The sequence below is a fragment of the Cupressus sempervirens genome, chromosome 4, assembly GCF_028749045.1.
Source record: "Cupressus sempervirens isolate cs-2001-9-10 chromosome 4, ASM2874904v1, whole genome shotgun sequence".
NCBI lineage: Eukaryota > Viridiplantae > Streptophyta > Pinopsida > Cupressales > Cupressaceae > Cupressus > Cupressus sempervirens.
The window spans coordinates 557,240,640-557,384,818 of NC_143121.1; the positions used below are offsets into that span (position 1 = coordinate 557,240,640).

General features: G+C 34.5%; 3 protein-coding genes and 1 pseudogene across 3 annotated transcripts; all 4 read right to left on the minus strand.

Annotated features, from left to right (window-relative positions):
• Positions 1-27,134: 27,134 nt before the first annotated feature.
• Positions 27,135-99,328, minus strand: LOC149562411 (Acyl-CoA N-acyltransferases (NAT) superfamily protein). The gene is made up of 6 exons (XM_089825917.1): positions 99,045-99,328; positions 98,812-98,902; positions 38,138-38,270; positions 28,593-28,662; positions 27,942-28,002; positions 27,135-27,710 (listed from the first exon to the last, which is right to left on the minus strand). Exons 1-6 carry the CDS (start codon positions 99,120-99,122, stop codon positions 27,619-27,621), a joined length of 525 nt encoding a protein of 174 aa, XP_089682043.1. The 5' UTR covers positions 99,123-99,328; the 3' UTR covers positions 27,135-27,618.
• On the minus strand, positions 63,886-73,062 carry LOC149562412 (uncharacterized). The gene is made up of 3 exons (XM_089825916.1): positions 72,711-73,062; positions 72,011-72,579; positions 63,886-63,915 (listed from the first exon to the last, which is right to left on the minus strand). Exons 1-3 carry the CDS (start codon positions 73,060-73,062, stop codon positions 63,901-63,903), a joined length of 936 nt encoding a protein of 311 aa, XP_089682042.1. The 3' UTR covers positions 63,886-63,900.
• Positions 72,985-75,531, minus strand: LOC149562413 (uncharacterized). The gene is made up of 6 exons (XM_089825915.1): positions 75,181-75,531; positions 74,323-74,961; positions 73,968-74,200; positions 73,707-73,859; positions 73,221-73,621; positions 72,985-73,116 (listed from the first exon to the last, which is right to left on the minus strand). Exons 2-5 carry the CDS (start codon positions 74,928-74,930, stop codon positions 73,326-73,328), a joined length of 1,290 nt encoding a protein of 429 aa, XP_089682041.1. The 5' UTR covers positions 74,931-74,961; positions 75,181-75,531; the 3' UTR covers positions 72,985-73,116; positions 73,221-73,325.
• Positions 99,329-112,786: 13,458 nt separating the features above from the next.
• LOC149562414 (uncharacterized) lies at positions 112,787-115,092 on the minus strand (annotated as a pseudogene).
• Positions 115,093-144,179: the final 29,087 nt, after the last annotated feature.

Genomic DNA, 144,179 nt, shown 5'->3' on the forward strand with positions numbered 1-144,179 from the left:
TTATTAACCTTACAATTGATCAAAAGTTTAATATTATTGCAAAGATATAGGTTGGGATCAAGAAGTTTAACATGTCTCCCTTACAATCCAGTGTCCACTCAAAGAATTTAATAGCATATCCTTTAAAATTGTAGTCAGAGACAAAAAGAAACTCTTTTTTGGCATATTTGTCAATACAATGAATGTAGACTAATCTATTAGAATGGTGCGAGATACTTACCTGATTATTATAGAATTCTTGTAGCCAATTGATGAGATTAATCATTTCTGATTTTGGTCCATTCCAGAATGTAAATAAACCAACATTTTGGCACACCTACCAATGGTCTTCACTATCTTGATTACTAATAATAAGGAATTTTTCCTCAGATTTGATTGAATTGGGTTTAGGAGTCGAGAGAGGTTGAATGTCAGGATGAATAGGGAATTTAGGTATAGAGTTTCTATGATGAGAAGGAATATATGTATTAGGTTTAGCAAAGGAAGAATTGAGACTTGTGATCTCAGTCTTCCTAGGGTCACTCTTATAAAGATTTGAGGGATCTATGAAGGAATCAGATAGAAAACCTATATGTTGAGAAAACAAAGCATTTTTATTTTGTTCTACATATTTAGTGAGATTAAAAAATGGGATTTGATTATCAAGGCTTGCAATAGAGAAAATGATAGGGTGAATACTATGCAAGCCCAGGGAGTTGAAATGTTTGGGAGAGGGTTTTACCAGAGGTTTACTAATTTTCTCCTAGTAGGAATGGAATGAAGATACCAAATTCTAGTCCAAAGTGGCTCGGTTGCTGACATTCCCAACTAGTTGTTTCAAAGTCTTAAATCCTATCCTCTTTGCATCATTTGTCAGGATTTCTATTGAAGTGGCCCCTAAATTTTTGAGGTTTACCTACTTCACCTCTAGATGTTCCAAATCATTTTGCTCACCTAGGACCGAAAATGAGTTTGTTGTTTCTACAGCATAATTGATCTTTGCAGAAAGATTTCTATTGAAGGGGGGTACATCAGTGTGGATTCTTCCCAACTTTTTCCTCTCCTTGCTAGGGTTTTAGAATTTCAGCAATAGATGCGGCACCGAATGAACATTATCTTTTGATTTCTTCTCAAAAATCCCTATCTTCCTAGCTTTCCAACCTTGATTGCATGGTCATTTATCTTCTATCGCATAATTCACATTTTTTGCATTAATGATGTCTACTCTGCTTGCCATTTTTCTTACGCGATATCCCAATTGAAAATTGTTACTCTAACGTGTTTCTCTATATAGAGTTGATTATTAAAATGAAACTCCTAAATTAATTATTATTAAATTAAATAAATACAATTACGCCAAATTTAGAACTTTCATTAAATCTTTTATATTTAATTCTTCTATTTAATTAATTTCTCAATTAATTAAAATTTGATTTTTATTTAAGAAATTTTTGTTAAATTAAATCATTTAATATTCTCTTTATTTGATTTAATAATAACTAAAAATCACAACAAACCAACAAATCTAAATAAGAAAACCTATCTATAAAACAAATGATGAATTCAGACTTAAGGGTAAAAAAAGACTTGAATTCACGTCACTTGACGAATTCAGAAGAGTGAATAACTCAAATACTTGTCCTATTTTTTAGGACAATTGGCTTAGGGTTAGCATTCGAACTCGAGAACTATCTCCCCTCTTTACCATTAAGATATTGCGATAGGGCACACTCATCCTGGCAATTTAGGGAAGTCAATGCCCAGTATCTACAATCTGCATAAAAGTCGAACATGTACATATATATCTATAAATCTAAACTAAATAGGCAATGGTGAGGAGTGGTGCATCATGTAGATCTTGACTAGCAGGTGACTATGACTCCCTCCCTCAACCACATCAGAAATGCCAAACATAAAGTAAAACATACATGTACACCATACACATGCAAGTATGGGGTAAGTAACCATAAAAAACCGTATATAAATCATTCATCTAACTATCATCATGAAACAATTGAAATTATTATATGAATATACAAAGCATCATCATTGAAAGAATAAACATGAACACATTAAATAATTGAATATGAAGTAGCTCATCAAATATATAAATTGAGTATGAAATAACATCTAATCAATTCAGGTAACCAAATACCACTAAATCATAAAACATAACCATAAAGCTGGCCTAAAAGGATAGATATGTGTATATATACATATATACATATACATATACATGTGTGTGTGTGTGTGTGTATAAATATATACATATGTATGTATATGTACATATATATGTATATGTATGTATGTGTATAAATATATGCATATGTATGTATATGTACATATATGTATATGTATGTATATACATAAATATACCTCTATATGTATGTATATGTATACTATGTATATATATGTATATGTATACATATGTATGTATATGTATACATGTGTGTGTGTGTGTGTGTGTGTGTGTGTGTGTGTGTGTGTGTGTGTGTGTGTGTCATCAATTATTATTTTATTCTTCAAAATTGATGAAGGGTGCTCCCCTTAATACCATAAACACATAATAGAAACAAAGAAACAACAGTAATTGTGAGAACAAAATATGGGCTTCTTATTATCGTTGCAAATATAGAATTATAGAATTCAGAATTATAATATGCTAACCCACATTGGCACATTCATTACAAGACAAAGTTGTGAACTATCACCCCGAGCTATCCTAGACAATGTTCGGGTCTTTCTTAAATAGGCAATTTTATGCCACCTGAGAGAGTTCTAGACACTCAAACTTAACATCTCTGGCTGACAAACCCTAACAATACATATGGAGTTGGCCAAATACACTTATGACATTTATTTTAGAAATTTTGGGTAGCTTAACTTTGGAAGACCATAACCCTCAAATAGTTGCCCTGATTAGCCATTATAACCACTTTTCAGAAACCTTAGCTCCTAATCTACAGGCTCAAATATGTGCAAGCACCCATCTATCTAGTTTTTGGGCCTCATCTAAGGCCTCTAAGGACTTCAAAACTGAGTTCGAAGTTTTTATACCAAAATTACACACCAAAAATATGTAATAACTTAACAAATACATATAATCTGGCCATGAAACTCCACTAACAAATTGATATAACTAAAATAAACCTTCACCTCTGAATTAGAACATTCTGAGCTCGTTTGACTAACTTACTAAGTAGCAAGCCTCCACAGACAACAAATATGCATTAAGACAACCCTTATTGAAACAACTGAAAGGAAATATTTTTGCGTGATGCAAGATTCCTCTTACACCCAAGATGCTCCTGCATCAAAAATACCAAGCATCCATATTATATCGGTTTCTTTCAATCATGATCAAGTAGTGTATCAGTTCATAGAAAAACACTGATCATATTGCTTTTAGTTACGTTGATTATAATCTGACCAACCCAACAAACATTAGCTATGTATTTGTTAATAATCTAAACAATGTAACATGTATTATTTACATATCTACTTACATTGTTATCAGCATTTTTGTTAAAGGCATGACCACATAGGGTCATGTGCCCTTTCACTTCTCTACTTATATATGATTCAAAGCCTTGAGATATCATCAATATCAAGGCGATGAATATTCTCAGTCTTCAAAATTAAATCTATAATACATCTCCCTCGCAGTCCACAAATTATAGACTTATATATCTACTATCATTATAACAACAGTACCTACAAAAGAAGAACACAAAATCATATCAGATTTATACTATAATAACTAAATTATTCTACAAGTATATTCAGTTCAATCTCCACCAAATCGATATGATAAACTTTATATGGTATCAGAACCAAATTAGTAGAGAGATTGCTAAACAAATTTTAAATAAATAAAAACATCGTGGCAGAGAATGTTAGGATCAACGATAGGCTTGAAGAAGCAACAAATTTCTTCTCATGGAAAATTTGAATTATAACAATTCTCAAAGAATTGGAATTAGAATTATTCATTGAAACAAACATTTAAATAACTAAAGACGAGGCAGAAAACGCCACTTGAAAAAGGCAAAATAATAAAGCCAGAAAAATCATTATTGACTCAGTAAAAGATCATATTTGTCCTTCCATAGCAAATCTCAAGAAAGCATTTGATGTATTTAAAACAATTAAAGACAAATTTGGGGTCAACAACTCAAGTAGATTGCTTACATTAAAAAATCAACATATGAATATAAAAATGAACAAAGGAGAGTCTATCTCATCATATTTTGGAAGAATTTTCGAAATAAAAAATCAACTATCTTCTATTGGAAACAAAGTAGAAGATCAAGAATTATCCATAACATAACTTAGATGATTACTTATATCTTGGGAAGCATTCATCCAAGTCATCAACAGGCCATCAATACTAGCTCTTGATCAACTAAAAATCAAGAGGAAAAAAATCAAGCTTTCTTCTCAATCTTTAATAATAGAGGGAAGAAGAGAAAATTCAAAGGAAAGAAAAATGATAAACGAAAAGGAAACAATAATTACAAAAGAAATGACTTCTCTAAAGTTCAATGTTACAAGTGTGAGAAATTCGGACATACCTTCAAACTTTTTCTAGAAAGCAAAAAAATTCTAGCCTCCTTAGCAAAAAGAAAAAAAAAAACACTATTATTCTACTTAGTTCTATCGAGTGATATGAAATCCAACAAAAATGCATGGATAATTGACAGTGGTGCATCGCATCACCTAATGGGATTCAAAGATAAGTTTGAAAATTTTGGAAATTATGTCACTAAAGGAGTCACCATTGGAGATAACTCCACCTATCGAGTAAAAGGAATCGGGACCTATTCTATACAGCTAAGAACTAGGGTTACTCTAAAATTGAAAGATGTCCTTTTCATTCTTGGCATAAAAAGGAATCTAGTATCCATCTCTAGAATTGTTGATGAAGGTTATCAGTTCACCTTCAATGAAGAAAAAGTTTTGTACTGGCATAAAAATACTAATTTCAAGAATGCTATCACCATAGGGACTAGAGATGGAACCCTATATAAACTGTGTAACATTAAAAAGAAAGCCCTGAGTCTCAAAGTGACAAATCCTAACGAAATATGGCATAGAAGGCTTGGACATATTGGATTCAGAATGCTACCAAATATAGAAAAAATCACTTCTAGAACACCTAACTTGAATTCAAAACATATATGTATTTGTAAAAGATGTGCTCTAAGAAAGAATGTGAAAAGACCTTTTCTCCTAGCGAACACAAGTCTAAAGCAATTCAGGAACTAGTCCACACTGATTTATGTGGACCTATGCCAACCCTTTCTCTAGGAGGATTCTCATACTACATAATCTTTATTGATGATTTTTCTAGAAAAACCTTGATCTACTTTCTCAAGGTCAAAGAATCAAATGAGTCCTATTGAAATTTAAAGAGTTCAAAGCAATTGTGGAAAATCAAACGTCAAAAAGAATAAAAACTCTAAGATCAAACAATGGGGGTGAATATGTTGAAAATGGATTGATACAAATATGAATATGTGTCTCAATAATTATTTTTTCACTAATGTCAAACATGTTACTTGTTGGTAAGACAATTTCTTAGATTATTTGAGTACTATAATTTGTTTGATTGATGAAGAGGATTTGATCAAATGAGGTAACAATAGCACCTAGAGGAAAGGTTGCATTATGATATGGGAAAGGAGTACAAAGATTAGTTAAGACAGTGATATTATAGTGCATTGATAATCTACTTAAGGTTGCATTTCAGAAGAACAAGTTAAACAAATTATGTCTACCAAGCTTAATAATTTGTACAGTAGGTGTCGAGCAAAGTTAGTGTAAGTTGAGCAGAAAACCAGTTGGAGTTGAGCATAAAACCAGTTGGAGCCAAGCAAAGTCAATTTCAGTGTAAGTTGAGTGATGTAGTGTAAGTCGAGTAAAGTTTAGTTGATGTCGAGCACTAGTAAACTTTAGTTCATGCCAAGTGTTTTGATAGTGGATGTCGAGCAATACAGTATGTGTCGAGCATCAGAAGCAAGTTAATGTTGAGTGTCAGCATTATGAGAAAGATTGTGAATTTGATGAATCTAAGCCAATAAGTTTGATTTCTTGGATTGTGTGAATCGTGTGGAAGATAAGCTTCATGAGCTAGTGGCACAGAATTCATGGTGAATCATTTTGAGGTGACTTCAAAGAAGATTCAAGGAGAAGTTTCTACAAAGGGAATGAAACGAAATCATGGGTAGATTCATTGAATCCTACCTAATCCAACTTAACCCTAAAATAGACAATGGAGGATGAATGGCAAAATATCTTAATTTTCTATTTATAGAGATGGCTGGTTAGAAGCAAAGGTTGTCATGTGCGAGAACCTAAGGAAGACAAGGAGTCTAGGGTATTGCTTCATTCAGTGACCTAAGAGAAAAGACTGCATTGGAAAGCAAAGCAAGAAGGCTTAAGGGTATGGATGCTTGAAGGGTGAACAAGTTGTCAAAGCTGAAGTGTGTGAAAGTCAAGTAGAATGGAGTACTAAAACAGAGATCTGTAATCTGCAAGTGTGTTGTAAGTTGTTATCAGATCAAGCCTTACTGTTACTTTCTAATCATTGTATCAGTCTAGGATAAATCCTTTGGATTAAGGTTAACCTAACAGTCATTTTTAAATCCTTTAATTGGGTGACTTTCCAAGTGAATGATCTAAAGTCCTCTAGCAAGGCTCACTCCTAACAAGGTGATTGAAATCCTTTAACCAAGCCACATTTAGCAGTGTGCATTATAATCTTTAATAGGGCATCACTTCAGAAGAGTGAGAATGACTAGCATGTTACTGGTGGTTTTTTCCAAATTGGGTTTCCATGTTAAATCATAGTGTCAAATGTGTTATTGAATCTGTTATGTTTCATGTTTACATTTCTGCAAAGTTGATTTGATAGTAACCTACAAGTTTAAGTGATTGTATGGTCTAATAGATGCATTCATGATGAAAATAATTTATGGATATGGGTTCACTAAGTTGTGAAAAAATTTAATTGTACATCTGGACGTTGGATAATTGATTCACCCCCCCCCCCCCCCCCCCCCTTTTAGTTATTCTAAAGAATTCCAATAGAATATACCTCTAAAATTTTCAAAGACTTACGCACCTCTGTTGGGATTAAGAGGGAGTGTATTGTACCTTATAATCCTCAATAGATCGAGGTGGCAGAAAGAAAAAATAGAACCATTGTTGAAGCAGCAAAAGTCATGCTTCATGATAAAAATTTACACTTCTCATTCTGGGTGGAGGCTACTAATATTGTTGTATATATTCAGAATAGATGCCCACACTCAATCCTAGAAAACATAACTCCTGAAGAAGTATTTATAGGAATTAAACTTGACCTAAGTCATCTCAAAATATTTGGTTGCCCCATTTACATTCATGTACCTAAAGAAAAGATAACCAAGTTAGAACCATTTAAGAAGAAAGGAATTTTTTTAGGTACAATGAAAACTCCAAAGGGTATAGAGTCTATGTACCTATACAAAGATCGGTTGAAATCGGCAAAGATGTCATATTTGAAGAAAACAATGCTTTAAAACTATCGACAAGTACAAAAAGTGAGCCCATCACATAATTAGATGAAAATAAGAAAACTAAAAATCAGAGGGAGAACATATCAAAAGAAAATGAAGTATTGTCGAACATAGAAAACAGAGACATCTCTAATATCAAGAAAAGGCTATTATGGGCAAGAAAAATGATTGAGTAAAATAATGTTGAACTAGATGAAATCTCCAAGGAGATCAAGAAAACCAGAAATAAATCTTGTTATATTGCACTAGTCACTGAGCTTACAAAATCTAAACCATTAGTTGTTGAAGAAACCCTATCTTGTCAAGAATGGAAAGATGTTATGGTCAAAGAATATCAATCAATATTACAAAATGATGTTTGGGATATTGTACCTAGGCCAAAAGAAAAATCAATTGTTCCATCAAAGTGGATATAGAAAATCAAGTATGCTTCAGTTGGTAGTATTGAAAAACATAAAGCAAAATTTGTTGTTCAAGGTTTCTTTCAAAAGGCAGGCATTGATTATGAGGAAACATTTGCTCCATTTGCTCAATACACCTCAGTAAGGACAATTATTGCAATTGCATCATCTAAAGGATGGAAGATACATCAAATGGATGTCAAGACCGCATTTCTAAATGGTGTCATTAATAAAGAAGTATATATCGAACAACCTAAATGTTTTGTTGTAAAATATAAGAACCTATATGTGTGTAAACTAAAGAAATCTCTTTATGGTCTCAAACAAGCACCACAAGCTTAGTATGAAAGGATAGATAGATACCTCTCCAAACTAGGATACTCCAAAAATGAAGTTGATCCTAACATATACTTTAAAATATCTAATGGTGACATGTTAATACTTGTTTTATATGCTAATGACCTATTGATAATAGGTGAAGATCACTTAATTGAAAGATGCAAACAAGATCTTATAGTTCAATTTGAAATGAAGGATCTAGGCCTGCAACACTATTTTTGGAGTCTAGAAGTATGTCAAAAGAAAGATCATATTTTTCTAAATCAAGAGAAGTGCACCCATGACATCTTCACTAGACTTTGGATTATGGACAACAAACCTATGGCAACTCCGATGAAAACAAATCTACACAAGCTAAAAGAAGTTGTGAATTCAAAGTCTATTGACCCCACTCTCTACAGAAAAATCATTAGATCTCTTACATGTATCTAGTAAATAGTAGGCCTGATATCTACTATGCCACCAATGTTTTAAGTCACTTCATGTGTGAACCAAAGAAAATTCATTTGATGGCTACTAAAAATGTCTTGAGATATCTACGTGGCACTATTGGTCTTGGTTTGAAGTAAAAAAATGTTGAGATTAAACTTGAAGGATACACTAATTCTGATTGAGTTGGTTGTTCCATAAACTGCAAGAGTACTATAGGGTGTTTCTTTAATCTTGGATCAATAATGGTATCTTGGTTCAATAGAAAACAACCAATATTTTCTTTGAGTTCCATCAAAGTTGAATAAATGGCAGCCTCCATGGGAGCTCACAAAGTAGTATGGCTAAGAAAGTTATTATTTGGACTCTTTGGAAAGAAACTAAGTCCCACAATGATTCACTATGATAATCAAAGCTACATCAAACTTTCTACTAATCTTATCTTCCACAATCAATCAAAGCCCATTGAACCTCCTTACCATTACATAAGAGACATGGTTGACAGAAATGTTATCAAGCTTATTTATATCAGCACTTGTGAGGAAAATGCTGACATTTTCACCAAGCCTCTTGCAAGGTTGAAAATAGAGTACTCCAAAGGTAAACTTGGTATGAAAATATTGTAATACATTTTTAAGTTAATATATTAATGAATAATTGAAAAATAGATTGTTTGCAAACTTGTGTTATGAAAGGTGACGATCTTTCATATGTGTAAGGTCACTATTGTAAGATTATGACCTTATCAATAGTTGATCTATCTACTAACACCTAAATGTGTTGGAGCAAAGTGTTATCATGGTTCTTTAGGCTGGATTTTGCTAGACACCTTGATAACCATCATGGTTCTTCGGGCCAAAATTTGTCGAACACCGTGAAAATCAATTTGTTATAGTTCTTTGGGTCAAATATTGTCTAACATCATAACTAAATAGACCACACTTAGAGTGGTGTTTAATCTTGTATTACATCTACTTCAATTCCCTCCTTGCTAAAGGGGGAGTGTTGAGAATGTTAGCATTATAGTAAATTATAATATATTGTAAAGTTCTGATTGAAGATAGATATATATATATATATATATATATATATATATATATATATATATATATATATATATATATATATATATATATATATATATATCATCAATTATATTTTTATTCTCCAAAATATTGATCATCCATCTTATATCGATTGCTTTCAATTATGATCAAGTAGTGTATCGGTTCATAGAAAAACACTGATCACATTGGTATTAGTTACGTTGATTATAATCTGACCAATGTAAGAAACATTAGTTACATATTTGCTAATAATCTGACCAATGTAACATGTATTAGTTACATATCTTCTTACAGGTTGTTATTGGTAGTTTTGTTAAAAGTGTGACCATGTAGGATCATGACTCTACGTGGCATGAGCCATGTAGGGTCATGCCCTTTCACTTCTCTACTTATATACCATTCAAAGGCTTGGGATATCATAATATCAAGGCAATGAATATTCTCAATCTTCATAATTAAATATATAATACATCTCCCTCACCATCCACAAAGTATAGACTTATATATCTATTGTCATTTTAACATCAGTATTTGCAAAAGAAGAACACAAAATCATATCAAATTTATACTATAATAACTAAATTATTCTACAAGTATATTCAATTCAATCTCCACCAAATCGATCTAATAAAATTTACAGGGTTGATCATATTACACTTACAAGGAATTGTTCTAGCATAGGTGATTCTATTATTTAATTCAGTTTTGGATATAGGGTTTTAGCCCTTATATTCTAATCAATTGGGTTATACTCCACTCATTTTTTATTTGTGCTTTGTGCTCTAATATTTAAGCAAAATTCTTATGTGTTCACACCTTTTGTAACTAAACCTTTAACATGATAATTACTTCTATAGAGTAATATATGTGTGGGTTCCATCCCCACTGTGGCTTTTCGCTTACTAGATTTCAATGATAAAATCATGTTATCATGAGTTCATGGATGCTTACTTGTTGGTTTATCAGTTTACTTTTCATTTATTTTTTTTTACAAATACGTAACTAGTTTAAGATTTTAGAAAATATTGGAACACTGATTAGACCCCCTAGTGTTCCTTTTTTCTAGCAATCGGTATTAGAGCTTTGTGCCTCAAAAGAAAGTCTAGTCCCTTGATGAAAGCCCTAATGGGAGAATTAGGCAACTATACTTATAAGAAATAAGTTTTGATTACACTTGAGGATTTTGACAAGTCAAATGCAAAGAACATGGAATTGAAAGATAAGATTATGGAAGTTGGTGGCTCTATTAAAACTCTCAAAGATTAGTTGAATAAATCCAAATACAAAATTTGATGATCCTAGCTTTAACTATAAAATTTATCTTGTTAAAATTAAGTTGTTTGATTAAATTATTGCAGGGATTTAAGTGATAATCATCTTATTGGACTAATTCCTCCCATCCTAGGAAATCTAAACTATGCATGAATGTTGTAAGTTGTTGTAAGTTTGCATTGTACTAAAAATGCATTGTTGGAGACTTCCATTTCGTTGTTATCAATTCAAGTTGTATGAATGTGTAGGCAACTAAATGATAATCATCTATGAGGCCAGATTCCTCTTGAGCTAGGGAAATTGGAAGAGTTGTTTGAATTGTAAGTTATATGTATGTTTTAAAATTTGCCTCAAGAAATTGACTAATGGACATTTTTGAACTGGACATTTTATTGCTTAAGGATTTTTTTTATTAATGTCTTATCTTTACGCTTCCAAGAATTCAGCTAAGAATCAACTTGAAGGTTCTATTATAAAGAACATCAATTCATGTGTCTCTCTTTATTATTTGTAGGTTCCACATCATTAAAGTATGTCTTTTTATGAAAATGTTGTTCCTTAAGTTTTCTAAGTTTGTATACCAATTTCATGTGCTTTATAACAATGTCCATGGCAACCGCATAACTGGAAAGATACCTTTAAATTTTGAGAAGCTTGGAAGCTTTACCTATTTGTGAATCCTAACCTATATTAAAAATTGAAGAGTCTTGCTATGAACAATAGTTGTTTGTCTATAACTTAAACATGGTCTAGTCATATTAGCATGACAATAAAAATTCATGTGGTTTTAACGGGAATCTATCCTCAAACAACATAAAGGGGGTAAATCCAATAGAGCCTAGACATATCATAAATCTAGATATGTTGTGAGTTGCAAAACATTATCCAGCAATCCAAGGTATGAAATCATTTGTTTGGATTCCTAAAACCCTAGTTTAATAATGTTTAGTTGTAGGAATGGAGGTTCCAGGGTTCAAGGGACCAAAATAATTGCTTGGAGTCTTTTGTTAATCATGTAACCACAAAAACCAATAACACTTGCGCAACTCATCAATGGTGAAAATGAATTTATAAAATACAGTGTTCACTTAAACATTTGAAAAGAGGGAGATCTAGTGTCAGGAATCTTGAGATTCTAAGAAAAGAAATGAGTGGGATCTGACAAGTACCATATCGTGTGCGAAAATGAATTGAATCTTTATGTTTTGAAGATTCAATTCATTTTCATAAATAATATGGTACTTGTTAGATCCCACTCATTCTGCTTCATAGAATCTCAGGGTTCCAGAGATTGAATCTCCCTCTTTGCTCAAATGCACAAGTGAATATTGTATTAAATACCTTGATTTTCACTTTTGACAAGATGTGAAAATGTCATTGGTTTTTGTGAGATTCCAAGCAATTGTTTTGGTTCCTTGGGCCGTAAAACCTCCAATGGGCATTTCATCAAAATTTTGATGAAACTAGATGAAACTTTTGATACCAGAATCTAAATTTTGATAAAAGGAGTCATTGGTAGCATATGTCTTTCATCAAAAATAGTTTTAGACATGGTTGGTATTGTGAGAAAACATCTCAAATTATATGTCGAAGAGAATGTTGTCTATCCAAAGCAAAATTTGTTGTAGTCACTAAGCAAGCATATTTCTCACAAATTGGTACATATCCTAATAGCCAATGCACATATATCAGGAAGCTGATTAAAGTTTCTTTCCAAGTAACTTCACATGAACAAGCCTGATTAGATTACTTACCTTTCCATATTAGTATAGAAAAAGACTGATACAGATTCTTTGCAGAAATAATTAGGGGAGTCACCATATTGACTATAAAATGCATATGTTGGGATTTCCAATGTCATAATCATTGTTCGAAGATAAATTTTTAAGAGAATTGCAATCAAGAGATTTGGCATCCATTAATAACATGCACATTATCAAAGTCTTAAGCCTTAAATAGTAAGCATGATTCCTCAGTACCAAACTGAGAATGAGATTAAGAGCGATTAGAAATAATGCAAACTAGAAGATCATCCTCCTCTAAAACATATCTTATATAGTATAAATTGGATTTTTGTGTTCCCTTTTAAACACACGATATAGTCTACTAATCAAACAGGTAGTCCATTTTGCAATTATTTTCTAGGTTCTTAATCATCTCACATCTCATGTCTAATATTATGAAGAAAAAAAATAGGAATTAAGCATACACTCATATTTAGGAAAAAACATTATTTATCCTTTGTCAATTTCCATGTTTGCAAGAAGATCAGTAACAGTATTCCGCTCACAATATATATGTGGATCATATAAGATGAAACTTTGCACAACAATGACCAAACTTATTGTATTAAATAATTAATTTTCCAATTCTAACATGACCAACATATTTATAATTATCTTTGAATATCCCTCAATGTAAAAATTAGTAATATCAAATGATAGGGCTAACATCCAACCATAATAAAGTGCCAACACTTTTGCTTGGTTATTAGATCCAATTGGAATAGAAATGGCTTTAGCAGTAATTAATCCCCCTTGAAATTTTCTAATACAAATGTCTGTCCAAGATATTCTCAAGTTACCTTAAGAATCACCATCAAAATTTAACTTGTATAATGGAGGAGCATGTTTATGCCATTTGACCTCTTTTATATTGATTCTCACCATAATTTGCAATTGTTGATATGTTGGTACACTTAAATTAGGCCACTATTTAAGAATCTCACTATCCCATGAAGAAAATTGGGCATTGAGTGTCATATTTTTAGCAATCTATACATTCAATTGTTCACAAGTTGAAGAGACAATAACATTCTAGACCACTTCTAATTATGTTTTTAACCTTGAAAAGAATGTGTTCCCACCATATCGACCAAACAACTATGGCAAGGATGATTACCTACAATCTCCCAAGCACGGAGTTTGAATACAATATTGGCCAAGATTACAATAGCTCCCATAAAGTATTTGGAAGAGGGAAATAGTAATTAAGTTTTCCCAATATAAAATAGTAATAGGAAAGAGAAAATAGACAATGTAAGAAGAGATTATCAACAGTCTCCTAGTCCTCTTTACATAATACACATTTGAAGGGACGATTTATATTTAGCTTGACTAATCTATCACTTGTCAAATTCTTTTCATTAGTGCCAAACAAGTAAAACTTTTAGCCCTTGGAGGAATAAATTTATTCCAATAGAAGTTATATTCTAGTTGAGATGTACATTGAGATTTAGAAGATTGAATTGTCTTATAACCAATTTTTATTGAATATATCCTTGAGGAAGAAGGTAGTTGAATTATGTTTTTTTATTTATTTGAAAGAAAAGTAATTCTATCATCTAACATCTATTTGAGATAGCCCTTAAGATCTGCAGTAATTAGAATGGGTTTGGGATCTTTCCAAATTATTTTACCAAAATAAATATCTACCATGTCCACATAATGATCCTATTTAGAGCCACACAAATTTGTGATTTCCACATAATTTTTTGAAAATGCATCAATGGTAACCAATGGTGGATTCCCATTCCAAGAATCAAACCAAAACAAAATATTTTCCCCAATGTGTACTTTCCAAAATATGTATTTAGTTATAAGGTTAAGAGAGGAAATTAGAAACTTCTACATTTTGGAACCCTTTGGAGAGTTGGAAATTGTAAAGATTCTAATTGGATTCATATTGTCTAAATACTTTTCTTGCATTATCTTACACCATGGGAGATTTGTCTTATCAAAAAATTGTCATACTAGTGAGGTTGAGAGGAGACTCACTCCTCGCTTCCACCTAGAACTGAATCTGGCAATTTTGGCCACAATGAAAGGGGTATTCAAGCCTCAACTACCCAAACTGAGAAACAGAAGAAACAAGAGATAGTGACTTGTCCACAGATATTAAAAAGATCAAACCACCTAGGTTATCGGGCTCTGAATCTAGAGAGGATGCAAAGGCTTGGTTAATTGAGGTGGAACAATATTTTGAAATGCGAAGTTTCTTTGAGAATTCTAAGCCAGTATAGGGAAAATACTATCTCTACGGTGAAGCAGCTACTTGGTGGAGAAACACTAAGATAGAACTCAACATTAAGACTACTGAAATCACATGGGACAAGTTTGTCTCCATCTTTAAAAACCAATGGTTGTCCCAGATCTTTTATGACCAAAAACTGTTAGACTTCCAAAACCTTAAGCAAGGCGATTCGACTACACACAAATACTGAAAAAGGTTCACTTGATTGCTGAAGTACATCATCAGCAAGACAAGAACATGAAGGTTAGAAAAAAATTTATGAGCTTGAATAATAGAATTGGGGAAGCGATGGATGTCCTCGGACCATGAACTATGGAGGAATCTCTGGAGAGAGCCACTAGACAGGAACATAAAATTAAAAGGAATGATTCTATCCAAAATAATAAGAGGAAAACTAGCTACAACATAGATAGCTCAGATACAGGACCACGCAAAAAGCATTTTAAGAACTTCAAAACAAATAAACTGGAATCCAACCACCTCGACCCTCATTACCATTGCAATGAGTTGTCTAACAGTAGAGGATACATACAACACTGGATAACAGACAAGTCAAACAACTAGGTCCAATAGAGACGGTGAGATCTACGAAAACCATATTTCTATATTAATTGATATAGGAGCAACTAAATGCCTTATCTCCCCGAAATTGTTAAGTAGATCCCCAGTGAGATAATGGGTATAAACTAGCTCAGTGAGCATAAAGCAAAAGTATATTGTCTTGCTAAGATAGTGGAGTGTCTAGATGATCAATGAAACACCGTAAACATTCAAGGAGTTGTGCATGACATAAAACCTCATCGAATCTCAATCATGTAGCTTAAAAGATGTTGAAGGGGTGTGAAATCTTCATGATAAATATAGAAGACTTGAGGGAACCTATAGAAATTACTTATCAAGATGACTACATCTTCGAACATGGGAAAATTAGAGAAAAATTGAAGGAGTCCTTCAAGGAAAAGTATCCATATCCTAAGAAGTTTCAAGATGTGTTTCCAGAAGAATTCCCTTTGCCTTTGTCTAGAGTATTTGATTTCACTACAGACTTGGTACTTGGAGCAGATCTCATATCAAGATCACCTTACCAATGACCATTACTAGATTAATGGAGCTACAAGTGCAGTTGCAAGGCTTATTAGGTAACTTATTCAATTTAGTGTCTCACCTTGGGGAGCTCCAATGTTGTTTGCCGTGAAGAAGGATGGGACTATGAGGTTGTGCATAGATTATAGGATGCTTAACAAGGTCACCATTAGAACAAGTATCTACTCCCCATAATTGATGATCTATTTGATCAGATGAGAGGACCATATTTTCCAAGATTTTTAAGGTATGGATATCGTCGGCTTCAAATCAAAGAAGAGGATATTCATAAAACTGCTTGCAGAACCCAATATGGCCACTATGAATTCACAATACTACCATTCAGATTAACCAATGCCTCGATGGCCTTCATGAACCTTATGAACAGCAACTTCCAAAACTATTAGGATAAATTTGTGTAAGTATTTATTGAACATATTCTCATCTACTCAGAAAGTGAGGAAGAACACCAAAAGCATTTAGAAATACTCTTACAGAGGCTATGGGAGCATAAACTATATGGGAACCTATCCAAGTGTTCTTTTTACCAAAAGGAAATTCAATACTTAGGGCACATTATATCAGTTGAGTCATAATCGTAGACCCCACCAAGATCAAGGCGATCAGAGATTGGGCGGTGCCTAAGAATGTGTCAAAGGTCAGGAACTTCATGGGTTTAGCTAGATTTTACAAAAAAATTGTTAGCGATTTCTCCAGAATAGAACATCCCATCACCTCACTCCAAAGGAAGGAAACGAAGTTTATTTGGATTCAAAAATGTTAAGCAGCCTCTGTATATCTGAAGGAAAAATTAATTATCACCCCAATACTCAGAGTACCTGATCCCCAAGGCCAATTCGTAGTTATAGAAAATGTATATGAGGAGGGTTAGGAGGCATACTAATTCAAGAAGATCAAGTTATTTCCTATGAATCCAAAAAATTGAAGAATTGTGAACAAAATTATGCTCAACATGACCTAGAGCTGGCAGCCATTGTTCATACTCTTCAAATGTGGAGGCACTATCCAATAGGGAAAACATTTGAACTACTATCACACCATCATGGACTAAAATATGTGTTCGTCACAATTCTAATGCTAGAAGGTTGGACGTGAAATCTAAAAGTTAGTCAAAGAAACAAACATTTTTTGACAAAGTTTCATTGGACATGTGATGACTAGTTTTCGTCATTGTTCTTGATTAAGAATTTTCTGATGAAAGAAAGTCCTTTGGATTTGTCATTTTTTTGTGGATTGGAATCATAAAAGAATTAAACGTTCATCGAAAAAATGGCTCAAATATACTAGTGTTAAGAATGTAGAAGTCATTAAAATTGCACAAATCATAAGTTTTTGTATCTTTGAAAACAAGAATGGATACAAATTGTTTTAAGAAGAATTCATGACAAGTTCTTTTGGTTTGGAGACAAACATTGTAAAATCACAAAAGAAGTCTTGGAAGTTTTTGCATGATTCTATGCTAAGGTTCAAGTGCATGTTCCTAGAACTACAAAGAAGGCTTTAGTAATATATCTTACTAAATCTCAATGGGATTAGAAAGAAATGAGATTTGATAACATGAAGTAATATTTGTCTCAATGATTTTGGGTTACAAGGTCTGTAGTAGCAGAATGATGAACTTAACTTTAGGCACTACCATTTATTTTGCATAAAGAATGAACTAGGAGAATACAAAAAATTCATGTATGTGAGATTATGAGAGAGAAACTCATGGAAGTTTTGCAAAAGATAAAGAAGGATATTTCTCGAGTATTAAAGAATAGTTCATTAATTATACATATATTTTTTAACTTTATGAACTTCTTTCTAGGGTATGGAAATATTATATGGAAAAAGGATACATTGATTTCCTTGCAAATCACTAGATACTATTAAATGTAGAAGAAGCAAGAAGCAACAAAAGAGCTCTGAGGGTTATTTATGGTCTATTTGAAGAAAATGCAAAGAAGACATTGGATTCCAAGGGAAACTATGGAGAAGTATGTTGATACAATTTATTTCATAGTTCAAATCAATGAATGTTGTGATGAGGCAGTTAAGCCAAGTATTTGTTAAATCATGCCTATGGACTATAAGGAAGAACCTTTTCTACTTGAGGGAAATGTTGAATATATGTTTAACAAACCTATTGATCTAGAGAAAGATTTAGTACTTTTGAGGAGAAAATATTAATATTTCACATGAAAATTAGAGAATCTAATATCAAGAGGAAAGTAAGAAATGAAGTTCATTCCATTGGAGATAAAATAGGCATATTAAAGGAGAATATTGATAATGCTAGGAAAAGTGTGAAGAAGAGAAGAAGAAACAAGAAGACAAATGTATTAACATATATAATAATAACCACCTCCACCTTACATTCCATTTAGTTCAAGGAATACTTGGAATTCAAAAAATTCAATAGACATATAATCTAAGAAGGAAAAATGATGAGGAGCCAAGGATTTTGGAAGTCTTTCACCTTACAATAGGTTATTAGACCTATGTACTATTCAAGGGTTTCTACCAAGCACCTAGAGATCCTCTCACCTTCATGTAAATGTGTTCAACATGATAACAATAAGGTCATCATCAATCTCTTGATACCTTGGATCCAACATATCCAAGTCTCCTCCCAACATTTCTTTGTGTTCCATAGCGCAAAATTACAAGCATGATAAGGGTTTTCTTGCCAAGACTTCACACCAACACTCAAAACCATTGACTCACTTTCCTTAGGTCAAAAGAACACAAAATATGGTGGTTTCAAAGATCAAATGTGCCCTAAACACCCGATTCCGTCCAAATAGCCTATTAGGTCTAAGAGCCCCAATTAGGTCACCCTAATTGGTATTTTGGCTGGTACTTTTTGACCAATTGATGATCTCCTAAAACAAATCATAGATTCAAACACCCTTTTGGCCCTTCTAACAAACCCCAAAGCTTTAGGACTGGATCATCCCATTTGATCAAGGCTCCTTCATTAACTCACCTATTAGGCTTAAGGCCTCACATCCCACACAATGAAGAAAAAGTATTTAAACCCCCTCTTATCTTCAACTTGATCTCCTAATTAATATTGATCATGCATTTATAGCCTAACAAGTAGAGATGCCAAGCCTTAGGGCTCCCTGCTAAAAAATGACCATTTGAGTTGGGAAAAAAAAAGGACTCCAGAATACTAATGTATATCATTGGACCTTGCAATCCCTAGTTTTCAAAAATTTTGACTCGTGGTTGCTAGTCCAAATCCCATGGTTTGACACCAAACTCTAGGTTTGAGAGGGTTTCAAATAAGTGATAGGAAAATGGCCACTAGATCTTTCAATCAATACTTTAGACTCTCAAATTGAATGCATAAGGAAGTCTATTCAATCCACTGATAGGATCTACAAGTAGATTTCCTGACCAATCCATATGTACACAATTGTATGACATGATACACAGAAAATGCTAGAAAATCTTCTTTGTTATTGCCTCTGAAATCATGCAGTATCCTCAACAAGACGTGCTCAATGCATTACAAGGACATTTTCATGGTTTCTCACTGGTTCCAACCCAGATTTTAAAATTTGGTGGCCATTGGCAACCAAATGTAACTTTGATGTAACATTTTGACAACTTTTACATTTTTCACTCTAAAACTTGAACTATGACCACTAACACATTAGATATACCTCATACATCATGAGATGACTCTACCTTCCTATCCAAGGAGTATTTGAATTGGTTTGATGTCAGTGGTCCTTACAATTACAATTTTCCCTAATTTGTCATATGTTACAATTTTGAGCCAAATTTGGCTTACATTATCTCATAACCAATAGATGATTGGTTCACACAACCTAGGTGGCCTTATTACATATTCCCTACTCTACTTAGATCGCAATAGGTTTGGGTCCTTATTACAATGCCTAGGTGTTCCTACACCATACTCCCTAGGTGGATTTTGTCTCAAGTCCCCTTAGAGACTAACTCTTGCAAATCCACTCCTTTCTTCTTTCTCTTCTTCTAGCATCTAGGTTTCTTCTAACTTAGGGAGTCCTCTCCATTTGATTAGATGCTTGCAATACGTCACATTCCTTCTCTTCTTGGATTCCCTAGTGTCCAAAATATATTCTACATATTGTGCATTGTTGTGTAGCATGTCCTTGATCCAATATTCTTCTCGTATAGATAGTTCAGTCTACTAAGCTTCTTTATAAACTGGGATCTTGAATAATGTTAACGCTGAGACACTAAATATAGGGGATAGGCCTATATCTGATGGTAGTTCAACCTAGTATGCATTTGCTCCATATTTCTCTAGTATTCTTCAAGGACCTATCTTTGTCATCATTAACTTACTATAGCTACCTTTAGGCAAAATTTCCTTGTTCAAATGGACCATGACAAGGTATCGCACTACAAATTAAACATCTCTCCTCTTTTCATCTTCTTTGTCCTCACCTTTTGTTAATGATTTGACCCTTATATAGATAAACAACAATAAAATATTATAAACAATACACAAAAGACATAAAAAAAATTATCTTGGGAAAACCCAACCACACCACCAAAATATCTCCTTCATTGATCAAGAAGAATTCATAGTACAAGGCTTTCACTTGATTCATTACAATACACTATGAAATCACATAAATAGATTGCATTTGACTCTTCATCTTACACACAAAGGTCTCTTTAAATTCCCAATTATACATCACTTAATATTCTCATACGCAAGCCCCTTCACATGAAGTATGATGCATGTCTTTTTATATAACATGGACTTAAATATTCTCACAAATATCTCTTTCAACTAAAGGTGATCATAAATGTCCTAACAAACATGTTTCTATTTTATAAGAACGGAGATAAAGATTTATATCGCAGCTACAAACTTCAACACTCCCTCTTAGCAAGACAAAGATCTTTAATAAGGTCATCACTCATAGCCGCAACCAAAGGTGATAAATTCGCATCACACAACACATATTATCTCAACATAACATAATTCACAATAGATAAATTCATAAGCACATAAAATGGAGTTACACACTTAACTTTCACCGTGCCTACTTGAAAAGGGTAGAATGAAGACTTTTATCACAAAACTTCTCCCAAAGAAGGATACATTTCCACCATGCCTATTCACAAACGGTGGTCTACCATGCCTGCTTGTAGAGGGTGGTCCACCATACCTACTTGTAGAGTGTGGAATGAGGGCTTTCACCTCAAACTTCTCCCACAGAAGATGCATTAATAACTAAGATTTTCTCTTAACAGAGACTCCCTCTCAACAGGGACAATTTTAAACATCATAATAAGAAATTGATTCCAAGAGCTTACTGTCACATAAGCTTCGCAAAGGTTTGGGCATCTCCCTCTATCACATAACCTCCCTCTGAAGTTGAACATGATCTTCCTCTTTTAATGAAGATGGTGTGTCACCAATTTAGTGTCAAGACTACAAACAACATTGTAGAATCTCTCACTATCTCATTACACCCTTAATTATGAAGCCTCCCTCTAAAGCTAAAGCATCTCACTCTCAATCATTTCTTGTTGCATTAGGCAACAAAGAGAGATTAGTAAACCAATCTATCATATAAGGAGATGAATATTGAAAGGAAAGCACTATTACCAACTCTATATAATATAGAATACTTATCTCTATTCTAATACTAGTCTATTCTCCTACAACTTCATAAAAATTGTGTTCCTTTTAACACACATAATCATCCTAAATATGACTAGACTCTATCGCAATAAAAATGGTTAGATTTGCCTCCAAAATTCCCAATTTCATTCAGACAATTGCTTCAACCATCAATTTGACCATCTTAATGTATTTTAGTTTCCATGTATTCGAGACACGAATCCTTGACCTTATTTCTTTGGTACCCAACACCTGTTGAGCTTTCATGCATAGCGCTTGACTGTAAACCGGCCACTAGCAAGAAGCAGAGGCAAATAAAAACTTTAAGCAATGGCAGACCCTAATATAGTTACCAAACCCATGAGAATTCAATTTTGGCAAATCACCTTTCGAATTCCTTATTCAATATGCTCATACTTTAAACATATATGTGAAGATAGATTGCAAAAGTTAAGAATGGTTCAAACAATCATAATATGCTCCAAAGGTGTTGTTTGAGTTCCTTATTGACATACAAGGTGTGCACTTCTAAAGCAACTCCACTAAATTCTATCTCTTGTGATTGTAATAACTCTAATTCCAATTTAGATGAGAGCATACACTCATCTCAACAGATTATGCAAAAAATAGGAAACATGAAATTTTCGAAGCCATTTTCCATCTTTGCGAAAATCGCCTATCAAGAGATAGGGCAGATTGAATCCTTGACTCTAAAAGCTAACACTCATCAGCTTTAACAGGACAACACAAACAAAGAAGGGCAGATTGAATCTCCAAATAACAAGAACCCATCGTGAGAATACAGTTTAACTATCACACAATAAAATATATGCCCTACGAACAGGCTAAACTAATCTTACTAGAAGCTATACAAATACAACATTTCTATATTGTTGTTAGCAACCTCACTCTGATACCATGTTAATTATTTGACCCAAAAATATAGATAAACAGTATAAACAATACACAAAAGATAAAATATTTATCCTAGGAAAACCCTTCCACTTCAAGGGAAAAACCCAACCATGCCAACAAAGTATCTCTTTTATTGATCAAGAAAAAATCATAGTACAAGGCTTTCACTGAGCAATCACATAAATAGATTGCATTTGACTGTCTTACACATGAAGGTCTCTTCAAATTTCCAAATATACATCGCTTAATATTTTCATACGCATGCCTCTTCACATTACATATGACATTATTTTTATATAATATTGACTTAAATATTCTCACAAATATCTCTTTCAGCTGAAGGTGACCATAACGATCATAACAAACATGTTTTCATTTTATAAGAACAGATAAAGATCTTTATCACAACTACCAACTTCAATACCTTTTTGTGTGCTCTACTTCAAGTGATCCCTTACCTATTCATGAATATATTTCATTCCCTCTGTCATGTCTTCTACATGTGCACTCCTCTTATCTATTAATTGCATACTTCTCAATTCATAATCCCCTCATGGATGTTGACCATATTGACCATTTAAGAATGAAAAGGAAGTGAAGATATCTACAAAGATCTCAAACAATGAGAAGAGTTCAAAGAAGAAACAAGAAGAGGACTACGGTGAGGAAAAGAGTAGTGAGGAGACAATTATCAATGAATCTTAATTTAATTTTGTACTTTTTGAATATTTGATTACAATTTGAGCCAGTTGTAACAATGAAGGTATTGTCAGTACACTTCACACAAGGTTGGGTAGACCTTAATTGGTTAATGTTTTTGCATAACCTACACTTGGGTTATGTCCTTCGCCATTCTGCTCATGAGGAGATCAACAAATCCCATACACAACATTGAGGCCATAGAGGATGCAATGTTAAAAGTCCTTCATGAAGGACTTCTGGAGGCGCACATAGATGAAACTTTAACTATAAAGGATTTATAGGTGTTCCTTGGAAGTTTTAGGCAACATGCTTTCAAAATTGGAGGTAATAAGTTCAAAGGAAGCTAAGAAGGTAGAAGAGAGAAGAGTAGAAGAGTTTGTGAATATGCATGCATTTGCACATATCCAAATACAAGAAGATATAAGGAATTTTGAGAAAAGTGTAAAGGAGAAGTAAATGTGTATCAACTTTTCAATAGATGCCCTATTTCCACCAAAGGAATAAAACATCAAGTACATTTTTCAAATTTTGTAGACTTAAAGGATCTGGATGATAGCAGCAAGATACAAATAGAAAAATTGTATTTGTAGTTAAACTTATTGAACAATTAGAGGGGGCAAATGGAGCTTTGTTGACTCTGAGTGATTATGGACATGAAGTTTATTAGTTTGGTGAAGCTTTTTATGGATTCTATGAGGTTGGAGATGTGAAACTAGGCTCCAAACTATAGCAATGATGCAAAACTCATCTAAAATTACAAAATGTAGTTTTTTCACCTTTGTAGAAAATGATTAGAAGTCTACTTGGGCTCAACTCAAACTTGTTCACAAGAGCATAATGCCTCTATCTAGGTGAGCTACCTAAGTTCGTGTTAAAAAGACAGATTTGATAAAGTTATATACATGTGAACAAGTAAGAATCTATTGGAGTGCAATTGTGGGTTTCAATTTCGAAAAAGAAAAAGTATGGGAGAATGTTGTAGATGTAATTTTGATCTCATGGGGAGTAATGTACTAAAGAAGTGATAATAAGGAGTTTGTCCCACTTTCTGAGGACATCATTTCTCCTTGATGTTAAATGGGAAGAAATATATTAACAGTGTGAAAAATTCACATGCGTTTCCATTAATGACAAAGGAGGGGATTGTTTGAAATATAAATGTGTTGACATTTATGTCAACACTTGTTGTCATTGATGTTGACTATGGTCCAAGAGTTGAGCTCAATGGCAATCATGTTTGTTTTAGAATGATGCAGCATTAGTTGTGTACATATATGTTCACATTGGTGTATAGAGACTCCTAGCAATGGTTGCATATGGTCTATCGATATGTCTCAAGTCTAAAGTGCTAGGGAATTCCTTAGGTGTTTGTAGCAAAAATTGGTTGTGTGCTTGTTTCAATGAACAAATTATTAGACAAAGTTCAACATTTTGGCACTAATCATTATGAAATGATCGATAGCAAGTCAAGTATAAAGTTGGTAAATGTAATACAATGTAAAATCTTTAGTTTCATGTTCTCATTCAATTTGTAGCTATGTTAGTAATGTTTAGTGTTTTAGCCTTGCAAACACAATGTACCAATTTATAGGAATGGTTTGCATTCCTCCCCATTCAAATGTTCTAGTGTTGTGTTTCTTTGTTATTGGTATGTTGGTGTCAAGTGATGCTATGTTGAATATCCACAATTTAGGAAGTCTACACTGCATTTTGGGCTTGTTTGGTTGATGTATATTAAAAATTCTACATTTTGGGGTTAAATTATCTTAGCTTATGCAATACGGTGTAGGGATCAAGCCAATAATTTAGGATCAAATGGAAATTGTGTCAACATGGTGTGATGTCTCACATTATGTTTTCCTTCCATGTGTAGTGGTGAATGAATTCAGGGCCAACAATTAATGTTGTGCATGTTACATCTAGTTAGACCAACCTAATTGATGTTATCTTGTGTTCCAATAATAGATGAGAGGAGATGTCTTTTGGAAATCCCAAAGTAGTAATGTGTTAGTGTTTGGTGTGTTGTTTTTGTGGAAGGTGCAAACGTGCAAACAAAAAGTCTGTGAAGTTGTTTTTTTGATGAATAGAACTATGACCAATAATCAACATTCCTAATAATGTGCTTCTCTTAAATTCAGCAATATTAATTAATTGTAATTGTTCCTATTGTATGTTAGCATGCAGAAGTGATCTTCAATGTTTTTTAAGTGATTGCATATTGCCCTAAAGTTATTTGGTGTAGCCTATAAATCCAAATCATTAGTGAGCTTCCTTAGCATTTGCCCTAAACATTGTAATCAATTTGAATATAATGAGTGATCCTCGCCATGGTTTTTCTTACATTGGGTTTCCCTTATAATAATTGGTGTCCTTATTTACTTCTAGACATGTTAATGGGAATGAATGGTTGATAATAATTAAGTTTTAGCAACATGCTAATTCACTTTGTCCTCCTCTGCATCTGAAGTATTCAATACTCAAGACCAAGGTTGTTTTCTCAATGAAATTATGTCATTGAATAAATAATATCATGAGCGAGATTGGTGGAAGTTCTAATAGTTGCTAGAACTCCCACTCTTATTTGCTTAGCTGGTTTAAGGCAATTCCCATGTTTTTTTAACCATGAGAGAGAACACTTCACCTAAAAGGTAGATAGGCTTGCATACCATAGAGTGGACTTGCTAAGCCTTGCAACTAGTCCCTCATCTCATCTTTGGCCCTTGGAGAAATCTCAAACAGTTATTGAGGAACAAAATAGGAAGACATGGCATTCCATAAAATGTCCCCTTTTTAGGGTTTGCCACTTACTACTGTGTTGGTTAAGTTGTTATTGTCCCCACCCAAGTTCAAACCTATGTTGAGCCATTGTGATCACGAGCTTCTTCCTTCACTAATCCAATAAGCTCGCAGATTTGAGCCTTAGCTTTGTAATAAGAGGATGAGGTCTCTCATTTGTGGCCTCCCTTATTCATAGCTCCAAGTTAAAAACATTCCCATGGAGCTGGAGTCCATGTAATGCCATGCCAATTTACATATCTTATTTAACATTCTCGTGATAGTTATGTTCATATGAAAAGGTGGTCAAATGCATCAGCTCCACTAGCCAATGCTGGCAAGCAAGAGGTTCACAAAATGAGCTCACAATCATAACTCAAATCACTCCATCCTTTCCTTGTGCCATTGTGTTTCTCCAACTTCACTTCTTTTTGTAGGAAAAATGCTTTGAGAATGAAGCTCTTCATTTACATGTCATCTTCATAATTCAGATCATGTAAAGAATTTTATCAATGGCATTCAGATTGAAGATGCAAAAGCTGTGAAACATGTAAAATTCATCATGGTATAACATGGTCTTAAAAGTGTTCAAGCTGAGAAAATTTTGCATCAACTATCTTGTACGAACACATTAGCAACAAATATCATCAATTCACATTATCTTCGTTGGAACAAAAAGAAATCGGAACTACTACGCAAATGATAAGAAGAGATGATTATCAGATACTTGACTCCTGAGATTCGCATTATGAACTCTTACATATGAAGACAAGACAGACGGAAGTGACCACTTTAACTTCAAAGTTAGCTTCAAGTGTGTCTCTTCAATTATCTATTTGTATCAGCTATCAAGATATAAGCCTTCAAAAAATGAGAGATCATGTGAAAAATACAACCAAATAAAACGAATTAGACCCAGAGATCAACATGCCAAGTCATCTAAGATAAAAACATAGATTAATTGAGCTCCATCAACATAAAGATGTTAGGTTATAAACAAACTCTCAACCATTCAGTCGAGGTATCTGACAGGATCAAGCAGTAACCTGTTTCTATTTATCAGTCACAGTTGTTTAGTAGACAGAGAAAGATATACTTCATGAGCTCTATCATTGATTGTAGCTTGTAAGTTGTTGTGCGTCTCTATCCCATTGATCTCGTATTTGTCACCAAACAAAAAATTACTTTAAATTCATTGTCATAATTTGTAATGGCCAAATCTATAAAAATCACCTTAACTAGCATCCCTAAAAATACACCAGTGAATTGTTAACATAACGATAACCTCGTAGGTGATACAAATGATGTCACACTTGTATTGTCCCACCATATTTTTCTTTACATCACCATAAACCTGCATATTAATTTCTCCTTGGAGCTTAATGTAATCAAGTTCATCCTAACAATAGCATTTAGATTTCTAGCTAATCATACTCAAGTTCATCTGGAGTCACTGGTCTTTTGAGAGGAATAATGGACTTCTTTTCAGTATCTCTCGGCAATGCCTTTCTCATATCTGCCAGATGAAAAAAATATGAAAAAACTGTCTCTAGAACAAAAAAAAATTGGTTTTCTTCTAACATGGGGGGTGTTTAGTATTCATTCTGTACTCCCAAAATCTATTCATTTAGAGTTTTTTCCTGTTGAGGGTAATATCCTCCAAACCAGCTATTTAAGTAATATAATCAATGCAAGGACATTCTTTATGTTCTAAATGCATGTAAGTGTAAAATTATTGTTGACTCACCTAAGCCATCTTCCTCGCCCGAGTAATAGTGCAATACACGTCTGTAGATCACATATCCCAACTATCACAAGAGTTCCAACATGTGAGCCATTGCATGGGAGGAATGGTCAATCATTAAAGATCAAACTAATTTCTGGAGTACTATTAACAGCATTTTTTTAGAGATGTCAGAATGAGTGGCAGTAAAGGAAAGGATAACACAAATAAAATATTAAGTTATCAAAAAAAATTCATCACCAATTACCATCCATATAAAAATCAAACTAATTTCTAATTACTTCGGGACAGCTAATACAAAAGCAACTACTATGACAGTATAGGAATCCTTTGTGGTTAAAGATAGCATACAGAAAGCTCTATTTCAAGTTATCAACGGCTTTTATTTTAGTTTTGTTTTCATTTGTTTTCTTTTTCAATTTTTAAATTATCAGCTCTGAACGTTGGAAGTCCCCTACCAAAACAGTACAGCTGAAAATAATCTATGAATATTAAAATTCGGTTGCCTTTATCATGATTATGACTTATCCAGTTTATCAAAATACATTTAGCTCTCTAATAGAACGTCCAAAGATCTTTAGTTGATCAAGCTACAGGCATCTGCTTTTGTCATGGTAAAAATGGCTGAATCTAAACCATGTTATTTCAACATACCTTTTCATACATCTTTATTGCTGGTGAATTAGAAGCCCTTACAAACAGATCAACGAAATATGCATTATACCTGTAAATTATCGAACATGGTATTAGAGTCACGAAATCATTTAAGGAACACCAACACACAAACAATATAACCAACAACATATTTTGCCTAAAAGTGTCAGGATAGTTTGAATAAGACTTTAAATTATTATAAATTTAATAGATACTTTAAACAAGCTAAGGAAATTCTGATGTGCGAACTTGCTCTTTAATGGAATTCCAGAAAGCTTACTAAAATTTAAGATAAACATAAAAAGCTTTCAATATTCACTTTCTTAGTTTCGAATAAACTTGTCTCCTAAAATGCAGTTTCTCCATTGCCTTCCATATTGAAACAAGCTTCACTTCCCCAGGCAATCAGCTCCTCCAGATTGAAATGGCTAGCAGGTGATGTCATTCTGTATTGGGTGAATTCAAAATGAACGTCTTAGTTGGAAGTGAAGACACACGATTATACTGAAAGGGGGGGTGAATCAGTATAATAATAACTTTGCTAATTTAAAACCTTTTATCCAAATAATGGATTTAATAACTTTAAATGCTGAAATCAACAATTATGCACATGAACACCAGGCCACAAAGATTTTACACGGAAACCCAATGCAGAAGAAAACCAAGGCAAATAATTGCTTTATATATAAACTGGTTCTTTTAAACTGTTTTATAGGCTCCAACCCCTATGTTTGTGAGCATCGAATCATTGGAAGCTCTAACTCCCACACTTCGCAGGCTTCGACCTACTCGAAGCAACAACACCCACTGTTGTCTTTGTGAGCACCAACCCACTGCACACAAACTTCTTTTCCACCTTCATAATGTTGCTAACTCAACTGATGATGGACAATTAATTCATCTTCTTCGATCTGATATTTATATCTGTATATCTTCTCACTAGTCGCTACTCAAATTCTTCTTTTATATTTTCAATAAAACTGTAACTTTCCCTCCTTGATTCAAATAGTCATTTTCTTGTTCCATTCACACTCTTTTCTTCCACACTCTTCTCTGATATGTTTGATCTGCTTTCTTCACATCACTACTTTTATATTCTGATTAATATATATACAAGATTGAAATTTTGATTTTATATATATATATATTCCTTTTCTTGCACTCTTACTTCTCAATCTCCTGACTTACTTTTTGCTCAAAATAGTAGACTAAATATATTTTCTCATTTAAAGAAACGGTATGTCTCTCGGTACAAAGAGAATTTTCAAAGGTTGCATCTTTTTATTATTATAACGTTTTACTCTTAATTTTTTAAATAGCGCCATATACAAAGATTATTAATCCCTTTAATCTCCAATGTGATTCACATCATCCATGCCATTCGAAGATTGTAGACTCTCAAACACATAAGGTTGATTTCAACGCAAATGAAAAACATTATGTAGGATACTTGAAAATTTGTATTGACCCAACAAATCTGACTTCCAGTTTGATGCACACAAACATCCAAAACAGGGCATATTCCAAATCATTCTAACATAAGGACCAGCAAACTCTTCTTGCCGGCCCTTGAACATCTTAATGGTGTTATTAGACTACCATTTTATTTCTTAATTCATGCTTTTGGATAAACTTCCGCACAATTGCTTTGTATGTATATGACTTTTGATCTCTGAACATCACTGCTCAACCCAACTCCTTCACATATTTTTTTGACCACATCTCTCGGAATAGTCATATTCATGAGTCACCGTTACCTCAAATTTCTTGGATTATGATTGCTATTACATTAGTTGCTGTAATAGTAGTTGTTTTGCATCTTCATGTTGCCCTGTAATTTCCATCACACTTTTTGTAAGTTGTTTATATTATATGAATTGGCTTTATGCTTGATATCTCTAATCATACGGCATATCCTTATTCAACGCTGCCTATATTGTTTCTAAAAACTTGATCACCATAGTAATTACTTCTCTTCAGGATACACTTCTTCCTTATTCGACATATCTCACATGTGCCGTGCCAATACTGCAGCTGTTTGGATGTAAACATTTTGGTCTTTAATTCCACCATCGATATGATTTGCTGCTGCTGCCTTCTAATAAATGTCTGCACTCACTTGTTTTATAATGCATATCTGCTACGTTCATTCTCTACTGTCGATTCTGTTTTGTGCCTGTGAATTCTTGATATTATTTTTGTGGGTCTACTTGTGTATTCAAGAAAGTCTTCAAATACACAGTGCTGCAGCCTTTGGCTTCAATATAATATTCATGCATGTTGTCATATGATATCTAATCGTATCGATACCTGGATATAAACACTTCTGCATATGTGATTTTATTTGCTTCAGTTCTGTAGAAGTTATCAGAGTACTTCATCAATGTTTGCTCCATATAGACTTCACAATATTTAACTCAATGGTTCATATCATGTTGTTTATTGTATTCACTGTATATTGTGTATACATCTCCTTACTCATCTTTAACTATGACATCAATGACAACATCTCATCAGAAAGTTCAACTTGCTTTTGATACGTTGAAGAATAGGCTTCTAATTTTAGAACATACAATATACATCATCATGCTTAATGCTGACTACCAAATCTTGTGTTTTGTATGCCATATATGCAGTGCCCAAACTCATCAGTTTTTTTGTTTCTGGCACATGCATAGTGTGTGGGGCGAATGTATAAGCAAAATAGGGTATGAGAAGGATCCTATTTGAACAAAGGATTTCAATTTCAGATTGTTGCGAATTTCAGACCCCCTAAGAATGTCAGGAATACTCTCTCAATGGCCAACCAATGGTATCGGGAACCTAGTTGACTGATATCAATACTATTCTTAGATATGCAATTAAGGGTCCAGCAGATATAGAAACTTACCTGATCACAACTTCAGATGCATACTGCAAGCTGTTTACAAAGCCACAACACAACTAGCCAAACAAATATGCCACATAATATGTGTAGACATGAAATGTGGAAAGATTTTTGCTGAAAATACAACACAGAGAGTGTTGGCATGAATGCTGATGATACTACTTTGGGGGAGTACCCTGAGCAATTGAGAGTATTGACATGTTGCATTCATGACTGTGTTTGTCATTGCTGTCAACATAGCATGGTTTCTATAAAGATTGGATGAGTAGCAGACAGAGATCTTAATAGTATGAACAATGGTTTGATTGTTTGGTGATGCGCAATCATGGACATGTTCTACATTGTGTCCTGATGACATGGTCAAGTGTGCAAAGTCTAAGTCGAAGACGTATGGAAGTTGTACTTGATTCACAGAGAGCAGTTCAGAGAAAGAGTATTGGGAAAGCAATTACTGATGTTTGTTCACTATCTTACATCTAAGATGCACAGTTAGGCAGTGACAGAGGACAATCAACTGGTGACGTCAGTGAGTGCGCAAGCCTTAGTATGGCACGTGTGAAGTTTGGTATAGATTGTGAGCTGACAATGCTATTGTAATTGTAATTAATTATCTTATCATACTTAACTGGGAAAGCCTCAAGGCCGACACAAAGAATTATAAGTAGGAGATGATTTCCACTCCGTAGTTAAGCGCGCTCAGGCTGGAGTAGTACTGGGATGGGTGACCTCCCGGGAAGTCCCGGTGCTTCACCCCTGTGAGCATCACCTAGATCCAATGAGTGCTAAGTGTTCCATTTATTATCATGAGAGATGGATTCATGTTGAATCACTACTCATGAAACATGGGTCATCGAGTTTGACTCAAAAATCACACAGTTAAATCCTGATATTCACATCACACAAAGAATTATTCTGAAGATATGGTATAAAGGAAAGATGTTTTCCTTGTTTGTAAGGTATCCAAGTAGTGTGAAGTGCGAAAAGGAGCAGAGTGTTTGAGGAATGCGTGTAAGTGATCCAATGGATTATTGGATGCAAGTTTTGTGATCTGATTACAAGATCAGAAGAAGCAAAAGAAGTCTGGTTGACAAGACAAAAAAAGAGGAAGGAGCAGTATAGTACAATTCTATTATTCTAAAAGGAATAATACAGAGATCATTTGGACAGTGGGTTCATTGGTCTTGCCCTTGAAGTTGTTTGGGCAATGGGTCCAACTGTCTTCCACAACTAACTCCTAACAGGGTTGGAATCTCCTAACAAGGACTCATATATACTGAATGTATTCATAGACTCCTAATAGGGTCCATCCTCTAACAAGGAATATTTATATTAATACATCATCTTGTGGGTATCATCCCTATCAGGGTTTTCCCAGGGTTTCCCTAGTTAACATATCTGGTATTATTGTGTATGAGTATCTTGTTCTGGATTCTGATTATATTGCTCATATGGTTAAAGTTTAATAAGGTTGGTAATTGTGATATTAGTTGGATAACTGATTCACAACCCCTCGCCCCCACCCCCCCGCCCCCATTTATATTGGTGGACTATATAATCTAACAATTGGTATCAGAGCATTAGGTCCTTGAAGGATAAGCTTAACATCTTTGGGAGAACATGGCGAGAAGAGATAGTCCAAAGTCAAATAGAGGAAATTTCGTCCCACAAAAGATAGAACTTCTTGGTGAGTTGTCATGTATGTGTAAAGATCTGAGTATTGAGCTCCCAGATCCAGAAACCTTTTGTTGCATACAAAAGAATAAAAGCACAAGTAAAGACAGATCCAAATCCAAAGATGACAAAAAGATCAAAGAAGGTATTGATCTGCTTATGAATAAAAGATGGAAGGGATGAGAATTTTCATCTTTTGGACATGCAAAGAGTTTGGTCATTTTTCGTCCAATTGTCCTAAGAGAGTAAGAAAAACTAAGAAGAATTCACTCTCTGATGATGAAGAAGAATTTAAAGCAAGCATGGAAAGATTCTTGAATGATTGTGATAATAAAGATAATGAACCTGAATTGGTTAAAGAAAAGGAAGTAGTAGAAGAGATAGCTTTGATAACTATTGTTGATCCAAAGGCTAACCATGAAAAAGCAAAAGTTTTTTTTAACAATGATTTGTAGAATGATGTGTTAACTGTTAAGCAAAGAGGAGAGTAGAAATCTGAACCTAGAGATGAGATAAGAGTTGAGACATCAACTCCTACCCCTAATAGAAATCTAACAAAGAATCACCCTCTTGAGTAGATAATTGGAGCGAAGGCAAAAGTATGCTAACAAGAAACAGAGTAAATGAGGAGATATGTTTGATATCTCAAGTTGAGCCTAAGAGCGCAAATGAAACATGTAAAGATGACCATTGGATTCAAGCAATATAGGAAGAATTAGATCAGATTGTGAAGAATGATACATGGGAATTAGTTCCTAGACCGAAAGACAAGAATGTGATAGGAACCAAATGGGTATTCAAAAACAAGATGAATGAGCAAGGCAAAATTGTAAGAAATAAGGCTAGACTTGTATGCAAGGGATATTCACAGCAAGAAGGCATAGACTATGAGGAGACATATGCACCTGTAGCCAAAATGGAAGCAATAATGATGTTTTTTGGCTTATGCAACAAATAAAAAGTTCAAGGTTTATCAGATGGATGTCAAATCAGCCTTCCTGAATGGAGAACTTGAAGAAGAGGTATATATTAAGTGGCCTAAAGGTTTTCCTTTATCAGAAAACAAAGACAGGGTATGCAAATTAAAGAAAGTTTTATATGCTCTGAAGCAAGCACCTAAAACCTGGTATGCAAGGTTGGACAGCTATTTGGCAAAGCTTGGATTTGCTAATGGTACGGCAGATAGTAACTTGTATTTGAAAGAAGTTGAGAATGGTTTGTTGGTAATAGTAATATTTGTTTATGACATCATTTTTGGAGGTAATAATGAAGCAAGTGGTAAGTTTGCTAAAGAAATGAAGAATGAGTTTGAGATGAGCATGATAGCAGAAATGAAGTTTTTCCTAAGATTGCAGATTGTGCAAAACAGTGATGGTATTTTCATTTTACAAGCTAAGTACCTAAAAGACTTATTGAAAAGGTTTGGTTTAGAAAGTTGTAAACCTATTGGTACACCTATGATAACTAGTCACAAGTTATCTAGCAAAGATGAGACACCTGTAGTAGAATAGAAAAAGTACAGATCCATAATTGGACGTTAGCAATATCTGACTCACACCAGACCAGATATAGCAAATGCAGTTGGGATTGTAGCTAGATTTCAAGTTGATCCTAAGGAATATCATTTTGCAGCAGTAAAGAGAATATTCAAATATTTGAAAGGAACATCTGCCTATGGAATTTGGTATGAAAGATCAAGTGATTCCACTCTATGTGCATATACTAATGCAGATTGGGCAGGTAGTATGGATGACAGAAAGAGCACCTGTGGTGGAGCAATCTTTCTTGGAGGAAGATCTGTTTCTTGGCTAAGCAAGAAGCAAGATTGCATTTCTCAGAGTACAGCTGAGGCAGAGTATGTTGCAGCAGCAAATAACTGTAATCAAGTTATGTGGATGAAGCAAATGCTAAAGGATATTAGAATTGATTTTGAAGAACCTGTTATCATTTACTGTGATAACACAAGTTCAGTGAGTATGTCTTGGAAACTTGTTTTGCATTATAAGACTAAAAGCATATATCTATTAAGTATCATGTGCTGTGAGAGAAAGCGGCAGAAAAGGAGATCAAATTGGAGTATGTGAGTACTAAAGATCAGATTGCAAATATCTTTACAAAGCCTTTGCCTAAGGATACATTTGAGTACTTGAGAGGTATGCTTGGGGTTATGCCCTTGCCTACTTCTAAGTAGACGATGCAGAGAGTGCATCAGTCCAGTGGTACAGAGCACTACTGGTAGCCTGGACTAAATGCTGATGCTTCCTATATGGGGGAGTATCTGTGATGAGCTGAGTTATTAAGGACTCTTGGTATTTGGTTTTGAATAATGTCTTTGGACACTCGAGCTGGTTGAAGACTTGGAGCAGCATATTAGCAATTGGTATGTAACAAATGGTATGTTGTAACATTGAGGCCTTTGACATTGATATCAATGGGGGAGAGAATATGCATGAAAAAACATATCTTACGCAATGGGGGAGAAGAACTGTATGAATGAGGAAAAGATATCTCTTTAGGGAGATTTAGAAAGATTCATGAAAGGAAGCGGGAAGATGTACCTAATTTATTGTGAATTGTTTAGTGTGAAGTAAACAATTGTTGTTGAAGAAGCAGAAGTATGCACCTGTTGTGTTGAGACTTTTTAGCGTGTGGACAACTAATGTTGATCAGCAACAACAGCAGAACACTATTTGATATTCTTGGAACTTAGATGGTTTTTCCTCTAGATTGTTAGCATGAATGCTGATGATACTACTTTGGGGGAGTATCCTGAGCATTTGAGAGTATTGACATGTTGCATTTATGACTGTGTTTGTCATTGATGTCAACATAGCATGGTTTCTGTAAATACTAAAGACTAGTTGAGTAGCAGACAAAGATCTTAATGGTACGGACAATGGTTTGATTGTCTAGTGATGTGTAGTCATGGACATGTTCTACACTATGTCCTAATGACGTGGTCAAGTGCATAGAGTCTAAGTCGAAGACGTACGAAAGTTGTACCTAATTTACAGAGAGCAGTTCAGAGACGACGTATTGGGAAAGCAATTCCTAATGATTGTTTACTATCTTACATCTAAGATGCGGTAAGAAGATGTGCATTCAAGTAGTGACAAAGGACAGTCAACTGGTGACGTCAGTGAGTGCACAAGCCCTAGTATCGCACTTGTGAAGTTTGGTATAGACTGTAGCCAACAATGCTATTGTAATTGTAATTAATTAATTATCTTATTATAATTAACTGGGAAAGCTTATTATAATTAACTAGGGAAGCCTCAAGGCCGACTGAAGGAATTATTTTGAAGATACGATATAAAGGAAAGATGCATTCCTTGTTTGTAAGGTATCCAAGTAGTGAGAAGTGCGAAAAGGAGCAGAGTGTTTGAGGAATGCGTATTAGCAATTCAAGGGATTATTGGATGAGAGTTTTGTGATCTAGTCACAAGATCAGACGAAGCAGAAGTCTGGCTGATAGGATAGAGAGAGGAAGGAGCAGTACAGTACAATTCTATTATTCTGCAGGAATAGTACAAAGATCATTTGGACAGTGGGTTCATTGGTCTTGCGCTTGAAGTTGTTTGGGCAGTGGATTCAGCTATCTTCCACAACTCCTAACAAGGTTGGCATAGCTCCTAACAAGTGGAATCTCCTAATAGGGATTCAAAGTCTTCTAACAGGGACTCATATGTACTGAATGTATTCATAGACTCCTAACAAGGTCTATCCTCTAACAAGGAATACTTATATTAGTGCATCATCTTGTGGGTATCATCCCCACCGGGGTTTTCCCTCTAATCAAGGGTTTCCCTAGTTAACATGTCTAGTGTTATTGTGTATGAGTATCTTGTTGTGGATTCTGATGATATTGCTCATATGGTTAAAGTTTAATAAGGTTGATAATTGTTATATTAGTTGGATAACTGATTCACCCACACACACACCCCCCCAGTTATATTGGTGGACTATATTCTAACAAAGAGATCATAATGACAGCAGGCCACAAGACTGACTAATGTACAGAGATGTGAGATACATGGCATAAAGCCATAACACCACAAGAAGAGGATAGTAGGGAGGAAAGAATGTAATTGCAGATAACATATAGTTCAGTTTCATAAGGGAATCAGCGCATATGGAATTGAAAAAAATATAACTATGGGAGCAATGAAATGGATATTAAATTTACAACTCCAGTTGTATTATCTTACTAAGCAGTTGAACTCATCTTTAGAAGACAGACCTGATACAGAATAGAACTAAAACAATGTTGAAGAAGATTCAATAAGTTGCGAAGCAACCTATGATGGAAGCAACAATTGGAAAGGTACATGTTATAACATGAAAAATCAAAGGTGCAGTAGGAAACCAAGTATTATAAAGCCCTTGAAACACCAGATACAAGTAACCGAGAAAATGTCAACAGAACTTTATCAAGTAAAAGATTTACAGTATATGAAACTGCAAGTAGTTTTAGGTGAAAATTAATTTCAAATATAGTTTGCTCTTCCGATGTACAGGGCCAACCAAGTAGCCTAGAAAGGCGGGCTTGATCAATTATAAAGGTAGATGAATAGTCACAGCTGAATTGGACAGCAAGATTCAAGGCAAAAGAACCAAATGAGGATAGAAAACAGTTTTTAAGAGTTTTCTTCGCACTCCTATCACCTGTCACTCCAAGTCTGTCAGACCCTGTAGTGGGTTCACTCGGCAGCATACTGTCACACACATTAGAGAATGTTTTTGGGCTTGTGATGCTTGCACTTTGATGAATTCATTTATGGACAACATGTTATAGGTTTTGGGTCCCCTTTATCTGTTGAGGTGGACAGCATTAATTATCTTTGCTCATGGTTATTTTTGTGCTTGTTGCTTCCAGCTTCTTCCATTTCTCTTGTTATCCACACCACAGTTACGTCTTTTGGATTTTTTTAATTTTCAATCAGAATTTGAAGAACAAATCTTGAATGTTTTTTTCCATCATTCTTACGTTTTATCACTGATTTCCTCCAACAAGTGCATGAGTTTTTTTGCTAGCTGCTGCCGCCGAAACTCAGGAGCAACAGTCACTGCTGTCACATGCCCATGCCAAGACTCTCCTTGTCCTTCAACTTTACCCATGACTGCAAACAAAAGAAAAGAATTAGATGGCAACACAAATGAGAATGTATACGTTTTAACAACATACAAAAAGGCAGCAAAACTAGACTGCAACATGCTGTCAACTACGTATATTATTGAATGAAAGCATTACAATATGTTATGCAAGGAGATGATGTTGATAGCTGTTTGTTTCAGTAGTCTAAAGAATATAGTCCAAGCTACACAAATTCTGTGTCTATTGAGAACAGCCTTAGTCACTCTGATAACTTATCATTTGTTTTTCAGATCATAACAAGATTTCCTTTAAGCACAATATTATTATAGAAATGTCTGATTTGTATATGTAATGCTTCTTCAGTCCTACTTTTCTGGCATTTGAAGCAACTGCCCTTGCCAAATACTTTCATTATTTCACATTCTTTTTCATTTTGTCAGAGGCTGTTTTCTGCCTATTTGGGAATCTATTTCCTCCTGTGCTCCACGGGGATGCATTTCCTAGGGTTTTACCCTCGTACCCGTACCGGGGACGAAACGGGGACGCGGGTACGGATTTTGGCCGTCCCCTGAGTTGTCCCCTTTTTGAAAAATTCAGAAATGTCCCCAAAATGGCCAATTTTTTTTGGCAGGAAACTTGGGGACAGCCAGCAGTGTACCGGGGACGGTTTTGCCGTCCCCTATCTGTCCCCGAAACTGCTGGCCGTCCCCTTTTTTCCAGTCAATCTGGTAAAGGCAAAACACCCCAAAAAAAAAAAAAATTCTAATTTTTGTTGTCCGTGTGGCCCCTACTCGTCTTAAAGACATAATAACAATATGCAACCCATATTTGGTCCATTAAAACACTAACTCTTCTACTCATTTCTAGATTTAACATACTTGCTAAGAGGAAGAAAAAAAACATAAGAGCAGTAGCAGCAGTGAGCAAAGATTGTGTTTAGTGAGGAAAGATTACGTTTAGTATTTACTATTTACTAACTATTTTAGATGGACTTCTCTTTATTTCATTCTGATTTCAGCATGATACTTAGAGCCTTTAGGCGTTTTGATTATTGCTATATATGTATGTGATATTGCTATAATGGAAATACTTAGTATTTGCCATTTGATAATATTCCATGTATTTATTTTCTAAAATGTTTATGGTGAATGGTTTATCAATGTTATGATATGCATATTTGAATTTTGTCTCTATATATAAAAAAATCCCCTATGTTTTTAATCGCCGTCCCCTGATGTCCCGTCCCCTACATTTTGGCTTCGACCCATACCCGTACCGGAAACACGTCCCCGTCCCCTAAAACGTCCCCATCCCAGAAACTCCGTGGAGCATAGATTTCCTCCTTTCTGAAAGATTTCAAACACTTGCAATCCTTTTTCAAGAAGAAAAAGAAGTCGTCACTCCATCCAATCAAAAACTCACTCACTAAAATGTTCCATAAACGAAACACTGCCTTTGAGACCAGGCATTGATTTGTAAATTTATGTTTGAGGCCTTGCCAAAAAATCATCAAAAGTAAGTTGCACATTGCTAAGAACATCAAGGGCCAGTTCTCCTGATCCTGATACCAAGAATAAGATGGAAACATGAAGGGTTAGATTTTTCAGAGAACACAAGACTAAGGTAATGTTTTTTAAACAATTCTTGTTTCATGGGGATGGAACTCTATTGGAAATCAGACTCTTGATCATAGATCCCCAGAAGTCACTCCAACTGCCCTTTGTCAAGGTAAGGCTTCCATTATTGTCACTTGAACTCTGGAATAGAACTTTTCTGTGAGTAGACTATGGCACAGCTGTAAAGGTGGATCTCCAAATGCACAAACAAAAGGAAAACACGTAGTATACGAGAATAAAATAGCAGAGCAGGCAACAGAATTTCCAACTCAAGCAGCCCTAGATTCAGATTACTCAAGGACTCTGTAATGTGCCTATGGCTATGAAAACAGTTTAGCGAGAAATGGACCAAACAGTAAGATTCAGCTAGCTATAAAAGCTAAAAAGGTGCACAAACCAAGCAAGTTAATAAAGACCACAAAATTGTGGACAGTGGGTAGAAGTCATCAACGGTTAAGTCATAAAGATATTCAAAGAAGAAATTACAGCTAGAAGCAAATCAACATTTGAAAGCTTCGAAAGAAAAATATCAATAGGGGGGTAGCCCTTCCATCTCTTGGAAAAAGTTACCTAAGAAACCCTAGAGAAGAAAACGTGTGAAGTAGATAGATTTGAAGAAAGGGACTCGGAAGTAAATAAGGGAGTACATGAATCACATGCCTGTTAAGTTCTGAACCACACTAGCAAATAACAAAGAACAGATAATCATTAAACACAAAACACCAAAGATACCCTGGGAAAACCCTCCTACTCAAGGGAAAAACCCAGTGACACCAAAAGATGCTCCTTTATTGAGTTCTCATATCAATACAATAATCTCTTGCTTGTGATTGAATACTTTGACCGGTCAATCAATAAGCCTTAATCACCTTGTACCCAAATTGATCACTTCAGAATAAACAAAAGAAGCATGAGTATCTCACAGATTAAACAAACTATTTGAAAGACTTACTATATATATATAGACACACGCACACGCACACACACAGATTGAGAATACATAAACAAAATATCTGTTATCCTGTAATGCAACCTTCTGTAACTTATCTCTACAACATACAAAAAATCTGAGAATGATACATATAGAAGTATATGTCAATATGCAGCACCCAGGAATGCTGTCTAAAGGTCCTTTTACTTTCCGCAGGCACATGACAAGTAGACTTCCTCAGAAGTGAAAGGTTTCAAACACAGAAGACAAAGAGGGAGTCATTCCAATCATAACGGATACCATTCAAAGCATTTACAGTAATCAATACCATGAACTGTCGACAACCATACACAGTCTGTTCACTTATCTCTCCAACGTTCAAAAAACCAGAGAATCATATAGACATATATGTCAATATGCAGCACCCAGAAATGCCATCTAAAGGCCCTTTTACTTGTCACAGGCACATGACAAGTAGACTTCATCAGAAGTGAAGGTTTCCACTGCAGAACACAAAGAAAGAGTCATTACAATCATAATGGATACCATTCAAAGCATTTCAGATAATCAATACCATGAATTATTGACAACTATACAGCGTCCATGATGTCGATATCCAGTTCCACACACGATACCAAGTTATCCTATCTTTTCTGAAAAATAAGAACAAGTCGATATTGGTAACTGTTGTGACGTTTTCACACCATCACCCCATTTCAAATGGAGAACCCGTTTTCTTTTCCCCCTAGTTGTTAGGTTGGTTAGGTCTTTTGTGGTAAATTTGGCAGTTCACTGCTTTAAAAGACTAGTGGTGGTAAAGAAATAAAGTGGTCGCATTGGGATCTTGAGTGGGAATGTTAAAGTTGAAGTCCTTTGGAGTCAAATTATAGTGGGTTGAACATAAAATACTACGTGTATTAAAATTTTGGCTAAGTCAATTAGTCCAAAATTCCATATAAAGGCATATTTTATGCATAAGGGCCTCAAAATCCTTCTAAATTTGATTTTCCACACTTATAATAGCTCCTAAGGAAAATCATTTTTTCTTTATACAAAGCCACAAAATCCAGACTCACTATGAATTCCCCTTTATATTTTGAACAAAATCCAGACTTAGCATGATTTTCCCACTTTAATTGGCTTTCTCCTATAAAAAAATTCTAAGTGTTCAGAATGATATCCGAGCATACTATAATTTTACACCATTTGGGATGATATTTGCTTGAATTCTAAGTGTTCTAAAAATCCTTATAGGGGAAGATTTTCCCTCCAAGGTCAGCATGAAATTTTTCTAAGTCTGTGAGTTGTCCAAACTAGGGTCGTTTTTTACTTGGAATGAGTTAGGAAACTGGAAATTTTTCCTAAGTGTCAAATTTGTCTGAGCATGGGTCATTTTGACCCTTTAAGGCAATAGTGAATGATGAAAAATTTTGGAAGTATTTGAAGTGTCTAGACATGACTTGTTTTTCCCTCTAGTATGGAGAGTGAAATTTTTTGAAATACAAGAATTATCCGAACTAAGGTCGAATTTCCCTTTGAGAGTTAATTTACAAAAAAAGCAAAGTGTCATAGGCATCCATACTAGGGTCGATTTTCCAATGTGGAGACAATGTGAGATCAAGTTTTTTTTAAGGGTGAAATGAGTTCTATCCATACCTTGGTCAAGTCTCCCTACGTTGCATGGATGGAATTGAAGTGTGAATGGTTGTATGGATCAATGAATGGAGATTGTGGACTCAGCAATTTTTGAAAAATCCATACATGGATCGATTTTCCCTATTATGGCATTATTTAAATAATTAATTAAAATATGGGGAAAATTAATAAAGTTTGAAAGCTTCTAGAAGGCCATCAATCTTTTATCCCACATTGCTTGTGTGTGGTAAATCAACAACCCGAACTCCTTTAAAAGGCCATAAACTAAACAAGAGAAACCAAGAGAATTTATAAAGGCACTTGTCAAGTGGCTGAAAATTTGAAGCAAGAAGGCTAAGTGGAAGACAACCCAACCTTGGCGGGATGATAATGGCAAGGTCAAGTAATGCAAGTAATTGAAGGCTGAATAGTGATAATTTCTGAGATTGTGGAAGTCGTTAGAGGGCTGAAAGCAAGGTATTTTCAGACTACAATTCTGAAGATGCTCTTATGGTACAATTATTTTGGAAAATTAGTTGCAAGGAATTTTATCCATGCATTGTTACAGGTTCTTTGGAGACCAATTTTTAAGGTTTTGAAGGAAAGAAAGGGCTGAAAATCCACATCTGTGGACCCAAATCTGAGAATTTCCATACATGGGGCGATTTTTTTGAGAAATTTATAGAAAATTCATAACCCCCTAAACTATTCAAGAATGGATTGCTAATCAATTGCAAAGTAAAAAGGATTATTTTGGGACTGATTTGAGACATTAAATGAGATGAATGAATGAATTTTCAGACTAAAATCTGAAAACTCCTCCATATGGTGTGATTTTTTTAAGAGAACTCGTGTTTTTTTAAAGCATTCATAACATTCCTAACTTCATTGCCGGCATTTTGTGAATGATTTGAGGCCTGTTCCAAGGCCATTAGAGGTCTGAACATATTTGTCTTCCGACATAAATCTGAAGCATACATACTTGGGATTATTTTTGCAAGAATTTTCGTTTTTTGCTCCTTCATCCAGTCATCAAGGGGGTTGTTGCTGAGACTTGTGGCTGATCCTGTGCATTAACCACTAGATTTGAAGGCCAAATTCACCCCGAATAAGGTAAGTTGCAGACATGTATTCAGAAAATCTGAATTTTGAAAGAGGGTATTATCCAGGCTAAATTCGTTCATGCCTTCATTAAACTCATGAGCGCTGATTGAGTCTTGTTTGGATTAGTTTCTCAATGAGTAGGCAGGTTGATGTTCTTCCAATTTGATTTGATTTGAACAAGCGATTACATCTATATGAATTGTCTCAACTTGCAGCACCACGACAATGTAGAATACATAGCACCAACGAACGTGAGAAGATGCATTGTTTGATATTTCTTTTAAGGGTGGAGTGGGCTTTACAACGAAGGATTTCCTTTTTTATGAATGCACAAACTAGTGGTACTTGTCAAATCAGAATCAGAGTTACATGAATATAAAGAGAAGATTCAGAAGGAATTAAGAAATATATATGGAGGAAACACATGGCACCATTGTTGTAGTGTACACAACTTGTCACATTCAAAATCCATTGGCAGTGAGACAACGTCCCTCGTGTGATTCGTGACATGGTTTAACAGCCTCATGTGGATTCTATAAGTCTAGTGGTTATATCAGGCATTGATATGTTGATCTTTTGGTGCAACAGCAACTCTAGCATCTAACAAGCAGTATTAGATCTTGGTCACAAGTTCGACTCTCTAGGTCATGACGAGTAATGCTAGGAGAAGGATTGCTGGCAGTGGGTCAATGTCCCTCATGTTATCCGTGACATGGTTTAACAAACTCCTGTGGATTCTATAAGTCTAGTGGTTGTATCGAGCATTGATAGGTCAATCTTTTGGTGCAACGACAACCTTAGCATCTAACAAAATCTACTTGTCCATCATGTCAACATACCATCAACCTAGTCAAATTTCAAATGGGTTCGTATGAGGAGTCACATGAGGAAGGTAACAAGGATTTCATTCAATACCCATGTTGGACATTAAAAGATGAGCATATTGCATGCTAATCTAATGAGAAGTAAATAACTTGCAAGAATATGGCATGGACGACCTCAATGACCAAGACAGACAAGAGGAAGATAAACTCTCATGCATTACATTAGAAGAGAAGGGTGTTGCAAAGTAAATAGAGGAAGCAATAGAGGATACATTCAAGGAAGTTTGGAAACTCTCAAAGGTAAGAAATTATAGGAAGATCATTATAAGTTTGAAGAAGAGGAAACCCTTGGTGAAATTTCACTCATGATTCAAGAGGAGGTTTTCCAAAATGAATTTTCGAAGGTTTCAAGTGTCCTTGGAAAAGGAGGTAGTCAAGTCAACATACTCAATGAGGAATTACAAGATAGCACAGATGAATCCAAAAATGAAGAACAATTTGACAAGACTAGTACAAGACGTTTTCACTAACATAATCTTTTTTGGGGGTTTGTGTGTGTGTGTGTGTGTGTGTGTGTGTTGGGCGAGGGCAGGGGGGTCGAAAGATCTCATACAAAAAGATATACAAATGAAAATGGGATCATTGCCAAAGGCATCTCAGCACAAACAAGCTATTGCAAGTGGCATGATTCACCATCAACTCAAACTAAGGCATTGCCATTTAAGATACTATTTGATGATCCTCCTATCAATTTTGAAGAAACCATTCAGATTCTACGTGAATAATTGCAAGATGTTCCTAAAGAAAATTCAAACAATAATCTCATAGAAGATGAACAATTTGGATTCGTGCTAAAATTTGATATTGCATTCGAACAATTCCAGGAGATATTTGAGGGAGAAATCATCAAGGAATCCTTTATTTTGAACATGCACTCAAGGGAACTTGCAAGGATGCATAGTTCGTGTTACACAAGGACCAGACTCCGAAGGCGATATTCCATGGGCTTGATCTCAAGACTGGCCCTTGCCTTGATTACTCACAAATTTGATATTGTTTCTAGTGGGATGACCCATCACCAACATCAACCTACTGAAGTTATGGATGATCAATAAGGATTTGAACAAGATTTGTCATTCAAAGCATGCCAAGTTGTATCTTTCCTTTTTTTTGTTCTTGAAAGCTACGAAGATTATTATTTTGATTATGGTAATTTAAGAAAGAACAACTTGCATTTGGATTGATCATTGACCTCATGAATTGCCCTAGTAGTTGATTTTACATAATAAATTTCTTGAGATTGAAAATGGGGTAGTAAATTTATTTCGGAGACCAAGGATAAGTTTTCCATATTGAGAACTATCACCCAAGCCTTCTTGATCTTGAACATTTTGAGAGTCTGTGTTAGGTCAAGCATGTATGTAACTCTTTCATGTGTCATCCTTTAGAGTCTTGTACAAAGTTAGAGTAGGTTTTGTCTTGGGCCACTTGGTTCAAGAAGGGGTAGGATAGGTTTCTTTTATGTCAGTTAGAAGCCACATGAGTAATTTGTCTTGAGTTGGTTGACTTGAGATTTGTTTGAGTGGCCCAGGTAGTTGTTTAGTTGGCTTTGCAAAAGAGTTTCGTAGAGGTAGTTCAGTATTTGAGGAAGCTTATCAAATTATAATGCTTTATATTCCACAATGGTAATTGGTAAGGTCCTTAATATGGGGTAGAATTTAACCAAAGACATTTGTTTGGTTGAAGTAAATGACTAGCAAGCCACTGGTTTTTGTAACTAGTATTGAAACTAATGTTAATAATAAATCATAAATTATATATATTAATTATAATTATATATATTCAATATACACATATAAATATACAAATACAAAATTGAATATATTAATTAGTTATCAAAGATAAATAGATACATGATAAATTTTACATTACATTAATTTTATAATTTATTATATAACTAATAATATATATTAATAGTTATTATATAAATATACAAATACAAAATTGAATATATTAATTAGTTATCAAAAATAAATAGATACATGATAAATTTTGCATTACATTAATTTTATAATTTATTATATAACTAATAATATATATTAATAGTCATTATTTAAATTTTGAAATTGCTTTATAAATTATAATATACAAATACAAAATTGAATATATTAATTAAATATCAAAAATAACTATACACATGATAAGTTTTACATTACTTTAATTTTATAGTTTATTATATAACTAATAATATATATTAATTCTCATTATTATTTAAATTTTGAAACTACTTTATAAATTATAAACCATAGCGGTTTTTCACTTCCCCTTTGAAGGGCTATCTATAATAGTGCATAATAGTTATAATTTTTAAATTGGCATATGATATTAATCATATATTTGGTCTCATCAGAATCCATGGGGTGAGGCATGCAGAGAGCACAGGTCATATTGAAACCACGATTTCAAAAAAAATCATTAGTTGCTTTGACACTATCTCACATGCCTCTCACAATTTAAGGTGATTGAGGCCCTTTCAGATTTTGTTGATGATTGCCATTGCTCCTCTACTCCTCTGTTTAGGGTTTTTCAGAGGTTAGAAAGAAAACTAAAGAGACAAAATTTGAAAGTTCCAAATTGTTTCCACACTGATTCCACATTGACTTCACTTCTATCTTATAATGAACCATATTTCTGAGTGTATCCTCAATTCTGTGAGTTTTTTGTATGGTTTCATAGGTTCTTGCAATGATTTTTTGTTTTTTCCCCAATTTTAGGGAATTTCATGTGATTTTTATGTGCTTTAAATGCAAACAAGTCATTGAAAATTTTGACAACCATTTTTTTAAGAATTGAGGTGTTTTTAAGGAAAATATTGGTTGGCTCTAGGATCCAAGATTAATTGGATATAAAAATATATATATAATCAATTGTAAATATTGTCTTTGAAAAGATGGCACTGCACAAAAATTCAACATTTTCGCAAGCAAAAACAGAGGGTTATTTCACAAAAACGAAGTATGCAATAATCAAAGTGCTACTCCTTTAAAACAAATTCGATGCCTTATCAAAATAAACAGATTGGAGGATCCAGGGAAACCCTACGAAATGGCTGCAACCTTCAATCACTACGATCAATCCCTCACCAACCACGGAAATGATAGCTACCTGTGGAAGGGAGGAAAGATTTTTTTCCAAAACGAAGTACTCAGGGGCATCAGAAGCTCGAGGGCAAATCTCAGGGTAGTTGGACAAAATCCAAAATACTCTTCCTAAGGAAAAGGAGCAAAATCAGAACTATGGCAAAATGCATCCAAATAAAGGTTCAGATAAGAAAGAATGAATTACCATCAGAAAAAAAAAACGCAGACAGAAAGATTTCAGCCATCCCAAATTCAAACCTGTAAGTAAACCACCTTAGCATAAAATTCCAGAACCTAATACATTGCCCCTCGGTTGTAAAGTTAGGAAAACCATAGATTTTAAAAACCATATCCTAGCCATCACTAGCCAACATAATACCAGCCTAAATCTGTCATATAAGGAAGCCTTAGGTTTTAAGAAACAGCCCAAATCCCATCAAAGTCCTAACCCATCTGCAAAATATGTTAATTGATTGCATCTCATAGCCAAAACCCTCCGCCCAAATCAACATTCGACAGAGTAGTATGTGAAGTAGCAACAAAACCCCAGTTGAATTTAAAGTCCATCATTAGGAACAGTTGTGATGGCTCTAATACATTAATACTAAACAACTATCACAGCGAAAATTGATGGATGGCATGCGATAATCTGGGAGTCTTTGTCTTACGGAATGGACCTGAAGCAAAGGACCCAAAACTCATTGATTGGTTGAATAAATTCTGCGGAGAACAAGTATGTCTTCCCTATCTAATCATTTGATTCATTTACATTGTAAGAATATATACATCAAAGATAGTCTCATTTCTAGGTTTGTATGTTTTAATAAGGGATATAGTGTAAAAAAAACTCAATGGATGCCAAACTGTAATGAAGATTCGGTAAAATCCTTAATAATGCCAACCTGGGTTGAGATTAAAGAAATTCCAGCTGAACTTAACAACTTTCATATCCTGCAAAGAATAGGATCTTCTATCAGCGAATTCTTAGGCATAGAAGCTAAGTACAAATTTTCTAATGGAATTAAATTATTAATCAACCTAAAGCCTGAACAACAAGAGTTCAAACAGATTAAAGTTATAACCGATAGATCTATTTATAATCTAAACTGTGTAAAATATTATAAACACATCCATGAAATTGTCCTTCTAGAAACCAAGAAAGATACAGAGGTAGGAAGTTTCAAATATATGAGCAGAACTTCAGCTCTAGGCACGGTTTTTCCAAGATTAATTGTTTGGAATAAAAACAAGGTAAGAGAGCAACTAATCCCAAGGATCAGCTACACAAAACAACAGTGCCCTCCTCAACGCTAATCAATAGTAGAAAACAAAGTGGTTGTTTGGGTAGTTTGATTATGCAGACTGGAAAACGAGATAGAAGAAGGGGAAATCATAGAAGAAGAGAGGGACAACAAAGAGTGCGCTAGTAGCAACTCCACTCCTTTCCAATAAAATAGTCAAGAACAAGGAAATAACAAAGAGAATATCCAAGATAAAGAAGAGGATGAGCTCAATAAAATCAATGAAGTTGAAAGGAATATTAATAGCCTCCAACAATGTGAACTATGCAGATGTAACAACTCTTATAGTGGATAAACAAAGGAAAACATGAAAAGATATAAACAACTGGTTCATGAAATATTATTAGTGAAAAGTGACTAATGTAATCAACTAATTTTATGGGACGAAGCCCACAAAGAACATCAATATATGGAGATAATAGAGAATCACACAATCTTATCAGATTCAGACCTAGAGATAAATAGACCCATAGGGAAAGCTTTAACAGGAGAGAAAATCAGGTATGATACAGAGCTCACAAGAGTGAGAGAAGAATAAGGAAATAGGGAGATGATTAACGACCCATTAAAAAAGGAAGGACTCAATAAAGAAATTAGAGCTCACTCAGATCACACAAAGGGCCAGAAGAAAGCTAAATCACAAAATTTGGACATCAACAAAACCACTAGCTTCAAAAAAGATTATGAGATAACAGACAAAGGTGAGTCCTCTTCTATTCATATATCAGAAACAAATAGCAGGGAAATGACTAAAGAAAATATCAAGGATCCATTCACTGAGGAAGGACTTAATAAAAAGTGTAGTCCGAAAACGGACTAGAGAAAGGAACAAAAGGAAAGATCTGAATTAACCCCTCTCAAAAAAGGCAATGAAACAATAGTTAATACTAAGAATGTAGGGATACACACAATGAGTGATGAGATAGAGAGGAGTCTAATTCCACCTGCAACATCAAACTGATGGGAGAATATAAGAATTAGGGAAAGAGCAAAAGAGATCAAAAGTAAATATCATAAATTTTGGCAAACTCCAACAAATGAAAAGGACCCATTTGAAACATACAACACACTGCAGAATTATAAGGACAGAGACTATTCAAAGAATCACAACAAGAATCTCATACCGATCGAGGTAGAGACATTCTTGAGCAAGCTCAAAGAAGCCAGTCGAGAAGACAGATTATAACAGGAATATGGACAACATAGAAAAGAACAAAATAGATTCAAATCAACTATGAGAAGAATTTGGAATACAATATATACAGGAGCGGAATAAGGAAAATCTAAAGGTCAACAGGAATGTAGAACAGAAAGAACAAAGGAAAGAAACAGAGAATGAGATCATTGACATTGGCCAGATAATACAAGAACTAAGAGAAGGAGAGGACATAGCAGATGAATCAATAGCAAACCGATTCACAATGCTAATGGGCATATTGATAAATTAGGCATAGCTACCAATATGGAAGGCATAGAGGCACCAAGATGTGGAAAACTAAATTAAAAAATGAGGGATAAAGTCACTTGCTGAACTTGGAACTGCCACAGGAAAAGCAGGGAATCAAAAAAAGATCCAAGATGTTTTAAAAGTAGGGAAAGTTCCTTCCCACTGAATAATGAGGTTAGCTACATGGAATGTAAGTGGGGACTAAATGTCCATAACAAGAAGCACTTGTTTAAGTGCATTTTAACACTCTTTAAGCCAAAGCTAATCCTCATTCAAGAAACTAAGTTAAACAGAGAAGAGGTAGATAAATTTAGTAAAAAACTCGGATATTGAAAATCAGACTTGATAGAATCTACTGGAGCTTCAGGGTGCAATGGGATAAATTGGGATCCTACAAAGATTGAATATCAACAAATAGCTGGATGGGGGGGAGAATCAAAAGTATTAGAAATGGCATTCAATTCATACTCATAAATGTTTACAAACCAACACCAACAGCGGACAAGAAGGCATTATGGAAAGAAATCAGCATATTCATGAAAAATAACCAAACAGAAAACTTTCCTCTAGGAGGGTATTTCAATGCCATTTTAAACCTCAAAGAAAAATATTAAGGATCACAAACAGTAACACAAGTGATGACAGATTTCAAAGAATGATTTGCAAGGAATAACCTAATAGATATCTGGTTAACTAATGGGTTATATATTTGGAATAAAAGAAGGCCGAACTTTTGTCATATAGTGCAAAGTTTGGATAGATTCATATTCAAAGGAAATCTAGGTACTTTCAATCACGCTATTCATTCCACAATCCTACCCAATGCTGCTTCAGATCATTTCCCAATCAGATTAGAAATAGAACAAGAAAAACCATCAAGGAATCCTTTCAAATGTGAGAAAATGTGGTTTCTAGATGACAGTTTCATGAAAAACATTAAGCAATGGTGGTTAGAAGGCAATCTCAAAAGATCTAAGATGTTTTGTTTTGTATCTAAACCAAAACTTTTAAAAGAAAACATTTGAAGGTGCAATAAAAATCATTTCAACAGTAATTTTAAAGAAAAATTGGATAATGAAGATAAATTAAAGAAACTCAATGAAGAAGTAATTAAAAAAGGAAGGGACAATGACAAATACATCAGAGAGAAGGAATTACTTGAAAAACAAGAAAACTTATTAGCTAAAGAAGAAATATATTGGAAACAAAAATCACGATAAACATGGTTAAAAGAAGGTGATCATAACACAAAAAAATTCCATAACAAGAATGTTAATAGAATAGCAAAGATAAAGAATAGCAAAGGAAACAGAAAACCTAAACCAAGTAGCAGAAGTATTTGTAAATTACTACTCAAATATCCTAAATAACTTTGAATACTCAAACCTGACAGCTCAAAACATTATGAAAAGCTCAATACCAAAATTAATAACAAATGACGACAATAAACTTTTAAATAAAGCATTTTCGCTAGAAGAAATTAAAGCAGCCCTTTTTAGTCTGAATCCAAATAAATCCCCAAGTTCCCATGGCTTTCAAGCCTTTTTCTTCCAAAAGTGTTAGGACATTTTAGGATACAATTTATGGAAAACCGTTGAAGCAACCAGAAATTCATAATCTTTATTAACCAAAATCAACAATACCTTTCTAGCCTTAATCCCAAAGAAAGCTAAACATGAGGAACTTGGGGACTTTCGACCGATAGCATTGTGCAATACAATATATAAAGTTCTATCTAAAGCATTAGCTAACAGACTTAAAATTGTTTTACCAAAATTAATATCAAAAGAACAAACAAGCTTTGAACTAGGTAGATTGATGGAGTTGTTATTATTCAAGAACTTATACACTCCACACAAATCAATAAAAAAGCTTGCATGTTGATGAAACTAGATATACAAAAAGCATATGATAAAGTAGATTGGAGATTTCTATGTAAAATGTTAAAAGCCTTTGGGTTTTCATGTCAGTGGATAAACCTAATCTTCAATTGTATCGCAACTCCCAAAAAACCGCTCCTCATAAATGGCACTTGAGAAGGATTTTTCAGTATATCAAGAGGAATAAGACAAGGTGATTCAATCTCACCTTTCTTATTCATCATTATGGCAGAGGCTTTTGGTAGAGCAATTAAGAAATCCCAAGAAGAAATAAAAATTAGAGGTGTCATAGCAACATAAGGAATACCCAATGTTACACATCAGCAATTTGCATACGATACTATCCTTCCAAGAGAAAGTACAATGGAAGCACATAATTTCAAACAAATAATCAAAGCATATATGGAAGCATCAAGACAAATGGTAAATGTTGAAAAATTAGAGATTTTTTTCTTGAACACATCCGGATATGGAAAGAAGTATTTGCAATCTGATGGGATATGAAAAAGACTCTTCCCCCTGTAAATATCTAGGAATTCAGCTGGAAAAAGGCAATAGAGATAGTAAATCTTGGAATCCCATTATAGAAAAGATAGATAAAAGAATGGAAAGTTGGAAAGGAAAATGGTTAACCAAGGCGAGATGAGCAACTAAGATAAAATCGGTCCTATCAGCCATTCCAACATATCAAATGTCATGCTTACCACTACCCAAAGGTATCAAACGAAAATTAGATAGTAAGCTAAGAAACTTCTTCTGGAAGGGAATTGAAGACAAGAAAAAACAAGTAATGATAAAATGGGACAACATATGTAGACCTAAAGAACGAGGAGGTTTAGGACTAAAAAATCTAAGCTAGCAAATGAATCTTTGGGAATGAAAATAGTTTGGAGAATGTACCATGAACATGAAAGCAAATTGGCGAAAATTCTATATCAAAAATACCTCAATAGTTCAGACCCTTTATCTTTGTTTCGATCTAGAAACCCGCCAAAAGGCTCTAAACATGGAACTTTATGATGCATTGTTGTTCCCTTATTAGTAATAATTTAACATGGGATATAGGTCAAGGTAAGGAAGCCTTATTTTGGGAAGACTCTTGGGATAGGCATCCACCTCTAAATAGTGATAACTTCCCTCCAAATATCAAAAACACATTAACTAACATATGGGGTAAGTATGTCAATGAATAAACAAATTATAATCAAAGATCAAAATGAAAAATGGAAGTGGAAATCTGTAGAGGAGACGAACTTAACTGAGGATGAAAAACTTCTATTTTAACAATTTCTCAGCCGAAAGCAAACAAACTATAAAGAGAGAAATGACAGATTATTTTGGGGAGCCTCTAAAAATGGGAAGTACAATGTAGAAAGGGGGCATCATTTACTTGGATGAAGGATCTTGGATTATCAAACAAGCCAAGCCAAGTTCTTAGGGGTAAGTTCGAAGAACTTAGCAAAGTTAGAGGCCCTAACGAAAGGTTTAAAACTTAGTTTGGAATCAGGGATAAAAAAGTTGATTATTGAAGGTGATTCGAAAATAATCTTAAATGCAATAAGAAAGAGAGGTATGCCTAATTGGAAACTAAACTCCAAACTTGAATATGCATTAACACTACTTGACAAGTTTGAGGAAACTAGAATATATCACATTTATGGTAGTTTTGTCTCATGCCTTCGAAGACCGAACCAAAGCGTTTAGGGGATCTATCAAACCAGAACGTTGGAATAGGATGCCGAGGGATGTAGATGATATGAATAAACTTGCAGTCTTCAAGGCTTAGGGTGAGAAATTCCTTAATTACGACTTCAACTAGAGAGCCAATAGCTTGATCATAGGATCCTTTATAGCTTGTATGGCCAAAGCACAGGCCACACATTAGGAGATTATATGTCTCTGTTCTAATATATTTGATGAAACCTGGTTAGAGGGTCCAAGCCAAGATCTTTGGGGTAAGTTCGAACAATTTAGCAAAGTTAGAGGCCCTAACGGAAGGTTTAAAACTTAGTTTGGAATCAAGGATAAAAAAGTTGATTATTGAAGGTGATTCGAAAATAATCTTAAATGCAATAAGAAAAAGAGGTATGCCTAATTGGAAACTAAACTCCAAACTTGAATATGCATTAAAGCTACTTGACAAGTTTGAGGAAACTAGAATATATCACATTTATCGTAAAGGGAACAAAGAGGCAGATAAACTAGCTTTGGCGCAAATGGGGAAGACCTCCTCATCAGAAATGCTTAAAAAATCTAAATATATGGGAGCTAAATAATAAATAATATCTAATTATATCAAAATCTTTTAGAATAATAGGTAAAATCTAAGTTATATTAATATAGTTGGTTTCTAATAAGGATTAATGGAAGTTTATCATTGGTTTCTTCTTTGCTTCTATCTCCCTCTTATTGGTCTTCCTTTCTTCTCATTATCCTTCCCTAGGTTTCCCTTTATGCTGGCATTGTTCAGATTCCTTCTTTTCCCTCTCCCCCCTATTGATATCCTGGTGGTGTCTCCCAATTTCCTTACTCCTAGATTCTCCTTTGTGTCTTTTAGCTTTGGTGTTTAGCTTAGTTCTTAGTCTGGGTTAGTAGCTTATTTAGCCTTAGTCTTAATAGCTTGGTTAGCATTCATTAATGTCTTTGGTTTTCGAGATCCTCATACTAATTTATCTCAAGCTGTGGTGTAAGAATAATGATTATACCCATGTTTGCTCTCATACTATATGATTTGCAGACAATGTACCAACCTGTGCTTCACAGAAGCATCTCGAAGCATCAGGTGTTTTCTTGGGATCCTCGCTCATAATACTTATAGCTTGTTCTCTTTTTGTCTTCTTTGTATGCACTTTGTAGTTTTTGGTTTTATGGTTATGTGCTTTTCTTGATCTTCCCTTCGATCTAGCATGGAGTCAGTCATAGTTTTGTCTCATGCTTTCAAAGACCAAACCAAAGCGTTTAGGGGATCTATCAAACTAGAACGTTGGAATAGAATGCTGAGGGATGTAGATGATATGACTAGACTTGCAGTCTTCAGGGCTTTGGGTGAGAAATTCTTTAATTATGACTTCACCTAGAGAGCCAATAGCTCGATCATAGGATCCTTTATAGCCTGTATGGCCAAAGCACGAGGCACCCATTAGGAGATTATATGTCTCTATTCTAATATATTTGATGAAACCTGGTTAGGTCTTTATCGAGCGGTTTGTAGCATTACCCATAATCTTAAAATCCCTTATCCCGAAGATTACATGGTTTATCCCCTAGAGGGTTTGCTCCATGCAAGAGTAGATCAAAGGCCTATACTGCTTGTAAGGGACCAAGCCCAGTTTGACCTATTGTGGCCAAAAATGGAATCTAGCATACATTTCCTACTTCAATGGAGGGGAATTGTGAACGATGATAACCAAGAGTGGTTCTTCAATTACCTGTGGATTTTTGGTTATCAACCTTCGCCAGAGGTAGATTATAGTGACCTAGATAAACTAGATTTTGTCCTCCCAAATTTGAGTAAGTGTGGTAGAAAGAAAGGAGCACTCGTACACAATTCAAAATCAGTATGAATAATTGCCATTCATGTGAAATATTGCGGGTCAAACATCCAACCAAAATAAATGCTGAAAATACCGGCAATGTGTTTTCCAAAATATCGCTGCATTTTTTCTTTGGGTATCGCCAAATGGCATTGAAAACTAGGGGTTAATTTAGCTGATTACCGTTGACTATTTTTAAAATTAAAAATTGGCAATCTGTTTTTAGGTTTTTGATTTTTATCTCAAACATGAGTGATATTTTGACCATTAATATTATAAAACGGGAGCGATATTTTCATCGTGACAAATGCGAGCAACGAAGGGAGGGTTTGCTCAAGTCTAAATCGACTAGATATTTGCAGATTAACTAAATAGTTGCAAACTTGCAGGTAGAAGCAACTGAATAGTTGCAGGCGGATCAACCGGTCACTGGATAGTTGCATATTGACTACGGCAAATCGTCAGAGGCAAATCAACATACCAAGTAACATTATTTTCTCATGGACCATTATTTTTGTTTTCATTGAATTTCTAGAATATTAAAAACTTAATATATTATTTAATATGTTTTAATTTGATTTTATACATTTGTTTTTGGAAAAGATTAAAATTTAAAATACAATACTACTAAAAAATTATATTTATAATATTTATAATAAATTTAAAATATTTAAATTACATTAAATGTAAATTAATTTAAATTAACAGTATTTATTAAATTTAAAATACAGTAAATTTAAAGTAATTTAAATTTACTGTATTTTAACTATACAATAATACTATTTTATTTTCATTTTTAGAAAATGTTAGCTTATGATAACAATATTTTTTACAGATTTAAACCTAATAATTATTAATTAAAATATTTTAATAAATTTATAATATATATTAGTAGATTTATTATACTCTAGATTTTTAACAGATTTTAATAGATTAATAATAGTATTTGAATAGATTTTAATACATTAATAATAGTATTTTAACAAATCTATAAAATATTAGAATGTTACTCATTAGACGCTTTCTAATTATAAATCGTTGTTTTTATCCTAGCGGTAATCAATGAACATGTCCAATGTATCCATTGCCTTAAGTATATGACTTCAGGCATAAGCCAATTGAAATACCATTTTATGAAGATTCCATGCAATGATATTACACCATGTTTAGAATGTTCTGAAGAGGTTACAAGAGAGGCTTTGACAAGCTTTCAAAAATATGCACAAAGGCAAAAAAGAGGACATTTGAGGCCATGGCAGCCCCAATGGGGACTTTTAGTTCTACAGGATCACAAACAAGTGGAGAGACTTCTTTTATGGGACCTCGGAGACGAGGATCGAGAAGTGGGAGTGAGTCTTTATTAGACTTTTGAGTTCTATGTAACACTCATGTTGCTCAACCCAGCTTGCTAGACACTGCATGGAACAAAGAGATGCATGAGAAGACAAAGGTGGCTATTACAAGATTTTGGATTTGCAATGATAATCCCTTCAATGCTTTATGCAGTCTGTATTGGGATCAAGTGGTAACTTCGATTTCTTTGTCTGGTAAGAGGTTCAAGCCCCCAACTCCTAATGAGGTGAGTGGGTCACTGTTACATGGCGAGGTAAGAAACGTACATCAACTTGTGGACGAGCAAAAGAAAAGTTTGGGAACAGAAAGGTTGCACTATTATATCCAATCGATGGACAGATGGCAGGAATAGGACGCTCATCAATTTTATAGTTGCTTCAAGGGGACAATTGGTATTTCTAAAATAAGTTGATGCCTTTGATCAAGTAAAAAATGCACAAAATTTGTGCAACATGTTGGATGAGGTGGCAATAGAAGTGGGAGTGGCAAATGTCATCTAGATTGTGACTGATAATACAGTTGCGTATGTGGCAGCCAGTAGACTTCTGATAGAGAGACATCCCACATTATTTTGGAGTTTTTGTGCTGGCCATTGTCTCGACTTGCTTCTTCAGGATCTAGGGAAACTGAGCTGGGTGGAGAAGGTGGTTGAAGATGGAAGGAATATTGTGAAGTATATCTACAATCATACATGGGTCTTGAGTCTTATGAGAGCACACTAGTGGTAAGGGTCTTGTACGAGCATGGGTCACACGCTTTGCTACTAATTTTCTAAACTTGCAAAGCATATCTGAGACATTGTTAGACCTGAGGCGCATTTTGCTAGATAAGAAATGGTTAAACAGTCCTTATGCCAAAAACCTTGAAATAGATTGTGAGAATTGTGTTTGACGCTAGCTTTGAAAAGCTAATGGAGGAGATCCTAGAAGCAATTTTTCAAGTCTTCATTGATGATTTACTATTTAATTTTGAAATATTTTCAGTGGCTGATTTTTGTATTTTTTTTATGTTTGTGTCAGAACCATTGTTGAAAATTCTACGAATTGTGTATGGGGATAAAATCCCAATGGGGTTTCTATATGAGACCATGGATAGGGCCAAAGAAGCCATTCAGCACTTGTATAGATCAAATGAGACCAAATATAGACCCATATGGAACACCATTGACCGTAGGTGGAACCGACAACTCCACCAACATATTCATGCAGCTGCCTACTACTTAAACCCCGAGTTCTATTTCTCCAACAATTTTAGAACAGATGCAGAGGTTCAAATTGGCTTGGACACATGTATTCGAAGATTGGTTGCTAATTTGGACCTCTAAATCCTCATACTTGATGAGTTGCAGAGCTACAAGAGGGAAGATGGGCCATTGTTTTCTTCTCCTGATTGCAAACGTAGGAGATACACCATGCAGCAAGGTAAACAAGAGCATGTGTTTAGTTTTAAACCTTTATCAAACCATTTATTTCGCTCATGAAGTTTATTGGAAGTTTTACCACATCATAATTGGTTTTTTTTAATCCTTCCAAATCTATGGTGGGAAGATTATGGGGCCAGAACGCCTAATCTTCAACTTGTCATCCAAATTCTATCGCAGCCTTGTAGTGCTTCTGGCTGCGAGAGAAATTTGAGTACTTTTCAAAACATACACATAAAGAAGCGTAATAGGTTTACTCAAAAGTGGTTGAATGACTTGGTTTATGTGAAGTATAACCTTCTCTTGCATGAGAAGAAGGTGAAAGGGAAAGCTTCATATGAAGCACTTGACTTGGATGACATTGATCCATATTTAGCAGATTGGATTGCTTCTCCTGATGGTGAGGATGCAAATGTGGATGTGGGTGATCCTTTATTGACAGATGAGCAACTAGTTGAGTTTGAGATAGAGGCAGATGACTGGGATGCGAATGTGGCAAAACATGAGGAACATGAGCTTGGTCATCCATCAGAGGCTTTTGTCAAGCGTGAGGCACCTATTAGAGCACCTATTGACGATGTTGTTAGTGCCACAGCAACTACTTCAACACCACCCACCCAACAGCAGCGGTCTCTTTTGATTTTTACTCATAAACGCAATTTATGATTGCTACTTTTAGTCTTCATTAATACTGAAACTTGAACTTAATATGTATTCAGAAGTTATAATTTCATGGAGTTTGACTTCTATATGTATTTAACTTATTTATATTCAAATGTAGTACTTGTTTTTTGGTTTATGATTGTAGTACTATGTTAATCTACTAAGTTTTAGTTGCTATGAATTACTGTTTAACTCAAAACTTTGATTGATATGTGGTGAATGTCTCAAATCATTACATATTCTACAAATTTGGTGTGTATATGCGTTTTTAAGAATATTTTAAGAAATTGTATATTTTCAAATGTTTGATAAAAGTGCCTATTTATTGCCAAGTTTTTGCCGATTCCAAGATTTTAAAAAAATTTGGGTCTGCTGAGATATTGCTGATACTGAATTTTTAAACTATGCTCGTACATATGCTCGGGCAGCTCGAAATCGATGAAGAAGAGGCTGAAGAGTACATTCTAGTTTTTATGCGACCAGAAGCTTAAAATTAAACATCTCAAATTTTGCTATGAACAGTTAAGGTTTCAACTTCCTGCTCGTCTATTTGTAAATTTTGTCTCTGAATATCTTAGGATTGCCAGATTGTACTGGTTTTATGGTGTATGTTCTCATTATGGCTCGAGCAGAACTATGCAGTATAGAAATGCCCTATCTTGCTTTTGAACTTTATACAAGTTAGGACATGTTAGTCTCCTGTTAATAGCTGGTATCAATTATACTGGTTTCTTTTGGTTTCTGTCTATCGGGTAAGAAGGTTTTCGTATAAAAGAAGATGCAAATTTTGACACAAAACAGGCATACATCACTATAGTATTTTGACATTAATAATAAAATCAGATAAACTTATAGTATTAAACAATGGTGTTAATTCCATCTTTGCTGAAAAATGGTAAATTAATATCCAGAATGAATGGCATTTATTAAACATAAATGGCGGATGACTGGTATATCAATCCTCAGAATGACTAGTAAATCGATTTTCAGAATGATCAGTGAATGACTGGTTTAATTAAATTTTATCTTGGAATTGGGAGATTATAGGTTTAGCCCAATAGTTACAGGGCGATCATAAGAACAAATGTGTATGAATATAGCAATGCAATATACAGAATTTCCTCTGACAAACAGAAACAAAGTGATTTAGATTCCTATATCATAGTTAGTTTTAATTTGTAATAAATCACGATATAAGTAAACACTTAATAAGAGCTCAAATCATTAAGTTAAGGTAAACAACTTGATTATTCATGATGATGATGCCACTTGAAAATGCACTACGTATCAATGAAAATTAGATTAACCGGACACCTAAACTGGCTTTAACATAGCAGACAGAGAGGAAAAGCAACTGACCTTTCAAAATAGTGCTTCAATTATACTGGACACGTTTCCTTTAAAATCAGGATAACATTTGACAAACTAATATAATATGAATGTTCAATAAAGAAATCATACATAATCATATCTGTGCAAAGAAGATTATAAGTAAAGTGTATGGGTTGCTCTGTTGAACTCCTAAAAACACTATGATATACATATATTAACTCACATAGCAGATATTGTATATGAGTTCAAGAAACTCAATTGGTTTATACAAAAGTCTATGCCAGTGTTTTTATGGTATTAGCAAGCTGGTTAAATCATTTAGCCAGCCCTAGTTCTTCAATAAAGGACATTTCACATGAAGAGTTTGACAGATCTATAAGTTAGCTATTCCAGAAATTGATAAACAAATCTCCTAATCATAACTAACAGCCATCAGATTTAATATAAAAACATTCAGTTCAGACAGGATATCAACATAGTAGACTAGGCCCCTGTATTATCACTATAATATACATAGTGGCTTTCTAAATATCCTATAAACTGGTAAGTTTTAATCATAAGATTTACTCCTATATTAAACAAAGAGTTGGATTAAACTTGAAATTGGTGATAATGGATATTCAAATACTGTGATTTCTTTGTTTATCTTTAGTGTTATATGGTAAACTATTGGGCTTTCTTTTAGCTTTTTAATTTCGTTCCTCTGGTATTATTAGCTCACATTAGTACAGGACTCTTAATATTTAATTAGGTTTAGTATTCTTTAACCATTAGAAAATAAAGAAGCAACAACTAACCTAAATGTTCAGACAATGACCAAGTCTCCATACAACAGCAGCTTAATAATAATGGAAAAACCACTATATTCAAAATAAAATAGAGAATGCATAATTAATTAGATGACTTTATGCTTGATCTACTAACAAGGAACTTAGCTAAAAGCAAAGTGCAAGTTCAAAGAATCAAAATTCGGAAATCCACAAACAGAAAACATTCACAAACAAGCAAAAGGCAAACATCGGTATATGACAAGAAAGTAAAATTCAATAATGGCAAGCCAACGTAATTTCTGGTTTCAAGAGATGTAATTCATGTACAGATATGATCAAAATGTAAGAGAACAAACACCCTCTCAAACCATGTAAACAAGATAAAAGATACGAATATGTTAAATTTGATTATTATGTAAGAGGGGGTATGCCCTCTCAAAGACCTCTCATAAAATCATAAGCAAATGTACTCACATGTAGACAGGATGCTTTCATCCCAGGCAATATTGGGGGTTTTCTTCCCCATTCTTTTTCCTCCAATGCCCACACTTTGAACAAGGAAAAAAAATGTATTTTTTTTAAATCAATAAAATATTAGCATAAGCCTTTTACCGATCAAAACAAAAACAAAAGAAAAAAGATTAGTTGGATATAATCAGGATTTTTTGCAGATTTCCCGCTTCTATGATATATACTAAGGGTAAAATTTTAATAGACTTTAATCTTCAATTATAAGCTTAGATGACAATTTTCTTTCAGCCATCAACACAATCTTCTTCCTGCCATCTGAAAGTAGCATCTCTAAAATGGTTTTCCACATCGTTCTGTAAGATTGGGAGGCCATCAAATCCAGTGCACACCCAGGCTCGCACCTAGAGCAGGCTTGGACCTGCACTTGCACCTACCCCTGACCCCTATGGCTGGCAACTAAGATTAATACTGATATATGATTACCCTTGCATCTCAAATGGGTCAACATCCAGATAACCATGATTAAGACAAATGTTCAAACATTGCTGATACTAGCTCAAAGCATATCAATATCATGAGATGAAGTGATTTGTTTAAGAAATGCAAGAAGCACAATTTAGTTAATAAACCAATTTGCAAAATGACAGGATGCTCTCACTAACTGGTCAGGATTATTAGAGATTTGTCATGAAATCGTGTGATTAACACAAGAAAGAGAAACTAATGATAAGACATGTCTCTTTGCATCATGATTTATCCCTCCTAACATAAGATATAAGAAGAAAATCGAATCATTCATCTGATCATCGATTGGAATGTCTTTTATTTATCCCATTATGGATCTTCTCTTTATTAAGTGATTTCCTATTGGCACTGTTGGTTGAATATATTTAAAGATCAGATCAAAGACAGCACCCCTGTTGCAAGCATCATTTCATACATCAGACATAGAAGCAGTTTGAATTTGTATAACAGTATATCAGGTACAGCAAATTATTGCTTTAACCAATAAAAGGACTTGCTTGCAAGGATTGAAGGATTACATAAGAAACAGCAATTCTATCGCTATAAGCAATAAGGATCAGATATTGCATGTTTTAAGACACATACTAGAGACAGCAATTCATATTTCTATAAGCAATACCATCAAACCTCTGTTGCATAGTTGAATTGTGATAATTGATATGGCAAGGATCATTGCACTAAGTGCAAAGACACATCAATTCAGTTTAGCATATATTAGAGATAGCAAGTGATTGTTATTTTACATATTTATCTTTGTATTATCTATTACATAGTTTAATAGTGTGATCAGATAGTGAATGTAATTGTTCTGATATTCCTAGTTAAATTAGTATCAAGCTAATGAACCTGCCAGTCTGTGGAGATTAGGAGAAGATGAAAAAAATTAAGGAACTGGTGTCAAAATTGGAATAACAGAAGCTTCAAGTATGAGAGAAATTGAAAGCACGTGATGATGACATCACATCATGGGAGAACAAAGAAACAAGCAAAATAAATTGGCTCAATCATTGGACATGCTAACATAAGCACGCAATAATAATGAACACAGTGACTACAAAGGAGAATATAAATGGAAATCAATCAATCATCACTCAAACTTCAACTCAGATATGGCAACAACTAATTCGAGGACAATGCTAACACCGACATTCCCATCGAGAGTTGGATGTCGAGAAAGTAATGAACCCGCATTGATGAATCTACATGATCAAATTCAACAAGATTGGTGAGAGGGAGATCTACAACCACATGTCTCTATAAGACTATACTAGCACTTGCACCAGAAGAAGGTGCAAGGATACGTCGATAGGTTTTAATAAAAAATTAAATTTGAAGAGATGTATAATTGAAAGAGGGATTTCAAATTTAATAGCATAAAATTAAATCTTTATATAGAGTTGATGCATATACCCATGACTACCTTCTTTCGAGTTTTAGAAATTGTACAGCTTTAATATATTATTTAATGTCTAACATCCCAATTCAAGAGTTCATTTGAACTATACAATATTTGAAATATTTTGTTTATTGTAAATACACCAGTAATTGGAGTCCTCTTCCTGGCAAGACGGAAAATAAACTATACGTTAAAGTACATGTGTCTCATTATTATAAAATAAAGAATTAGCAGAATTCAAAAAGCATTTAAAAAGTAACTTGACATACTTGAAATTGTATTGAGCATTTCTTGTGTATGAACAATCTTTGAATTTAACAAATGTCAACCTGTAGAAACGAGTAACGGATTACTTAGGAAACTGTAAAAAGAAACCAATAAAGGAAAAAATGAATAGTTTTAGAATGTCAAACATTACCATTTTTTGTAGAAGTAGCTTCATAGATATGGTTTGCATGCGAGATTGAGTGCAAATGTGCCTCTTCTTTCTTTCTAATAATATTGTACGAGTTTTTTTGTATCTTACAGAAGCGGTCAAACGAGAAGGCTATATACGAAGGCCTTGGATTTGACTCTTCAAATTGCTGTGAAGGTGAGGCCTCGTCTTTCAGTTTGACCTATACCAATTGCCCTACCTAGGGTAAGACCTTGTGATTTGTGTATAGTGAGAGCCCAAGCTATGGGGAAGGATATTTGTGTACGATTGCCTCGGGATATGGGTTGTATTGGAATGGTTTTTGGGTTTCTAGGATCCCAAGGTGGTCCAATATAGCCATTGAACTCTATAGTAACATATGAAGGAAACAAAGGAAGTTTAAAGCCTACAGGATATGCTATATTTTTTTACCTCTCTAAGAGACCCATTAACAAGACCAGCAACGATCCAAAGGTTTGTTGTAAGCATAACACGTTGAAGTTAACATAATAAAACTTCTTTGGATAGTTGGTCATCATCAACAGATTCCTCAAGTCTATGGTGTGCATTTATCGCAATGCAAAGTGCAATAGGGACATTTAGTTATTTTATCATTTTCTTTTTGTGGAGTGAAACTTGTTCATTAGTAGCAAACAAATGTGTTGTGTGGTCAAACGCAAGCTCTTCATTTGGAGTGAGATTCTTGTTTGTGTGAGTCATTAACAACTCCCAATCATGTAGCAGCAGTTCTCCATTGCACATATTTTGTAGTGTTTGGCGAAATTGTATTTGAAGTAGATCATCACCTTGCTGCCTAAATATTGTTTCCAATGTTACAACTATATTAAAATTGTGCCACAGTTTTTTTGCATTAGAGTGAGATGCATAGATCGGTTTATCTATAACAAGACGAAGTTGGGCTACGTCTCCTTCAAGAATCATCAACATGCCACCAAAGCAAAGTGTTGTATGGGTAGCGCAATACCATTTGGGAAAAAGCGTGGGAAAGGCCACGTCAAACAAACCCTCAGTACTATACTCATTAATGGGTGTTGAACTTATGGGTGGCCAAACTACCATGTCATCAATCTCTTGTTCTATTTGTAGTTGACAGCGTTTGTTTGGTAGGCTCATCATAAATGATGTTGAATATTGGGAGCAACCTTCTATATCACATTGTATGTTTTCAATTGGAGCATTTGTTGAAGCTAGAGTTTCACTGCAATCATCAACTATACATAGCATCTGTGAAATATTTGTATTGCAAGTAGGGAGCATTGATAATGCCAAATTGTCAATTTCTACATCTTAGTAGTAAGGGTCAAATTTGATCTTGTACGACAGTGCATTGTGATCATGACTTCTACTAACATAGCAATCATAATGCTTCCCACTTGTATTTAGTCTTCGAACGATTAAGACAGTTTAGTTGGTAAATTGTACGAGGTAAAAAATTTGTAATTGTATGTATATCCTGGGGGAAGCTTATTATATGGCCACTATATTTGTATTGTGCACCATGAGCATGGCTTACTTGCAAGATGGGAGTAACATGAGCAATAAGCATTTCTTCTACTTGGGTGAGAACCCTCTACACATTTGGTTGCCTAGAGTGGTAAATGTTGTTGGCTTTTGAGAAACAATGTATTCCCCTCTCAAAAAAACACCTCTATCAAGTTATAACTCCATTTGATGTACATACATTCATGCTGGGGTAGCATTCCTTACAGGTAGTATATGTTTGGACTCTAGAGAGGGCATCTATCCTAGTTCTAAATCTATGGGCTGCATCTATATACTTAGATAACGAATGGAAATCCATGTGGGTCATTGACTGTTGACAATGAGGGCTCTTATCAACAAGATTTGGTGGTACATTTATAAAATTTTGTGGAGTAGGTAAACTTGAAGAACCTTGGGGGTGGCGGGGTAGTGGCAAGTTTGGTGCTAACTATAAATGTTGGTAGCATTGTACATAACGATGTACTCCAATTTCTTCTCTATGGCATGCATAATATAGGTGACTTCTCTTGCGTGATTGCATAACAACATTGTTATTATGGATGGGTTGTCTATCTAGATCAGGAGCAACGAGAGCCATTCATTGAATTGTACAATAATAAGAACAATGCATTTCTATTATCACTATACATCAAAAAAAACAAGGAAGTGCATCAAGAAAAACAATTTTATAAAAACAGTATCCATCCATTCCGCTCACATTGTAGAGATGGAATTATCAAATATGTTGAAGAGTAAGAGTAGTAGTTTGTTGGTATTTTTTTAAGGTGCTCTCATTTAAGAAATCCAACTCAGCAACTTCTAGGATTGTTGATTTGAGACGCAATTCTTCATTATAAGTTTCCATTTTGCTGGTAACTGTTAATAGGAAACGATTGTATTGAGCAGTTCGTATGACGAACTCCGCACAATCAGATTCAATATCATTGAATTGTAGCATATAGAGATCTTTTGCAAGCATACCAAGGAGTTTAGTTGAGGTATCATCGAAAGTAGTTGCCCACAATGCTCCGGTATGGTCTTCGTTCTTGACTTGAAGTACATGTCTATAATCACATTCTAAAAACGTGATGAGACACTTTGTGTAGTACAACTTGCAATCACTATTTTGTTCAACCCTTTTCTTGCACTGCTTTCTTGCTATGACAAGGGGACATGCTCGATAACAAAATTTCTTCCTAACGACAAAAACAAGGGTTGCTTTAACAATGGATTGGAGAGGTTTTGAGGAGTTTGGACATTCCTTTTCAATAAAATTAGAGGCAGATCTAGCAGGGTGAGCATTGGTGCAAGACATGTATGTCCATGTTCGGCAAACCAAGACTACAGCTGCTTGGCTTCATGAATATCAAGGTTTATAAGTAACTGCGAATTGGCAAGTGTTCTTACAACCCTACCATTGTATTTTGCCACACTACCATTTTTTACAACAAGCACAATTGACTTTTGTAGATGATATATTTCTTGTAGTTGCACACCTTCCACAGCAGCCTGTCCTCACAAAGTTACATTGATAATGGATGTAGAAACATCAATCATCTTGAGACTCCTTTTGACAACCTCAGTTCCATCTTGCCTTTTTATTGTAGAGGCAGGATCCACACAAATGACAATTCCAATGAGATCAAATGTAAAAATAATATTTGTATTCAGAATCTCTACAATGGGTGTAAAAATGTAGCAGATTGGTGGAATTAAGAGCTCATCTTCACATAGAGAAAGTGTTGAATCTCCATTTAAAGTGATTTCAAAATCACTGTTCAACTTATTGTAGAACTTGTTTGCAGATTTGATGGTAACACCAAACAATGTGTAGACACTCCCAACTTGGACTTTCTCAAAGTGGAGGTTTGCAACATCATTGAAGCAAGTTCTCCGGACTTCAGTCTTTTTAGTATCAATAATGTCAAAACGGAACATATGATCATTCCCATTCTTTGTGTTGAATTAGTAATTTTCCTTCTTCATAGTCACACGACCTTTAATAGTCCACATTGTTTGATATAAGTTCAGACTTTTAAAAGGAGTGCTTGTTATAGCGCGACGTTTTTTCCATAGAGATGCATCAAGGCCAAACATCATTTTAGTAGGAGTCATATGCATTGATGTGGCAATATGTTCAACATTTTGTCCCGTGCTCAATGGACTAACAAAAGATTGGTTCACATTCTTATCTAGTTCTTTGAATAAGAAGCTTGGGACAGCAATGATATCATGTTCCGTGCATAGAAACTTCTAAGTTGGCGATTACAATCCACCTAAATAAGTAGGTAAAATAATAATTTTAGTAAGGTTACATAATTGCATATCAAAACAAGAAGGGTTTCAATAAATAGAGTCGTAGTAGTCATTGACTTACCTCAACTCACAAATGGTGGGAATGGAATAGTTGGTGATATGTATTATAGAACCCTTTTGGATCTTATCTAAAGTTATAAGATCATTAAACTTCCTCAGCAAGGTTGTTTTTTGTAGGGGAAGGCCATCGGATAGCTCTAACTTGTATCTATTTGTTGCTTGAGTTCCTTGTCCAAACATTGTAATGCCAAAGACCTAGAGATGTGGTTGCACATGTAAGTTGTCATTGTTGATAAGTCTGATTGCATCTTTCGTAAAAGATTGAGACAAAACTTAGAGAGATTGAATTTACTCTATAAAGTGAGGCCGGTGATTATCATGATCTTGTTTAGAAATACAAACATAGTAGTCAACAATATGGTAAATTTAGAGGAGTATTTGTTTCTCAATGTCCTAATAGCCCACTTGATATAATTAGGGTTGATATAATTAGGGTTGGACCTAAGCAGTATATTATGGTACCACTTTGCACAAGAACATAGTGGTTATAGTAGAACAAGAACATTTGTAGCTCACTTTCATATGGTTGAATGCATCTCTATGGTGAAGTGTAGGATGGAAAGTAATGAGTAACTATAGTGGCCTACCACTATGAAGATAAGCCAAAGAAAATGGAAGGTAACATCAACTTAACTTTGGGGTAAAACGATGCGTACTTGGAGATTCTTACTTATATATACTTCCTTGTATTAATCATGTTGTCATCTATGTTTTCAACGCAATGTGGAATAATATCATTTCATGTTTTCATATAAACTATGAAGTCAAAGTAATAGAAGAGCAATCATGTTGTCTACTAAGAAGGAAACTATAAGTTTAATTGTATTAAGTACCTATAGTTTGAAATCAAAACATGTACACGAGGAAGAAGAATAGAGGTAAGAAGGCATACCAGGAATATGCAATCCAGAATTTATGTCTTCAACTATACACGTTTTGTGATGCCAAGTGTGTTCTTGGAAGAGTATTGTTAGCCATAAATGGTTAGTGTGGCTCGAAAAGACATATTTGGTTTTAAAAATATGGTTGAAACCTTGTTATTGATGTTAGTATAAAGAATTGTCAAGGAACATAATATCCAATTATCTATTAAAGAGATAGTTTTAATTGTATCTATTAACATTAGTTTCAAACCAAAACATATACACAATGAAAATGTATAGAGATATGAGGGCATACAAATAAACTACAAACCAGAATTGCTTTGGTGAAGCACACGTTTGTCAATTAAAGTGTGGGAATAGATTAAAAAGAGTGCTCAAACTTGGAGTATAACATATTATGCAAACAAACTAAATGTCAAACATAGACTGAAATAGGATAGGATGGACACATTTATATCAAGTGTTAAGGAAGTATATGTAAGAATATGCGCAATGCATGCAAAAGCTTAAAAAAACATTAGGACACAATTAGATTGTGAAGTTAAGGTAGAATTTGATGTTTTTGCAAAAAAGGATAGCGACAAACATAAACATACAAGCAAAAGGGTGCAAAAAATGCATAAAGATGTGCTATGTATAACTTGGTATACAACATTGTATTATGACAAAAAACCATTGTAGTTAAATGTATGTGAGATATCTTTTAGACATTATAGGTCAGTTTATCTAAATAAACAAATGTAATGTCTCTTCAAGAAATCTGAAATATGCAAGGGTAAAGGAAGAAGTAAAGCGAATAAGTGTTGGAGATATATGTAAGGCATACCTGAGTGTTTACAACTTAAACTTCAATCAGCATTTGATATAATAGAGGAGGAACATAATGCCGATTCACTCATTACAGTAATAGGAAAAGTTTCAAAATCCCCTAGTGTTTAAAGAGTTATATAAAAGGATCCACTAATAAACACCAATAGAGGACAACACAAGTGAAGCATGTTCTATGGACGATTAAGATAGTCTTGAAATGCACGACGAATAATGGGTGTGTTTCCTTGTCTGTAATACTCGTCAGCATGAATCTCCCCTTAGATAAGTGCAATAACTATAATAGTTGAGTTGTTGTGTATTGATTTCGTGCAATACTTCCTCGGCTTTGATGATCTCAAAATCTCTAACATCACATGTATGTATACTTGCCACTTTAATATGTGCATATAGTTCTGCACAATTCATAGAAGCACAATTTGCAAGATTTTGGATTTCAGTTTGAGGATACCCATCCAATTGATGGACACATTAGACCCCATAGATGGTTGCAGAGTATTGATCTCAGATGTACTACTAGAGATGCCTATTATGTGGAAAGGTTTTGGAGGATTAGCCATGACCTAGAAAACCAAAATAAATGTTAAATCTAAAAAAGAGAACCAATAACAACATTCAGAGTATTAAATGGTAGTTATTTTTATCCATAATATACACTAATATACACTTACATTCATAATATACACTAATGGACATTAGTGTATAATATGAATAAAAATAACTATCATTTAATACTATGAATGTTGTTATTGGTTCTCTTTTTTAGATTTAACATTTATTTTGGTTTTCTAGGTCATGGCTAATCCTCCACAATCTTTCCACCTAATAGACATCTCTAGTAGTACATCTAAGATCAATACTCTGCAACCATCTACGGGGTCTAATGTGTCCATCAATTGGAATGGGTATCCTCAAATTGAAATCCAAAATCTTGCAAATTGTGCTTCTATGAATTGTACAGAACTATATGCACATATTAAAGTGGCAAGTATACATACATGTGATGTTAGAGATTTTGAGATCATCAGAGCTGAGGAAGTATTGCATGAAATCAATACACAACAACTCAACTATTATAGTTACTGCACTTATCTAAGGGAGATTCATGTTGACGAGTATTACAGACAAGGAAACACACCCATTATTCGTCGTGCATTCCAAGACTATCTTAATCATCCATAGAACATGCTTCACTTGTGTTGTCCTCTATTGGTGTTTATTAGTGGATCCTTTTATATAACTCTTTAAACACTAGGGGATTTTGAAACTTTTCCTATTACTGTAATGAGTGAATCAGCTTTATGTTCCTCCTCTATTATATCAAATGCTGATTGAAGTTTAAGTTGTAAACACCCAGTTCTATTTTGAATACAAGTATGCCTTGCATATATCTCCAACACTTATACACTTTACTTCTTCCTTTACCCTTGCATATTTCAGATTTCTCAAAGAGACACCACATTTATTTATTTACATAAACTAACCTATAATGTCTAAAAGATATCTCACATACATTTAACTACAATGGTTTTTTGTCATAGGAAAATGTTGTATACCAAGTTATATATAGCACATCTTTATGCATTTTTTGCACCCTTTTACTTATAGGTTTATGTTTGTCGCTATCCTTTTTTGCAAAAACATCAAATTTTATCTTAACTTCACAATCTAATCATGTCCTAATATTTTTTTAAAAATTTGCATGCATTGCACAAATTCTTACATATACTTCCTTAACACTTGATATAAATGTGTCCATCCTATCCTATTTCGACCTGTGCTCGACATTTAATTTGTTCGCATAATATGTTATGCTCCAAGTTTGACCACTCTTTTGAATCTATTCCCACACTTTAATTGACAAATGTGTGCTTCACCAAAGCAATTCTGGTTTGTAGTTTATTTGTATGCCCCAAAGTAACGTGAATCAGAATCGTATCGGAATCAGCACGGCCGAATCGAATCGTGAATCGGGGGTGAATCGCCGGTGAATCGGCGATGAATCGGCAAATTTGACAAAACCCTTTAAATGTAAAGATTTTAACAATTTAAGACTTATTTCATGCACCCTTCATTGAATATAACTTAAAAACACTATAACATCATCAAATAGAATCTAACATACATAAACATGAAACATAAAATCCATCACATACGTAACTATGTTATCATTATGTACTAAAATGTAAATTGTATGCTAGCTGAAGTAAATAAAAATCAAATGATCATAATGATTCAAATCATAGAATCAGTAAGATGAAATCATGAAGATCTATAAGACATCAAATCATAAATGTATGTATAAATCTAAGATGAAGATCCATGAAAGTTTGAAACATATGTCTATCAATGATTCAATATCACTATCAATATCTATACAGTGTAAACAAAATATAAAAACAAGGCTCCAGCTCAAACCTCATCATCCTCTAGCTCTGTTGCAGCCTCAACCTCAGCCTCTAAGTATCCAGTTTGCCTATGAGAAAGGCGTGTAAGGTAGGTCCTAGAGGACCGTCGAGCCATGTCCCCTGCATGGGCAATGGGCTCATGAATAACGTCACTAGGGCCTACGTCTGTGCGTGCGCGTGTGCGTCTACCAATGCCTGAACGTGCTCTAGCTGCCTCCTCTGCCCTGGCCACAGCCTCAGCCTCTACATCCACCTGGTCAACCCACGCGCGGTCTTCCTCAGTGAAGACTGGGTCCACGGTCTCTGTGATCCACTCTGATTCTAAATCAATCTCCTCTAGAATGATCCGAGAGGAGTCAGCGCCCAAAATCTGTCTGATCCTAAGACGAAGGTTGTAATGAACAAAGACAAGATCATTCAACCTCTGCACTGTCAACCTGTTTCTCCTCTTCGAGTGGATGTGCTCGAACATGGACCAACTGCGCTCACATCCAGAAGCGCTGCTCGGCTGACTCAAAATGCGGATGGCAATTTTTTGAAGGTTTGGGGTTGTGGCCCCAAACATTTGCCACCATCTATCTGAAATAAGGAAAAAACAAAAACAATTAGTCTCATTTACAGATTACAACTCTAAAATTAATGCATTATATAATCAACTTTAAGTTTAGAATCTAGATTCATGAACATTGAATATATTATTTAATTTTTACCTAGTTGTAGTGTTGTCTGAGCATTTATGGCCATCCTGCCAAAGAAAAGTGGCCCCTCCTTATTGTTGAACTGGTCTAGCTCAACAATCGCAGCAGCGTTATTTTCATCGCTACTCAATCTCTGAATCACTGTGTATAAGCCAATGAGAACCTCCGCATCCGCCTTGAACTCAAGACGGAAACGAAATGCCGGATTCAGATAGTAAGCTGCTGCGTGGATGGGTCGATGGAGCTGATTCTGCCATCTCCTATCGATAATGTCCCAAATAGGGCCATACCTCTCCTGCACTCCTGCATATTGGGCTATGATGGCCTCCTTGGCCCTATCCATGCCCTCATAAATGTAGCCCATAGAGGGCTTCTCCCCATCAGCAGTTCATAGCAAAGCTACAAGGGGCTCAGTGACCTACATATAAAGTAAAACAAAAAATTTGAGTCAAAACTTAAATATAAAATAATATAACTTAAAGTAAAAGCAAAATCCTAAATGTTAAATTGCAATAAATTTACCTTAAGGATTTCTCTAGCGGGTTTCCAAAAACCATCCTCATCAAATATGCAATCCACCACATCTAACCCTACAGTGGTCGTAGCATAAGAAGAGAAAATCCACTCCTACCCAACAAACATGCTCCTCAATCCATCCCTTGATGTCAACAAGGACTGCAAGGTGATGAAATTCGAGGCAAACCTCATGATACCTGGGCGAGCTAACTCCTTGCCTTTTGTGTACTTCCTCATTGTGCTAAGGACAAATGCATGATTATAAATGAATTTGCATATGTTTTTTGCCCTTTCCACACATGACTTGACAAACTCAAGTTTGCCAATTTCCTCCAACATGAGGTCAATGCAGTGTGCTGCACAAGGGGACCAAAATATGGTGGGGTGCCTCTCCATCAAAAGTTTACCTACAACAATTTTAAGTCAATTAGAAACTCAAATTTCAAAATTCAAATAAATTTATTTTCAAAACTTGCAAAGTTAAAAGTTTACCTACTGCAACATAATTTGCTGCATTATCCGTCACCACCTGGATCACATTTTGTTCTCCCACCTCTGCTATAACTTCCTCAATAGCCTCACATAAATATGTGGCATTTTTCACATGTGCAGAAGCATCAATGGATTTTATGAACATGGTATATCCTACAAGTAACAAAACAACGAATTATAATATTAAATGGATCATTAACGAATTAGCATTCAACAAATCAAAATTTACAATGTATGTAGGAAAGTAAAATGATCAATCACCTCCACAGGATACAAGAAAATTGAGGAGTGTTCTATTCCTCCTATCGGTCCAACCCTCAGTCATGATGGTGCAACCCTTTGCAATCCATTCCTTTCGGTTCTCCTCGAGGTCAACACTCATGTCCTCTACCATCTCATCCAGGAGGTATCCGCTCAACTTAGCCTCAGTTGGGGCTTTAAACCCCGGACCACAAATAGCAACCGCATCTATCATATTCTGCCAATAAGGAGCCCTATCACAAATAAAAGTTTAGATGTCAAAGACTCAAATTATAAAACAAGTAGATATAATTAAAGTTTTACTTTTACTTTTAATTTTAGCTTTAAAGAAAACAAAGAAAAAAGAATCAATTACCTAGCTGCAATAAATGGAATGTTGCAAAAGTACCAAAATTTGCATATCTCCTTTCTGGCAGCATCGTGAATCTCCTTGTTCAAACCCATGCCCTCAAGCGTGGGTTGGGAACCAGTAGTGCGGGGCACAAAGTAACTATCCATTCTGTTTTTCCGCACTCTAGGCTGCAATAGGTTGGTGTGGAACTCTGTCTCAATATGTGACCGACTAGCACTAGCACGAGCAGAAGAACTAGGATAAAAAGGAGGCCTAGAAGAACCCTCTCCAACACAACCTACGGATGCGGAAGCTGATGCAGATGCAAATGTGGATGCGGCTGCGGATGCGGGAACATGGGAGCCAATACCCCTTAACCCTTCAACTTGCATTTTCCTATTTGCTTTGTCTTTTTCAATTTTTTCTAATGCCATTAAGCAAGTGTGTTTTGCCTCAGGAGTTTCGTGAGTGCAAACTGTAACATCATGTCCAGGTATAGCAGCAATGTGGAATTTCAATCTATAAATACCCCCGGAAGTTATTTTTTCTTTACAAAACATGCATTTTGTTTGATATTTGGTTCTTCCAAAAAACTCTTCATTATATTTCCAACATTCATCTTTTTTACCCATTGGAATTTGCGAAAAATGAGAGCAAAGGCTGCTGCAATAAAAAAATTTATGTAAAATATCAAAGTTTGAAGCTAATAAAAATTCGAAAACAACAAACCCTAGCTTGCAACTTAGTAAAAATAAAGAACATTCAAGATTTACACTACAATTCTTGAAAACTATAGAAATTTAACAAAAAACACATAATACACTAAAAATTTAACAAAAAATGCATAATACACTAACATGCAAGAAAAAAATAAGCACTTACCTCTTGCAAATGAGTTGAGGAGTGTTGATATTGGCTACTTAATGCTCCCAAAGCAATTGATGGGCTCCCCAAATGGCCTGTTGATCTCTTTGGTGCTCCTCCTTCTTGCCGGTTGGAAACCTATGGCTTTTCTTTTCTCTTCTTCTCTCTCACTTTTCCTCTCTTCTACTCATGCTTCACAAATAGAAGGCCCTTTAGGGTTATAACAAAGAGAATAGGTCAAAAACAAAGTGAAAAAAACAAGTGATTTTTTTAAAAATTTCAACTTCCCTTTTTACATGCCGCGGGCGATTCATAGCCAATTTTTTAAGGCGATTTTGGCGATTTTTACATGAATCGCCTGAATCGGCGATTCAGGCATTCATGGCCCAGAAATCGGCGATACCGATTAACAATTCAAAAAAAATCGTGCAGGATGAATCGGGTCGTGAAATCGCCGATTCAAGCGATTTTTGGGTGATTCTCGTTACTATGGTATGCCCTCATATCTCTATACATATGCATTGTATATATGTTTTGGTTTGAAACTAATGTTAATAGATACAATTAAAACTATCTCTTTAATAGATAGTTGGATATTATGTTCCTTGGCAATTCTTTATGCTAACATCAATAACAAGGTTTCAACGATATTTTTTAAACCAGATATGTCTTTTTAAGCCACACTAACCATTTATGGCTAACAATTCTCCTCTTCCAAGAACACACTTGGCATTACAAAACATGTATAATTGAAGACATAAATTTCGGATTGCATATTCTTGGTATGCCTTCTTACCTCTATTCTTCTTCCTCGTGTACATGTTTTAATTTCAAACTATAGGTACTTAATATAATTAAACTTATTATAGTTTCCTTCTTAGTAGACAACATGAATGCTCTTCTATTACTTTGACTTCATCGTTTAGATGAAAATATGAAAGGATATTATTTCACATTGCATTGAAAACATAGATGACAACAAAATATAGATAACAACACGATTAATACAAGGAAGTATATATAAGTAAGAATCTCCAAGTATGCATCATTTGACCCTGAAGTTAAGTTGATGTTACCTTCCATTTTCTTTGGCTTATCTTCATGGTGGTAGGCTACTACAGTTATTACTTTCCGCCCTACACTTCACCATAGAGATGCATTAAGCTACAAATGTTCTTGTTCTACTATAACAACTATGTTCTCGTGCAAAGTGGTACCGTATTATACTGCTTAGGTCCAACCCTAATTATATTAAGTGGGCTGTTATGACATTGAGAAACACATACTCCTCTAAATTTATCATATTGCTGACTACTATGTTTGTATTTCTAAACAAGATCATGATAATCACCTATCTCACTTTATAGGGTAAATTCAATCTCTCCAAGTTATGTCTCAATCTCTTACAGAAGATGCAATCAAACTTATCAACAATGAATGTACAACCACATCTCCAGGTCTTTGGCATTGTACTGTTTGGACAAGGAACTAAACCAACAAATAGATATAAGTTAGAGCTCTCTGACGGCCTTCATCTACAAAAACCAACCTTGACAAGGTAATTTAATGATCTAATAACTTCAGCTAAGATCCAAATGGGTCCTATAATACATGTCACCCACTATTCCATTCCCACCATTTGTGAGTCAAGGTAAGTCAATGACTACTATGATTCTATTTATCGAAACCCTTCTTGTTTTGTTATGCAATTATGTAACCTTTGTAAAATTATTATTTTAGCTACTTATTTAGGTGGATTGTAATCTCCAACTTAGAGGTTCTATGCACAAAACATGATATCATTGGTGTCTCGAGCTTCTTATTCAAAGAACCAAATAAGAATGTGAACCAGTCTTTCGTTAGTCCATTGAGCATGGGACAAAATGATGAACACATTGACACATCAACGCATATGACTCCTACTAAAATGATGTTTGCCCTTGATGCATCTCTACTGAAAACAACATCACGCTATAATAATCACTCCTTTTAAAAGTTTGAACCCATATCAAACAATGTGGACTATTAAAGGTCGTGTGACTATGAAAAGGAAAAATACCAAATCAACGCAAAGAATGGGAATGGTCATATCTTCAGTTTTGACATTATTGATATTGAAAAGACCGAAGTCCGGATAACTTGCTTCAATGATGTTGCAAACATCCACTTTGATAAAGTCCAAGTTGGGAGTGTCTACATTTTGTCTAGTGGTACCATCAAATCTGCTAACAAGTTCTACAATAAGTTGAATAGTGATTTTGAAATCACTTTAAACGAAGATTCAACACTTTCTCTATGTGAAGATGACCTCTTAATTCCAACACTCTGCTACACTTTTACACCCATTGCAGAGATTCTGAATACAAATATTATTTCTAAATTTGATCTCATTGGAATTGTCATTTGTCTAGATCTCGCTTCTACAATAAAAAGGCGAGATGGAACCGAGGTTGTCAAAAGGAGTCTCAAGATGATTGATGTTTCTACATCCATTATCAATATAACTTTGTGGGGATAGGCAGCTATGAAAGAAGGTGTGCAACTACTAGAAATGTATCATCTACAAAAGTCAATTGTGCTTCTTGTAAAAAATGGTCATGTGTCAAAATACAATGGTAGGGTAGTAAGCACACTTGCCAATTTGCAGTTACTTATAAACCCTGATATTCATGAAGCCAACCAGCTACAGTCTTGGTTTGCCGAATATGGGCATACATGTCTTGCACCAACGCCCACCCTGCTAGATCCGCCTCTAATTTTAGCACGGAAAACTATGACCACGATTGAAGAGGAATGTCCAAACTCCTCAAAGCCTCTCCAATGCATTGTTAAAGCAACCCTTGTTTTAATTGTTAGGATGAGGTTTTGTTATCTAGGATGTCCCCTTGTCATAGCAAGAAAGTAGTGCAAGAAAAGGGTGGAACAAAATGGTGATTGCAAGTTGTACTGCCCAAAGTGTCTCACCACGTTTTCAGAATGCAATTATAGATATGTACTTCAAGTCAAGATCGAAGACCATACTGGAGCATTGTGGGCAACTGCTTAGGATGACACCGCAACTAAACTCCTTGTTACGCCCGGAAAAGAACTCTATATGCTACATTTCAATGATGGTGAACCTGATTGTGCGGAGTTCGTCATACAAACTGCTCAATACAACCATTTCCTATTAACAGTTACCAGCAAAATGGAAACTTATAATGAGGAATTGTGTCTCAAATCAACAATCCTAGAAGTTGGTGAATTGGATTTCTTAAATGAGAGCACCTTACTCTTCAATGAAATTTTCACCCCATGTCAGCAGCCATTGAATAGATAATGCAACTTACATGAAGGCACAAAACTTACATTTTTTAATACTTCTATCCATACCTCAAGACAACTCTTTCTTATAAGTATATTGTATGTGAATCACAACTTATTCTATTGCTCCTTAATATCCATTATCTATGCTTGCCACCTACTCTTTTTTGTATTGACTACTATCTCCATATTGTCTACTCGTCGATAGGGTTTCAAGACCCCCTCAAAACTTGCCTTTTCCCCTTGTTGTACATTGAATATATAGTTGTTGTTTATCGATTATATCTATTTTGTTATGGTTTCTAATGGCATATATTTGTTCTCCAATAAATGTGTGCTCTACTATAAATGTGCTCTCTATTTTATTTATTCTTGCACCTCCAAAATTATTATCTAATATATCTTACATCTGATAATATCAAATACATTACAAAACAATATTCAACCCTTTACTCTTGGTAATTTTACATATGTACAAAAAAAACCAACAAACTACTACTCTTACTCTTCAACATATTTGATACTTCCACCTCTACAACATGAATGGAATGGATGGATATTGTTTTTATTAAATTGTCTTTGTTGTTGTGCATCCTTGTCTTTTTTGATGCATAATGGTAATAGAAATGCATTGTTCTTCTTATTGTACAATTCAGCGAATGACTCTCGTTGCTCTTGGTCCAGATAGACAACCCATCTATAATAACAATGTTTCTATGCAATCACACAAGAGAAGTCACCTATATTATGCACACCATAGAGAAGAAATTTGAGTACGTTATTGCGTACAATGCTACCAACATTTACAATTAGCACCAAACTTGCCACTCCCTCGCCACCCCCAAGGTTCTTCAAGTTCACCTACTCCACAAACTTCGATAAGTGTGCCACCAAATCTTGTTGAGAAGATCCCTCATTGTCAACAGTCAACGACCCACATGGATTTCCATTTGTTATCTAAATATATAGATGCAGCCCATAGATTTAGAACTAGGATAGATGCCCTCTCTAGATTCCAAACATGTACTACTTATAAGGAATGCTACCCCGATATGAACATGTACTACTTATAAGGAATGCTACCCCGATATGAATGTATGTACATCGAATGGAGTTATAACTTGTAAGAGGTGTTTTTTCTGTGAGGGAAATACATCGCTTCTTAGAAGCCAACAACATGTACCACTTTAGGAAACCAACTATGCTGAGTGTTCTACCCAAGTAGAAGAGATCCTTATTGCACATGTTACTCCCATCTTGCAAGTAACCCATGCTCATGGTGAGCAATACAAATATAGTGGCCATAAAATAAGCTTCCCCCAGGATACACATACAATTACAAAAAATTTACCGCATACAATTTACCAACTAGATGTCTTAATCATTCGAAGACTAAATACAAGTGGGAAGCATTATGATTGCTATGTTAGTAGTAATCATGTTCACAATGCACTGTCGTACAAGATCAAATTTGACCCTTACTACAAAGATGTAGAAATTGACAATTTGGCATTATCAATGCTCCCTACTTGTAATACAAATATTTCATAGATGCTATGTATAACTGATGATTGCAGTGAAACTCTAGCTTCAACAAATGCTCCAGTTGAAAACATACAATGTGATATAGAAGGTTGTTCTCAATATTCAACGTCATTTATGATGAGCCTACCAAATTAATGTCGTCAGCCACAAATCATTAAAGATTCTTTACATATAGAACAAGAGATCGATGACATGGTAGTTTGGCCACCCATAACCCCCATTGATGAGTATAGTACTGAGGGTTTGTTTGACATGGCCTTTCCCACGCTTTTCCCAAATGGCACTGCACTAACCATGCAACCGCAAGCTAGAGAAGTGAAAAATGCATGAATATGCAGTGCATCTTATTCATTACCATGATAATAGGTTTGGCCAACATCCACACTTTAGATACTTCCTCTTGAATCTTATGACGTGTCATCGTAGCCAGTCTACTGCATCTATTTTTATTAAATGAAAAGTTGAAGACAATACACCATCCACTATTGAAGACCTTTGCTCCCACTTAACTAACCTACCTGACAATCAACTTGTTGAAGAACTAATGCACTTTGGGTTTACCTTACGAGGGACAAGAGCATTCTTGAATACACATCCCACAAAGTTGACAAGTTTGATTACCCAAATAGGTTCCCCAACATTTTTCTTTACATTGAGTGTGGCAAACATTAAATGGCCTGATTTGCATAGTGTTATCTCCCTGAATATTGCATCTTCGTTGCATACCAACAAACAACGCATTGATAATGTGATTAATAACCCTCATACAACATCACTATAACTCCACCAATGCTTCACAATTTTTCATGAAGAGATAATTGAGAAGCTCGTGGAGGCAACTAATTATTGGTATCCCTTGGAATGGCAAGGCAAAGGGTCTCCACATGTACATGGTGTCATTTGGATTAAAAATGCTCCAAATATGGACACACTTGATTGGGATGACCCTGAACGCATTAGAACAAGCCAAAAAATTCTTCAAAAAATATTTCACTGCTATGAACCCTCGCTCAAAATCTGAAATAGAGAACATGCAACATAGATCTACAACAGAAGATCTATGCCTTCTAAATACAACTGAAATAACTTTTGTTGATCCTTTTGTTGATTACGAAGACTTGGTTAATCATGTTCAAAGGCACACTCGTACTGTGAGGAATTGCCATGCAAGAAAGGTAAAGAAATGCAATGTAGCTATAAAGTTCCTTGGAAAGAATGTGAACAATCATCATTGCACCTTAATGAATCAAGACACCCATGCTTTGAACCAGCTAGAAATGATGAGAGGTTGAACATTCATAATTTGTATATGCTATCAATATGGAGAGAAAATATAGATTGTCAACCTATTACATCTTGAGCATTAGTTCTCAAATACATTGCTAAGTATGCATCCAAAGCTGAAATAAAATCTGAAAATTGTGTTCAGATGTTGGCTAGAATTTGTTCAAATTCAAATCTAGACGACAACGCCATCAAAGCATACCAAAAGTTTGTGGTAGAAATTGTTGCTGAAAGAGACATTAGTGCACAAGAAACACGTCACATGCTTCAAAAATTGCCTCTTGTGAACTGCAATCATCAGTTTATGTCTTTGAATGTGGAGAGAAAAGTGTTGTACCGCCTTAAACAAATAATTGATGGTAGCAAAATAGAATCTAGCTACATCAAGCCTACATGGAATGTCCGCTTGACCTTGAACTAGTTACACTAATTGAATCAGCAAGATCATACACATATGTTGCATCTCGCAAACGCAATAAATGGAAAATAAGAAAGGAATGAGCAATAGTACAAGTGTTTCCAAATTTTTTTGCACTTCCAGAAGAAGACTCTGAACATTTTGAAATGTTTTGTTGGAGCGAATTGCTTTTGTGCAAACACTTTCGTGAGATCCACATAGATATAGGTTTGGACAAAGACGACATTATTAGACATTGGAATCAATTAAGTGCAGAAACATATAATGTTTGGCATGTGGACCGTACTAATCACGATAAAGATGTCCAAGAAGAGGATAATGAATCAGATGGTGACATGGATATACATGATTCATTGCAAATGAATGAGTGGGAGTTTTTGTCTCAGTTGGGCCTTGCCAATAGTTCTAGCTTAAATGATCTTGACATGTTGGGAAAATGTGACTTCGACAACAAACATCCATGGGAAGACCATAGTGTTCCTTTGAATTTGCACGACCATGCCATTCAATTTATATATAGAAACAAGATGGTTGGATCAGTTCTTGAATCTTCTACCTCTCACTACACCAACAACTACAATTTATCACATCATCAGAAAATTGCACTTTCAATCATTACAAAGCACTCCGCATCTAATTTCTTTATTCAAACTTTATACATGGTCATACAAGGAACTGCCGGAACTGGAAAATCATGTTACCTTATTAGCTGCCTAAGAAATGCACTATACAATTCAATGCTCACTGCAATAAACTCACTCCTTGTTCTTGCACCAACAGGCATTGCAGCTTTCAATATCCATGCATCAACCATACATGCAGCCCTCAAAATTTCAATTCGAGAAATAAAATCACTATAGGGACAAGCATTGACAAAATACTAAGAAGATATGAAAAATATTCAATACATTTTCATAGATGAGATGAGCTTCATAGGTCCTGAACTACTACTAAAAATTGATTCCAGACTATGTGAGGCTATACCCCAAAAACAACAACTTTGCTTCGGTGCCATGTCGATGATTCTCGTAGGAGACCTAGCCCAACTTCCTCCTGTTATGGATAAACCGATCTATGCATCTCACTCTAATTCAAAAAACTTGTGGCACAATTTTAATGCAGTTGTAACTTTGGAAACAATATTTAGGCAGCAAGGTGATGATCCACTTCAAAGACAATTTTGCCAAACACTACAAAATATGCGCAATGCAGAACCGCTGCTACATGATTGGGAGTTGTTAATGACTCGCACAAAAAAGAATCTCACTCCAAATGAACAGCTTGTGTTTGACCACACAACACATTTGTTTGCTACTAATGAACAAGTTTCACTCCACAACAAAAAAATGCTAAAAGAACTAAATGTCCCTATTGCACTTTGCATTGTGATAAAAGCACACTATAGACTTGAGGAATCTATTAATGATGACCAACTATCCAAAGAATGTTTATTATGTAAACTTCAACATGTTATGCTTACAACAAACTTTGGATCACTGCTAGTCTTGTTAATGGATCTCTTGGAGAGGTAAAATATATAGTGTACTTAGTAGGCTCTAAACCTCCTTTGTTGCCTTCATATGTTACTGTAGAGTTCAATAGCTATACTAGACCACCTTGGGATCCTAAAAACCCAAAAACCATTCCAATACAACCCATATCCTGAGGCAATCATACACAAATACCCCTCCCCACAGTCTGGGCTCTCACTATACACAAATCACAAGGTCTTACCCTAGGTAGGGCAACAGTTGGTATAGGTCAAACTGAAAGACAAGGCCTCACCTTCACAGCAATCTAAAGAGTCAAATCCATTAGGTAGCTTGCTTTTATGCCTTCCTCCTCCCTTTTTCTCTCCAAGTGTAGTCCAAATGCATCCTAATAGCAAAGGAAGCCGCCCTTCTCCGAAGACTCAGCCTCATTGTTCAAGTCCCACAACTTGGACATTGTTTCCATGTTTCACAAGGTTGTCCTTAGGTAAAAACTTTGGACAAGGGTGCAAGCTTTTGCGACAACAATTACATTAAGAATCATAAAATTAATAATGGTGTTATAGTCATGCTACATGCTCAGAATCATATAGTAGGTTGTTTGCAAGATTTTGGTAAAGTGTGAAAAGTGCATTACAGACCTACTACATGCATCTTTATGTCATTTTGTGGCAATACATAAGTGCTAGGTTGGTTTTGTGCTGGTTTGAGTGCTTTGTGGAACATTTGGTGAAGATTGGAGGTTGCATCAAGGTCCCATCTTGCTATGACAACCTATATCATGATTAGAACTGTATAGAATATGAGCTCACTTACAATGAACTAGAGATGTAGTTTTAGTGGTGTCACGGTGTAAACTCAATTTGGACCATTGGTGAAAGTGATCTAAAGTGAGAAGAGCATTAGGAGACATATACTTGATCCACCATTTTTGGCATCCCTTTCAAGACTCAATGTCAAACCTATAACGTGTTGATGTGAGTTTTGTTCCACTATAAAATGTAGAATAAAATAATTGATGTTTCAAGGAGAAACACCAAATGCTCAATCCTCTCTTGATGTAAGGTCATCTCTCATGCTAAGCTTGCAAAGTAAGATCATGAAATGACGTCAAGGTTCCTTCTTAATCATGAACTTCACTCAGCTTATGATGTGATAAGTTGGTTATCACAAAGGGACTTAACGCTATTCATTCAATGGATATCAACTCTTGCACTTCTAAAGATTTTGCTTCACAATATGCAATAAAAATATAGCTTAACTGTTCCACTTTGTTACATCCCAATTTTTGGCTTGATTTAAAATTTGATCAAATAGTCGTTGAAATTTCACGAGAAGTCAATTGACAGGTAAAATTAGTAATGATCATGTGAAACGGTAAGGTAGTTAATCGTTATAATTTCATATGAAGTTGGACATGTTAGTTAATCGTTATGATGTTATTATAATTTTACCTTGAGATCTTGTAAAGTTGGTTATTCATCATGATTTCATGGGAAATGAAATGGTGGTTAGCCATTATGATGGTTTATGAATAATAATTTGTTATGGTGATTATATTGAGGAATATGATATTATCATGGAAAATTTCTTCCTTGTAGGAGCACGTTGGGGGGGAGGGGAGCATTGCCAAAAAGGAATTGGGCATGGGGGCACCACCTATCACTAGGCAAATAGGTACAACTCTTGAACCACCATGGCTAAGAGTAAACAGCTAGGCAAGCAAGAGTTTACATTGGACAACCATGAGCTAACCAGTTAAATTATATATCATTTAATAATAAAAGAAATCACTAAGCATGAATTGAAATTTGAACAAGTTGTTACCTTTAACATTTGAATTATTTGGTTGGAGCCACCTAGTGTTCAAGGCATGTCCTAACATATTGACACCGTGATACTTAAATATCTATACATGTATATGTGAATATATGTACACCAATTTTACATATATAAGGACGTATACACATACTTGATATTTGGTGAAATATATGGTTGGGATTTACGCATGTACACATATATACATACATACATAGGTATTTATAGATACCATGATGTTATATATTAAGACAATATTATTAATATTATGTCTTTCATCCTCGGCCAAAGTCTTATTTATTTACCTTGAGCGGCCAACTTGCTAATTTCTTTGGACCTTATGTCATTTCGGTGACCTTTATAATATTTAATGTATGCCACATGTTTCGTTGGCTCTTTGATCTTTATAACTTCTCCACTGCCACCTTCTTGTTCTTTCTTTTAACCGAGCATAAACTGTATATAGACAATGAGACTTTTACCGTTGGTATTACATACCTTAGCAAGTTCTATATACAATGGTTCTTATTGCCGATGATGGGAGTTCGATAGCAATGTTTCCAATCGCTTATGGCTCTGCAAATTAATTCCATGACTCAGTAGCATATTCTATTCGCCATTGCCCAACATATCACAATCTTATATTGTGTTCACATTTGCCTATCGAAAGCATAGTTGCATGTTGTAAATCCATTTGCATATTGATTGCACAGTCGTACATTGTTATGAAGATCATTACATTTATGCCATATTTGAATTTGCCTACAAATTGTACCTTATTGTTTCATAGTTACATACAACTTGAAGGATCCATTGCCATAGTTGCATATTTTAGCAACGTGCATCATTGTTAATGCCTCCTTTTTCAAATACTGTCATGAGCCAATATAGAAGGCTGCATTTAAATCGCAACCCTCAGTTCACGCTTCCAGCAAGTGTAAGATCTCTAACCTATTTCCCAATAGTGCAACAAACCAATTAACGCAACAACCTCTACCACAAGGAGGTGGTGATCTTCACACGTCATGCATTTCTTTTTAATATTCTTCCATTTAGTTATAAGAGGTTTTGATTTCTTGAATAGAAGGGTGAATCTTTATGTCTAGCTCCGAAAGGAGTATCTTTTATTCTCTCCTTGATGCCTATATCTAAGCTTAAGAATTAAGAGCAAATTATAATCAGAATATTGTTTTTCTTATTAGAACTTTGCTTAGAATTCATTTCAATGCAAACTTATACAAAGGCATTTTCCATACGTCTTTGAGATAAGAGACAACTTCAACAAGAACCAGTAGATGATTCACAAGTAACATGAATCCTTTGTGAAGCCATAGGCCCCATTCGAGCAGTATGCATTGGTTGTGAATATATAATGTTAGGCAATAGCCCCCAAACATTAATCTAGGAAGACCAGCATGTTCAAGATGAAGGGTCTGTTTGATATTCATTGAACTACAGGTATATCCCTACATGATAAGAGAAAGAACAATCTATAACAAATAAGCAAGAAATAAAAGAGTTTAAAACTGAGTCAGCTCATGAAAGTCCATTGTATAAGTCTTGTTGTCTAGTTGAGCATTGAGTTGATAGTCTAATACTAGGATGCTCAATCATTGGACAGGGAGTCACATGTCTATTTTCGGGTAGGGAGGGCCTTTCTCAGGTGAGATTGTGTGGGGATATTTAAAAGGTCCACGGTTGGGAGGTTAAGCCCCTAACAATGCTTCTTCTCTCCACCAGATGCCAAGGCTTGCACAAGACAGACATACAATCTGCATTCAAATATCTTCTGGTAACGGGTATTTTACTTTTATGATATTTGTAATCTCAAGTTGAAGAAATGTTAGATGGTTAATATTGTTTAATAAGTTATTCCCTTCAATGCTTAGAAATCAGTTTCCTTTTAGATGTATTAGGAAACCAATGAAATTAGTTGATTTTACAAATTGATCATGAAGTGTAACTACATGTAAGAGATAGGCTTACTTGATGGTTGTTATAATTGTCCTACATTCTTGTGAATATGAATATAAACGTATCTTTTATTTCCTTTTAATTGACATAATTAGCAATGGGAAAAAGGGATGTTACAGTGGTTTTGTTGCCCTAAATGGTATTGGTTATTACAATACAATGATATAACTTTTGTGCCCTAAGCAGTATATGAGGACTAACCTAGGGTTTTGCAAATGTTTTCCTAGGGGAACCAAGGTATTGCAAACTTTAAATCCTCAATTTAATTTTACTTGACTATATCTTCAATTGTTACTTATAATATTTCAGTTAAACTAATTGTAACCATTAATCTCTTTCATGTGAACATGTCAAATAATTGTTATAACCGCCTTCTCATGAATATGAAGTAGTAACTGTATTTCGATGATATGTTAGTTGTTAGCTAAGGCCCAGGCAAAGGGGTTATTACGCACTTCAACTCCAACTTGATCTTTTAACCTCTACTTCTACTTCTACTTCCACTATGAATGCAAGGAATCGTGGATGACTTGGACTCTACTAGGTATAATTTCACCAATGGCTCCACCCACCTATTAAAGGTTCAAAGGAATACACAAATGATTTTCACATCAATATCCTCTCTACAATCCCATCATCTAGATGCAAACCAAAGATTAAACATCAATTGAAGTTAAGTGTTTTCATCAACTTACACACAAGGTGATGGAGCCCCAAAATTTTGCAACTAAAATTTTCGTGGAGGTCTTGGGAATGAGTAATAATATGGAGGAAGTTGAAGTCATCATTCATTTTTTTTAGGGAAATCAATGGTAGATGCATTCTTTTGTTGATTCGCAATTAGGATTAATCGAGCAACAATTATATAAATTTGGTAGCAGCATATATAAGGGCCATGTTTTCTTGATCTGAGAAGATGGGATATGTTGTGAAGGTATCGGATTGTGATTGAACGTATCAACTAGTCTACCTGTCAGAATCTCATATATCAGATTCAAGGTTTATTTATGCTATGATTCACCGGATACTATTTGAAAACATATGTAAATATGAATCACTGACTCAAGTATTGGAGTTTCAGTGTTTGTGCTATATATTTGCTTGACTCGAAGTTCGTCTCAAACATAACAAGGTACAAGGTTATTACTATCAAAGCTAAATCAGAATATGGTTTCACACTCAGCAAAATTAAACGAGTCACAGGCAGAACTTATCAATGGCTACAGTATGGTTAATTTCTTGCCTTTTGAAATAAGCAGATATAAGCATGGCATAAGGTAATACTATGCTTGCCTGAGAAATGAAGAATCTGTTAGTTTATGGTTCTTGCAATCGAATGGAGGAGACATTGTGATTTTAATGTTCCGGTTGAAGAAAAATCTTACTAACACGTGAAGACTCTGTAATATCCAAAACGTTGGTTCATAATATCATTTGTCAAGGATTTTATGAGTTTGAAACAGCCATTTATAACCCTATCATATCTACACAGCCATCAAATATACGATTCCTTGGGACAGCTTTTCTGTTAATTCTGGATGTTGACAACCACAAAAGCATAATAAACAAGGATCAGGTCAAGATGACAGGAAGAAAAAGAGCAGTTGCGAGTCAGGAATAAAGAAGATGTGTAGCCTGAAGGATGTCAGCATGACTACTGGCCAACAGATGAATCACGCAGCACATAAGGATTCATGCCGAGATTGCTATCAGACAGCAATAAGGGATCGTCACATGAGAATATTCACAGAGTCAACCACCAATGCATACTCCAAAAGGCAGATTCTTCTAACGCCAATGCACAAATCTCCACTCAGAAATTTCTTCCAGCATTATATACCAATTTGTATCTAAAGGAGATTTTGAAATAGCTTTAAGAAAATATAGAAAGAAGATGTTACAGGCAGGGAGAGTTTGTGATTCAGGTCCAGCATTGTGTGAGCCATCTCAGAACTGCTATCTGCAGAAAACATTGTGATGCTCGATGTTGTGATCAGGGATGAGGACAAGGAGTTGTTTAGATGAATCGCGTGACCTCTTGAGCGGAGGATTTCATTATTAAAATCACTATCTTACATTATTCCCTTTCTTTTGTAGGTACGATGGATATACACCTGAATGGATCGAATGCAGACCGGTTTAGAGCAAAGATCGGATATGGAAGGCTTCATGTAAATGTTCGAACGTGTACTCAACCTGACCGCCTCTCGTGGATTATCTGGAGTTTGCAGCGTCGATACTCCCAATAGATGTTTTACGCATTTGAAGAAGGAGCTCTCACAGATTCGGAGCACGGGAAATCAAAGCGGCTAAACTATTAAAATTAAGCCTCTTCATCATTTAAAGAACATGAAACATTAATCGCCAAGTTAAAAATTATGCTAAAGTTTTGTGTTTATTTAGTTAGTTTTTATTTATGAAGGGGTGCGATGTTTTATAAAAAAATGACACCCTTAGCTTCTCTATAAATATGTATAGTGTGAAAATCAAAGGAAGACACAACATTCATCTTTCCATACTTGAACTTTTTCTTAGCTTGTCTTACGATATATTATACTTTGTCATCAGCAGAAGAGTGACTTGTTGAACCAAGCATGTGGATGGTGGATTTTTGAGTAAATTTCATTCGGTCTGGATAAATTTGTTGTGGATAGATCATCCTTAAGGAGTGTCTCTACTTATAAATTTTTCCGGCATAATTTGTAAGCGCATTTATTTCTATTTGCATTAGAGTTTAACTTCTTATTATTAAGTTGTGTCTTTTATAAAGATCTTTCATTTATTTTTATAAATATTTTAATATTCAGATAAGTGGATTGGATCATTATCGCATTTTAAATTTGATAAACTTAAATATTGTGAAATACTTTATTGTTTCCATATTTAAGTCTAATTTGTCTCCACAGGAGTAAAAGTGCATTTTAGACTAATTTGAATTGCTTTAATATAATTGATCCGTCGCGTCTAAATCATTAAATTTATTTATAGTTAGATATATTAAACTTTATAAAGTTGTATGTCTCAGCTTATAATTTTGACTCTATTGCCCATCTAATTAAGTATTGGTCTTTTGCTCTTAATTTATAATCCATATGCTGGCAAATGTCTTACTTCTTGCCTTTGAGGAATAAAAATATTCGTCTGTTGCATTAATCTACATTTATACTTTATTTTTAAACATTACTTCCATCATTTATTCTTGTTCTCAATTCATAAATCGCAAGTTTGAAATTTTCCTATATTTCTTGCCATTTGGAAAACATTTATTGTGTTCACATTCTAATTGATCTGTTTTAAGTGTCTTGGATATAAGTGTTTCGTCCAAGATTAGGTATACCCGCCTCGGTTTTGCAGAGCCGGAAGTGTAGGGAACTCGAACTTTGTTGTTCAATTCCGACAAGTTGGCCTTAACCAGTTGGATATCCCAGCATCGAGCAGGCAAGGCTCGTAGGATTCCAATCTGCGCTTTTTGGAACCAACACAAGGCACCCTGACTATCAGTAAGAGGCTCATGGCCCAGATTTGTTCGAGTCAAACAAGTAAACATGCACAATAACTTCCATTCAACTAAACTAATTCAACATGAAAATATATCTACTCCAAGTGAAAGATTAACGAAACCATGCAATACTACAAAGCAATATTAAGTAATCCACCATAAAGAACCCACAATGAATTATCAATTACTTTGACAAGCATTATAGCAACAATTTGATCAAGTCTTTCCCTTAGCTATCCTACTCTAATCTCCTAGCTCTCTACCACCTCAAATCTCTAAGCTAATCTCCTCTAGTTTCTAAACTAATCTAATGAATTATAAATGAGAAGGCCTAAGCTTTTTTTAGATGTCCAATTACAACAAAGGGCCAAGATCGATTCAAGATCAAGGGCCAAGATTTCTTCCCACAAACCCTAATTAGGGTTGCCAAATTTGTAACCAATCACATCAGAGCACCAATTAAAGGACCAATACGAAAATTACAATGATTTTTGATAACCAAAGAGAAAATAGGATACTTGGCATGATTTGATTGACTATGCCTGAAATTGAAATTTTCTAATTGGAGGCAAACAATTGCCACCTCATCATCCTTTGGAATTTCCTCATGGAATTGACTTGAGTCGCTTGCATCTTCATGATCCCGTGAACTTGATCTCTCTTGATTTTCCTTGATATGTCCTCATGTAGTTGGATCCTCCATGCTTTCCTGAATTTCCCCTTGATTTCAATCTAACTTTGCGGGTTGATAGCTTGAAAATGAATTCTACCTTCTCCCTTGAGTCCCTAGGATTGAACCATCTCCTTGTAGTATCCGCTTGAAGTCTTGAGGCCTTGATCATCATCTTGCCCTCAACTTCTCCTTGAATTTACCTTGCCAATTTCTGTTGGTGTAACGATGGAGGGTATGTACAAGAACAATGCTCTAATTTTCTAAGGTGTTCTAAGAATGAAATTCAATTCAGCCCTTCTCCTTCTTGAATTCACCTTGCAAAACAAAGGAGAAAAGCATTAAGCTTGTGAAAAAAAATTGGAAAATAAAATCACATCAATAATACACAAAATTCATCCCAATTTAAAACCAACAATTTTGCAAAGTCAAGGCAAATTTTAATCTCATCACAATCCAAAACCATTTATTATTATTTTATTCTTTATTTCCAATTTTCGCCACTTTCTCTCTCCTCAATTTTTTTTTAGAGAGAGGAGAGGTAGGGTGGTTTTGGTAATTAACAAAGGATGAGAGTTGCGTGGGGAAAGTTCTGAGAGACGGGAAATTTCCCCAAGACATGGTGTTCTTAAAATTTTCTCATTTGAACATTCCTTGGCGATTCCTTGCTCTATTCTTGTTCATCGTGTTGCCTCATGCCATAAATCAATCTTCTAATGCCTTAGGGGATGGCAAAACTTGGGAAACTCAACATGGGGAAATTTCCAAAGATTGGAAATTTCCCCAAGAGGAATATCCTTTGGAAAATTATCAATTTCTTCCCCTCGTCATTCTAATATTGCAATGATTAAGCTATCATCAAATAAAGGCCTCCTAAAGTGTTTGTACTTCATGTTGCCTCAAGAGGGAGTCTTGAGATTTTTGGGAGAAACGAGGAGGGAGGGAAATTTCCAAAGATTGAGAAAATTTCCAAAGACCGGGAGGAATATCCTTTGGAAAATTATCAGTTTCTTCCCCTCGTCATTCTAATATTGCAATGCTTAAGCTATCACTAAATAAAGGCCTCCTAAAGCATTTGCACTTCATTTTGCCTAAAGAGGGAAGTCTTGAGATTTTTGGGAGAAACGAGGGAGGGAAACTTCCAAATACGGGAAATTTTCCCATGAATGGTTCTCTCACAAACTTCGTCAAACACACAAACCCTTCTCTCCCGAGCTAAAATTCCACTCTCCACTTGGACTTAGACTATGAAAATTCCTCTCATTGGCATCAAAGTGCTCAAACAAACCTCGGGCAAAATTTGCTTCCCAACGAGCCAAAATTGCTCAATCTCACCCCAGACTTGGAGACTTGAAAAAAATGTTTAACAACTAAAAACACCTAAGACAAAGACTCCTACTTGCTAAAATGAAAAGAGGGGGTCCCCATTTGCAATGGGGCAATGGCGTGAAAACCACACAACACAACGATCAACTTCTTCCAAGGTTTTTCATGCTAATATTTCGTAGGAATGTTATTTCATGTATAGACGCTAATTTGCAAATGATTATCTTCAAAAGCAATTGTAACGCTATGCCTATAATGTGTACACCGATAATTTATATCAAACTTAAATGATAGTAGTGTGCTTCAATTTAGAAGGTGGGTTATTGTTCTTGTTGCTATTGACAATAAATTCCAAATCATGTTCTTGGATGTATTTCAATTTTTTATGTTATTATTTTAATAATACAAGCATATTGATAATGAATTATGAATTAAGATAGCAATATGCGTATTGAGTTTGACTATTGAAGTGTTGTATGTTAAGGTTCTATGATGTTAAATGCCATGCTTTATCCACACTTTCACATAAATGTAATCTATATATGCAAATTTTCCTAAGATTTCCTTATATTTATATAGTCATCCCCTTCGTTGTCCCCTTTCTGTCCCAAACTTGGCAAAAAAATTGCCATCTTGGAGGACCCGCAGCATTAGGGTCCAAAAAATGAAATAAAACAATTTAAAATAATGTTTATTTAATATACTTTTTATATAAACCCTAAAAGGGTCCTAATAAAAAACATTTCACTCATCTAATCTCTTATTTGCTCTCTCATTTTGGTGTGCCGGAGATTGATCCCTCATTTTTTGATGACCCATTTGACCCTTGAAGGGCATTTGATACTATGATCATTGATAAACTACTAAACACTTGTCATTTATCATTATGTTTCATACTTTATTATTTAATGAACTACTCTATGTTTTGAAAATTCATTTTGCAATTTAGTAATTCAATGTATGATTTTCTTTACAATCATGAACATAGATTAATGACCAAGTATTTAATGTTTATCTTTGACATTTGACATGGATCAATGATCAAGCAACATATATTCATACTATGAAATGACTAAGTTTTGTAATTATGCATGTTTCTCTTTTTTTTTGTATATATAACGCACACATATATATATATACTCACAAACCCACCCACAAACCCAAATCGGAATTTTTTTTTTTGCCCGAACCCACAAACCTGAACTCTAACTTGAATCCGTCCCTAAACCCAAATTGGTAACTTAACATTTAAGGGACTTTGAGGTTTGATCTAGGCAGTTTCTATTGCAAGTCAATCTAAGGTGTCTAAAGCGTCCAAATGTAATTTTGGGCATACTTACTATTTATTGTAAGTCCTTTGGGCATGGTAAAGGCCTACTCTAATAATGTCATGTTGATGATAAATATTTAATATCGACAAAAGAGCTTATTATCATTAATATCACTTTTTTAAGCATTAAAAAAAGTTGGATTATAAAGTTATAAATAAATATTGGATTTTATTGTTAAGAGGAACTATTTAAAGTCCCCTTATTTAATAAAACATTAGAGATATAAATGTTTGTGGACTTGAGATTAAAGAAATAAAGCATTGCAAAAAATAGTAGTCGCAATAAAAAAAGGGAGAAAAAAGCAATCGCCAAAAAATAGGGAAGAAGCAAAATCCAAAACAAATGATTTTGTTTATCCCACATTGACAAGATGAGTGAATGGACTCTCTTGACAGCATTATAAATAGAAATTCAATAGGTCTCATTCAAGCATTTTGGAAAATATATGAAATTGATAAAATATTGGAGATTTCTTCTTTAAATCGATTTGCAAGGACAAAAACCTTCATGAATGGCATTCGCTTCGCTGTTGAAAGACACAATCCAGAGGATTGCTTAAGGGCTTATTGCAAGGTAATTTGGATTTGAAAAAATATTACTTCAGTTGTCATCAAACATTTTTCCTAGAAGAGTTTGAACTTAATTGTTGGATTTGTTTAAGGGTTTTGTATTGCACAAATATTAAGGTGGAGGTTGTTTGCATCATATGGATAGATTGTTACATGCAATATAAATCTGAAACGGTAAGAAGTAAGTTGCAGTGGCTGAGGAAGAGGTTGTGGAGGGCCATACTTGTCGGTTGTATTGTCTTAAAATGGAAACAGTTCCATGTTAAGAGCGTTTAGCCCTCCGAGTAAGTGGTATGGGGCCATGTCAAGCGCCTTGAATAGGTCTTTGCATGGATCTGGCTGTTCGCCCCTGTTCTACTTCTCTCCCCCTATTTTCAACCTCTTTCTGACAACTTTCTCTGAGAAACTAAAGACTTTGACTTTCTGGGTCAATGACGACCTAAAGGATCAAGGACGACCTTGACCTTGATCCAAGTCCAAATTTCAAGTTCTGGAGGTTTCGGGATATCGGGCTTCAAAAAGTTCCATTTTCCCGCTTTCGGGTCGGCCGTTTTGGGTTTCGGAATGGTAAACTCTTAAATTGCATTTAATCTAGGTCCATTTCTAGGGGCTAAGGTTAATTGGGAATTAATTTTCCAATGTCGGCCTCTAGAAGTTTGTGCCCTAGATCACTATATAAGGAAGCCTCCTCTCATTTTCTCTAACAAGAACAAGGAGATACTACGACAAATTATGATATCGGACAATCCATTATTGCCAAGATCAAGCAAGCATTCCATCAAGAATTTTCAAGGAAGTATCTAAGCGATTGTCTCCATTCAAGTTCTCTATTAAAGATCAAGGATTCAAGCATTCAAGCCTTTGAAGAGATTTGGTTCAAGCATTCAAGATTCATCATTCAAAACCCTAGATCTAACCATCATGGTGGTGTGATCTTCCTTCAAGATCCTTTGTTCATCTTCTAGATCTATTCATTCTTCTCTCAAGGTGGATTCCAAGCATACAATCATGCAGGTTTTGATTTACATTTGCTAATATTATGTTCAAGCTTTCGTATTAACATACTTATTTACATTTCAAATACAATTGCATATCTATTGAATAGCCTATAGCTTCATTGTTAGATTTACTTCTACTACTTGCTAGCATTCTTTATTTCAATTCCATTATTAAGGTTGATTCCAAACCAGGGTTTGACCAAGGCAAACCCCTCATTCAAACAACAAAACCATTTTTCTTGCAGGTACAAGTACAGGACAGCGAATATCAATGCAGATTTGAGTACCCTTTTCGCCGAACTTTCGAGATCCGCGAACAGAATTTCCGCGAAGCAGTGCAGGTCAAGGTCAACTTTTTGGGATAAGATTGTGCCCCGCTATCTGGGTCAAGGTCAACCTACCCTTGGAAGGACAAAAGTTTTCTGGGTTTTCTCTATCTCAACATTTCCAATCTAGAGCAAGTTGCAGAATTCCCCAAAACTATACACAGACATCAGAAATCAGCATTTTCCAGATTTGCCCTATTTTGAGGTTAGTATTTGTCTTTTATTCATTCAAGATTTCAAGTACATACTTTCTATAATACAGTATAGGATTTTCTCCTTTCTTCGTATTCTTCATTGTTTGATCCATTTGTGCATTGATCACTTCTTTGCGATTCATCAATTTGAATCATTCCTTTTGGGAATTTGGGTTAAGAATAGGTCCTATATTCCCCCACATCATATCATATCATACCCCATATCATATTTATCTCCGTCCATATTTTATTCTATTCGGTCGGAAGATTAAATAGTTAGTGTCATTGCTACCTGTACACATCAGCATTCATTTATGTACTTGTCAGAAGATTAAATAGTTAGTGGCATTGCTACCTGTACACATCAACATTCATTTATAACAGTCTGAAAACACCCGAGACCAGCTCATGCAAGATAAGGAGGGGCTGCAGAGATGCTGTACAAGTCTGGCAGATCTGAGTGTGCCATACATGTCCTGAGGAGGCTGTATCAGGTCTGAAACTGAGTTTTGGGTAGCTTTGGTGCTAGGTGACTACACTATCATCATTGTTTTAAACTTTTAAGTATTAACCAGTAATTAAGATGTATTTGGACTAAGCATTCTGGCAAACGTAATCTGAAGCATTTATGGATCAGTAGACTGCAGATCAGTTTATCATTATTTGTTGATGTGATATTTCATATACAATTGCAAAATACCATTAAAAAGGTGGAACAGACTAGGGCAATCCCTTACATTGCGTTTATCAGGACAGCAAGTCAGATGCATAAATGATCAGCGTATCAATTCAGACCATTGATTCAGAATAGCAGGCATAAGCAGAGGTAAAGATCCATCAGCAAGAAAGGACAATCACATCGAAGAGGACAATCAATCAATCACACAAGTACAAACTTTCCATGAGACATTCATCAGATCAAAACTCAATCAGCAATCAAAAACAATTACATCAAGGAAGGTCAGTCAGGGAGATCAAAGCGTCCGATACAAGAGCAAATAAATCTAAGATCAACTCAAAGAAGTCGAGCAGCAGATGCATCAGAGGAGATGATCTTCAGATCAGGCATAAAATAGCAGTCTGATATTTTTTTCAATATCTGTGCTTCTCAGCACTCTCATTCTCACAATCACTTGTAGTGTGTGTCTGTGTGTTGCATATGCATTAATAGATGGTGCTTAGGAGTATACTCATATGATTGAACATAAGGTATGCCTGACTGTCTAAAATCCATCTTGTAGAAAGGAATTGGGTGTAAGAGGAGGGTTGTAAAAGGGTTGTCTAAGTAGGCCACCCTAGAGATGACCATATAACTGGCTCCTAGAGCCAACAGGGCCCTAGTATTCATTCTACTCTTTAGCTTAGATAGAAGAACCAAGAAACTCCCTTACGACCTTTGTCCAACTCTGCAATGACGGCAATTGTTTTTTCAAAGGAATGAGGCATTGATAGTATAAGCAGGTGTAATCAACCCACTAAGTAGGTCACCTCTGTGGATGTACATATTGACTGTCCACTGAGGCCAAAAGGGCTCTGGCATTGGCTCCGGGCTTACTATCGAAATGGTTTCGTGCAGACCTATTAAGTTTCTTCCTCCAAACTCTAATGTGCTTGTATAAAATTACTGTTATTACATGAATGTGATGTAGGCTTGTCTAAGCCTAGTAATTTGAAGTATGAATATGTGTGTGTGTGTGTGTTTCTTTGTTATGATGCATGACTAAAATCCAGGATTGCATTATTTAATTTGATATTTTACTGGTAAGAAGTAACCTTAACCCTAATTTGTTGCAATTGTGATTCTAGGGCAAATTGGGAGGGGATATTAAAGGATCTTGTACCAAAAAAAACTCTGCAGGGAAAAGGCCCCACCCTAATATAAAATGGAGAGGGTATTACAAAACCAAACTTTTGGAGCCCGTATAGCCTACAGATCGTGATGCAAACCCTTTCAAATCTCAAAAGGGGCAGCGGAATGAATTTAAGTGAAGAGGAGCTCACTTAAACGATGAAAGCTAATCTGAATCCAATTTATCTTTACCCAATTCTGTGAAAGGAGTTCGAGAACTTATATGCTCTGACTGATGCAGAGGCGGAAAAAATCTTGCATATTTCTGCAAAACCCGCATGCCATACAGATCATTCCAAGGGCAGCGGAATGAATCTAAGTGAAGAAGAGCTCGCTTAAATGATGAACGCAAATCTGAAACAATATATCTTGACCCAATTCTATCGAGAAAGATGTTCAAGCACTCATATGTTCTGGCTGATGCAGAGGTGGAAAATAATTGTATGTTTCTGCAACACCCGCATGCCATACAGGTCATTCTAAGGGCACCTCTCATGACAGTTAGGTTGGAGGTAGCATGCAGTTTCTTGTTTTCTTTTCTTGCGATTAAATCTTAGTGCTGTTAGGCGTTGGTAGGTATGGTAGTTATGGTAGTTGCCATGCTGCACGCTGGTTATGTTAGGGGCTTTTCTGTGGAGTCTGTTTCTCATTTTAGATATTAACATTGAAAACGGTGTATTTAGAAACAATTTCCCCGTGATAACTCCCAAAGAAATGCTATTTTCCGTGTATCAAACGCCTCTGTTTATGAGTTTTCTTCTGTGGAAAAAGCCTTGTTAAAACATCCTCGTATTAAGAAAACAAATTCACACTACAACCAGAACCACCAAATATATCGTTTTTCTATCATATCTAAATGCAGGAGAGCAACAACGTGAACAGAAGCTAATAAAGACCGTGACAATAAAATAACAGGGAGGATCAGGATTACGATGGTGAAACCCCAGCAAATAACGATCTTTGAAATCAATCGTGACTTTGCAAAAGAGAGAGAAAAAAATTATAATTAAAATAATGTGCTCGCTTATGCGACGAATGAAGACTGAAAAACTTACTGTATCCCATAATCCGGTTTCCAGGGCCTTCGGCAACGTGGAAATAATCCGGCCATCTCGCCAGGTATGTAAGGTAGAATGACATATTGAACTGCCGTGGATAATCATACACATCAGAATAAATTATTTAGCCATTTTAAATGTTCCTAAATTCTTGCAAATGACAAAGAAACTTTGAAAATTTGCAAATTAGATCAGCATAAGTGTGAGTTTTTGATGGACGAAAATTTTACAGTTTCAGTGAGATGATCCAAATTAACGGAACTGAATCGAAGCAGGTCATCGCAGCAGAACCTACGGATTGTCGTCATAGTTGATTGCAAGAAATACTAACGCCCTCAAAGGCAGGCCTTGTCTGCCCCTCCGTCCTTGACCTGTAACGACACCCGAATGGCCCTTTCCTCAGTTTGCTGTTATTCCCTCCGGAATTATGCGCAGCTGAAAGGGTGAAAATTGTGGGTATACAGACTTGCTTTCCCTTGGTTAATTAATTAGAATACAAGAAGGGCTATGCAGAGCTAGTCTCTCGTCTTATTTGTAAAACTAGGTTAATTGTAGTTTGATAATTTTATTTAAAAGAGCCCGTTTAGTTGCAAGCGTAGGAATTGAGAATTAAAATAGAAAATTTGAATGATAATGGAGAATGAAGAATAGGAATGGAAAAATGCAATCCAATCTTGTTTATCCCTTGTTTGGTTATGAAAACTTAAATTGGAATAGGGTTAATTTGCAATCCGCGCCATTTTAAAATATTTCTGAAGATGCAATTGGCACCATTCGAAAATCGCTAAAATATTTGAAAATATTGAAAACAAAGTTCCAGTGCTCACCCCATGTCAAAGCGGATTTGAAAATTTAATCAAATTTGAAAAAGTTAAAATGAATGCAAGAATAGCAATTCCAATTACAGGTATTTTTTGGAATGGACAAAAGCTCATTTTGGGGCTAAAATGAGAATACGTATTCCTATTCCCTATTCCTATTCCATGCACCAAACAAAGATTACAAATCATATTCTAATTTCCTATTCCTATTCCTGTTGTATTCCAGCAACCAAACGGGCCCTAAGAGTGGGACATTCTCTTACGGTATCTCATGATGATGATTTGATGATGATATGTCCACCTACATTAATGTTTCAAAGCCATTAATTAGAATACAAGAAGAGCTATGTAGAGCTAGAGTCTCGCCTTAATGTGTAAAACTAGGTTAATTGCAGTTTGATAATTTTATTTATGAGTGGTACAATCTCTTCTACGTATCTCATGATGATGATTTGATGATGATATGTCCACCTACATTAATGTTTCAAAGCTATTAATTAGAATACAAGAAGAGCTATGTACAGCTAGAGTCTCGCCTTAACGTGTAAAACTAGGTTAATTGTAGTTTGATAATTTTATTCATGAGTGGTACAATCTCTTCCGCATATCACATGATGATGATTTGATGATGATATGTCCACCTACATTAATGTTCAAAGCTATGTATTGGGAATTCAAACACTATCACTAGTTTTGAGATAAGTTGCACCATGAGGAGACATCCAAGCTAGAGGGAAGACCACCACCGTAATCAATACAATTTTGTCCAAAGAATGGCAATCCATTACATAAAACAATGACTAGTACTAATAATTTATGTTGAGGAAGAATATCCAAGGGAGTAGTGATTGTTTTAAGTTGCATAATTTAGTATGGTGAAACATAGGGAAAGTCACATAAATTAAATTTGCATTGTTGATGTCACATTTTCTATTCGCATTATTTTTAGTTATGTAAGGTTGAGATGAATTACACGGCATTTCTTCTCTCTCTTTAATTTTAAATTGTTGAGCCTTTTGCCCAATTGATTCCTTTAAATTAAGAATAAATAATAGGTTACTTTTACTCTAATCAATTGAAAAACTCATTTTCCTTGCAAATGGAAAGCACTCCGTGTTAAAATTTCAAAACTTTTTAGGCACTCAACAATTTCTTTTCAAGATTGAACATTCATCATTTCTCATTTTCATTTTGGCATTGATTTGGTTGACCAAAATCAGTGTCTAGATCCAGCACTCATTCGAAAACAAAGGAAATGTGAAGGTAAAATTGTGGGTGAAGCATGAGTACTATTAGCGGTTGTACAAAAAATTAAGATGATGATTTAAAAGCCTCTTCAACTTTCCCAGGAGTTGAAGCGCACTTTCATTTGACTTTCATTAGTACTCTATTGTTTATATGGATTTTATTATTAAAATTCAAATAGTTATGTGAAATATGTTAATTATTTTTATGTTGGCAACACGATCGATGGTTTAAGACTAGCGAGATACTCTAATAATGATACTATTGCGATCTTTACTAGGAAAAGTATATAAAAGGCAAAGAACTTAGTCAAGGTAGGTTTATTAGATTTTGCACTCAATGTGCAGGAAAACAACCACTGAATAGAAGTACATTTGAATAAATTATTTATGTAACCAAGATAAACATCTAGGATTAATTTGATTGTCTTGCACTCAGGGTCATGACACTTGTTTGCAAGAAACAATGTCGTATATGCATTACATGCACCCAATGCCAACGTAGCTTCTAACAGATGGAAAGAAACAAGCCTCTTGAAAGGTTCCATAAATTCTCCATTTTTTTGCCAAAAAATAATATAAAGCTACTAAGAAAAAGAAAATAGACCAATCAGAAAATAGGAAATAAAACGAAGTTATTTTGTTTAATGAAATATTTTCAACAAACTATGGGTTAAATCAAAAATATGGGACTATACACAATTGCCAAAGTGTAGATTAATAGTGAAGAAGCAAGTGAAAACTATAGTCTTTGCTTATAAAATAGGCAAGACTAATAATTAGACTATTATGTCGAGAGGCTTTTACAGTGGACTAGTGAGTGAACAAATTTAATGACATGAGGCTAAAAATAAGTTATGCTAAGTGTCTCCATGTAATATTTTACCAGTATCCATAGGGCTAAGGGTCAAGTGGATTGTCAAATTAAAAATTTGTTAATTTTTTCATGAAAAGGACAAACGATCCATAGACTCCAAAAAAATTGTATTTGTAAATCTTCTTCGTTTACAATACCAAGTCAAAAATAAATAGCAAATCTATATGGTTATATTATATCACACCTATTACAAGTAAATATCAATATGTTTTGGAACTAATTGTCGAATTGTCTTGGTTCAATCAGCTTGTTCATTTCAATCTTGATTGTTTATATATGTATTCTAATTATGTGTAGAAGCATGGAAAATTGTGTTGTCATCTTTGAAGAACTATTTTGTGAAGTGGGCTACAAAACATAATAAGGAATGTTCAAATTAATCATGGACTACTTGGTTTGAGACAACAAGGAGTATTAGCCAAATAGGAAATTAAACCAAAGTAATATACATATCCAGTCTAGGTAAAATTGTGCATATTGCAAAGCATAGTATACTTACTACATCTATAGCATCCAATTTGTAAAACATAAATTGGTAAAATTATTCTTGACTTAGACTATCTATGGTGTAATATGAATTAATGAGTAGCTCACTATCAGATATCAAAGAATATATGATTGCTTAGACATGACATTGGGTATAAAAAGTAATAAAATATATAGTGATTGGTAAACCTTACCAAATATTCTTGAGACATTCATTGGAACAATTTCCAAACATTGAAATGTTGAGTTGGGGTCCTATGTATAATTAATTGGATTTCATTAGTGGAAACATAATTATTTTAGAATATTGAGAAGAGCATGATTGTACATGTATTTCATAATTAGAGCATGATTTTATGAAAATGTTGCATACCTTGATTGTTGAGAGAGCAATTTGATGTAATCAAGCTTCTTCTCCTTTCCTTGTGATTGTGTATGGATTGTTTTCCATTTTGGAGAACCTTTTGAGGGAGAAAATGGGTTGGATGTGAAGGTCTTTTAGTGATTTGACTCCAGATATCTGACGCAAAGAAGAGATGAAATAACTAGGGCCAAAGGCTCACCCAACTATCCAAACCACCCTGCAAGAGTTAACACAACAATAACAAACACAAAGAACAACAACCAAAGGAGGAAGACGAGTGAAATACTTTTATTGATTTGTCAAAATATCTTCATACATGCCTAGCTATAAGGCCTTTTGGGTTATGGCCAAATACAAATACATTCACATTCAAAGATCCAATAGCAAATTCACACTTTCCAGTTCTGCTCTCCAATCCTCTTCCAAAAACTACCTTAACTCTAACCCTAAACACTTTATATATATATACTTGCCAAAATGGCTTACAAATAATTCTAGAACATTACATAAGAAGAAGGTCAACCCAACAACGGTCTGGACACATCCCAAGAAAAGATCTTAACATAAATATTGTGATTGAAATAAATATCGCAAGTCAGCTTGCAAAAATAACATCCAAATGCTAGCACTCGGCATAAATAGGAAAAGTTGGCACATGAAGGGTCACTCAACATACACTGGGTAACTCGGCAAATGAAGAGTCACTTGGTTTACACTGGTTAACTCGGCACATGAAGGAAGTGCTACAGTTACTCAACACCAATTGAGTGCTACAGTAACTCGGCACCAACTGAGTGCTATAGTAACTCGACACCAACTGAGTGCTACAGTAACTCGACACCAACTAAGTGCTACAGTAACTTAGCACCAACTGAGTGATACAATAACTCAGCACTAAGTGCTACAATAACTTAACACTGACTGAGTGCTATAGTAACTCGGCACCAACTAAGTGCTATGGTAACTCGGTATCGACTTGCAGAATGAACAAAAATAAGCAAGATAACAAGACAACCCAAGATGCTCTTGCATCAAACAATCGAGGTTGAAAGAAATGATTCTCTTGAATCATTGAAATGTCACAATCTGAGTTGAATCCAACTCAGATTGAGAAATCCATGAAGCATCTTCAATAGGCTTGTTCTTCCACTTCACCAAATATTCATAGTAATATTTTCTTCTTGTGCTCTTGCCAACTCTCTAATCTAATATATGTTCAACTTCTTCAATCTACTTCTTAGGATAATCTTCTAATACAAAAACTTCATCATCTGACTTATGATACTTATACAAATCAGCAATATTGAATATAGGAGATATATCCATCTCATTAGGTAACTCAACTTCATAAGCATTACCACTATCAAATTTTTTCAAGATCTTACAAGGTCCAAATTTCTTCATCTTTAGCTTACTATGTGTTCCAATTGGGAACCTTCCTTTCTTCAGATGAACCATCACCTCCTCACCAACTTGAAAATCATGATGTCTTCTAGACTGATTAGCATTCTCTTTATACTTCGGATTACTTTGTTCCAACCTCAACTTCACTTCCTTATGTAAAGACTCCATAAAATCAACAAATTCTTCTACTGCAGCACTTCTCTTTTCTTCACCAACAACATCTCTCAAATCTGATACTCCTCTTCTAGTAACAATCTCAAAAGGTGTCTTCCTTGTACTCCTATTCATAGAATTATTATATGCAAATTTAGCTTGTGCCAATACCATCTCCCAATTACTTGGCTTATTCCCAACTAAACATCTCAACAAATTAGCCAAGCTTCTATTCAAAAACTCTATCTATTCATCTATTTGTGGATGGAATGTAGAACTAAACTTCAATTCAGTACCCATCTTCTTCCACAAAGTCTTCCAAGAATAACCAACAAACTTATTGTCTCTGTCAGAAATAATGCTTCTTAGTAATCCATGCAATCTCACAATCTCTTTAAAGAAAAGTTCAACAACATGCTAAGCATCTGATGTCTTCTTACATGGTATGAAATGAGCCATCATAGAAAATATATCCATTACAACAAATATGGAATCACACCCCTTCATTATCTTAGGTAATCCAAGAACAAAATCCATGTTGATGTCATTCCAAGGATTCTCAAGAACAGTAATAGGTGTATACAAACCAGTATTTTGACTCACTCCTTTTGTAATTTGACAAACTCCACAACTCTTTACAAATTTCTAAACATCCTTTTTGTTGCCAATAATACTTCTCTTTCAAAAAACTCCATGTCTTATCAATTCCAAAGTGTCCAACCAATCCACCACTATGCTTTTCCTTAATCAGATTCAACCTCATAGAACTTCTAGGAATACACAACTAAATGCCTTTGAACAACATACCTTCTTGAATTAAATACTCATCATGCTTACTTATATGATTTATCAGATTTGGTGCTCTGCACTCTCTCCACGCCTTAGAAAAATCAGGATCAATATCATACAACTCTTTCATTTCATCAAAACCAAGAACTTCAACTTTCATTTCAGTCAACAAATAATGTTTTCTACTCAATGCATTAGCAAGTTTGTTAGTAACTCCACTCTTATGCTTAATAACAAATGTGAAACTTTGTAAGTACTCAGCCCACTTCATATGTCTCTGATTCAATTTATGTTGACTTCTCAAGTATTGTAAAGCTTTATGATCAGTATACAACACAAACTCCTTAGGAATCAAATAATGTCTCCACTTCTTCAAAGCTTGAACAATAGCATAAAATTCTTGATCATACACAAAATACTTCCTTTTGGCATCATTCAACTTTTCACTAAAGAAAGCAACATGCTTACCATCTTGACTTAATACAGCTCCTATTGCATTACCACTTGCATCAATTCAACTTGAAATACTTTGCTGAAATTAGGCAAAGCCAATATAGGTAATTTAGTAACCTTTTGTTTCAAAGTCTCAAAACTCTTATCAGCTCCATGTGTCCACTTGAATTCCTTTTTATCTCCCCTCATTATTTCAGTCATAGCATTACAAATAGAACTGAAATTCTTTATAAACTTTCTGTAAAAACTAGCCAAACCATGAAATTATCTTACCTCACCGACATTCTCAAGTGTAGGCCACTGCAAAATTGCTTTAACCTTCTTAGGATCCATCTTCAATCCATCAGCTAAAATCACAAATCCCAAATACACAATCTCCTCTTGCATAAAAGAATACTTTTTCAAATTAATCAGCAACTTTTCCCCTTTCAACCTCTGCAATACTTGCCTAATATGATCAAGATGTTCTTCCTTAGTCTTATTGAATATTATAATGTTATCCAAATAAACAATCACAAACTTACCCAAGAATCTTTTTAGAACTTCATTCATCAACCTCATGAAAGTATTAGGTGCATTAGTCAAATCAAAAGGCATAACCAACCATTCATACAAACCATCTTTTGTCTTGAAAGCAGTCTTCCATTCATCACCTTCTCTAATTTTGATCTGATGATAGCCATTCTTCAAATCAATCTTGGTAAAAATACTTTTCTCCACTCAAACAATCCATTATGTCATCCATCCTTAGCATAGAAAACCTATATTTCACTGTTATTTTGTTAATAGCTCTGGAATCAGTACACATTCTCCATTCTCCATTTTTTTTAGGTGCTATTATAGTAGGTACAACACATGGACTTAAGCTTTCTCTGATCAAATCTTTCTACAACAACTCATGCACTTGTTTGTTAAGTTCCTCATTCTCTATAGGTGTCAATCCATATCGTGCTTTGTTTGGCAAACTAGCTCCAGGAATCAGATCCATATAATGACTTATACTTCTCATTGGCAGTAAACCATTAGAAATATCCTCAACAACAATATCCTTATACTCATTCGGAAATTTTGTAGTTTCTACTGGTACTCGATTATCATTGTCTGCTATTACTCAGTCATTACCAGCTTCTGCTACTCAATCATTACTACCAAAACTCGGTCCTCTAGGAACTATGGCAAAATAGACTTGATTCTTCTTCATTTCCTTTTCAAATTGTTTTCCATTAACCATGCAAACTTTTATTGTAGTACAACTGACATCATCTAGACTTTCAATCAAAGGCAACAATATTTGCTTCTTCCCATTCACCCAAAGAGTATATTGATTCAATCTTCCATCATGCATAGCATATCTATCATATTGTCAAGGTCTACCCAACAGAATATGACAACAATCCATAGGCATAATATCACACAAAACTTCATCAAAGTAATGTCCAATTTTGAACTTAACAAGGCATTGCTCACTTACCAATATCTTATGCTCATCTGTGATCCATGAAACATGATAGGGTTTAGGATGCTTCAACCTCTATGATTGCAACTTTGTAACCAGCTCTTCTGATGCCAAATTTGTAGAACTTCCACTGTCAATGATCACTTTGTAGCATTTTCTAGCCATCTTACATCTGGTCTTGAAAAGACTCGTCACTTCCCTTATTACATAAGGTTCTTCTCACCATCAGATTTTCTCTAGCCTTAAGTCCACTTGGTGAACCCTCATCATCTCCTTGAGACACAACATTTTTGTTACCTTGTCCACTTTCAAAGGATCTACATTCAAAAGATCTATGTCCCTCTTTACCATATCTAAAACAATTACCATGAAATCCACCTCTAGAATAAGAATTACCTCTTCCTCGATAAGAATTAGTACCTCCTTGGTAAGAATTACCACTTTTCCATTCAGTCTTGCCCTTGTCATCATTCTTCCATTTATATTTGTCTTTATCCTTTACCAAATTGTCATATCTGCCACCTTCACCATAAGATCTACCTCTGCCTCTCTAGAATCTACCACCTCTACTTCTTTGTCTTTGTTCATGCTTCTTTGTTAAGATCTCCTCAACTTTCAAGGCATATTGATATGCTTCTTCCACACATTCCAACTTCAGAAAATCTATTTCATCTTGAATTCTACATCTCAATCCATTTATGTACCTTGCAATTTTATCAACATCATCATCCACATGTCCAGATCTCATGTCCAATCTATAGAATTCCTTGATGTACTCTTTCATAGTCATGTCCTTTTGTTTCAAATTTTGCATCTTTCTCAACAAATTAACTTGGTAATCAGCAAGAAGGAATTTTTTATTTACCTTGTTCAACATCTTTGGCCAAGTTCTGATCTTCTCCTTTCCTCTCCTTTTTCTATCAATTTTCAAATGTTCCCACCATAGCGATGTATGGCCTTTCAACCTAGTGACTACAATCTTCACCTTTCTATTATCAAGAGTGTTTTCATACTCAAAGAACTTCTCCATATTTGAGATCCAATCCAACACAACATTGGTATCCAATTTTCCATCATAAGGAACAACTTCTACAGTAGGCTTTGAATTTGCCCTAGACAACACTCACAACAATCTTTCCTCATCTTGATCTTCTTCAGGTTTTGGATTATAGGTTGGTGTTGCTACTTCATCATCACTTACATCATCAAGATGTGTTCCTCTCCTCTGGGTTGTCTCCATAGCATCTAATATGGCTGCAATTTGTCTCAACTTAGCCAATATGACATTATCAACATTTCCTCTACCACAAACCATCTTTACAAATTAGGTTCCTGCAAAATCGTAACCCTCTACAAGTTATAGGTCAAATCCATAGATTTGTAACCCTACAACCAAATCTGAATCAGGGTTCTACACGATCCAATCTCCATAAGGATGAACCTCAAGCTCTGATACTACCTGATGTAGAGAAGAGATGAAATAACTGGGGCCAGAGGCTCACCTAGCTATCCAAACCACCCTACAAGAGTTAACATAATGGAAGGAAACATAAAGAAAAACAACCAAAGAAGGAGGAAGACTGAAATACTTTTATTGATTCATCAAAATATCTTCATACATGCTCAGCTATAAGGCCTTTTGGGTTATAGCCAAATACAAATACATTCACATTCAAAAATCCAATAGAAAATTCACACTTTCTAGTTTTTCTCTCCAATCCTCTTCCAAAGTTTGCCTTAACTCTAAGCCTAAACACTCTATATATATACTTGCCAAAACAGTTTACAGATCATTCTAGAACATTATATAAGAGGAAGGCCGACTCAACAACGATCTAGACACATCCCAAGAAAAGATCTTAACATAAATATTGCAATCGAAATAAATCTCGCAAGTCGGCTCACAAAAATCACATCCAAATGTTGACACTTGGCATAAATAGGAAAACTTGGCACATGAAGGGTCACTCAGCATACACTAGGTAACTCAGCACATGAAGAGTCACTTGGTTTGCATTGGGTAATTTGACACATGAAGGAAGTGCTATAGTAACTCGACACCAACTAAGTACTACAGTAACTCAGCATCGAGTGTTGCAGTAACTCGGCACTGACTTGTAGAATGAACAAAAATGAGTAGGATAACAAGGCAACCTAGGATGTTTCTACATCAATATCATGAATGTGAGGCCTTGTTCTATTTTACCAATGTAATTGTTGTTTTGTGTAGTGTAAGCCCTTGGGATTTGTGAATGCTTAAAGCCCATGCCATTGTTAGGGGTATTTGCCTTCATGTGCCTAGGGTCAACATAATTATTGGTACTACTTTTGGATCATTTTTATCCCATGGAGCACCATTGTAATTATCAATTCTTGTTACAACATATTGTTACAAAAAAAGGTCAATTTAATTTCATTAATTAAATTACCTTTTCTCCCTTCTTAAGATTTTGCTTTATGTGCTTTTTTGGATTCTCTATTTAATAAATAATTAGTATTAAATAGTTTTTACCTTTAGGTTACCCTTTGTAACTTTTAGGTTATCCTTTTCGAGTTTCGATCTCCTTTAATAAGGATTGATCTCTTTGTAATTCAACATCTTTTCTTTATCTAAGAATACAATTTGCATGTTTTCAGAGCAAACCCTTGCCTCCTCTTGTCTTTTTCTTCTTTGTGACAAGTTTTCTACATGTAGGTGTTTGAGGGCTTCATGGATTTGATTTGTGTATTTGCTCAAATCCTTCATGTATAGTGGAAGTTATGGGGGTTTAGAATTGTCACTATAAACAATCTCAATTATTTCATCCAATGCTCTATTGCAAGGCATGCTTGTGTCCATATGTTTTTCATGAGCATGATATGTTTTCCTTTAAACAATAGGATTTCCTTTTCGAGTCACTCTTCAACAGTTGTACATTCGATGTTACATATAATGCTTATGCTATACTTATTGTAATTAGATAATTCAATAGTTTCAACACCTTTTTATTTTTTACTTTGACAAGATCATTCGTAGCAAATAGGTGTATTGATTTGTCAAATTCATCCTTTTCATTTGATGCAATCTATTGGTTTGTGTGTGTAAGTAGGAGCTCCCAATCCTCTTTTGTTTCATCGCCTTGTTGGTGAAATATTGTATCTAATGTGATGGTTTTTTGAATTGCTCCCACAATGTTCTTGTAGTAGAATGTGATATGTATAGAGGCTTGTCCATCAAAGATTACTTTAGCAGCAAATCTTCGCCTTTTGGTGATCCCATCTCATGGGTTGATCACCATTTGGCTAATCGCGCATGTAATGTAGGTCAATCGTGTCACTGGATATTTATCAAATTTGGATCCAATGCCTGTGGTAGTCACTCATTAGTTATCACATGATTGGTCAAAAATATTGGTCCAATCACCAATATAATATACATTTTGGATACATTTATTTTAAACATTTCGCCATCCTTTGCATGTTGTTTCTTATTGGCCAACATTATTTCAGCATTTCTACAACTAAATAATTTTCCCTTGGGTTGGGCATCGCCTACCATTTTCTTGACATTTGTCGATCACTAGCCCCGTTTAGCCAACTGTTTCCTATTGCGGGCTTGCATAGGAAGGTGTGTTTTGCCTACATTTGACATTCTCGCTTGTTAATCCCACATAATTTTCCAACCTAGATAGGACTATAAGATATTATTATTCTACATAATTCCCTATTTTCTGATCTGGAGACTAGCATTTATTATTGTTGCCAAAGTTTCAAAGTGCTGAGTGCATTGCCCATTGACTCGTGGATCGTGGTTTTTGTAAAAAGAAAGTGATTTTTAATTTATTTTTTATGTGGATAGTGGTACTGGTACTAGTTATTATTTTAGTTTTACTATCTAGTGTCCACTGATGACTGGACATCTCACATGCTAAGATAACATGTAGGTTTGCGAATTTTATTGGGTAGTACTGTAGATTGTAGTAGTAGTACCCTTTTTATGAGAATGAATCATATTATTGTTATTATATGTAGTCTAAGTAGTCTACTATTACTGTTCATAGTCTTTGACTCGTCACCATTCGAGACTTTTGTTCAACAACTAAGTTGATTTATTTTTTGCAACCTTTATCAGTTTGCAATATCAAACAAGAGGGATAACAGGGGTTTCGGTAGGATCTTGAAAGCCAAGAGGGGCCACCATTATCAAAACGAAGAACCATATCATCATATTTTGGTGGTGGAAATGTTGGCAACCTACAAGATTCACAAGTTGGATCTCCAGTGCTTATTGAAAATGGAGATTCATCACAAGTTGGAGACCATATTGAAGAAGTTCAAGTTAGTGAACCTGATGTCTCAGTCGAGGACAAACTTGAACATGATTTGGAGGCACTTCCCTTGAGTAGGGAGTCACAAACTAATATTATAGAGTTGGAGTCAGTTAATGACCATTCGGGTGAGAAAACCAAAAGAGATTCCATAAATCATGTTCAAGCACAAGAGGGGAAAATATAATAGGAATAAAAAAAACTCGATCTCGATGGGATCTGTCCAAAAGGAATTTTCAATTAGAATGGTTGGAAAAGTACTAGTTCATTTAGTGGCCAGTCCAATTGATGGTGAGCCTCCTGTAGAATGTAGATGTAAGATTTGTATAGAGATAACAAAGAAGGAGAAGAGGTTGCAACTTAAACTTGATACCATAGAAAAGAATGTTGGTAAAGTTTACAAAAAGGAAATTGTAGATGGAGTTGAAAAATTTGTGCTAACTTGGAAAACAAAGGACAATTGTCTTCATATCAGGAATGCCAAAATATACGAGTTACACAAGCAATTACAGGAGAAGTGTTCTGTAGTAAAAGGTTTCATTGAAGATTTCATTAGGAAAGCAATGGAAGTGCAAAATATGGGAAAAGTAGTTCAATTAAGTGTGGTCTTTTGTATTTTGAGTAGAGGGAATTCTATGATAGACTACCCCTCAATTACTACCTTATTACACCTTTTTAAAGTTTGAAACTATCTGAACAGTCATTGGTTAGTAAATAGTGGGTGGGAATGTGCTAGATGTCTTGCACAGGTTAAAAAATAAGATATGAAGGAAAAAATAAAACACTCAAATTTTATTGCATCGTCTCTAGATGAAGTTACAACAATTGATAATACTTCCTCGGTGTGCATGCATGTTTATACTGTAAACGATCTTCAATGACAACCCTTTCTACTATATGTTGCTAAACTAAATTATAGTGCAACAACTGAAAATTTATATGATTTATTAAAGAGAAATCTAATTAGATGTAGAGGTTTGGATAACATGGAGATTGCCAAAAATTTGGTGTGTGTTGGAGTGGATGGAGCTTTGGTTATGCAAGGTCATAAAGGTGGTCTTTGCAAAAAGATCAAGAATGATTTGGCACCCTACACTATTATCATTCATTGCATGGCCCATCCACTAATACATTTGGCATCAATTTGTGACGGCTATGTATCACAATTATGACAGCAATGTGTCGCCACTGCAATAGTAATAGATGTCGTAGTTTTTTAGTCACAAATTACGACGTTTATCCTTTACCGTCGCAATTACGATGCCTATTCGTCGCTATGCAGCCACTTTATTATGACATCAACCCCACCACAATTCTTGTGTCTGACATCGCAATTGCAATGGCAATGGTAGAGGCTGACATCGTAATTGCAACGATAGTTGGCGTCACCTCTACAACAACCCCATCACAATTGCCAGGGAGTCCATCTCAATTGCGACAGATGCCCTGGAAATTGCGGCAACAATGTTATAGGCTGACGTCGCAATTGCACAGTAGTTGGCGTCGCCTCTATGGCAACCCAATCATAATTTCCAGGGAGTCTGTTGCAATTGTGACGGATGCCCTGGCAATTGCGACGGGGTTACTATAGAGGTGACGATAATGCTAGAGGCTGATGTCACAATTGCGATGAAAGCAAAGTAAAACAAACAAAAAATATTCCTCGATTATATTCAATTGTCAATACCTGCCCATACTAACCTTTGATGTCCTCCTCGTCTTCTTCATAATCTACCCTTGCATTAAGGGCAAGCATTTGGCATATAAGCCAAAACAAAGAAGCATCTAAAGCTAGGAAGGTAGCTCCACCATATAAGCCAGTCTTTGCAGTTGGGCATTTTGTTGTGAGATCATGATGTACATTTCGTGTTCTATGCAGACTCTATATGATTGTAGCCCACATCATCAAGGCTTCTGCGAGAAAAGAGACGACCCCAGTATAAAGATACATGATATTAGCACAAGCAAACACATTTAGCTATCCAGACACCCTTTTATTTATATCAAAAATTGAAAAGGTTAAAGTAGTAAGTTGTTTCAAATAGCTAGTTGATTAAACTCCACTGGCTCATCTCACATTTAATTATAACAATGATATCCAATCCTTGAATTTTCTCTTCCATTCAACATGTACGTCCTCAAACACCTAAACAGGGAAAAGAAACTGATTGTACACTATAGATAGAGAATATTAAAAATGTGTTGACTAGTATATTGAAAATGCACCTATCATTTTTCTATTTTGTTTTTAAGATTCCAAACATTGAAGATAAAAAATGCTAACACAGTTAAATTCAAAAGCTATCAAGACATATGTTTGCAATTACTTACATAGCAATAGCGAAAAACACCACTAGAGAAGTGGACCTCTGGAGAGCGTACACAGGAAAAAATTTCCCTTTGTAGGGATAAAATACAGCTACAACCCCAAACACAGTTGATAAGAATGACAATATGATTGAGAAGCTGCCCAATGAAATAGTTGGATCAAAAGGGTATTTGTAAATGACAATGCCCTTCCCTGTAATAGTGGTTCCCGAAGCAGGCTGTAGAACACATAAAGGAAGTATAATATTAATTGTAGCTTTGTAAAACTAAGTCAGTGTTTTCAAATACAAAGGAAAAAGTAAAATTTAAATTATTCTGCATACATAATCGAATAATCAATTTATTCTGAATATTAAAGCAGATTGGTAAAATTCAATGTGGTCCCTAGAAATTTAAACTAACAACAATCCCGATATACTTGATGTCATGCATCTTGCTACTAATAGGTAATTATATGGATATTGTAAAGAAAATGAGGAAATTCTTTTTTACAAGGAACAAATACCAATAAGAAATTTGTATTTATGGCTTGGAACAGAATTTGTTAACTAGTGGGATATGGGGGAACTAGTATCAAAAATCAACTACATCAAAACCAAGCTTTAGGGGCAAATTATTTTTGGAAAATTCATCATGAACCACATTTCAAATGGGTTAGAATCTTAAGAGAGATATACCTTGCAAACCTAAATAGGTAGGAAGCCTTAAGAATTATGAAATTTCCCAAAGGATCCTAAATATGGATCTTTATATCTAACTCTAGCAAAATAATACTAGACCACACCACATGGAAAATAATGGAGGGAAGTAAAGCTTTATTGATTCATGGGGAGGATACCCATCGTTAGAAAACTATTGAATTTAGAAGGATGAAAAAAAATGCCTTGAAAGATGGGGAAAATATGCCAAGGACAAACTGTTTTCTGGCTTGCCATCGGATTAGCTTTTGTATTCCACTAACACCTTGCCAAGTCACAAATTCTTTTTCCCTAATTCTGCCTTCACAGATTGCAAATCAGTAGACCTTTCCATTCAATGGAACCATGCTGATGGATAACACTCTTGTTTCACCCCTTCGCTGGTCAATGGAAGTTGAATAGATAGTTTTTTTAAGCATTTTTTTTTATAGAACAAATGATTCACATTCGTACATAACATATTCACTTTAGCATAGGCTACAAGCTAACTGCTAGAGGTTGCACTATTTGGAAGGGCTTAAAGCCTCATCAATTCACCATCAGAATCTTACCAGACTTTGCTACGTCGAAGAATGAATTTGGTAACTTAGATTTGTTGTAATGAAATGTTGAAATGACTACTATGCAATTTTCAGTTGAGCTCTCTATATATTGTTGGTTTGCAATTTAAAGAAATAGACCCAACCTAAGCAATTGATAAAAAAATTATGAAAATTTGCTAGGATAGTTAAAATATATTGATTGTCCTTGTAATATTGCACTAATACCAATATTTCAAGAGATGAAAAAGTTCAAGATATGAAACCTTCTTGTTCTCGGCCATAACTCCAAAGATGAATGCCAAAATACTGAGTGCTGCAATAGTAATTGAAATTCGCCCAACCTTAGTCAAAGCCATTGTGCCTGGTCATCATATATCAAGTTTAGAGAAACATTTTTTTATCATACCAATATACTAATTAGAAAATGGAAAAAGTTATGCAATTAAAAGATAAAAGTAAAATATTGGTTTGACTTTTGTGTCGTACCAAAACCTACGTATTTAAGAATTTGTTTTGCGTGTTCAAGTTTTATAGTGCTAAGTTTTGACCTCATATAAAGCTCAACAGCTAACTCAAACTTGTCGATAAATCAAGCATAAATGAATTCTATCAGTTAAAATTTAGTTACAGTACTATGCATTTTATCACTTGAAATATTCTACTCTATGACCACGAATGAAAATAAAGACCTCATCACAACTGCAGAGGTGACTGAGTGCTCACAAACCATTTAAAGGAGTTTCTCCATCTTTTAAGATATAAAAATACATTAAAAATTTCTTAGATTATTAATTTATAGCTGGGTATGAATAGATATACATGAATATTTGTATTAAAAATATACAAATCATAAATACATACATATTTATAATCTAAAACTAAATGTAAATTCAAAATACTACTTACTGCATAAATACTAAACAAAACTATCATAAAAAGTATAAATATTTATACATGATAAAATATAATATGTATGGTAGCATATATAAATGGTATCTATTTAAATGATAAACCTAATAAAATAATAAAACGAAACAAATATTATAACATAAAGCTAAATGCTGTAAAGACTTCATAATAATATGCAGAAAAAAGTAATAGCTTTTTAAATTATTTTTTTCACTTTGAACCTTAAATACATAAATACATACATATTTATAATCTAAAACTAAATGTAAATTCAAGATACTACTTACTGCATAAATACTAAACAAAACTAACTATCATAAAAAGTATAAATGTTTATACATGATAAAATATAATATGTTGTAAAGACTTCATAATAATATGCAGAAAAAGTAATAGCTTTTTACAAAAAAAATTCACTTTGAACCTTAAAATTTTACAAGAAGTTATTTATAAAGAAACATTTCCAACCTTTCTTTTCCTTCTTGATAATAACAATCAAAATTTTGAAATCAAAGCTTTGGTGAGAGATGAGACAACATAATTGGTGGGTCATGTTTTTTCATTATTCTCCATTTTATTTCTATAATCATAATTTTAATCTTTTAATAAAACCTATTAGATTATGTAGATACTGGCATCTTTTTTGTAATACACAAATTATAACATGATGAATAAACATACATCTAAATCAAAAATTGTCTTTCAGTTGAACAGTCACAAGCGGGAAGATCATGTCCATCAAAATCCTCCAAAGATCAAAACTAACCAAATTCACCTCCAGCAAGTTTGATGTTTGATGAATGTCAACAGTCATACTGAAGAAAGATACCATAATGCTCATCAATTACGCTCAACCAACTGAATGACAAGCCTTCAACAAATTCCATAGCTTTCATTCAACAATCTTTGTACTTTACATAAAGCTGGAGCACGCACAACTGCACAACCGGCCAGCCATGTTTTAGCCTTCACAGTAACTTCCTCAACCTTATAGCACCTTCACAACCCAATACATGTGCCTCATCAACACCTCCTCCATGTGCAAGGACTCCAATCCAACAACTAATGTCAATATGTTTGTCAACTTGAACTAGTCATAAAAAAAAATAAAAAATGTCCAAGCTTATATGGATGTGCACTTCACCAAGTCCAATTATAAGGTCCATCTATTCGTGCACAAAAAATGACCACTACTGAATCGACTTTCAAAACAACCTAGAAGTGTCTTGATGGAGCTGGAATCACCCAAGTATGTACATGCATGATTCCATGCAGATCCAACCCCAAAAAAGGCACCTTAGGCTTAGACAATTCCACCTGCTATTCACACAAAACCTACAAAGGACTGCCTGGTTTGTCTGCCAAATCAGTAACATAATAAATTATAGTTGTCAAATGATTGTGTTGGCTACATGCCAATGTAATTTTGCATCAAAATGGTCACTCTTCACTGATTTGAAGCTTGAGGTAGTTTCCAATTGCATTTAGTATAGATGTTCCAAGACCTTATATGTTGACAATCGTGAGTGAGCTTAAGTGTAAACTACCTTTGTATCTCAAAATACAAACAATTATTCTTTTTATTCTATATTGAAGCCTTTGTTATCATGAACAACTTGGATTACAGAAAAACACCAAAAAACTAACTCAATTCAATAATACCTATTTGTTCTTATTCTTGGCGCTAGATCTTATACTTGGCAGACAAACTCCTATTACTCTGAAATGTATTGCTACATATTAGAATATAAACTAACAACTAGGGCATAATGTGTCCTTGGTTATAGCCAACAACAAAGCAAGAAAACAGAAACATAAAGAATTGAAGCCCAAGAGATAATTTTACATTACAAAAGCATTAAATGGGGGGTTAAATTTACATTAAAAAATTATTAAATGGGAGGTTAAAACCATTTAAACAATGACATGAACAACTAATGTCCAATGATGGTTTTGCATTAATGTTAGTAGTTTCTACAATCCATAGTATTGTGCATAGTTGTTCTTGGATATGATTGTGTTCTTTTTTTCACATTAACGTTTGGGATCACACTATGTGACCCATCATCAGGATGAAAGAGTAGAAGGAGAAAATGTGATCTGAAACATTGATGCAAAAAAAGAACACACAATCATTTCCATAAACAACTATGCACAACAGTTTTACATTACAAAGCATTAAGTTAATGGTAGAAGCCATTTACACAGAAACATAAAAATCAAAGTCCAAGGGATAGTTTTGCATTACAAAAGCATTAAGTTCGAAGTTGAAGCAATTTAAACAGAAACATAAAAATCAAATGGCAGGGGATAATTTTACGCTACAAAAACATTAAGTTGGAGGTTACAGACATTTATAAAAAGGATGAGAAATGGACAAAAAAATTAACCTAAAATTGTTTTCAGTGTATACCTGATCAGTAAGATGGTTCTGCAAAATTGAGAAAATGGTGTTACCATTAACTCAATAGAGTTCCTATAACTATTAGAACTAAACAAAGATTTTACTAATGCAATAGAATCTACCATTTAGATCTTACTGGATGTCTACTTAGGTTCCAAAGACACACATTCATATTTGAATGCTAAAATGAAAATGCAATCAACACTTCACGCCATCACTGCAACTCTGAGACTTGTCACTCTTTAGAAAGACCGGCTTTCAATAACATTAAGACCTTAAATAAGGGGTGCATACAGACTCTGTAGTACTAGCAGTGATTGATAATTCAAAATTTCATGGCATGGAGTTAAGGTTGACTCAGAAACAGGCAAGCTATGTTCAGACAACTAACACATCAAATAGCATTAGAATAATTGTTATATCAAATGGCATCCAATTTTTTTCTCAATTCATTCAGGATGTCCTAAACATTCTAGTGTTTAATTGTATGTCTACATGTTTTGTATCTGGCTTCCTCGTGGCATTGGGGTAATTGTTACACACATCTTTCAATGAATGATATCCAATTTGTCATGTAGCTTCTAATGTTTCTCTACCAGTTTATCAAGATCAAATTTTAGGCTAGCGGAGTCAACTCGAAATTTAGACTCATTTTCTGAACTTGTGTCTTTTTTTTCGGCTTGAACTACTTTTAGAAACTGTCACTTCAAAAGATGTTTCTATCATACTTCAATATAAAACTCTTGGCTTCAGCTACCCCTTATTTAGCTGTAAGAAAAAATCATATTTCCAAATGAGACATTACATAATCATAAAGCCTATTATTATTGTAATGTGCCATGTCCAATGCTTGTAGTAGAATGATTGACTTTGCTTTGTCATGATCTTGGGAAAGTAGCCTCTTCCAAAGACATGTCTTAATAACACAATGCAAGCTATATCTTGACACTAAGATTTGATCGTGCAATAAAAATGATTCATTTGGAATATAATAAAAATAGTATAACAAACAGGTACTGAAATATCATAGCACAAATTGTAATGTGCACTTGACAAGCGAAAAATTAAAGGCTGAACAATCTGGATGACAGATCTATATAACTACTGCTCTGAAAGCATTGCTATCCCTCAAGAGACAGTTGAGATAGATGGATGACATTAGATAAACATCCCAAATAAAGATTCAATTCATAGAAATCAAAGTAAATAAGAACTAGTAAAAGCTTTTTTTCACCAAGAAATAATGCACTTGAAGCACCACCTAGAAAACAAAATGCTCGTTCTTTGTGTACCTTGAATTAAGTTTTCAAGATCTCTTTAGGTAAAGCCAAATAATAATTAAATTTCAAAATTTATGAAACTAAAGCAAATGTTAGATTTTATTGATCACTCATTAAATTGACAAAATACATAAAACAGATCACTTATTAAACAGAATCTTTGTATCCTATGCTTTTCTCTAAGCTTGGCCTCAAGGATATAATTGTTTACTACAGATGGAGAGACAGTGGTAGAGTAGAGGAAGAGTTCTACCTTCATTAATTTATTAGTTGCTAATATAATCCCAAATAATGTGGCATTAAGATCTAAATTTTAAAAGCAGGTGCATCATACATTTCACAAACCCAATTTAAACTCATTAATGTTAGATTTTACTTGGATAAGGAAAATTGAGCATGAAGATAATACTTACCTTACCCATAATACTGTTAGATTGTGGTGACTGATCAGGAAAGTACTGTACATACTTCATAAATAGTGGGGTTCGGGGCTTTTTTTTTTGGAAGTAGCCGACATGGTAGTCGACATATTATGGCCGACATGTTATAACCCTAAAGCGGTTTAATACTTGTAATAAGATCGAACTTGCTGTTTGGTGGACGTAGCCCAGGGATTGGGTGAACCACGTTAAATCTTGGTGCCTTGTGTTCATTTCTGTGTGTTCTATTATTTTTTGTTATTGGTTATATTTGCATGTAGTTTTTATTTCTGTCCGTGGTTTATCTTAACAAGTGGTATCAGAGCCTAGTTGTTTCTCAGTTATCCTCTGCAGGAAAGTCTCACAGTTAAGTGGGAGTCTCACGGTTGAGTGGGAGCAATGGCAGATGATGGTAAGCTGAGGGTTGATAGGTTTAATGGGCAGAACTTCCAGTTATGGAAGATGCAAATGGAAGACTATTTATATCAGAAGGATTTATGGAAGCCGTTGGAAGGAAAAGCCAAGAATCAGGGAACTATGTCAGAGGCTGAATGGGATCTTTTGGACAGAAAGGCACTCGGAAGCATTCGGTTATGCTTGGCACCATCGGTGGCATTTAATATTACAAAAGCAAAGACGACAGAAGATTTGATGAAAACCCTAGCGACACTGTATGAAAAGCCCTCCGCTTCAAATAAGGTATTTCTCATGAAGCGTTTATTTAATATGAAAATGGCAGAAGGTGGATCTGTTGCAGATCATTTAAATGAGTTTAATACTATTACTAGTCAATTATCTTTTGTGGGTATCAATTTTGATGAAGAAATTAGGGCTCTCTTGATTTTGTGTTCTTTGCCTGAAAGCTAGAATGGCTTGGTAATGGCGGTGAGTAATTCTGTTCTTGGATCAAGTACCCTAAAATATGATGATGTGATCGGTGTTATTTTAAGTGAGGAAACTCGTAGAAAATCCTCAGGTGGATCTACATCAGGAAGTGCTTTAAATGCACAAAGCAGGGGCAGAACGACTGAAAGAGGAAGTAACTCTGGAAATTGTGGGAAATTGTGGGAAGTAACTCAGGTGGATCTACATCAGGAAGTGCTTTAAATTGTAACTCTGGAAGAACGACTGTTTTAAGTCTTGTGGCTACTGAAGATTTTCATTTAGAGCAGATGGATGTTAAAACAACCTTTCTTCATGGTGATTTGGATGAAGAAATATATATGGCTCAGCCATAGGGTTTTGAGGTCAAAGGTAAGGAGAACTTAGTGTGCAAATTGAAGAAAAGTTTATATGGCCTGAAGCAAGCACCTCGGCAATGGTATCTGAAATTTGACAGTTTTATGCATGAGCATGGATATAACAGGTGTCATTCAGATTACTGTGTTTATTTTAAGAGGTTGGATGATGATAGCTACATTATTTTATGTCTATATGTTGATGATATGCTTATAGCTGGGTCTAACATGCATCATATTAAGGGGCTAAAATGCCAGTTAGCACATGCATTTGCTATGAAGGATTTGGGGGCAGCAAAACAAATCCTTGGTATGAAGATTTGCAGAGATAGGAAGAATAGAACATTGACGCTATCTCAAGCTGATTATGTTGAGAAGGTGTTGCAACGTTTCTCTATGGAGAATGCTAAAGCTGTCAGCACACCTTTACCTGGTCATTTGAAATTGACTAAGGAGATGTGTCCCAAGACACAGGAAGAGGAGGATAAGATGTCCAAGGTACCCTATGCTTCAGCTGTAGGAAGTTTGATGTATGCTATGGTATGCACTAGGCCAGATATTGCACATGCAGTGGGAGTCGTTAGCAGGTATATGAGTCATCTAGGTTTTGAGCATTGGAATGCTGTCAAGTGGATTCTCAGATATTTGAGAGGAACATCCAATAAGTGTTTACACTTTGGGGGCTCTACTACTGATTTACAGGGCTATGTTGACTCAGATTTGGCTGGGGATATTGATACCAGGCGGAGTACTACAGGTTATGTCTTTACTGTTGGTGGGGCAGCCGTGAGCTGGGTTTCTAGGCTACAGAAGATTAATGCTCTCTCCACTACAGAGGCAGAGTATGTTGCTGCTACAGAGGCAGCCAAAGAGATGATATGGCTTCAGTTCTTCTTGGAAGAATTGGGACATCCTCAGAAGGATAATTATTTGTTCACAGATAGTCATAGTGCCATTCATCTTGCTAAGAATTCAGCTCTGCATTCTAAGACCAAACACATACAGTTGCGGTACCATTTCATTCGGTCAGTTTTGGAGGATGGACAGTTAAAGCTGGAGAAGATACATACCAATGAAAATCCAGCAGATATGTTGACAAAGGTTGTCACAAGGGAGAAGCTGAACTCCTCTTCAGCTTCAGTTGGTCTTTTAGACTAAATGTGAATAAAAGAACAACAGAGTCCAGGGTGGTTTGATCCAGTGAAATCCCCATGCGGTAGTTGTATTGCTACAGGATCAGTCTCCAAGTGGGAGATTGTTGTTTAGTGTGGAGCCTGATCAGTCCCCAAGTGGGAGATTGTTAGATTGTGGTGACTGATCAGGAAAGTACTGTACATACTTCATAAATAGTGGGGTTCGGGGCATCGCCCCGAATTTTTTTTTTTTTGGAAGTAGCCGACATGGTAGCCAACATATTATGGCCGACATGTTATAACCCTAAAACGGTTTAATACTTGTATAAAAAGGGCTTAGGGTTGGGTATTTTTTATGTGTGGTGATACGAAATTGGTTCTTGCGGCGGTATTGAGCTGTAAGGGATTACGGATTGTAATCAGGTTGTAATCACTGGATTGTAATAAGATCGGACTTGCTGTTTGGTGGACGTAGCCCAGGGATTGGGTGAACCACGTTAAATCTTGGTGCCTTGTGTTCATTTCTGTGTGTTCTATTATTTTTTGTTATTGGTTATATTTGCATGTAGTTTTTATTTCTGTCCGTGGTTTATCCTAACAAATACTGCGTTGTCGACTTATTCCCACCCATTCATAAGTTTTCCCATCAAAATAGCACACAATTTTCATACCTACCCATATACCTTCACAAGAAAAAACAATAATGACATTAGGACTAGATTTGTATACTACTTAAACAATCCATGATACAGAAAAGTGGAAATCAAAGTAAGATTTGCGATTTTTTATGAAGATTGAACTCTCCAATTTAGGCTCAGTTACAATGAGGTGAGATGCTGAGTATGACATTTGTGGCCCTGATTATATTATTCATAAGCTTTCTTGTCTTTTCCACATTCCATGAGCATTCTCTATTATTTGTCACAACCCATTTTATTAACTCATTATGTGAATAAAAAAATTGATTATTAACTAACTATTTATCTATGTGCATTTGATGTTTCGATTAAATGAACTAAATGTGATGACACTAAATACAAATTTATGTCAATTAGTATTTTATTATTTTACGAATATCCATGACTCGATATCTTGTTAGTCTAAATATTTTCCATAGGTCCTCCTATTCGAATAATTTATAAATAAGATTGGTAAAATTGATTGTGTTTTGCAAATCATATACAGGCAATATTTTAATTATTTCTATTGACTTGAATTATGATCTTTTGATTCTGACATTGTGTAATGATCCCATCTTTTCGCTGTTGACCAAGTGTGTGTGCGTTAGCCTTGTTCTACATGGTCCCGAGGGCTAACGAAGGGTTTAATGGGATCCTGGAGTGTTTTGGCCTAGTCATTTCCAGTTTGGGCCAAAACGAAGTTGATTTACTCAGTTTCAGGCAGGCATACTATTTTTAGTAAGTCGGCAGGACACAGTGCAAGTCCATTTTGGTGATTGGGTTCGATAATCCTCGGTGAGAGCTTTCCGATGAGCTATCACTCACATTATTCGGAGTCCGATTGCTAATACATTTTAATGCCTGAAGTTTTATTAAAGTAACGTCTAATTTAATTAGAAAATATTAAAGTGTTACTTTAATATTTATTTTATGGTGATGTGTACCCAAGGGAGACATAAGGGGTATTTTAATATATGTTTTATATTACACATCTTTATCCCACATTGCCCATATGAGTTGAGCGGACCCGTGGGAATAGAATAAAAGGAAGCATTTGTAGCTTCATTAGGCAGGTTGAATATGAGAAGAAATTGGTGTGTGAGTTGCAGCTTTGTTTTTGGCATTTGAGGACGTCTATCCTCTCTTGTAACATTCTAGATGTCATTCCCTTGGGGTTTGGCCTTTGGAATTCTTTCTTATTGGCTTCATTATCAGGCAGTTTAGTTGCATTTCCGGCTACAGGCAGATTTGATATTTTGCTCATATCTTCTTCACTACTTGTCCGACGCTTATGCCGCTTGGAGGGAATGGTATTATGAAGGTAGTGGACTGATTGGAGGACAAAGTATTGTAGCAGCAAGTTCGTAAGCATGGGCTGGAGTATTATGACAATATTGCTGAAGTAATTAGTGAGTTGATAAATCTGCCATGTATTTGGTTTTATGAATTCTGAAAATAACATTTTATTAGCAGCAGTTCATTTCCACTTTGCATATTATTGTAGTTTCTTTCTTGTTTATGTTGTATGATACCAATTCCATGCATGAAACACAACAAACAAATAAACGTTTGATTTTTGGAGTTATAAGGGGTTTTAAGAAGTTGAATGCAAACTGTTTGACATAATTCCTTTCAGCAATTTGGTTTAGTTTTTTGGGACATCCAGGGGTGCCCATTACACATTGTCTAACTACAATCTATTGGCATGAGGTGGATGCTGGTCAATCTTTTTCCCCTCTCGCTTGTTGAGTTAGTCATCATCTAGAAAAGGGAGGCTGATCATGATAGTGAGGAAATTGTACTATAAATTTTAAGAGCTTGTACACATGCATCAATCGTAAGTTGATTGTATGATAATACAGGGTAGACACGCAAAGGTTTTCTCAAGTGTCATCACAAGTATCTGTACTCTCATTGCCTTTCTATCGTTGCATGAGATCCAATGAAACATAGGGACTCATTATTTCCCTAGTTAATTATGATAATCGTATCATTGGTGATAACACAGTCCCAAGATAGTGCTAAGATCCAAGGATGCAATAAAAAAGCTACAAGTTTAGAACTTCATGATAGTTCAAAGCATGCAACCTTAGATGCATATGACAACAATCTAAACATAGGACAAAATAGAGAAATATTTAGGATCTTATTGAGCTTCACTTTGTTTCGAGAATAGTTTAATTTTCTCTACTAAACAGGGCCAACCACGTGAAGGTGGAAGCTCATTTGGCCCCACCCCCCTCCTCCTAACATCACTCTACATTCCCTGTTAACATCTAACATTCATTCATTCTTTCAACCATTAATAAAATGTAACATTCAATCAATATCACATGATAACATTCATTAACACATTAGATTTGTAAACATACAACATTCATCAATATTTTGCATTAACACATAATTCATGAACATTCATTAGCACATAATTAAATTCATTGAGACATAAAATTCAGTCATTATCAATTAAGGTATGTAGACGACAATCATTTCTTTTTTTCTTTCTATTTCTTTTTTCTATGTAAGCTCTAAGAGGAGCATCAGTGTCATCATCAATTCCCCCCTCATCAGTTGTTCTATTCTCTGTTCTTGATGATCTCAAATTCCTATGCTGTTGCGAAGGGGGGTCCTCTACAATAACAAATAAAAGAGTTAAATTAAAAATAATTTATTATAATTGTTACAAGTATTTAATTATTTTAAATAACATAACTGTGGCGCTCTTTACCTAATCTGACCACATCATTTTGTCTGGACTCAACATCAACACACTCATGAACATCGACCCCTCGATCCTCTACAACTGCTATACAAAATGTTACGTTAATCCAAACACTAAGTGCAATTACATATAAAAATTTTAATAGCAAATGTATACCTCCACCACTGAGATGCACATCATGCGAACCTTCAGCATCCATAGATTGTGTAGAAGGATTTTTAAGCTGCATTCCAACATCCTACGCATTGTTATCATTGCTTGCTTAAAACAGATATACTCACTTTATATTGGAACTTAACATCAAATAGACTAATTGGTAAAGTATTAAATTTGAAATAAATTTCATTTAACTTATTTACCTATGGCTCAAATGCAACATTATTAGAACCTTCCACACTGATTTCAGCTCGTAGTCGTTCAGCCACGGTTCTATAGCCTTGTTAGAAGCCAATTCTCTTATCCTCTTCTGTGAGGCATCTCTTGAACTCTGAGCCTTGCATTTTTGCGTGGTATGGTGAATTTTACTTGCATTGTTTCACCAACCAATGGAGGGTAGTTAAAGTATCAAAAGGAAATACAAAAGTTGCAAAAGTTGAGGATCAAGAGCATAGATAGGCTAGTCTATCCTAGCATTTCCCATCACAATATATAAAAAATTTGATACAATTTTTCATTTACTAATACTTACAACTCATGCTTGAAGTTTTGAAAAACCACCAAAGCCGAGCTTGTGTGTCTCGTGCTTTTCTAGTCCTGCCTTTGTTGCCTTTCATGTGTCAGACAATCTATGAAAAGTTTGAAATATGTTAGATAGTATAAATATAGAGGTTAATTAGTACATAATTACATTCTCAACAGTATCACATACCTTGGTGTACTCTCTATTGGTGTAATTGCATCTTTCTTGTCAGCTTTATACTTTCCATCCAAAATCAGAGCCTGCCACTCAGCCTTAGGAACATAGGGAAAACGGTCGTACCTGGGGTTATCCTATAAATGTTTTTTGTACTGGTCCCTAATATACTTCAAACATGAACCAACTTTTTCAAGGAGCTTGTTCCTCTCGAATGCACAAGGTCCAAAGAGTTGGGTCATGCTCTCTATAAGATCATCCTTCAACTTTTTGTCTTGGTTATTCCACCTTTTAAGTTAAAAAAAAATGTTAGACTCATAAATGAAGTGAAGCTACCTTTAATATAGTTCAAGAAATGGATGAAAAGGAAAACTATTCTAGCAATGATATGAAATAAAAATAGTGGTTTGGGGTTTTAGTTAGGATATGATGTTCCACTAGGTACGCACGGTGGGCTCGAATATTCGCAAACACTCATCACCAAGTTTTTTCCAAAAAACATCATTCCCTACAAAACAATCATGGGATCATTAGTCAATGAAGAGTGATCAAAAACAAAATTACTATTATATCACTATAGAATAATAACTTTAAAGTACCTGGAACTTTGGCTACTTTTAATGGAATGCCTTCATCGTCGCTAACGATCAATATGACATCCTTCACCATCCCATACTAGGAACATAGGAACATCCAAGAAATGATGTTGCAGCTCCTATTGCAAAAAGTTTCATAAGTTTCATAAGTCTTTGTCACGAAGTATAAAAGAACAAATGATAATTGATGTTTAAAAGTTGTAAACAAAAAACCGTTGAACTTTGCTAGCGCATACAACTACAAGAATTAGCTTTAACCTCTAGCTGTTATGCTGTTCCAGTTGTGGTCTGCTCCAAGAATGTCATAAAGTAGCCTTGCAGAAAATCATTCGTTAGTTTTGATGAGGATTCTCATAAATTTTACATAGAGAACGTTGATTTTCAGTAGATTTGAATATCAGAAGTTGAATTGCAACATCAACTTAGGCATGAGCTGTTTGGCATAATGCCAAAAGAAGCTGAAGTTGGGGAGAATGCATACAAACTATTTGCTAAAATGTTAAAAGAGATTTTAAAAAAAAAACATCAAGTGCATGCTGTCTGAGTGAGGTTTATCTAGGAAGAGAAAGCCTTTAGTTTCAAAGTCCAACAATCACATTCTTTGCTTGAACAAGAACAACAAGAGCCTCATATACAACAAATTGAGAGCCATCTTGTGGAATCTAATTGTCATGCTGAAGTATGATTTCAGCCTTCAACTGAACTCTATGGCAAAAAATGTTTTTAATGTGAAGATTGTTTAAAGGTTAGTCATGATACATTTTTGATATCTAGGCAATAAGATACTACTCAAGGATGTATGCAATCTCGTGACTCGTCTGTCAAGTCACTTGCCATCAAGTAGAAGGGGTAAGTTGAAGTTGCCTTTTTAGAAGCATATCAAGCTTTTGCTACAAGATAATTGGCAAAGCTTCAGCTGAGAAGGGAATTGCTTGGAAATCAAATTTCACTGGATATGGTTGAACATCTAATCAATGATCCTGAATCTTAACATTTATTTCCTCTCCAACTAGTTGTAATTCTGTGTAGTCCTAGGTGGATTAGTACAATGTTCCCTACAGACAAAATAAGGAATAGAACCAACTCTAAAATGTCACTGTGGATTCCTAAAAAGGAATTCTCTAACAATGTGGAAAAACTAGCTCAGGAATGTGCTTTTTAATGCTAGTTGTAGAATTGTTATACCATATATGTTTTACACCTTGCAATGGCATGCTTTTGATCATCATTTCTCCAAATCGAGGGCTTGCCATGCAGATATATATGGCAGATGGTCTTATGAAATATCACAAACAAAAACATGGCTTGGTCATCCAGGTGCTAAACAGAGTTCAACTGGAGAGTTTAAAGGACAACTAATCATATTAAGATCATAGGGAATTTGAGGCCAAATTTTTTGAAAAGTTTGTAAATGTAAACATGGTAAGAACATGGACAGAGATATTTATAGCTATACAACTCAAATAATGGCTTCAGCCTCCAAGCTGGTCGATCTGTTGCATCTATACAATGTTGTACCTCGAGAATATACTCCACTTTCAACATGACAGGACTAGGCAATACTCTATCAAATAAGAGCCATAATGCATGTATTTATCGATTAATTGTAGCGAATATGTTGTAACTCAGTATGCACACCATTTTAATTATGAAAGAATTGACCACTCTATAGTCACAAATGGTATGCCAGGTCATGACATGAGGGATATAGACTTAAGTAGAAAGAAATTGGACCTCAAAACATAACAAAATACAAGAGACTAGCAAAAGATAGTCAAATGAATAGACATGAAGAAGAAAAGTATAACAATTCATCATGTGGCTTCCAATGGAGACAGTGATCAATGTCAAGACAGCTAAAGGAAGGAACAGATAGGAAAATTTATAGTTGCTACAATCTGATGAAACAATGAGCTTCCTGAGGCATCACAAGGATATGATGCTATACATCTATATGTCAGTGTTGAGAATACTGTGCAAGAATGTGTACCCATACCCTTTTATGCAAGCTGATAGCTCCATTCCTCATCGATATGGCAGAACAAGCATAGGTTAAGTAGAAGCAGACATTTGTTGGAACTCGTGGGTGGAAGAATTGGCATATAGGAAGCACATTCACATTCATTGCTATCTATAGGAAAGACCATGCATGCCCACCAGATATGTATTAAGCTATAAAAAAGTTTTTAAAAGCCATGACAACATTAGTGGTTAGTATAAATCTGTTCAGGCTGCAGTGAATAAGTATAATTTGTGCAGGCTTGGTGTACTCATTGAAATAGCAACTGAACAGGAGTCCGCAATTGTAACAGTCAAAAGAAGGTGATGATTCATGCAAGAAGATGTGAAAAATACACGAAAAAGTAATGTTTGAGTTCAAAGACAGTAGACATGTGAGTTTGGTTAATCATTCATGTGAATTATAAAAATCAAAGGTGTATCAAATAAATAGTTGTAAAAAAATTGTGAAAAAGTTTAAATGTTGAGTGACTACCAAAGGGGGGTCATTACAATCTATATCGTGAACACATAACGCTTAAACACATAAAAAAAGAGAGAAAAAGAGGGATTTGTGTACCAGTAGATGGTGCAATAGTCGATGCCTGTAAGCTGCGTGTTGTCGACTCAGCAGTCGAAAAGAGATTTGTGGTTGTCCTGGATGGAGGCAGCATCGTCATAGGATCTGAAGCTGAAGAATAAAATTGTTAGAGCATGCATAAATATAGAACGTGTGGACTAGCATGGAGAAGATTGTTAGAGCATTAAAAAAAAGGATTGTTCGAGCATGTATTGTCAATGATTATGATAATTCCTATATATATTCAGTGGAAAACACAAGTGGGGAATGGAACATGCGATCTACCTGAACCACCTGTTGCACCCTCGTCATGGGAATGGGGCTCAAAATCACGCAAAAAACTCTGTAAAGACAATGCATCCATATTTTAATTAATGCCATAAAAGAGCATAACATAAAAACCGTTATTGAACTCTTGTTATAATTAAAAATTTCATTAATACTTACTTTTAAGGTTTTAGAGGTGTGCAACAATTTAGATGCCCTATCTTTTATTTCCTACGTAGTAGGCTTAATGGTTGCCAAACGTATAATTTCTTTGCCAATTTTCTTTAGCAACTTTTTAATCGAACTGATCGGGTCATCGATCTCTGCTAAATCAATATAAAAAGGGTCCTCCTTAGGGGCAGGTTGCTGAGGGACTGCAGGTTCCTTTCCCTCCCTCCAACCACTGGCCCTCTGTGACAACAATAGTATTAGTATTATCAAAATTACTCCAAAACAATGAAGAAAACAACATTAAAAAAATAACATTTTGCTTCTATCTAGTTTGCACAATTACAATGAGTTTTACCTACTCATGTGTAGATGAGCCGGGAACATCGCCAGCATCCCCTCTGGGCAGTTGCTCCATATTGTGCCCCTGTGTCAAAGATCAAGTATATAAATGTTAACCAAAAATTTATTGACTAAATGGTATGTTGGAGTCATTGATTAGAAGTTAGTTTAATAGTATGTACCACCCCCATGATAGTAGCCTCGTTTGTATCTATGCGGTTCAAATTGTAATCAATAAGAAGCTCTTCCCCTGCACGTATTGATTTTATCGCACAGATGAATACAGGATTTCCCTCGTGCGCCTCAAATATGCAATTGGGTTGCTTTATAGTTGACCCGGGTCGTGTACTATTTATAAAACCCACAATATTCTCTATTGCTTTTGGCCTTCCATCAATGTATATAGCCACACTTTTACTTTGATTATTGTCTTGCTGTTGTATATAATTTGCCAAGAGGGCATACCTACACATACTTTTTTTATATTGAACAATATGCATCCAACTTTTGTAATCGTAACATGGTCCAATATACTCCATCAATTCAGAAACTTTGTTGTAAGACACCTTTATGCCGTCCATAGAAAATAGGCCCAAACCATGTAATGATGATGGTGCTATGTGATATATCCTCTCGTTAACACAAAAATTAGTGTTTATTGGAGGAAGTTCCTTGGGTACCCAATGTTTCTGTAGATGTTGGTACCTCAAGGGCACGTTGATGTCGCCTTCCATCTTATCATCATAAGAACATGACCCCCCTTGAGCAAGGAAAAATTTCATGCGTTTATTGAATTTCCTTCTAGTCCATTGACCTCTAGTTAATTTCCCTGTTCTAGATAAATTGCATGTCTCACTTTCAAATCTTCTATTCCTATATTTCCCTCACTCGAGGAAGACACTTCTGACAAATACCTATTCGCTGGTACCTGCAAATGGGAGAGATCTTAAAAGACATCAATCTTACTATTGATAAGTGTATTAAATAGACTATCTAGAAGGAGTATTGACTTATACTTGTCGATCCATGAGACTATGCAGGATGCTCCTGAAAGGGGTTCAGTTTCCTGCAAATGTAATTCAATTATCGTGAGCATAATCACATCATAATCATAATCATAATCACATCCATCATAAGTATCACATAAAAATTAAAAACATTAAAAGGTACACAATATAACACTTAAATCAGGCTCACATTATAAGCTTACTAGGGAAGTAGGCGTACTGAAGGGCTAAGCACTTATATTATGTTTTCCCTATGAATTTTATTCTAGGTACAACTCCCTTTTATAGATATTTAATGAATTCCCTTTTCTAAACTAAACACTTACAAATTCTTTTGACCTGAAAGAAAATAAGGCTCAATATATTCACACATCAATATGTGTTTTAAATAGTTTTATTTATTTAATTTAGATTAATAGTTAATTTAGATTAGCAGTATTCTATTTCTAGTTGAAACTTGTAGCTTTTAAATAGATAATGAATAAACTATGTAATCATATAAGACAAATATATTTCTATCAAGAAATGAATATTAAATAGATTGAGGATTGGTGGCATACCTCTAAATTTCATCATCATCATCCTCGTCGTCGTCATCATCATCATCATCATCATCCTACTCGTCATCATCATCATCGTCATCATCATCATCATCCTCGCCATCATCGCTGTCGTCGTCGTCTTCATCATCATCAACATCAACATCATCTTCATCATCATCATCAGTAGCAGCATCTACATCATCTTCTACTTCTTCGGTATCTTCTTCTTCCATCGCATTATACTTTATTGGCCTTCCTTTCAGTTCATGTCTAACAACAAATGACCAACTCAGTTTATGTGGAACCTCTGAGTAAAATACCTGCTCACATTGGCTTGGAAGAACATAGGGCTCATCCCCAACTGGCTCAAACGACCTTGTATTAACCATTGTAAATCCATTATCATGTTCAATAACAGTTCTATCAGGATCATTTGGATTAAGTTGTAGCCTATACCATTTGACAACGAAGAGTACTAATTTGAAGGAACTAAAGTCACACTCAAGTATATCATCCAAAATGCCATAGTATCGATTTTTAGAATCTCGAGGATGTAAGTCATTTCTAGATGAAATATTAGTCACTTGAAAGACTGTAGTTATTCCTGAATCACAAGTTTTCTTCGTGTCATCCAACACTTTGACGTAAAATTTCTGACCATTATAGAACATAGCCTTGTGGTGTTTAACCTGCAATAATATGTGAGACATGACAAAATTATTGTATCATTAGTTGATAAACATACGGGTGATTAATAAATTTGTATGTACCTAGAAATCTCTTAAACCATGTGCTAAATCTATTTCCCTTTGCGTAACATTGGAATCTCCATTACGATGAGCTTCTTTAACCAATGAAGATACACCTTCCCATGTTAATGTCTGACCAAAATGTTGACATCGTTCAATCCATACTGTCATCCAATCAAGATTGTTTGCAATATACAAATGTAGTGCATCCCACTCTTGAGCACTTGTACAAAAAGAAAAATAGACAACTTACAACTTATTTATTTTGAAGATTAAGAAATAATTTATTACAATAACATCTTATAATTTATTACCTCTCACTTTTCTCAATGTACCTTTCCCCATCAAGTACTCCCCTTCTAATTTTTTAAAAGGCTCGAGATCCCAAATGTGATCTACATGGATATTTGATGCAAACTTAGGAAGATATTCAGTAATGTACACCATAGTCTGGTATACCATATATCCCTCTACCATAGAACCCTCCGGATGTGCTCTTTGTCGAACCAAAGCCTTCAAAGATTTCAAGTGCCTCTCAACCATCCACATTGACCTAGTGTGTACAGGTCCACACAATTCAATCTCCTCAACTAGGTGTATGAGGTAGTGTTCTTGTGCATTGAAAAAAGTTGGAGGTAGACACTTTTGCATTTCACACAGTAAATGAGGAATTCTTCTCTTCCAATAGTTTATATCTTCTTTATGGATTTCTTTAGATGACAACCACCTACATTAAGAGATTCAAGTCACAAAAAATATATAGATACAAGACTTTACAAAATAAGATACAATAGATTACATAGCAAGAAAAACAAATAACGAATATAATAAATATATACAACAAATTGAACAGATATTGCTGCTTACCTCATGTATTTTCCAAGATCATATATCACTTGTTTAATGTTATTGTTGAAGGGCTCTGGGAGAGATAGAGGAAGCACATACTGCAGTAATTATAAACCAATCATTTCATTGTTTTCTAACATAACATAATGAACAATACACGTAGTTTATGAATATATTGTAAATATAGAAGAAAATAACTTACCTTGATGAAAGTATGCCAATCATGCATTTTGAGCCCTGGCCCAAATTCACTTTTTTTTTGATATGAGATTGTTTATGTTCGCAGCAAATCCTGTGGGAAATTGAATTTTTCGTATGACTTCTTTTATGGCATCACTTGCTGCTCTGTTAATAACCAAGGAAGGGCACTTATATTAATCTGATCTTTGTTTCTATTTGAGTGAATGAAATTCTTCAATGCATGATTGGATTCATGAATGTCATTACAAATTTTGACAATTTTTTCTTTGTCACGTCTTCCATCTAATATTTTCCACAATGTCTCTGTTATATTCTTTCCAATATGCATAGTATCAAACAAATGCACAATTTGTAAGTGCTCATAGTAGGGCAACCTACTAAATTGTCTGGGATAGCTTTTTAGTCCCTTTGGAAGGTTGTCAGTACTGCCTTGATGACCTTCACGATCATCAATTACACAATTAGTAAACAAAAATCACAATAAAAATATATAAATTACAAACATAAACCATTAGGTGGAATGACATTACCTCGACGATTAATTCTATTAAATTCCAACTTCCATAGGTGAGGTGTCATTCTTCATGGCTTTGATGTAGTCTCTTCTTTCCCATTGAAAAGATGTTTTTTCCTACTTCGATACTTATGATTCCTGTGGAGGAAGTGTCTACACTCATCAAACACCTGCTTTCCTAAACTTTTTGAATGACAAAATTTCATCTTTGGACCACAGACTGGACATGCAAATTTTCCCTTTGTTTGAAGACCTACAAGATAATGATATAATTGGATTATTAAATATGTTGATTTTTATAATTAGAATTATCGTGCGCAACTTGAATTCACTATAACATACCACAAAAATGTGTTAGCCCTAGGGCATCATGTATTATCCATGCAAGTATTGCATGGAATTGAAATTGTCTTTGTCCTATTGGTCTAGACACGTCATACATAGTAACACCATTCCATAACTCCACCAACTCGTCGATAAGAGGCTCAATATATACATTCATATCTTTAACTTGATATTTACCTACTTGAATGAATAGTAACATTACATAATTATTGTGACCATTTTACTACAAGATTTGTAAGTACATGTAAATTAATAACTATCAAATGATAAGATACTTGGAACAATCATTGCCAAGATAATGTGCTCCCTCTTTATTGACATCCATGAAGGAATGTTATTGTTGATAACAAAAACAGGCCACACCGAGTAAACAGATCTCATCTCTCCAAATGGATTGACATCGTTCGCTGCCAATGAAAGCCTGAGATTACAAGGTTCTTCTTTGAAGTGTTGCTACTTTTTCTCTATGTGCATAAATGCCGAACCATCCGCAGGGATTCAAATAATGTCATCTCGACTTCTATTGCATGCATGATAATCCATAAATTGAGCCAAGCTACTACACCTGAATAATTGTCCCATTTGTGAAATAATGGGGATGTAATGAAGAACCTTTTGAGGCACCTTTTTTGTTAGTTAATCTGTTCGATATCTGCTTGTATGACATACAGGGCATTGTGTTGCAAATTCATGTTCTTTATAATATATAATATGATCATTGGGACAAGTATGTAATGCTTGATACTCCATTCCAATATCTTTAATAACAACAAATAATTCTCAATATGAGCGAGGTAGAATATTTGATGATGGTAATAGAAACTTGCCTATCAATCTACAACAAAAAATATAAGTTGTTAATATAAACAATATTAGTGGTACATTATTCACCCTTTGTTAACTATAAAGACATATGACATACCTTAACATACGTGACATTGTTGTGTTGGATAAACCATTCATAACCTTTAAGTTCAACAACAACAATACAACAAAGAGAAGAGTTATTTGGGAGTCTTTGTATAGGGGCTTGTATGCCTTCTCAAGTAGAGGTACATCAAGGCTATCATCATCATCATGATCAGATACGCTTGGACTAAATGTGTCATGGATCAATGTATTTATACCATTATCTTCAATTGTATTTTCTGGCACATGATCGTCATCTTCCATGGGATCATTATCTTCACCTTGGATATTTGCACCTCCATGTTCCTCCATTTCGAAAACCATATTCTTTGGATTGTTGTGGTTCATATCATGTACTTCCTTGGGGAGATCAACCTATATAAAATTGATTAATATAAATAAACCATGACCATCAACTCATCATCAAGTGATTTCATATGTATATAAATTGTTAAAATGATATAATGAATAACTTACCAGTGGATGATAGTCATGCCCCCCTTCAATGTGACCATTCTCCCTACAATGTCTCTTAACTGTTTTGATTAGCAGTCTTCTACGGTTTAAGCCCTTACAAATTTTGCAAGGACAATAACATTTTCCATCACCGTTTCTTTTCAAGTTAGACCACAATCTAGAGATTGTCTCCCTATTTTGTTCTTCACTTATATTATCTGACATGATTGTTCTTCACAAGAAGCAAAAATCGGGCTATGAAAACTTCGGTCTACAACTTTCACAAACTAAGCAAAATTGTCGAAAGTACACAAATCTTCTTAGACCTAGCTAAATACTTTAATATTTTAAAAATACTTTCTTTGACTTCATTCCTAAGACATTTAACCCAATCACCTTTTATAACATTCAGTCAGTTGCTCTAGGCAAATTTGTGGATAAGATTATTTGTAAAACTTTAACCAACTGCCTGAAGGTCTTATTTCAAGAGACCTTACAAAATTAAGCCACTAAAAGCAATTTCAAAACATATAAGCTAAAATTCTAGTTAAAATATACATTAGATTAAAAAATATACAATTTTTATACGCGAGCGTGTGGCTATAACTCGTGCAACAACCTTCTTTCTTAGCTGTAGAAGCTCTCCAGCAATCAAATTATACAAGCTACAAGGCCTAACAACAATTTCAAAACATATAAGCTACAAGTCTAGTTAAAATATACATTAGATTAAAAAATATACAATTTTCATACTCGAGCACATGGCTATAACTCGTGCAATGACCTTCTTGTTTAGCTGTAGAAGCTCTCCAGCAATCAAATTATACAAGCTACAAGGCCTAACAACAATTTCAAAACATATAAGCTACAAGTCTAGTTAAAATATACATTAGATAAAAAAATATACAATTTTCATACCGACCGAGCGTGCGGCTATAACTTGTGCAACGACCTTTTTGCTTAGTTGTAGAAGCTCTCCAGCAATCAAATTATACAAGCTACAAGCCCTAACAACAATTTCAAAACATATAAGCTACAAGGCAAGACATATTACATGACATGGCAAAAGGAGCAAAATTTACAAGCTTTAGCGAGACATATTAAATGACATCATAGTGCTAGAGAGATCACAGTTATATGAGTCAAACATAGTCATGAAAAAGCACATAAATTAGTTATTATATGCAATTAAAAGATATATAGTTAGATAGGGACATCCATAGGGCATATTGAAGAAATGAAATGGTCATATAGATTTCATATGGGATTTTGAAGATGTTAGTGTTCTAAGACAAAGAATCCATTCATATAACCATAATGACCATATTAAGGTTGATTCTAGTGAAAAAATACTTGAAAATTTTGAAACTCTCGTGCAACAAGATATAACTGAAGAGGTTGAGATGCACCTGGTGGAAGAGCAGGAATCTCCAACCATAGTTCAATCATCAATTGAGATCCTGTCTGATGCAGAGTAAAATGCTTTGGAAGCACCAACAAACTTTTGGCACCTTAGAACAACAAAGCAACTAAAATCACCACCCAGTCTTCTACAACCTCCACCAAGTTATACAAGGCTTGAATCACCTTACAAGGAGGACCTTACTGAGGTTTGCTACTACTGCTTGAACTCATAGACCTAACACTTCATGAAATGTTGCAACTCTTCTTCTTCTCACTTATACAACCCAAGCATCACACACCAACCTTGGCACAAGGTGATCAAGCAACCCCAACCTTCCTAGCATAAATGGAAACCAAAACAAACATCAATACACCCAAACAAATAAGGTCTTATGAAAAACCTGCTGTTACCAGTCATAAGGTAAATTGCAACACTTGACTCTTATACCATACACACACCAAGAATGAAATTGGACACTTCAGGGCTTCTAAACACCTTGGACAGTTAAAACAATTCCAACATGACCAAAATAAGGTGAAACAAAGGTTGGAAACCCTGCCAATCACTTACCATGCAAACTGCTGCAACCAACCAAACAAGTACCTAGGTTTCTTAGCACTATTTTTCACCAATAACTCAAATTGATTACAAAGGACCAGGCAAACAAAAGACACATTCAAACACCATTTTCAAAGTACCAAAAGACTCTAAAGTTTCAAAACCCAACTCCACTCCAGCATACCATAACCTTAATCTTGCACTCAGGCCTAATTAGCAACTTTAGGCTTGGTCTACAATGAAAAGGCTAAAAATATGGTTGCATGGATTAGTTCTTCAACTCCAGTATGTTCCCCTAGTCAAGTTTAAGATGCCTTGCCTCCACACCAAGTCCCAAGTTCCCCTTTTCACTCTAACTCATCAAATTGAAAAAACAAGGTCTAATACATGGGTCTTATTAGACCTAGGGCTTGCTCTTAAAAATTCCTACTGCAATCTCCTGCCTCTGGGCTTTTAACATTTGATAATACATTGCCCTAGTTTGCTCCATGCCAAATTGGAGAAAATTCCAACAGTGGGAATTCAAACTAGGGCCATTTCTTTGGCCAAAACCCTTTTTTTGAGGGTTTCACAGGTAGCAAGGAAGAAAAATAGATATCTTGCAAATGAAAATTGATCTTTCCTTGAAACTAATGCCAAAACCTCTTAAAATGCAACCTCCAACTTTTCAATGCAAAACAACCACCGTACAACCTTCAGGAGTTCGTACAGTATAGAAAAATAGTCAAAATGGCCCAGAAATAGCAGATTTTATTGATTTCAAAGCTTTCAAATCAAGAGAATACTTCAGATACAACAAATTTTGCTAATCCAATAACCAAAGTAGCTAGTTTATTTGCATGTGCATGAATATTATTGTTATATTTGTAATAATTTCTCCCCTTTTGTGGATCTTTCCACTTATTAAACAATGAATGTCTAATTCCCATGATTCCCAAATCTCCATGGATAACAAGATAAAAAATATCATGATATTCATCAGTGAAACCAAGGGTTTGTAGCACTTGCCTAATTTCTATATTGTCTTTCTTTTCCTTTATGCTTACACTTGTACTAGAGGTTTTTGACTTTATTTTGCCCATGCCTGCTACTAGTTATTGCACAAAATTCTTCTTCAAGCCCTATTAAAAAAAATAGTAAAGTATAAACCTAAGACAATAAAAATCAAGATTTTTATTACTGCAAATTTCAATAAAAAAAATTAAAAAATTAAAATACCTGGAGTTGAGAATCAAGATTTGACAATACTGGTGCTAGTAGATACTTAAATAATTGGTGTTGTCCTGTGATACTCAAGTTTCACACTTTCAATCTGTAGAACACAAAATAGAAGTTAGTCAGTCTTTGAAAAGTTAAAATTTGAAAACCCTATCATATCAGACTCTCGACTTGGAGAACTTTAAACTTCATACTCTAAAAACATAACAGGTAAATAGTTAAAAGTTAAAATATAAGCATTAAGTAATTAATGGTTTTAGGTACTTTACTAACACAATGTACATGTAAACAACATAATGACTCAAATTTCAATAATGTACATAACTATAATAATAAAAAGTAAAAATTTATTATATTAATATACATTTGAATTTTAAAATTTGTTCATTATATATTTTTTAAAAAAATAAAAATTGAACTTAATCATCGATATGATTTTTGAGTCAATTTGTGGAATACTATCACTATTGTCAAGAGTCATCCGGAATCATGACACTTGTCAAGGACACGTGTCACAATTCTAGATGTTTATTAACAACAGCGATAACATTTCCAAAATTTACCTGAAATTCATCTCAGGCCGTTGATCTATCTTTTACTTAACAATCATAGCATCGCCGAGTCGGGATTAAGTAATATTTTTTTTAAAGACTAAAAATAATAATTATTAATATTAATTGAGTCCTGACAGTTAATTGAGCTTTGCAATGACCAGACACATGTAACGATTATGGATGAATCTAGGCATATAGGAAAACATTCCCCAAATCAGTTTGAAATTCATCTTGAGTCGTCAATCTTTCTTTTAGTCAACGGTTGGGAGTCGAGAGTCAGACATAACTATAACTTATAAGAAAGAATCTTTGACTACATGTGTCCCAATTTTGGGTAGAAATAGAATTTAATTTCAATTTTTTAAAATTTGGCTCGAAAGAGAGCCGTGGTCATTGATCTATCATTCATTGAATGGTCTAAATCAAATCATGAATCATTAAAACTTAAACTTTTCGCATAACTAATATTAATTATTTAAACAAGATTGCATAACAACTAAGTTCATGCCAAAAAAATTGATAGAATTAGTAAAAAATTTGATTTTAAAAAAAATACTAGCATGAAAAGAATTTAAATAGCATATTAATTAATATAGAGAAAAATATTGAAATAAATATTGTTAAATAAATTGCTATTAATTATTATTAATTTATTTTTAAGTTTGAGCATGTCAAAATCATGATGTTAATTTAATTATTTATATAAAATGTTATATATATAATATAATTTATAAATAGTTATAATATAATATAAATAAAAGATTTTCTTTTCTATCATAAACTTTTTATTGTAAAGATGATATAAAAAATTCAATGAAGATATATTAAATTTTATAAAATAAAATAAATGCAAGATATGAAATATTAATGATAATAATTTAATTTAAATAAAATAACTAAAATTTAAAAAATATAATTACAAATGCTATATTTTTATTCATATTTATTAATTACTTTCAAAATGAAAATGTAATATAGTTTAATTATCTATAAATTATTAATATATATTGAAAATGTGCATGTGATAATTGTTTATAAACTATTTTTCATCATTTAAAATATTTCATAATGAAAAAAAGTTAGGCGACAAGATAGGTATGAAATAAAAAATTGACACATAAATTATCAAAATTTTATTTAACTTTGTTAAGATTATAATCTTTTAGTTTTCCTTGAAATCCGCTCTTATCGCTCCATTTGTTTTAACCAATCAGATTAAAGATAAATAGTTTTAGAAATTACAAAACTTAAAAATTGTGCATTTTACTTTATCAAATATTAAAATTTGATATGTAGAAGAAAAATTATGAAAATTGATTGGTTGATGTTCAATAGTTTAATCAATAGTTAAAAAAAAGTCGGTAGAGTTCAATCTTCGAACACATTTTTACTATTATACTATATATTGTAATTAATTGAACTATTTGTTCATAAAAAATAATTTAAATGTTGATAAAAAAATACAAATACTTGAACACATGAAAACTTATAAATGTTATACAAAAAATAAATAACTTTTTGTCTCAAATAAAAATAAAAATATCATAATTATTTCATGTATGTGTGTCACTCAAAATATAATATGCTCAATTAAATAAATATTAATATCTTAGTAATAATGTACAAATACTACTCTTATGTGTACAACTATTGGGGTAGCAATGTATATGCATAGAGTAAATCATATCAATAATATGTCTCACAAATATAATAGGTGAATACTAATAAATGTTTTGAATTTTCTTATGAAATGTGTGAGATTGTCAAAAAAAATTAGTGTTCAACTAATGGTCCCTTTGTGTTGGTTATAGGTTGTATTTTATATAATAATGTGTTATTTTTATTACAACAAATAATTTTTTGTTGTTGAAGTATTTGTCATTTTGTGCTATATATAAAAGTTATATATAACAAGTATTTGTGATTAATAATAACCATTTGGTCCATTTTAGTTACATATATGTTACATTTCATATAGTTATACAATATTCTATTAACAAGAAATAATAATTTTAAATTTAATTATTAGATGTTTTTAGATTAAGCTTTAGTCGAATGTTTAAAAAGTCACTTTTTGACACATCTCACTAGGTGCACTATTTTAACAAGTTGTTTGACGAGTCACAACTTCAAACCTTAGTTGTAACCTGTTGGTAGTTCAATGTCCATTTTACATTTCTAAAAAAAATGAAGATCTTACGATATCCCATCACCATGTAGCAGCTACATGTTGATGAAGTTAGCCCTCACGACTATTGGTTCCTCTCCACTATCTTATTGTTGCACAATGCAAATGAAAACTAAAATCACAAAGTGCAGTAACTAGTTGCAAATATACCAATTATTTGAAGTTCTTGACAATTTCCAAAATCCATGATTTGGATGAATAAAATTAAACATGTAAAATTAATGAAACATTGAATTTTTAAAAATATAAAATTATAATTTGTAAATTGTAATCAATTATCATTCATTGATCATTAATTGCTTGATAATGATAACTTGATTTAATAATCGTAGCATTTGTACTTAATTAAAATTGATTTAGATTATAATCAATATTTGCTAAATTGCTTCAACTTGATAATGATAAGTGATAACTTAATTTAAATTTAAATAACTGTGGCATTTTTCATTTAATTCAAAATATTATAAAAAGTTAAAAATATTATGATGATCATGATATTTAAATAAATTTATATTTCAAATTAGGAAGAAATGAATAAATTAATTAATATTCAATATTTTATATGAACATTTATATATGAGTTATAATTTGAACTTTTTAATTTTCAAATCAAATTTCAATATTATCTATACAATTTAAATTACATAATCATTGATCAGGATTCAGGATTCATGATTCATGATGTTATATGTATCATCAGTTTAACTTTAACTAACTATTTTTTTTTTTTTTAATATTTTAAAATAAATTAATAATATTAGAACTATTATAACTAATAACTATTGACTCGCATGGCCTTAGCCCCTATCTTCATATATTATCAAATTTTACAAGTTTTGAATTTAAAGGAAATACATATACATATTACAAATTTACAAATTTTCATTGGATAATTTTCAATTGAATAATTTTTTACTATAAATTGTTAATCAAATATGAAATCATAAAGGGATTGTTGAATTTTTTTTTATTTTTTTTCTAACTTTATAACTATTAACAATTAATTGTTTATAACAAAGTCACAGACTAACATTTCAACATTACATTGAGATGCCAAAAACAAATTCGTAGACTAACAGGAACAGCAATTTGAGAAGCCAAAAACTATTATTTTCATTGATGATATTTTATAGTGTACAATGTACATAATACTGATTCATAGCATATATATTCAAAATAGCTAATTAAACCAGCCTGGTTTTATTATTTCATAACTTATATTAAAGGGCAATGCCCAATCCAAAGAAAAAACATATATCTTAAGAACATATTTTTGCCCAAAGGGCAAGAGTTAAGGAAACAAGATTAAGGAAACAAGGAATAGGAAACCAAGGAATAGGAAGGCTAGAAGTGTCAGTGGGCTGAGGAGTCAAGGGCTTGAAGCCTTCAATCAGAAAGGTCTTCAAGTCCCTCCACGAGGAATCTATTGGAGAAGATGATGTTGCTAAACTCATCTAGTCATGTGAAGTTAGTCTTGCTGATGTCGTCCAACAACAACCACTTTCATAGAAAATTCCTTCCGAGTCGTGCCCACTTTTGATGGCGAGTCAATTTTCATTCATTCATGTCGAGCAGGAAGGGATGCTTTTGTATAATGCTCCCTATGTCTTGCTCCCAACACTTGTCTACTACTTCTATAAAAGGGATGTCAATGCCCAACCTCGACACCTACTCAACTAATACAAGAATTTTGACATGGTCTTCTAAAAATGTTTCTTTAAAAACATTACACAGAAGCATCAAAATATCTACTTGATTGCCTCCCAGGTCGAGAAGAGACATGAGGAAGCAGGAGGTAATATATGTGGACACATAGTACCTCTTATCAATTCTTAAGAATTCATGGCTGAGGACCATGAATAAAGAATGATAGATAAAAGGAACTTGGGCATCTTGCTTACAAACCGTGGACATCATCAAGAATCATGCCCAAAAAGGGATTTTGCAGAGCCATTGTAGTGCATTTCAGGTGAATTGGCGTATCCATGACTAAGATTCAAGAAACTCTACAAACCAAATTCATATTCAAAAATTTGAGAAATGATAATGAAAGAGGAATTGAAGAGGCTATTTAATGAAAGTTGCATTAAATTGTTTGGCATTTATGATCTTTCATATCTTTATTTTTTTGTATTCCTATTAATTTTCAAGTGTGTGAAATGTACTCACATTAATGTTGAATAGTTGAAAGTGTCTGACAAAGTGGCTGCAAATGGAATGTAATAATTGTAACTATCAGTACCACATTTATGATTTTAATCTTGATGTGATGTTCACTACATTGAGTGCATTCTAGTTAATGGTTTCCATGCAAAACTTTCTGTGTGTCTCCATTCCAGAGAATTTCATGCAACTCCAA

Bases quoted from the DNA above. Each gene is read 5' to 3' on its own strand.
- LOC149562412 (XM_089825916.1), bottom strand. From the start codon at position 73,062: ATGGGCTACATTTATGAGGGCATGGATAGGGCCAAGGAGGCCATCATA. The intron at 72,580-72,710 runs GTAAAAATTAAA...TCCTTATTTCAG, and splicing joins TCAGACAACACTACAACTAG to ATAGATGGTGGCAAATGTTT.
- LOC149562411 (XM_089825917.1), bottom strand. From the start codon at position 99,122: ATGACGACAATCCGTAGGTTCTGCTGCGATGACCTGCTTCGATTCAGT. The intron at 38,271-98,811 runs GTAAGTTTTTCA...TTTTGTTTGCAG, and splicing joins AAACCGGATTATGGGATACA to TCATGGGTAAAGTTGAAGGA. The intron at 27,711-27,941 runs GTGAGTCAACAA...TTCATCTGGCAG, and splicing joins GGGCGAGGAAGATGGCTTAG to ATATGAGAAAGGCATTGCCG.
- LOC149562413 (XM_089825915.1), bottom strand. From the start codon at position 74,930: ATGGGTAAAAAAGATGAATGTTGGAAATATAATGAAGAGTTTTTTGGA. The intron at 74,201-74,322 runs GTAATTGATTCT...TATTTGTGATAG, and splicing joins ATTCCATTTATTGCAGCTAG to GGCTCCTTATTGGCAGAATA. The intron at 73,622-73,706 runs GTAAACTTTTAA...AAATTGTTGTAG, and splicing joins AGCAAATTATGTTGCAGTAG to GTAAACTTTTGATGGAGAGG.